This window comes from Pan paniscus, chromosome 23 (assembly GCF_029289425.2).
Source record: "Pan paniscus chromosome 23, NHGRI_mPanPan1-v2.0_pri, whole genome shotgun sequence".
Lineage (NCBI taxonomy): Eukaryota > Metazoa > Chordata > Mammalia > Primates > Hominidae > Pan > Pan paniscus.
This window is the reverse complement of record NC_085927.1, coordinates 26778593-26922771: the sequence shown is the minus strand read 5'-3', so window position 1 is coordinate 26922771 and position 144179 is coordinate 26778593. Positions and strand designations below refer to the sequence as shown.

Sequence of the window (144179 nt, the reverse complement as noted above, 5' to 3'; positions counted from 1 at the left end):
TCAACTCCGGGGCAGGGCCAGAAGCAGGACAGGGCCAGGGCCAATGCTCAGGCCAGGGACAGGGCATGACAGGAAGTGCCAGAGCAGGGCTGGGCCAACGTTGGGGCAGGGCAAATCAGACCAGGACACCTCCAAGTCCAGCTCTGGCCCTGCCTTGGCCCTGGCCCCTTCCTGACCTGACCTTGTCCCTGGCCCTGCCCTATCCATGCCCTGTGTGTTTGACCAGTGTTTTATAACCAGAATCCTACAAGAAACTTAAATCAGCTCTTTTTGTGCATTTTTAGTAGAGATGGGGTTTCACAATGTTGACCAGGCTGGTTCCAAACTCCTGAGCTCAAGCCATCTGCCTGCCTTGGCCTCCCAAAGTGCTGGGATTACAGGAGTAATCTGGCCAAGTATTTAACTTCTTTATGCCTGTTTCCTACATTCTGAAAATGGGGATGCTTTAAGTACCTAGCACATAGAATTATTGTTAGAATCAATGCCTCACATATTTACATATTGATAAAATTATACTCATAGAACACTACTGGAAGCAAAGATAGTATTAGTTAAAATTTAGTGATTATTTACTGCAAATATTATTACTATTACAAACAACATAGTATAGACATTATTACCACTACTATAGTTATCTTAAAAATCTAAAATAAAAATTTTACATAATAGCCTAATATAACCTCTCCTGCTCTGCCCTGGCTCAGCCCTAGTGCCGGCTCTGCCCCTAGTCCTACCACAACCCTGGCCCTGACCCTTCCCTGGTTCTGCCGCTGCCCTGGCCCTTCCCATCTTCAGGCCTTACCATGGCCCTACCCTGGTCCTGACCCTGGCCCTACCCCAGAGAAGGGGTATGGCAGAGCCAGGGAAGGGCCAGGGCAAATAAGGGACAGGACACATCCAAATCCAGGAAAGGGCCAGGGCCATGACAGAGCCAGGGCGAGTCCTTGGCAGGGCCAGGTTCCAGGCCAGGGCCAGGAAAGGGTCATGGCAGGGTCACTGTATGGCCAAAGTCCAGGCCAAAGCCAAGGCAGGGGCAGGGTCAGGCCTGCATAAGGGCAGGACCAGAACCAGTGATATGGCAGGGCCAGGGCCAGGGCCAGGGCTGTGCCAGGACAGAACAAGAGCAGAGCAGGGCAGGACCAGAGCCAGGCCATAGAGAGAGTAGGGCAAATGCCAAGGCAAGGCCAGGGTAGTGCCAGGGCTGAGGCAAGGTCAGGGAAGGTCCAGAGCTGAGTCAAGGCTGGATCCAACACAGGGGCAAAGGCCAGGGCAGATCTAGGGCACAAGCAGGGCAGGCTAGGGCAGGGCAATGGCAAGACCAGGCCATGGCAGGGCCAGCCCAGGATAGAACAGGGCACAGGCAGGGCAGGGCCAGGGCCACAGCTGGGGCAGGACAAGGACCAGGACTAGGGGCCAGGCCAGGGCAAGGGTATGGCCACGGCAGAGGTAGGGCCAGAACCAGGGTCTGGGCAGGACCAAGGAGGGTCCATTGCAGGGCCAGGGTTCAGACCAGGGCCAGAGCAGGGCTGGGACAGGGCCAGGGCCAGGACCAGGAAAGGGCAATGTCAGGATAAGAGCCATGGCAGGACCAGCAATGGGGCTAGGGCCAGGACAGGGACAGGGACAGGGACAGGGACAGGGTCAGGGCTAGGGCCAGAATAGCATGCCAGGGTAGAGCCAGGCCAAATTAGGGCCAGGACAGGGTCAGGACCAGGGCTTGGCCAGGGTATGGCCTTAAGTAGTGAAGGGCCAGGGCCAGGGTCCATGCCAGTGCCAGTGCCGGTCCAGGGCAGAGGCAGGGCCATGACCAGGTCAACGACAAGGCTGGGGCAGGGCCGAGGTCTGGGTCAGGGTCAGCACAAGACCAGGACAGAGCCAGGAGAGGGACAGGGCCATGGTAGGGCCAGGTTAAATCAGGGACAAGACACCTGCAAATCCACTTCAGGGCCAGGGTCAGGGCAGGGTCAGTTCAGGGCCAGGGCCAAGACAGGGCCAGGGCCAGGGCTGTCAGGGTCATTGGCAGGGCCAGGGCCATGGCAGGACCAGGGTCAGGAGCAGGGGTCAATGCCAGGCCAACGCCACAGATAGGACCAGGTCTGTGCTAGGGCCAGTGTGAGGGCCAAGGAGGGGTCAGGGCAGGGCCAAAGGGAGGGCAGGGCCAGGGCAGGGTGGAGCAGGCCCAGGGTAGCACAGGATTAAGGTAGGGCATGACCAACCAGGGCAGGTCTATGGCTGGGGCCGGGGCAGGGCCAGGGCCGGGGCAGGGCCAGAGCCAGGGCAGGGCGAAGACAGCGGCAGCTCCAGGGCAGGGCCAGGGTTAGGACCACGGACATGTCCAAGGCCAGTGCCAGGGCAAGGACAAGGGCAGGGGCAGGGCCAGGGTCATCTAAGAACCAGGGACAAAGCCAGGCCCTGAGCAGGGCCAGGACAGGTACCTGGCAGGGCTAGGGTCTGGGACAGGGCCATGGCAGGGCCAGGGCCACAACCAGGTCTGTGCTATGGCCAGGTCCAACACAGTGCCCAGGTAAGGCTAGGGTGAAGGCCAAGGTAGGGCCAGGGCAGGGTCAAAGCCAGGCTAGGGCCAAGGCAGGACCAGGGCTGGCAAGGCATGGACAGGAAAGCATAGGGCCAAGGCAGGACCAGGGCCGGCAAGGCAGGGCCAGGAGAGCATAGGGCCAAGGCAGGACCAGGGCCGGCAAGGCAGGGCCAGGAAAGCATAGGGCCAAGGCAGGGCCAGGGCCGGCAAGGCAGGGCCAGGAAAGCATAGGGCCAAGGCAGGGCAGGGCCAGGCCAGTGCCAAGACCTGGGCAGGGCCAGGGAACAGCCAGGGCAGGGCCAGGGCCAGGGCCTGGGCAGGACCAGGTTTGGGGCAGGAGCAAAACAAGGGCAAAGACAGTGCAGGATCTTGGCACAGCCAGGGTCCAGGACAGTGTCAGGGCAGGGCCAAGGCAGGGTCTGGGCCATGGTAAGACCAGCAACAGGGCTGGGGCTAGGCCAGTGACAGGACCAGAGTCAGGGCAAGGGCCAGAGCAGTGCAAGGCCACGGTAGGGCCAGGCATTTCAGGGTCAGGGCCAGGGGAGAACCAGGGCAAGGTCTCAAGCAGGGAAGGGCCAGGACCAGGACAGGTCCAGGGCAGGGCCATGACAGGGCCAGGGGCTGCGTTAGGGCAAGGGCAGGGCCAGAGCAAGGTAAGGGTCAGGGCCAAGGCCAGGGTAGGGACAGGGCAAGAAATATGGCAGGATCAGGGGCAATGCCAAGGCCAAGGCTGGGCCAGGGCTGAGCCAGGGCTGAGTCAGGGCAGGGCAGGGCAGGGCATGGTATGGCCAGTGCAGGACAGGACAAGAGCCGGTCCACAGAGAGAGCAGGGCTGATGCCAAGAAAGAGCCAGGCTGAGGCAGTGTCAGAGCATGTCCAGGGCAGGGCCGGGGCCAGGGCAAGAACTGAGCCAGGGCACAGCCAAGGCAGGGTAGGGCAGGGAAATAGCATGGCCGGGTCAGTACTGGGACAGGGCAGAGCAGGGCAAGTCGATGGTAGGGGCAGGGCAGGGACAGGCCAATGCAGAGCCATGTTATGCCAGGGCCAGGACACCTCCAAGTCCACTTCAGGGCCAGGGCTATGGCAGGACAAAGACCAGGGCCAGGGTCAGGGCCAGGTCTGTGCTACGGCCAGCTCCAGAGCAGGGCCTAGTGAAGACTAGGGTGAGGGCCAAGGTAAGGCCAGGACAGGGTCAAAGGCAGAGTAGGGCCAGGGCAGGGTGATGACATCCAGAGCACAGCAGGGCAGAGTGATGGCAAGACCAGGGGCAGACCACTGCCAGCTCAGGGCCAGGGAAAGGCCAGTGCAGAGCCAGGAAAGGGTCAGGGCCAGGAACAAGGCAGAGCAGGGCCAGGGCCATGGCAGAGTCAGGGCAGGTCCTTGACAGGACCAGGTTCCAGGCCAGGGCAGCAGTAGGGGCAGGGCCTGGATAAGGGCAGGGCCAGGGATATGGCAGGACCAGGGCTAGGGCCAGGGCCAGGCCACAGTGAGGGCAGGGTAAAAGTCAAGGCAGGGTCTGGGCAGGTCCAGGGAGTGGCCAGCACCAAGTGGGGCCAAGGCACAACCAGTGCAGGGTAAGGCAGGGCAATGGCACCACTGGGCCATGACAGGGCAAGGTCAGTGCCAGGAGAGGGCAGAACAGGCAGGCCCATGGTGGGGCCAGGGCAGGGATGGGCCAAAGCAGGACCAGGACATGTCCAAGGCCAGGTCAGGGCCAGAACAGGAGTAGGACCATGACCACTGGCAGGGCCAGTGCCATGACATGACCAGGGTCAGGACAAGGGGCAGGGCCAGAGCCAGGGCCAGAGCCAAGGTCAGGCCAGTGCAGGTTCAGGGCAGGGCCAGTGCCAGGGCAAGACCAGGGCAGGGACAGGGTAGCACAGGGCCAAGACAGGGTCAGGATGGGACCAGAGCAGGACAGGGCCGAGACAGTCCAGGTAACAGTAGGGCAGGTACAGGGCAAGGCAGGGCAAAGCCAGGCCCATTGCCAATGCACCAGCCCTCCCTACAAGGCTCCTACCACCTGGCCACTGCTGCAGCCCGTCCATCGCTGTAAGCCTGACCCCCAACCCTGGCTGCAGCTGCCTGCCCTCCTAGCGCGGCCGCTCTCCTACTGCTCTGGTGCACTGCAGTCTCCGTCGCTGCCACCCACCTGCAGTGAGGCAAGTCGTGGTGTCGCAGGCTCTAGGTGTCTCTTCCTCCTCCTGGCACGGAGCAGCTGGGCGGGCAAAGCCAGAAAAGCCTAGAGGAAGATGTGAGGGGTGGAAGGGTTAGAGCCTCAACTTGTCATGCTGGCCACTGGGTGGCAGGGGCCAGTTTCAGCAAAGGCACTCACACCCACCCTCCAAAGTCCAGCCTCTCCTTTTGGCCCAAGCTGGCCGGGAACTGGGGTCTGGGGTGGGTGCTGGAGACACCAGAGCACCCAGCTCCCCACTCCACAGGAACCATTGGGCCCACTGGGGCTGCACTCCTCGGGGAGCAGGAGAAGCAGAAAAATTCAGACCCAGCCAGCCCTCCACACCCAGGTGCCAATTCCTGTTCCGGATGCCTCCACACAGGGCCCTGTCCCCCGTGGTGTCCCCAGGGGTGCTTGGCAGCCTCTGAGGCACAGACCCAGAGTGCACAGGCCCAGGAACCACGGTGGGTGTGGGGGCTCTGCCATGCTCAGGATTCCCACGCAAACACTGCGTGCCTGCTGCATTCCATTATGACCAAGAGTGGGTCGCCCTCTGGAGTGTGGAGTCAGGGAGAGGAGAACCACTCCTTCCTTGGATGCCAACTCTGCTGACCGCTGCCAGCAGTGCAGCCCCTGATAGCACCAAACTCGCCCGTCCTCCACGGCTAGTCCTGCCCTCAATAGCGCCCCCCACCTCTGTCCCCCAATGCCGCCAGTAGCGTATACCCGATAGTGCCCTAACCTGTCCTCCTCCATGGGCATTGCAGCCCCAGAAAGTGCCCATAACCCACCCTCCCTGCCGTGGGCAGTGCAGCCCTGTACAGTGCTACCAACCAGTACCCCTAATGCAGGCAATGACACCCTGGATAGCGCCCCCAACCCACCCCACACTGTGAAAGGTGCAGCCCTGGATAGCCCCTGTCCTACCACTCTGGTCATGCTGCAGTCTGTGTCACCACCACCACCACCAACCACAGTGAGGCAAGCCAGTGGGCCACAGGCTCTAGCACCCAGCAGCCAGGCATGGAGCAGCTCTCGCCAATGGCCAGCTCCTACCACTCTGACCACGCTGCTGTCTCCGTGGCCATCTTCTTTGACTACAAAGGAATAAAACTAGATATCAATAAGAAGAGTAATTTTGGAAACAACACAATCACATGGAAGTTAAACACTACCCTCCTGAATAAATGACTAGTGGGTCAGTGAAGATACTAAGACAGAAATTCAAAAATTTCATGAAACAAATGGTAATGAAAACACAGTATACCAAAACTTGTTATGCAGAAAGCAGTACAAAGGCAGAGATTTACAGCTATAAGTGCCTACCATCCAAACAAAAGAAAAACTTCAAATAAACAATACATCTTAAAGAACTAGTAAAGTAAGAACAAACTAAACCGAAAATAATAAAATAAATAAGATCATAGCAGAAATAAAATTGAAAGAAAAAACAAACAAGATTAAATGAAAAGTTGGTTTTCTGGAAAGCTAAACAAAATTGACAAACTTTTAACCAGGATAACTAAGAAAAAAGAGACAAGATTCAAATAAATAAAATCAACAGATAAAAAAAGGAGACATTACAACTAATACTTCAGAAATTCAAAGGATCATAACTGGCTACTATATGCCAATAAATTGGAAAGCCTAGTAGAAATTGGCAAATTCCTAGATGCATACAACCTACTTAGGTTGAACAATGAAAACATCCAAGACCAGAACAGATTGGTAACAAGTAATGAGATTGAAGCCATCAGAAAAAGTCTCCTAGTAAAGAAAAGCCCAGGAACTGATGGCTTCACACCAAACAATTTAAAGACCTAGTACGAATCCTACTCAAACTATTTTGAAAAACAGGAGGGAATACTTCCAAACTTATGCTATGAGACCATTATTACTGTGATACCAAAATCAGACAAAGGCATCAAAGAAGGAAACTACAGGCCAGTATCTCTAATACTGATGCAAAAATCCTCAACAAAATACCAGTGAATCAAATTCAGTAATACATTAAAAAGATAATTCATCATGATCAAGTGGGATGTATCCCCGGGATGCAAGGGTCACTCAACATACAATGTGATACATCATATCAACCAAATAAACGACAAAAACAGTATGATCATGTCAACTGAAACTGAAAAAGCATTTGATGAAATTCAACATCCCTTCATGCTATTAATCCTCAAAGAAATGGGTACAGAAGAAACATACCACAACATAATAAAAACTACAGGAAAGACACCCACAGCTAGAATCATATGGAGAGAGGTCCAGGCTGCAGTGAGCTGTGATCCCACCACTGCACTCCAGCCTGGGCAACAGAGTGAAACCCTGTCTCAAAAACAAAAACAAAAACAAAAACAAAACGTAAAAAGAGGTATGAGCCTCTTTTATAGGTGCAGTGACTCACATCTGTAATCCCAACACTTTCTGGGAGGCTGAGGTGAGAGGATCTCTTGAGGCCAGGAGTTCAAGATCAGCCTGGGCAACATAGCGAGACCCTTTATCTACAAAAAATTTTTAAATATTTGCGAGGTGTGGTGGCACCTGCCTGTAGTCTTAAACAATTATCATATGACCCAGATAGTGTATTCCTTAGGGATATACCAAAGGGAAATGAAAATATACATCCACACTAAAATTTGTACACAAATGTTCACAGCAGCATTGTGCATAATAGCCAAAAATTGGGAAAAAAACTCAAGTGCCTATCAACAGAGGAACTGATAAAATATGGTATATCCATTCAAAAGATTACTCAGCATTAAAAAAGAATGAAGTGCTGATATATGCTACAGCATGGATAAACCTTGAAAACACTGTGCCAAGTGAAATAAGTCAATCACAAAAGACCATATGTAGTAAGATTTCATTCTGTGAAACCTCCAGAAGAGCTAAACTCAGAGACAGAAAGTAGGCTAGTTATTGCCAGGGACTAGGGGAAAAGGGAATAAGGATGACTGCTAATGGGTATGGGATTTCTTGTGGACTGATGAAAATGGTCTGAAAATATCTAGATACCTGTCTTGTTTGTGCGATTCTGTGAACATATTATAAACCACAAAATTCTGCACTTGAGGGGTTGATTTCATGGTAGGTGAATTTATCTCATTTATCTTTATCTCAATAAAGCTTTTTAAAGACACTTTAAAAAGACATATCTGTATAAGCTACAAAAATAACACACTGAGAGACTAAAATGCTTAATTTTTCCATTTTTCTTCTTCAGCGCAATCTCAAGTCCAAAAGTCTTTCCTTCCTATATGTGCATATTTTGTCCAGTGAAACAAGAAACTCTATTAACTTTTTTATTAGAAATAAAAAAAAAGCCAGGTGTGCTGGCTCACAGCTGTGCTTCCAGTTACTCAGAAGGCTGAGACAGAAGGATCACTTGAGGCCAAGACTGAGAGTTCAAGACCAGCTGAGGCAACATAGCTAGATCCTGTCTTTAAAAATATTTTTTAGGCCAGGCACGGTGGCTCATGCCTGTAATCCCAGCACTTTGGGAGGCCAAGGAGGGCAGATCATTTGAGATCAGGAGTTCAAAACCAGCCTGGACAACATGGTGAAACCCCATCTCTACTAAAAATATAAAAATTAGCCAGGTGTGGTGGTGGGCACCTGTAGTTCCAGCTACTTGGGAGGCTAAGGCAGGAGAATTGCTTGAGCCAGGAGGGTGGAGGCTGCAGTGAGGCCAAGATCATGCCATTGCACTCCAGCCTGGGTGACAGAGCAAGACTCCGTCTCAGGAAAAAAAAAAAAAAAAAAAAAAAAATATATATATATATATATATACATATATATATATGTATATATATATTTTTAAGTTAAAACCCTACTGAAATGAAACTAATAAAATAAAATTCAACTTAATTAAAAAATAGTTCCTGAAATATTAATTTTCAAACAATTCTATTTTAGCTTTGACTCTGAACAAAATATAAACCTCAATTTCAAAATATCACAAAGATTGGCTGGGGGCAGTGGCTCATGCCTGTAATTCCAGCACTTTGGGAGGACAAGGCAGTGGATCACTAGAGGTCAGGAGTTCCAGAGCAGCCTGGCCAACATAGGGAAACCCAGTCTCTACTAAAAGAATACAACAAAAATTAGCCGGGTCTCGTAACCCCAGCTACTCCGGAGGCTGAGGCATTAGAATTGCTGGAATATGGGAGGTGGAGGTTGCAGTGAGTGGGGATCATACCACAGCACTCCAACCTGGGCGACAGACTGAGACTCTGTCTCAAAAAAATAAAAATAAGGCCAGGTGCCGTAGCTCACGCCTGTAATCCCAGCACTTTGGGAGGCCAAGGTGGGCAGATCACTTGAGGTCAAGGAGTTTGGGACCAGCCTGGGCAACACAGTGAAACCTCCTCTCTACTAAAAATACATAAATTAGCTGGGTGTGGTGGCACACACTTGTAATGCCAGCTACACCAGAGGCTGAGGCAGGGGAATCACTTGAATTCGGGAGGTGGAAGTTGTAGTGACCTGAGATTGTGCTACTGCACTCCAGCCTGGACGACAGAGTGAGACTCTGTCTCAAAAAAAAAAAAGAAAAAAAAAAGAAAACTTATATTTAAAGTTTAAAAAAATCACAAAGACTACAAATACTCAGGTTTAAGCAAATTCCCACCTTTATTGAATTAACAGTGATTCATATTTGCTTTGTCAAAAATGTAGATATTTACCTGCCCCAACGGAATGAAATCCTAAAAGCCTAGTGTTCTCAAATGATGAAGAGAAAGAAACATGCATATTTTAATTTAGAATTTTGATTCAGAATTAATTTTAACCTAGCTGGAGTATACATAATCATTTATGTATTTATTTAATTATTTAAGAGACTGGGTTTCTCTGTGTTATCCAGGCTGGAATGCAGTGGCACAACCTTGGCTCACTGCAACTTGTACTTCCTGAGCTCAAGTGATCCTCCCACCTCAGCCTCCAGAGTAGCTGGGACTGCAAATGCACGCTACCACACCCAGCTAATTTTTGCGGAGACGAGCCTCGCTATGTTTCCCACACTGGCCTCTAACTCCTTGGCTCACTACAGCCTCAAGCCCCTGGGCTCAAGCAATCTGCCTCCCAAAGTGCTGAGATTACAGGAGTGAGCCACCACAACCGGCCTAGTGGATAGTGTATACTAAGCAACATATACCCTGCTTTTGCCTAGAACATACTGAAAACATGGCATTAAAAACAATCACAAAAGTTGGGAGCTGAGAAAAATCATATACTGTAAAACAAATCTGACAGATATTAATCTCAAGAAGCTCCTGAAAATGTCTCAAGAACTCCTATGCTGCACTATCCCTAATAATTTAGACTTTCTACAGATATTTTCTGATCATCTACGGTGTGCCAGGCACCATGCCAGGTACCAAGATGCCATGGTGAGGTATACACAAAACCAGCTCCTGCTTGCAGGAAGCCTACTCTCTAAAACAGTGCTTGCCAAGCTCGACTGATCACAACTTGGGAGCTTAAGTTCCAAATCGGCTTCCCTGCTTTGGTGAGCCACAATCCGTGGCATTTTTATCAGGTGCTCCCAATGATTCCTACACTCTAACGGGTTTGGGAGGCAAGGGTGGGGGTAAGCTGGAGAGCCCAGAGCCATCCCGTCCAGCGGGAGCCCCACTTCTAAAGTCCATGTCGCTCAGCATCCTTCCCCCTGACTAGTGGCCCAAACACAGCACGAAGCTGAGGTGGGTGGAACGCTTTCCAAAACAGCGCTCTGTGATGAGCCACCGACAGATTTGCTCACCTCCGGGGATGAAGAGCTCACTCCTCACAAACCCCATCCGGCAAAGGTAGCACCTGAGCCTCCCAGGCTGCGCCGACACCTGTCTCCCCGCGGGTGCCGCCTACTGCTCCGGTGGACTCCAGTCCCCAGGTTCCGCCCCACGGGGACTGGGGGGAGGGGGGAGGCGCCGCACGCATTAGGCGCCGACTGTATACCGACCCCCCCCTCCGGTGTGCGCAGGCCAACATCCATACACACCCTCACACACCCACACACACTCCCGTGGAAACTGAGGCAGGCAGGCGGCGGACCAGGTCCCGCCGCCTGACGGCTGGCGGCTGGGATCGAACCCGTACTGCGAGACGTCTTACGCCTCACAGGCGCTCCTCAGCCGCTGAGGCCTGGCCCGGCTCCCACCGCCGGAGTTTCACAAAGAAAGTCTCCCGGCCCGAGCCCCTCACGCACTCACCTGCTCCGACGCTGGCGGCGACTCGGGCTCCCGCCGCCTTCGGCTCCTTGCGGGGGTCGGCCCTTGGGTCGGCTCGGGCGCCGGGGGCGGCGACTGCTCCATATCCACGGGGTCCGGGCTGCGTCCGCCTGGAGTTAAGGGTCCCGCCAGCTAGGTGCGCGCGCGCCAGTTTCGCGCGCCATGTTCCCGCCGTGCTGCGCGCCGCCGCGGCGACCCTCACTGCCCCCCAACCGCGCGCGTCCCCCCTCCCCGCGCGCCCCGCCTCGCGCCCTCTGGAGCTGGCCGCTGATCCCAGTGTCTCGCCCACCCGCGCCGGCCCGTCCGACTTGGCGGGTGAGCGCGTGGTTCCCGGCTCTGCACCGCCGCCTGCCTCTCTGCAGACCACCCCGGACCCGACCCCTCGGCCACTTCCCCACACTGCCCCTTTCGCTTCCCCCACGACGCGGGGCCTAGGACGAGGGTCTGGGCCAAGAGGAACTTCCCCGCAAGAAGTGCCGAGCTAAGGACGCTACTAAGGGGGCGGGATCGCCACCACGGAGGTGTGCAAGCAGGTGCCTGGGTCCCGGAGACAGCCAGACTCAACGGAGAAGCTGAGTTCAAGCCCCACATCTCCACTAACCCTTGCGTGTTAGGGTCAGGGCTTCGGGACTTGTTTCTCCTAAATCTTTTTTTTTTTTTTTTTTTTTTTTTTTTTGAGACAGTCTCGCTCTGTCACCCAGGCTGGAGTGCTGTGGCGCGATCTTGGCTCACTGCAAGCTCCACCTCCCCGATTCATGCCATTCTCCTGCCTCAGCCTCCCGAGCAGCTGAGACTACAGGCGCCCGCCACCGCCTGCTAATTTTTGTATTTTTAGTAGAGGTGGGGTTTCACCGTGTTAGCCAGGATGGTCTCCATCTCCTAACCTCGTGATCCTCCTACCTCGGCCTCCCAAAGTGCTGAGATTACAGGCGTGAGCCAGCGCGCTCGGCCTGTTTCTCCTAAATCTAAAGACTCAATATGATAATCAAGAGAACACCTCAGCACCGCGCCTAGCACTTAGTAGGTAGTGATCAAGAGAGAAGACCTCTTAAGTGGTTTTAATGGTTAAGGACCACAGGTTCTCAAGAAAGGCAAATCTCAATTCAAGTCCCGCCTCCATCTCTTGGAAACTGAGAAACCTTGAACAAGTCACTCAGAGGAGCCAAAGATCCTTGATTTCTACATGTGCAAAAGGGGAGTGTGGCAGTAGCACTGCACAGGGTTGACTGAGCTTTCAGGGAGATGAGGACTGTACGATCATGCCTCTCTTAATCAAGGGATGGTTCTGAGAAATGCCTCCTTAGGTGATTGCAGCATTGTGCAAACAGCAAAGTGCATTTACACAAACCTTGTATAGCCTTGTATAGCCTACTAAACACCTAGGCTGTATGGCGTAGCCTATTGCTCCTAGGCTACACACCTGTACAGCCTGATACTTTACTGAATATACCATAAGCAGTTGTAACACAATGTAAGTACTTGTGTACCTGAACATAGAGAAGGTACAGTAAGAATGGAGTATAAGAGATTTTAAAATGGTACTCCTGTATAGGGCACTTACCATGAAAGGAGCTTGCAGGACTGGAAGATGCTGTGGTGAGTCAGTGAGTGTGAAGGCATAGGACCTTACTGTACACTACTGTAGACTTTATAAACACCATATGCTTAGGCTACACCAAAATTTTTTAAAGCTTTTCTTCAATAAATTAACCTTAGCTTACTGAAATGTATCTTAAAAAATATTGCCAGTCGTGGTGTCTCACACCTGTAATCCCAGCACTTTGGGAGGCCGAGGCAGGCAGATCATTTGAGGTCAGGAGTTCGAGACCATCCTGGCCAACGTGGTGAAACCCTCATCTCTACTAAAAATACAAAATTTAGCCAGGCATGGTGGTGTGCACCTGTAATCCCAGCTACTCAGGAGCCTGACAGAGGAGAATTGCTTGAACCCAGGAGGCGGAGGTTGCAGTGAGCCGAGATCATGCCACTGCACTCCAGCCTGGGCAGTTACACGCATGGAGCTGTCATCTCCTGTGATAACAATGCCTTCTTCTTCCAGAATACTTCCTGAAGGACCTGCCTGAGGCTGTTTTACAGTTAACTACTTTTTAATGTAAGTAGAAGACATACATTCTAAAATTATGAAAAACACTAAATACACCAGGGCTGGGCACAGTGTCTCATGTGGGTAATCCCAGCACTTCGGGAGGCTGAGGAGGGCAGATCATTTGAGGTCAGGAGTTTGAGACCAGCCTGGGCAGTGTGGTGAAACCCCATCTCTGCTAAAAATACAGATTAGCTGGCCGTGGTGGTGAGTGCCTGTATTCCCTGCTACTCAGGAGGCTGAGGCAGAAGAATCGCTTCAACCTGTGAGGCAGAAGTTGCAGTGAGCCAAGATCGCGCCACTGCACTCCAGCCTGTGCGACAGAGCAAGACTCTGTCTTAAAAAAATAAATCAGTAACATTGTTGTTCATTATCAAGTATTATATATTGTATGTAATTGTACATGCTATGCTTTTATAGAACTGGCAGCACAGATTTGTTTACACCAGCATCACCAGAAACACAGAAATGCATTACCCTAACATTACAATGGCTATGTCACTAAGCAATAGGAATTTTTCAGCTCCATAATCATCTTATGGTACCACTGACTTACATGTGGTTTGTCATTGACTAAAATGTCATTATACAACACATGACTGCATATCCCAGGGCCCAATGCCTGGCACACACAAAGCTGAGTTTCACTGGTGTAATTCCCACCCTATCCATCCAAGACTCCTAAAAGTTTAATGAAAGGGGCTCTGCTCCCAAAACCCTGTGGTATAAGTAGCTGGGAGGAGTTCGCCCAACTTGGGGCTGCAAGTACTCTTTCTTCCCACATCTTTGCTTTCCTTTCTCTCCCCCAAACTTCTCTGAAAACCCTAAAGTTGGCAGAAAAATGGAGAATGTTTTCCCTACTAACAAAAAGAATCTTCAAGAGTCTCTTGGAATTTGTAAATGGTTGCATTTACTAGTCTGTTTTTTTTTATGGTTAATTTAATTTAATTTAATTTTTTTATTATTATTATACTTTAAGTTTTAGGGTACATGTGCACATTGTGCAGGTTAGTTACATATGTATACATGTGCCATGCTGGTGCGCTGCACCCACTAACTCGTCATCTAGCATTAGGTATATCTCCCAGTGCTATCCCTCCCCCCTCCCCCCACCTCACAACAGTCCACAGAGTGTGATGTTCCCCTTCCTGTGTCCATGTGATCTCATTGTTCAATTCCCACCTATGAGTGAGAATATGCAGTGTTTGGTTTTTTGTTCTTGTGATAGTTTACTGAGAATGATGATTTCCAATTTCATCCATGTCCCTACAAAGGACGTGAACTCATCATTTTTTATGGATGCATAGTATTCCATGGTGTATATGTGCCACATTTTCTTAATCCAGTCTACCATTGTTGGACATTTGGGTTGGTTCCAAGTCTTTGCTATTGTGAATAATGCCACAATAAACATACGTGTGCATGTGTCTTTATAGCAGCATGATTTATAGTCCTTTGGGTATATACCCAGTAATGGGATGGCTGGGTCAAATGGTATTTCCAGTTCTAGATCCCTGAGGAATGGCCACACTGACTTCCACAATGGTTGAACTAGTTTACAGTCCCACCAACAGTGTAAAAGTGTTCCTATTTCTCCACATCCTCTCCAGCACCTGTTTTTTCCTGACTTTTTAATGATTGCCATTCTAACTGGTGTGAGATGATATCTCATAGTGGTTTTGATTTGCATTTCTCTGATGGCCAGTGATGATGAGCATTTTTTCATGTGTTTTTTGGCTGCATAAATGTCTTCTTTTGAGAAGTGTCTGTTCATGTCCTTTGCCCACTTTTTGATGGGGTTGTTTGTTTTTTTCTTGTAAATTTGTTTGAGTTCATTGTAGATTCTGGATATTAGCCCTTTGTCAGATGAGTAGGTTGCGAAAATTTTCTCCCATTTTGTAGGTTGCCTGTTCACTCTGATGGTAGTTTCTTTTGCTGTGCAGAAGCTCTTTAGTTTAATTAGATCCCATTTGTCAATTTTGGCTTTTGTTGCCATTGCTTTTGGTTTTTTAGACATGAAGTCCTTGCCCATGCCTATGTCCTGAATGGTAATGCTTAGGTTTTCTTCTAGGGTTTTTATGGTTTTAGGTCTAACGTTTAAGTCTTTAATCCATCTTGAATTGATTTTTGTATAAGGTGTAAGGAAGGGATCCAGTTTCAGCTTTCTACACATGGCTAGCCAGTTTTCCCAGCACCATTTATTAAATAGGGAATCCTTTCCCCATTGCTTGTTTTTGTCAGGTTTGTCAAAGATCAGATAGTTGTAGATATGCAGCATTATTTCTGAGGGCTCTGTTCTATTCCATTGATCTATATCTCTGTTTTGGTACCAGTACCATGCTGTTTTGGTTACTGTAGCCTTGTAGTATAGTTTGAAGTCAGGTAGTGTGATACCTCCAGCTTTGTTCTTTTGGCTTAGGATTGACTTGGCAATGCGGGCTCTTTTTTGGTTCCATATGAACTTTAAAGTAGTTTTTTCCAATTCTGTGAAGAAAGTCATTGGTAGCTTGATGGGGCTGGCATTGAATCTATAAATTACCTTGGGCAGTATGGCCATTTTCACGATATTGATTCTTCCTACCCATGAGCATGGAATGTTCTTCCATTTGTTTGTATCCTCTTTTATTTCCTTGAGCAGTGGATTGTAGTTGTCCTTGAAGAGGTCCTTCACATCCCTTGTAAGTTGGATTCCTAGGTATTGTATTCTCTTTGAAGCAATTGTGAATGGGAGTTCACTCATGATTTGGCTCTCTGTTTGTCTGTTGTTGGTGTATAAGAATGCCTGTGATTTTTGCACATTGATTTTGTATCCTGAGACTTTGCTGAAGTTGCTTATCAGCTTAAGGAGATTTTGGGCTGAGATGATGGGGTTTTCTAGATATACAATCATGTCACCTGCAAACAGGGACAATTTGACTTCCTCTTTTCCTAATCGAATACCCTTTATTTCCTTCTCCTGCCTAATTGCCCTGGCCAGAACTTTCAACACTATGTTGAATAGGAGTGGTGAGAGAGGGCATTATTATTTTGAAATATGTCCCATCAATACCTAATTTATTGAGAGTTTTTAGCATGAAGGGTTGTTGAATTTTGTCAAAGGCCTTTTCTGCATCTATTGAGATAATCATGTGGTTTTTGTCTTTGGTTCTGTTTATATGCTGGACTACATTTATTGATTTGCGTATATTGAACCAGCCTTGCATCCCAGGGATGAAGCCCACTTGATCATGGTGGATAAGCTTTTTGATGTGCTGCTGGATTCGTTTTGCCAGTATTTTATTGAGGATTTTTGCATCAATGTTCATCAAGGATATTGGTCTAAAATTCTCTTTCTTGGTTGTGTCTCTGCCTGGCTTTGGTATCAGAATGATGCTGGCCTCATAAAATGAGTTAGGGAGGATTCCCTCTTTTTCTATTGATTGGAATAGTTTCAGAAGGAATGGTACCAGTTCCTCCTTGTACCTCTGGTAGAATTCGGCTGTGAATCCATCTGGTCCTGGACTGTTTTTGGTTGGTAAGCTATTGATTATTGCCACAATTTCAGCTCCTGTTATTGGTCTATTCAGAGATTCAACTTCTTCCTGGTTTAGTTTTGGGAGGGTGTATGTGTCGAGGAATTTATCCATTTCTTCTAGATTTTCTAGTTTATTTGCGTAGAGGTGTTTGTAGTATTCTCTGATGGTAGTTTGTATTTCTGGGGGATCGGTGGTGATATCCCCTTTATCATTTTTTATTGCATCTATTTGATTCTTCTCTCTTTTTTTCTTTATTAGTCTTGCTAGCGGTCTATCAATTTTGTTGATCCTTTCAAAAAACCAGCTCCTGGATTCATTAATTTTTTGAAGGGTTTTTTGTGTCTCTATTTCCTTCAGTTCTGCTCTGATTTTAGTTATTTCTTGCCTTCTGCTAGCTTTTGAACGTGTTTGCTCTTGCTTTTCTAGTTCTTTTAATTGTGATGTTAGGGTGTCAGTTTTGGATTTTTTTTTTTTTTTTGAGATGGAGTCTTGCTCTGTCACCTAGGCTGGAGTGCAGTGGCACGATCTCAGCTCACTGCAACCTCTGCCTCCCAGGTGCAAGCAATTCTCCTGTCTCAGCCTCCTGAGTAGCTGGGATTAAAGGCATGCACCACCACGCCCGTCTAATTTTTTTGTATTTTTAGTACAGATGGGATTTCACCATGTTGGTCAGGCTGATCTCAAACTCCTGACCTTGTGATCCACCCGCCTTGGCCTCCCAAAGTGCTGGGATTACAGGCGTGAACCACCACACCCAGCCTTCTGGTTTGGTATTTTTCTTATTCAAGTAACAAGGAAAAAAAATAACTCGACCAAGAGTAAAACAGAAAAAAGGAACAAAACTGATAGCATGACTGAAAAGGCCTGGGGTGGTACCTCACTTCCGGCATAGCTGGATACAGGCACTTATACAAGATAAGTCTCTCTAATCTCTCAGTGCTTGCTTCCCTTTGATTACTTCATTCTCACACGGTTCTTTCCACATGGTGGCCTGAGCAGCTCCTAACTCACATCTGTGCAAGAAAGCAGAGGCTGTTCCCCATTAGTTCCAGCCAAAGTCCCAGGACTGACTTTCACTGGACCCGTTTGTGCCACATGCCCCTGCCTGAGCCAATCACCACATCCAGCCTGGCCAGACCTGGCTTTCATGAAGCCCCTTCAGGAAGCGGTTGGGGTCATCCCCTCCAGAAGGACATGGGGAAAACCAGAAAGTGGGAGGAGGGATGCTTCCTTCTGAAAAATAGGGATGCAATTACCACAAGAGGTATCAGGTACAGGGCTGGCACAAACAAGAGCTATCCACAGCACCATCATGTAGGCATGCAGCTGGTCCACCATGAAGCAACCTGGCTGCTCCGCAAAATGGAGTCACAGTTAGTTCAGTCAATGAGAAATATCCCTCTACTTGGGTTCCCACCATTCACCCCAGGCCTGGCACATCCCAAATTTGCTTGGTCAAAGGCAAGCAAATTACCCACCTTTTATGCTTCACAAAAAGCTGAAGAGATTATCTTACTTCTCTGGCTCAAGAACTTTCTATGACTCACTCTGGCTACTTATGTGGCTCCCCCACCCTTAATGATAGAAGCCAACATTCATGAATCCCTTACCACATGCCAGGTACCTTATGGACCTTCCTCCTCCAAACAGCATAGAAGAGGTTGGTACTCTTACTGCACCCATTTTATAAATATGGAAACAAAGGCTCAGCAATTTGAGGTAATTTACCCAGAGCCAAAGTTAGGAAGTGCAGAGTTCAGATTAGCACAATATTGTTCCCGCCATTGCCATCCCAGCTCCATTTGTTCATGTTTCAAAGTCTTACACTCACCTCTAGCTAGGGGCCAGTGGGAACAGCTCCATGGCAGAAGATGCCTCTAGGAACCCCTTCAGCTTCTGCAGTGGTGGGGCTGGGGAGTAGGTACAGAAGATAGTTAGCTTTACCATCCTCTCCCATAACTTTTTTTTTTTTTTGAGATGGATTCTCACTCTGTCACCCAAGCTGGAGTGCAGTGGTGTGATCTCAGCTCACTGCAACCTCTGCCTCCTGGGTTCAAGCAATTCTCATGCCACAGCCTCTGGAGTAGCTGGGATTACAGGTGCCCACCACCACACCTGGCTAATTTTTGTATTTTTAGTAAAGATGGGGTTTCACTATGTTTGCCAGGCTAGTCTCAAACTCCAGACCTCAAGTGATCCACCCGCCTCAGCCTCCCAAAGTGCTGGGATTGCTAAGCCACCATGCCTGGCCCCATCTCCCATAACTTAATGGGATAGGGAAAAGAATTCCTCTAAGATAAAATTAAAGTGATGTTAGGAAAGGAAGTAGGTGTTTGGTAGCCCTCAATGAGCAGCTGATTTCTCCCATTGGTGAGTCGATTAGTTTTCTATGGCTGCTGTAACAAATTACCACGAACTGATTGGCTTACAACAACACAGACTTAATATCTTATTGTTCTATAGGTCAGAAGCCTCAAATCAGTTTCACTTGGCTAAAGTCAAGTTGTAAAGGACTGATTCCTTCAGGAGGTTCTGAAGGGAAAACCCGTTTTCTTGCCTTTTTCTGCTTTTAGTGGTTACCTATATACCCTGGATTGTGGCCCTTTCCTCCATTTTTAAAGCACACCACTTCAATCTCTGCACAGTGCTATGGTTTGAATGTGTCCCCCAAAGTTCATGTGTTGGAAATTTAATCTCCAATGCAACAGTGTTGAGAGGTGGGACCTTTAAGAGGAGATTAGGTCATGAAAGATCTGCCCTCATTAATAGAGTAATGATGTTATCTCAGCAGAGGGTTAATTATCATGGGGATGGGTTCCTAATAAAAGGATTGAGTTCAGCCCCCTTTCTCTCTTGATGTGATACCTTCCATCATGGGATGACACAGCAAGAGACCCTCACCAGAAGCAGACCCCTTGATCTTGACATTCCCAGCCTCCAGAACTGTAAGAAATAAACCTGTTCTTTATAAATTACCCAGCCTCAGATATTGCATAGCAATACAGAAAAGACTAAGACACTCAGTCATCATCGCATTGCCATCTCCCCTGACTGCTGAGTCCCTCTTAAAAGAGCACTGTAGGCTGGATGTGGTGGCTCACGCCTGTAATCCCAGCACTTTGGGAGGCCAAGGTGGGCAGATCACGAGGTCAGGAGTTCGAGACTAGCCTGGCCAACATGGTGAAACCCCATCTCTACTGGAAAAACAAAAATTAGCTGGGCATGTTGGCGAGCACCTGTAATCCAGCTACTCGGAAGGCTGAGGCAAGAGAATCGTTTGAACCTTGGGAGATGGAGTTGCAGCGAGCCGAGATTGCGTCATTGCACTCCAGCCCGGGCACCAAGGGCAAAAAACTCCGTCTCAAAAAAAAAAAAAAAAAAAAAAGCACTGTGATGGGACACTGGGCCCACAGGCAACATAGGATAAGTTCCCATCTCAAGATGCTTAATCACATCTGCAAAGTCCCTTTTGTCATGGAAAGGAACATAGTCACAGATTCCGGGGATTAAGTTGAGGACACTTTGGAGGGGCCATTATTCAGCCTGCCATGGAAGATATCATGAGAGGGAGTTAATACAAAATGCTCTGGAAACAGAGAAGGGTGGCCAGGCATGGTAGCTCATGCCTCTAATCCCAGTACTTTGGGAGGGAGGCGGATGGATTGCCTGAGGTCAGGGGTTCAAGACCAGCCTGACCAACATGGTGAAACCCCATCTCTACTAAAAATACAAAAATTAGCTGGGCATGATGGCAGGTGCCTGTAATCCCAGCTACTCAGGAGGCTGAGTCAGGAGAATCGCTTGAACCCAGGAGGTGGAGGTTGCAGTGAGCTGAGATCACACCATTGCACTCCAGCCTGGGCAACAAGCGTGAGACTTCATCTCGATTAAAAAAAAAAAAAAAAAGAAACAGAGAAAAGCTGGCTAACTCTCCACAGTGGGAAAAATGTCCCAGGAAACCACAGCCTCCACATTAAATATTCAAATGAGCTAAAACCCATCTAACTGGCAATCTCAGTCTTATTCCTTTAAACATGCAAACCACCTAAGTTCCCAACAAACCCCCTAAACCAGGCTAGCCAAGTCTCAGAATGCTTATATACCCTTTAATAGAAATTTCCAACCACCATCCCCATTTCCTAAGGAAATGGCTGTGTGCCCTTGAGCCTGCCTTGAGTGAATCGCCAGTGGCCTTTGAACCACGGCACTCAATTCATGGCATGGCCAGTGAGCTACAAAGTGTCCTAGCATCAACCAAGCAAAGTTATAAAAGCAGATTCAGTGGACAATAAGGAACATCAGTTTTAGAGTCAAAAAGACCTGGGTTGGGTCCCAGCTCTGCCATTTACCAGCTGCGCGACATCAGAAAAGTTACCTTTGTCCTCCAACTTTGGTTTCCTCACCTGTGACATGACAGTGGCTAGAGGACCTCATTCATAGAATCACTGTGAGGACAAGAGCAGCCAAGGGTAAGTCTTTGCACAGGGCCTCCCCGGTCATTATTGGGTCAACAAGACATAACCATGCCTTATCTCCACTTCCAAAACCCAAACAGCTCTCAAAAATGAGTCACTGTAGCTCATTTGGAAGAAAAGACTGATATGAATCAATATGCAACTACCTATAATCTTTCTCTATCCCTCTTACTGTGAATATTTGCTGTGGAAATATTAACATGTTTGATCTCCACTGGGGTAGGACTCCACGTGTGTAGGACTCCACTGGGGTGCTACACATACACATAGTAGATATGCCTTACCACCTTCCTAAAATTGGGTAATTAAATTTCACAACTTATCTAGCCCAAAGGTTTCAGAGACTGTAGACCTGTATCTTTATGAGGGCAAGGATGAGAATATAACCTGGCCTGTTATTATGCACCAAGGTACCTGCTGTTCTCATGAAGATGTCAGCAGCCAGCCAGCCAGTCTCTACAAACTCCACCCCCAACCTCGCTATGCTCCTTTCCCTGGAACTTTCCAAGGGGCCCTTAGAATTTGTATTCAGCTCTCACAGGCTGAGACCAGGGTGACATCCTGGGAAACCTGCCTAGTGATAGCCAAGGTGTAGCTCCAGATGAAAGGCACACAACTTTAAATATAAAAAAGCCATTCAGGCTAGGCACAGTGGCTCACGTGTGTAATCCCAGCACTTTAAGAGACCGAGGCAGGCGGATCACCTGAGGTCAGAAGTTCAAGACCAGGCTGGCCAACATGGCAAAACCCTGTCTCTACAAAAAAATATAAAAATTAGCTTGGCATGGTGGTGCATACCTGTAATCCCAGCTACTCGGGAGGCTGAGGCACGAGAATCGCTTGAACCTGGGAAGCAGAGGTTGCAGTGAGCCAAGCTTGCACCACTACACTTCAGGCTGGGCAACAGAGTGAGACTCCGTCTCAAATAAATAAATAATAAAGCCATTCAACTAAAGAACCGATTATCAAGCAGAAGCACAAAGCCCAGGTTCCATCAGGTTTTTAATTGTACATCAGTGACTGTGAAAAAGCAATTATTCCCATAATTAAAATACAAACTATAAAAAACAGACTCAAAGAAAAGAAAGATGACAGAGTGAAAGAAGGTACATTTCTTCCATGTTCAAACCACGGAGTTCACAACACAGCAGCACACACAGCCGGGCGCTTTGTGGTCTCGGCACCCTTGGCTTCCCCTTCATGAGGCCGCTTTTGACTAGTAGAAGGCTGAAAATAAAGGAAAATGGAGAAATGTTCAAAAGAAAATCACTGGCTTCTTTAAGATTATCAAAGTTCCTCAATGTACTTCCAGTAAAGTGGGGGCATTTGATGTGAAATTCTAGTACCAAAAATTACTGGTTGTCATCATTGACAACTGAGTCCTCACCACAGCCTGCAACTCAGACATGCTTATCTAATAGATATTTCTCTCCCTATGGCTTCTGACCCCTGAATGATGTATACTGAAAGCAAGTAGCATAACCAACTTCCTCTTGATCGTCCTTTTCTAAATATCAAGTTTAAAAGGACTACAATACCTCTCATTTGAAGCCCCAAGTCTTGGTCTTTTGTGGGAAGACAACCTTTGTGCCTTAGTTGTTTTCCCATATACAAAATTGGGAGGAAGGCTGGGTGTGGTGACTCACAGCTGTAATCCCAGCACTTTGGGAAGCCGAGGTGGGCAGGTCGCTTCAGGTCAAAAGTTCGAGACAAGACTGACCAACATGGCAAAACCCCATCTCACCTAAAAATACAAAAATTAACTGGGCACAGTGGTGGACACCTGTAGTCCCAGATACTTGGGAGACTGAGGCAGGAGAATTGCTTGAACCCAGGAGGCAGAGGTTGCAGTGAGCTGAGATTGCACCACTGCACTCTGGCCTGAGTGACAGACTAAGACTCTGTCTCAAGAAAAAAAAAAATCGGGGGGGAGGAAACAGTGGGAAAAAGGACAGTTACCATTCAACAACAACAACAAAAAAGCAGGACTGGAATTAACTTATACTCACAAAGAACTTTAAAGAATAAAATTGTAATCAAGGAATCAACTACTGACCCCAATTTTTAATTTTTCCAACAAATTTATATTTGAGCCTCTAATAGAGTCTTTCGAAATTGCCTTGCAGGTGACCTTTTGGATGATAATCCCTAGCTGTGCTTATCTGTCTATTATGTGTTAGATATTAAACATATCCTGCATTTTTAAATCTAAGGGTCCTGGAGTGAATCAAGTTCAAACAGAGTTTCTACTACATTATAACTGAAACAATGTTAAGCAATTGCTACTCAGGAAAATCTTGAAATTCATCATCTTTTCTTATCAGCTCCTTAAGCCCAGACTACATTTAGTGATCATCAGGAATACGAATACCTGGGCTAGAACCTGAGATAGAGCTGTGGATTCATTTTCCTCAGACAGAAGATCTTGAAACTTTCTCTTCATGTCTTCACCCTGTGAGGGAATTAAAAACATAAGTAGCTGTGTCTGAAGGATAATAAACTCCTAGAATGACAGGGCTAGTGTGCCCCTGTGGAAAGAGGGAGGAAAAGATGTCCGTCCAAGAATCATCCCCTTGATGAAGCTCCCACAGCGAAGGCATTATGTGTTGCCCCCCTCTACCTTCCCAGAGGAGTCCAATTAGCAGTCAATGCTCCATCAATCCTGGCTGACTCACATCCACATGCCTAAAAGCTCTCAGTGGGTCAATCACAGCCTCCAGCAGTCAAGAGTTTCTGAATTAGCATCCCAGATCCTGAGAAAGGTGACAATCAGGGGGCCAGGGGCTGGGCCTGACTCCATGCAGATCCTCAAATCCTTCCGGGACCACTATCCACCTGCTGCCCCTGCCATGAATGAGGCCAGTCACCCAGGCTGTCCTAACAACCAGCCCAGCACCCTAGGAAATTTCACCCAGCAGATGCCATACAAATTTTCAGAAGTACTTAAGCCCACAATATCCCAGAGCTCAGGTCTAATGAGAAAGGGAGACAATAAACAGAACAAAGCATTACAGGTGTTTCATGCTGCAGGAGCGGGAGATGAGGAGGGCACAGACAGTGTGTATACAGGTAGCTCCCACCTCTCTGGATGCTCACTTCTGTAGGGTTCAAGGATTTGCATTAGGAAACCCTGAGAGGTGGTCTGGTGCAGCTCTCCCCGTCTTCAGCAAGGTGAAAGGAACATCTATAACTAGGAATGTGGCCTTTGCGTGTTGGGCAGAAGCCCAGCTCAGCCACTCACAGGTGGCATGTGCAGAATACAGACCGAGAGTTATCTGATTCCAATGCCTCATGTAATTTCCCACCCAACTCCAGCCCCTCCTCCCACTGAGCCAAGCATACCACAGTGGGGAAAGGGAGAGGATACAGCAAAGTCCTCCACCATTTGGCAATTTGATGGATATGGAAATTTTACAACACTAGGTTGGGCATGGTGGCTCATGCCTATAATCCCAGCACTTTGGGAGACCAAAGTGGGAGAATTGCTTGAGGCCAGGAATTTGAGACCAGCCTGGGCAATATAGTGGGACTTTGTCACTACAAAAAGAAATTAAAAATTAGGCCAGGCACGGAGGCTCACGCCTGTAATCCCAGCACTTTGGGAGGCCAAGGTGGGCAAATCACCTGAGGTCAGAAGTTTGAGATCAGCCTGGCTAACATGGTGAAACCCCGTCTCTACTAAAAATACAAAATTAGCCAGGCGTGGTAGTGCATGCCTGTAATCCCAGCTACTCAGGAGGCTGAGGCAGGAGAATCACTTGAACTCAAGAGGTTGCAGTAAGCCAGGATCACACCACTGCTCTCCAGCCTGGGCAAAAGAGTACGACTCTGTCTCCAAAAAAAAAAAAAAAAAAAAATTTAAATTAGCCAGACATGGTGGCATGCACCTGTAGTCTCAGCTACTTGGGAGGCTGGGGCAGGAGGATCACTTGAGCCTGAAAGTCATGGTGCAGTCACCATGCCACTGCACTCCAGCCTAGGTGAGAGAGCAAGACCCTGAGGAAAAAAAGGAAGGAAAGAAGCAAGGAAGGAAAAAGGGAGGGGGGATGAAGGAGGGGAGGGGAGAGGAATGGAGGAGAGGGGAGGGGGAAGGAAGGAGGAAGAAAGAGAAGGAAAGGAGGACCAGGCATAGTGGTTCACGCCTGTAATCCCAGCACTTTGGGAGGCCAAGGCAGGGCAGATCACTTGAGGTCACTCTGTTTTGAGTTTCTCAGCGTAGCTCCCCATTGCCATTTGACAGCAGCAAGCTCATCTGGATTCCTCTCCGCACCCTCTCACCGCCTTACTTAGGATCTCAATTATCTTGCAGTGTCACTCTCAAAAGTGCATCTCTTGGCAGCTCTTCAGTGAAGCCAAACAGAGTGGTCACAAGCCTAATCAGGCCTATATTTAATACAAGTAATCAGGTCAGGTGCAGTGGCTCATGCCTGGAATCCCAGCACTTTGGGAGGCCAAGGTGGGCGGATCACCTGAGGTCAGGAGTTTGAGACTAGTCTGACCAACACAGTGAAACCCCATCTCTACTAAAAATACAAAAATGAGCTGGGCATGGTGGCAGGCACCTGTAATCCCAGCCACTTGGGAGGCTGATGAAGGAGAATCACTTGAACCCAGAGGTGGAGGTTGCAGTGAGTTGAGATCACACCATTGCCCTCCAGCCTGGTAGACAAAAGTGAGACTCCATCTCAAAAAAGGAAATAAATAAATAAACATTGATTTTCTTCATGATGTCTACAATTATTCCAAAATATTAAATTAGCCAGGAACAGTGGCTCGTGCCTATTATCCAAGCACTTTGTGAGGCTGAGGTGGGAGGATCCCTTAAGGCCAGGAGGTCGAGGCTGCAGTGAGCTATAATTGCACCAGTGCACTCCAGTTTAGGCAACAGAAGAAGACCTTGTCTCCAACAATAAATAAAATAAAAATTAAATTATAATATCCCTTGAAAGCAAACAGAAGAAATCCTCTATTTCAGGCAGTAAATATGAGGCAGACAGTAGATGTAAGGGATGCTCCCAAAACTGGGCACTCTGTTAATGATGAAACAGAGACCAGAATCCACATTCCCAACACTCATTCCAGTGCCAGACCCACAAAACCATTTGGTTTTTGCAAAAACACTGAATTTTCCCAAAATAAAACCCAAATTATCACTAACAGATGTTTTAGATGGTCAGTCTTCATCCTTGTCTTCATTCAATGCTCATTCCTCCTTTTACTGCAAAAACAAAAGGTGGCTAAAAGAGTATTCCAGGGAGATCCTGCAACAGAGTTGAACTTCACCTTCTCCTTGGTTGTTAATAAGTTTTCTTTGAGACGAAGAAGTACCAGAAAAATGGGCTACACTTGCTCATAAATTTCAGGCAGATGCAAACCCTGTTCCCGGGCTTAACAGGCCAGCTCTGTTTTTTTGCTAGAGATGAACACAGCTCCTGTACCTCTACATTTAGACCCAAGAGTTTCCCTATTAGGACACATGAAAAGAGCCAAAATACATGTTTCTCTTTTTCATCAAAATTAAAATCCCCACATGCAAAGGCACCCTTTGTTTCCAAAGCCCTTTCCTCCAGGGTCCTGCTGTTTCAAATCTGTGTGGTCTATTAAATGCTAAATCATCTGACAGATTTCTTCTGGGGAGACCGTAGTTTCCAGGGCAACATCCAAAACACATATATCTGTCTTTTTTTTTTTAAGTTTTTGTTGTTCTCAACCTGAGCTGGCCTGAGCAAAACTGTTAGGTGTAGAGTATTAGAACAGAGAATGGGGACAGTCTTCCTAGAGTCCCAGAAGTACGGGGCTGAGGCTGGATTGCCCAAGGAGTTCCTGGACCAGTAATCCCCAGAGAAACAGCATTTAGCTCAAGTGACAGCCTCTAGCTCAAGTTACCAGTTCTGTCCCCCATCTCCACAGAAAACGGATTGATACAGTTTGGCTTTATGTCCCTACCCAAATCTCATCTCAAATTGTAATCCCCAGGTGTTGAGAAAGGGACCTGTTGAGAGGTGATTGGCTCATGGGGGCAGTTTCCCCCAGGCTATTCTCGTGATAGTGAGTTCTCACGAGATCTGACAGTTTCATGAAAGGCTCTTCGCCCTTCACTTCCTTCACAAGCTCTCTCACCTGCTGCCATTAAGACACGCCTTCTTCACCTTCCACCATGATTGTAAGTTTCCTGAGGCCTCCCCAGCCATGTGGAGCTGTGAGTCAATTAAACCTCCTTTCTTTATAAATTATCCAGTCTTGAGCAGTTCTTTATAGCAGTATGAGAACAGACTAATACACAGAACAAAAGAAAATTAATAGAAAGGGGTGTGGCTGTGTTGAATGGAACTGCTCGTTACAGAAGACCAGACATGTATCAGAAAACCTGCCCAATGCCGTAGCTAATTCCAAAACTAAAGATTAATCCAGCAAAGCCAAAACATACTTCCAACTCTTGGCAGTTCCAAATGAGGTCAGCATTTAATAATGGCAGCCCCAACCCCTAGCAGGAGCACAGCAGTAACACAGATGAAAGGTGCAGGTGACGGCCTTCACTAAGGACACATTTACTCACCTGAATGAATAAGCAGTGGGACCCTTTATACTCAGTCACTTGGGCTTGAGAAATAGCTGGATTCTCCCCAGGGAGGCTGTCCTCCTCCCCCTCCCCTGCTTCCCTGATTTAAGGTTGAAGATGGCTGGAATGCACCCCACCTATGAAGAGCAGTGGACGTGGCTGGGGGTAGAGCCAGAAGAAGCCCTCAAAAGAACACAGGCCAGACTGGAGACTTGGGGCAGCCAAGTGGAACGAGAACAGGACATAAAGTGAGCTTGTACATCCAACAGCCATGAGTAACATCAAAAAGGTTGTAGCCTGGCCAACACGGTGAAACCCCATCTCTACAAAAAATACAAAAAGTAGTTGGGCTTGGTAGCATGCACCTTTAATCCCAGCAACTTGGGAGGCTGAGGCAGGAGAATCACTTGAACCCGGGAGGCAGAGGTTGCAGTGAGCTGAGATCGTGCCACTGCACTCCAGCCAGGGTGACAGAATGAGAACCTGTCTCAAAAAAGAAAAAAAAAGACAGGTTGTAATCCATCCTCCAAGATACCCCCCATACATCTAAAACAATTAGATTAAACAGACTAAACATGTTTCTGTCCTCTGTCTCATGTCTCTCAGGCAGCAGGGCTTCCCATGTATTTTATGCTAGCAGGCACTGTCCCACACCCACCTGAAGCCACGGTGTCTTAAGGCTTCTTCTGTCATAAAACGTGCCTTTGGATCCACTACCAACAACTTCTTGACAAGGTCCAGTGCTAAGGCAACAATTGGGCAAATCACAGTGAAAAGGATAAATATATTGTCAGTAATAGTATGCCAGAATTAACAGGTCACCATCCAGAAAGAGCAGAGAGGGTCTGAGATCATCAGGGAGTCAGCAGACAGGGCCCCCTAATCTTCCTCACTCTCTGTATTCAGAGTACTGTGAGAAGACCAGGAATGATAATGACACTCCCTGTCTCCTGCTGCTGGGACATCATTCATGACCTCTTCGCTGCCTGTTCCCTCTCCTGTTGCTAGACTCAAGGTCAAATTAATTAAAGCTAAACTTCTACCCAATTCTAAGATACTTGGGATGCACAGCAAACTCTCCCTGACAGATGGATGGGTGAGAGTTACTCAGCCAGGGAGAGGCTCCCTGGAACTGCAGACTTGTCAGAAATAAAACTTGACTACTCCAGCAAGCAACAAATGCACGCTGGCCTGTATATTACAACATAATTATTCCTTAAATATTCTGACATTTAACACAATCACCTATGTTATGTTATTTGACATTCAAGACCTAGAATATTATATAGGCTAGTGAATATTATCCATCTCTGGAGTATGAAAAGGAGCATAACTGGTGAAATTGCTGTTTTTTTGTTATCTGACTAAGTGTATTAACCAAATCCAGTGAACGTTTCTGTCTGCATCGTATTCAAGATCTTTGCAGCTTTTGACGCCAATGATCACTCTCTTATTGAAACACTTGTCTTTTTTTTTCTAATTCTGAGGCACCACTTACTGGTTTTCTTCTTCCCTCACTGCTTCTTCCTTTCTTGTCTTCCATATTCCATTCTTCTTTTCCTAACTTCTAAATATGAAATATCACTCAGGACTTAGACCTGGGCCTTTTCCTCCTTTCCTTTTATATAGTTTGTCTATGTGGTCTCATCAACGTCCAAGATATCATATTTATGCATGCAGCCTTCTAATTTAAACATTATCTGGCCAGGCACGGTAGTTCACACCTGTAATCCCAGCACTTTGGGGGCTGAGGCGGGCAGATCACCTGAGGTTGGGTGTTCAAACCAGCCTGGCCAACATGGTGAAACCCCATCTCTACTAAAAAATACAAAATTAACCAGACATCATGGCATGCACCTGTAGTCCCAGCTACTCAAGAGGCTGAGGCAGGAGAATCACTTGAACCCAGGAGGCAGAGGTCGCAGTGAGCCAAGATTGCGCCACTGCACTCCAGCCTCAAAAAAAAAAAAATATATATATATATATATATATAAAATCATTATAGATATAGTTGAAGCTTCCTGTGTACTATTTTCCAACCTCATTTCTCTCCTTTTCCTGGAGGTACCAGCTATGCAGATAAAAGCAGGAATTAATGTCAGTAGCAGTGTGTTCATCATGTGTCTATGCCTTCATGACAAAGGAAGTTTAAAAACTTGTGTTCCTGGCTTCTGCATTGGGAAAGTAATATTAATAATGTTAGAAATTCTCCAAACATGGGGTGACTTATTAAAACCTGCTCAGGCCAGGTGCCATGACTGATGCCTGTAATCCCAACACTTCGGGGCACCAAGGTGGAAGAATCATTTGAAGCCAAGAGTTTGAGGCTAGCTTGGGCAACATAGTGAGACTTCATCTCTACAAAATAAAAACTTTTTAAAAATTAGCTAGGCATTGTGGTGTGTGCCTGTAGTCCCAGCTACTCAGGAGGCTAAGGCAGAGGGTCCCTAGAACCCAGGAGTTCTAGGATGCTGTGAGATATATGATCGTGCCACTATTCCAACCCAGGCAACAGGGCAAGACCCTGTCTTTTTAAAAATAATAAAATAAAATAAAAGTTGCTTGGGCAAACTGTTAAACGTTTGCTTCTATTCCTGAGATACCCAACTGGTCCAGAATTTTTTTTAGAATACATTACTAGATTTACTATTATTTTATTTTAGATGTTTGTATCTAAGCTTAGTTTGGCCTCCAATTTTCACGGATTATAATGATCTTAAATATTTATATTGTATTTATGTTAGCCTCACAAAATGAATTGAAGGTGTTCCCTCTTTTTCCATTCTCTGAAATTATTTTGATATGATAGTGCTTATTTATATGTTCTTTGAATGTTCGGTAGAACTTTCATATTAAAGTATCTCATACTAGTGGGTGTTTTCTATGAGAAAGTATTTACTGATTGAATTTTTAAAAATAGATACATGAATATTCAGGTGTCCCATTTCTTGTTGACTAAGTGTTTATAAGTTACAGTAGCCAACGAAGTTGTTCATTTCACTTATGTTTTTAGACTGTTGTCATATAGTCATTTATAGTATTCACTTTATTATTTTTTCACTCATATTTTATGTTACACTTCATTTTTTATTCCTAATATTGCTTATTTATACCTTCTCTTTTTAATTAATCAATGTTACCAGAAGAGTGCCTATTTTATTATTCTTTTCAAAGAATCAGCATTTGGTTTTGTGAATCTTGCCTATTGTTTCCTTGTTTTATAGTTTATTAATTTCTATTTCTACTTTTAGCCTTATTTCCTTTAATTTATTTTATTTAGGTTTACTGCAATTTTTTTTTTTTTTAGAGTCTTGCTCTGTTGCTCAGGCTGCAATGCAGTGGCCCAATCTCGGCTCACTGCAACCTCTGCCTCCCTGGCTCAAGCAATTCTTCTGCCTCAGCCTCCTGAGTAGCTGGGATTATAGGCACCCACCACCACACCCAGCTAATTTTTGTATTTTCAGTAGAGACAGGGGTTACACCATGTTGGCCAAGCTGGTCTTGAACTCCTGACCTCAGGTAATCCGCCCTCCTTGACCTCCCAAAGTGCTGGGATTACAGGCCTGAGCCACCATGCCCAATCTCTTTTTCTCTTTCTAAACTTCCTAAGGTGGACACTTAACTAATTTTCAGCCTATTTTTCAATATAAACATTTAAAGATATAAATTACCCTTTCAGTACTGCCTCAGCTCTATCTCACAAGTTTTGTTATGTAGTATTTCACTTCCAAATATCTTCTGATTTTTGTTTTCATGTCTTCTTTGACTTAAAAATTATTTAAGGTATGCCTTTAGTTTGAAGATGAAAGAAATTTACATTTTTTCTCTTATAAATTGCATTTTGGTTACAGAGTATAAGCCGCATGTTATAATGTTTGTTTATTTGCTGTGATATGATTCATAGGCTAGCATAGGTTCAGTTCTCCTAAGACTTTATCAGGCTTCAAAGTATATATATTCTCTAATTTGAGCATACAGAAGTCTATATATTTCCTTTAAATTAAGCTTTTTTAATACAGCGGTTAAAATCTGAGATAATCTTACTACATTTTGATTATCATTGACTCAGAGGTTTAAGTTTCTTCAAGGTTGAGGATTTAGCCATTTTTCTTTGTAATTCTGCCAATTTGTGCTTCTTATATTTTACGGTTGAATTGTTGCATGCATACATGTCTTTACATAATGACTTATTCCTCAGAATGTTTTTTGTCTTAAATTATAGTTTTTGATATGAAAATAGCTATATCAGCCATATATTGGTTAATATTTGTTTTATTTATCATTTACTCATCTCATACCTTCAGAATTTTATGTCTTCATGTTTTTAACTATTACAGGTTATACCTGGATTTTCACATTTTTATCCAGTCTTCAAGTGTCTGTCTTTAACTAATTTAGACCATTTAAGTTTATTGTCATTATGGATAAATTTATATTTACTTCTGTCATCATATTTTGTGCTTTCTGTTAACCATATTATTTCTCCAATTCTTTTCCCCAATGCATTCTATTAGATTGATCAAGGTTTTTCCCCTCTATTTGTTTAAAAGTTGTATGTTCTAGTTCTATTCTATTCACGATTACCCTTGAAATGTAATATGTGTACTTGAATTAACAAGTAATTTAAAAAACTAATTGTAAAATTAAAATGACTAGTTTCATCTTGAAGGATGCATTAATTTTGATCACCCTCATTCATCCCCAACTTACTGTTTTCCAGTACTTTTGTTCCAATTTATATTTTATCAGCTTTTTTGAGGTATAATATACAGAGCACAAAATTTATTTATTTTAAATGCAGATTTCGATGAGTTTTGGCCAATTTATAGAGTTGTACAATAATTACAAAAATTCAGTTTTTGAATACTTACATAATCTCAAAAAGTTTCCTCATGCTTATTCGCATTACATCCTCACTCCCACCTACCCAAGTCCCAAGTAACAAATGATCTGCTTTCTTTATAGATTTGCCTTCCATGAAAAGTTACATAGATTGGCTGGGCACAGTGGCTCACATCTGTAATCCTAGCATTTTGGGAGGCCAAGGCGAGCAGATCACCTGAGCCCAGGAGTTCAAGACTAACCTAGGCAACATGGTGAAACCCCATCTCTACTAAAAACACAAAAATTAGCTGGGCATGGTGGTGCACCTGATAGCTACTCGAAGGCTGAAATGTGATGGATTATGTTTATTGATTTGCATATATTGAACCAGGCTTGCATCCCAGGGATGAAGCTGACTTGATAGTGGTTGATAAGCTTTTTGATGTGCTGCTGGATTCGGTTTGCCAGTATTTTATTGAGGATTTTTGCATTGATATTGATATTGGTCATCAGGGATATTGGTCTAAAATTCTCTTTTTTTGTTGTGTCTCTGCCAGGCTTTGGTATCAGGATGATGCTGGCCTCATAAAATGTGTTAGGGAGGATTCCCTCTTTTTCAATTCATTGGAATAGTTTCAGAAGGAATGGTACCAGCTCCTCTTTGTACCTCTGGTAGAAATCGGCTGTGAATCCATCTGGTCCTGGACTTTTTTTGGTTGGTAGGCTAATTAATTGTTGCCTCAATTTCAGAGCCTGTTATTGGTCTATTCAGGGATTCAACTTCTTCCTGGTTTAGTCTTGGGATGGTGTATTTGTCCAGGAATTTATCCATTTCTTCTAGATTTTCTAGTTTATTTGTGTAGAGGGGTTTGTAGTATTCTCTGATGGTAGTTTGTATTTCCATGGGATCAGTGGTGAAATCCCCTTTATCATTTTTTATTGCATCTATTTGATTCTTCTGTCATTTCTTCTTTATTAGTCTTGCTAGTGGTCTATCAATTTTGTTGATCTTATCAAAAAACCAGCTCCTGGGTTCATTGATTTTTTGAAGGGTTTTTTGTGTCTCTATCTCCTTCAGCTCTGCTCTGATTTTAGTTATTTCTTACCTTCTGCTAGATTTTGAATTTGTGTGCTCTTGCTTCTCTAGTTCTTTTAATTGTGATGTTAGGGTGTTGATTTTAGATCTTTCCTGTTTTCTCTTGTGGTTATTTAGTGCTATAAATTTCCCTCTACACACTGCTTTAAATGTGTCCCAGAGATTCTGATATGTTGTGTCTTTGTTCTCATTGGTTTCAAAGAACATCTTTATTTCTGCCTTCATTTCGTTATTTACCCAGTAGTCATTCAGGAGCAGGTTGTTCAGTTTCCATGTATTTGTGTGGTTTTGAGTGAGTTTCTTAATCCTGAGTTCTAATTTGATGGCACCGTGGTCTGGGAGACAGTTTGTTGTGATTTCTGTTCTTTTACATTTGCTGAGGAGTGCTTTACTTCTAACTATGTGGTCAATTTTGGAATAAGTGAGATGTGGCACTGAGAAGAATGTACATTCTGTTGATTTGGGGTGGAGCGTTCTGTGGATGTCTATTAGATCTGCTTGTTGCAGAGCTGAGTTCAAGTCCTGGAAATCCTTGTTAACCTTCTGTCTCATTGATCTGTCTAATATTGACAGTGGGGTGTTAAAGTCTCTCATTATTACTGTGTGGATGTCTAAGTCTCTTTGTAGGTCTCTAAGGACTTGCTTTAAGAATCTGGGTGCTCCTGTATTGGGTGCATGTATAGTTAGGATAGTTAGATCTTCTTGTTGCATTGATCCCTTTACCATTATATAAAGGCCTTCTTTGTCTCTTTGATCTTTGTTGATTTAAAGTCTGTTTTATCAGAGATTAGGATTGCAACCCCTGCTATTTTTTGCTTTCCATTTGCTTGGTAGATATTCTTCCATCCCTTTATTTTGAGCCTATGTGTGTCTCTGCATGTTAGATGGGTCTCCTGAATACAGCACACTGATCGGTCTTGACTCTTTATCCAGTTTGCCAGTCTGTGTCTTTTAATTGGGACATTTAGCTCATTTACATTTAAGGTTAATATTGTTATGTGTGAATTTGATCCTGTCATTATGATGTTAACTGGTTATTTTGCTCATTAGTTGATGCAGTTTCTTCCTAGGATCTTTACAATTTGGCATGTTTTTGTGTGGCTGGTACTGGTTATTCCTTTCCATGTTTAGTGCTTCCTTCAGGAGCTCTTGTAAGGCAGGCCTGGTGGTGACAAAATCTCTCAGCATTTGCTTGTCTATAAAGGAGTTTATTTCTCCTTCACTTATGAAGCTTAGTTTGGCTGGATATGAAATTCTGAATTGAAAATTCTTTTCTTTAAGAATGTTGAATATTGGCCCCCACTCTCTTCTGGTTTGTAGGGTTTCCGCCAAGAGATCTGCTGTTAGTCTGATGTGCTTCTCTTTGTGGCTAACCCGACCTTTCTCTCTGGCTGCCCTTAACATTTTTCCTTTCATTTCAACCTTGGTGAGTCTGACAATTATGTGTCTTGGTGTTGCTCTTCTCGAGGAGTATCTTTGTAGTGTTTTCTGACCCTAACATCACAATTAAAAGAACTAGAAAACCAAGAGCAAACACATTCAAAAGCTAGCAGAAGGCAAGAAATAACTAAGATCAGAGCAGAACTGAAGGAAATAGAGACACAAAAAACCCTTCAAAAAATTTATAAATCCAGGAGCTGGTTTTTTGAAAAGATCAACAAAATTGATAAACTGCTAGCAAGACTAATAAAGAAGAAAAGAGAGAAGAATCAAATAGACACAATAAAAAATGATAAAGGGGATACCACCACTGATGTCACAGAAATACAATCTACCATCAGAGAATACTACAAACACCTCTATGCAAATAAACTAGAAAATCTAGAAGAAATGGATAAATTCCTCGACACATAAACCCTCCCAAGACTAAACCAGGAAGGAGTTGAATCTCTGAATAGACAAATATCAGGCTCTGAAATTGTGGCAATAATCAATAGCTTATCAACCTAAAACAGTCCAGAACCAGATGGAGTCACAGCCGAATTCTACCAGAGGTACAAGGAGGAGCTGGTACCATTCCTTCCGAAACTATTCCAATCAATAGAAAAAGAGGGAATCCTCCCTAACTCATTTTATGAGGCCAGCATCATCCTGATACCAAAGCCTGGCAGAGACACAACCAAAAAAGAGAATTTTAGATCAATATCCTTGATGAACATTGATGCAAAAATCCTCAATTAAATGCTGGCAAACTGAATCTAGCAGCACATCAAAAAGCTTATCCACCGTGATCAAGTAGGCTTCATCCCTAGGATGCAAGGCTTGTTCAACATATGCAAATCAATAAATGTAATCCAGCATATAAACAGAACAAAAGACAAAACCACATGATTATCTCAATAGATGCAGAAAAGGCCTTTGACAAAATTCAGCAACCTTCATGCTAAAAACTCTCAATAAATTAGGTATTGATGGGACATATCTCAAAATAATAAGAACTATCTATGACAAACCCACAGCCAATATCATACTGAATGGGCAAAAACTGGAAGCATTCCCTTTGAAAACTGGCACAAGACAGGGATGCCCTCTCTCACCACTCCTATTCAACATAGTGTTGGAAGTTCTGGCCAGGGCAATTAGGCAGGAGAAGGAAATAAAAGGTATTCGATTAGGAAAAGAGGAAGTCAAATTGTCCCTGTTTGCAGATGACATGATGGTATATCTAGAAAACCCCATTGTCTCAGCCCAAAATCTCCTTAAGCTGATAAGCAACTTCAGCAAAGTCTCAGGATACAAAATCAATGTACAAAAATCACAAGCATTCTTGTACACCAATAACAGACCAACAGAGAGGCAAATCATGGGTGAACCCCCATTCACAATTGCTTCAAAGAGAATACAATACCTAGGAATCCAACTTACAAGGGACGTGAAGGACCTCTTCAAGGAGAACTACAAACCACTGCTCAATGAAATAAAAGAGGATACAAACAAATGGAAGAACATTCCATGCTCATGGGTTGGAAGAATCAATATTGGGAAAAAACTACTTTAAAGTTCATATGGAACCAAAAAAGAGCCCACATCGCCAAGTCAATCCTAAGCCAAAAGAACAAAGCTGGAGGCATCACGCTACCTGACTTCAAACTATACTACAAGGCTACAGTAACCAAAACAGCATGGTACTGGTACCAAAACAGAGATATAGATCAATGGAACAGAACAGAGCCCTCAGAAATAATGCCGCATATTTACAACTATCTGATCTTTGACAAACCTGACAAAAACAAGCAATGAGGAAAGGATTCCCTATTTAATAAATGGTGCAGGGAAAACTGGCTAGCCATATGTAGAAAGCTGAAACTGGATCCCTTCCTTACACCTTATACAAAAATTAATTCAAGATCGATTAAAGACTTACGTGTTAGACCGAAAATCATAAAAACCCTAGAAGAAAACCTAGGCAATACCATTCAGGACATAGGCATGGGCAAGGATTTCATGTCTAAAACATTCTCCCCATCACTTTCAAGTACACCAATCAAACTTAGATTTGGTCTTTTCACATAGTCCCATATTTCTTGGAGGCTTTGTTCATTTCTTTTTACTCTTTTTCTCTAAACTTCGCTTCTCACTTCATTTCATTCATTTGATCTTCCATCACTGATACCCTTTCTTCCACTTGATTGAATCGGCTACGGAAGCTTGTGCATGCATCATGTAGTTCTTGTGCCATGGTTTTCAGCTCCGTCAGGTCATTTAAGGTCTTCTCTATGCTGTTTATTCTAGTTAGCCATTCATCTAATCTTTGTTCAAGGTTTTTAGCTTCCTTGTAATGGGTTCGAACATCCTCCTTTAGCTCAGAGAAGTTTGTTATTACTGATCTTCTAAAGCCTACTTCTGTCAACTCATCAAAGTCATTCTCTATCCAGCTTTTTCCATTGCTGTCAAGGAGCTGCAATCCTTTGGAAGAGAAGTGGCACTCTGGTTTTTTGAATTTTCAGCTTGTCTGCTCTGGTTTCCCCCCATCTTTGTGGTTTTATCTACCTTTGGTCTTTAATGATGATGACCTACAGATGTGGTTTTGGTGTGGATGTCCTTTTTGTTGATGCTGTTCCTTTCTGTTTGCTAGTTTTCCTTCTAACAATCAGGACCCTCAGCTGCAGGTCTGTTGGAGTTTGCTGGAGGTCCACTCCAGACCCTGTTTGCCTGAGTGTCACCAGTGGAGGCTGCAGAACAGCAAATATTGCTGCCTGATCCTTCTTCTGGAAGCTTCATCTCAGAGGGACACCTGGCTGTATGAGGTGTCAGTAAGTCCCTACTGGCAGCTCTGTCCATTCTCAGAGTTCAAACTCCATGCTGGAGAACCACTGCTCTCTTCAGAGCTGTCAGACAGGGATGTTTAAATCTGCAGAAGTTTCTGCTGCTTTTATTCAGCTATACCCTGCCCTCAGAGGTGGAGTCTACAGAGGCTGCCAGGCCTCATTGAGCTGCAGTGAGCTCCACCCAGTTCAGGCTTCCCAGCTGCTTTGTTTACCTACTCAAGCCTCAGCAATGGTGGACGCCCCTCCCCCAGCCCAGGCTGCCACCTTGCAGTTCGATCTCGGACGGCTGCACTAGCAGTAAGGAAGGCTGTGTGGGCATGGGACCCGCTGAGCCAGGCATGGGATATAATCTCCTGGTGTGCCATTTGCTAAGACCATTTGAAAAGCACAGTATTAGGGTGGGAGTGTCCGGATTTTCCAGGTACTGTCTGTGACAGCTTCCCTTGGCTAGGAAAGGGAAATCCCCCGACCACTTGTGCTGCTTCCTAGATGAGGCGACGCCCTGCCCTGCTTCAGCTCACCCTCTGTGGGCTGCACCCACTGTCTGACCCATCTCAGTGAGATGAACCAGGTACCTCAGTTGGAAATACAGAAATCACCTGTCTTCTACGTCAATTATGCTGAGAGCTGCAGACAGGAGCTGTTCCTATTCGGCCATCTTGGAATGATCCTCTCTTTTCATTTGTTTAAGAAATATTTGAAAAGCAAAGATTTCATCATTTTGGTGAAGTCCAATTTATCTGTTTTTCTTTTATGGAACATGTTTTTGATATTATATCTAAGAAACCTTTTCTTAGTCCAAGGTCATAAATATTTTCTCCTATTTTTTTTTCCTAGAAGTTTTACAGTTTTAGCTCATACAATTAGGTCTATGATCCATTTTAGTTAATTTTCATATATGACCTAAGGATCTAGGTTTAGTTTTTGTAAATGAATAACCAGTTCTTATAGAATCATTTGTTGAAAGAACATCTTTTTCCTATAGAATTGTCTTAGCATCTTTGATGAAAATTAATTGACTATTTATGTGGGTTGGATTCTGAACTCCACTTAGTTCCATTGATCTATCTATCTCTCTTAATGTGGATTCTACACTGTCTTGACTACTGTTGCTTTACACTGAATTTTAAAATAAGGCAGTATTAAGTACTCTAACTTCATTCTTACTTAGCAAGATTGTTTTGGCTATTCTAGGTATTTTTGTATTTCTATATAATTTTAGAATCAGCTTGTCAATTTTTCCAATAATCTTTCTAGACTTTTGGCAGGAATTGCAGTTAATTTGTAGATCAATTGACATCTAACAATATTGAGTCATCTAATCCATTAACATGATATATCTCTCCATTTATTTAGGCATTTATCTGAGTGATGTTTTTTAGTTTTCAGTGCAAAGGTTTCACACTTATTTTGTAAAATTTATTCCTAATTATTATTGCTATAGTTTGAGTGTCTCTACCAAAACTCATGTTGGAACACTTAAGAGGTGGGGCCTAATGGGAAGTGTTTGGGTCTTGGGAGCTCTTCCTTTGTGGGCAGCTTGGTACTATTCTTACACTGGTGAGTGAGTTCTCACTCTTGTGAGATTAGTTCTCTCAGGAATGGATTAGTTATCATGAGAATGAGTTGCCATATGGTGAGGTCAGGCTTCATGCTTGGCCTCCTGGTACATGCCTACTCCCATTTGACCTTCTTCTACCATGTTGTGACACAACACTAAAGCTTTCACCAGAACCCAAGCAGATGCCAGTGTCATTCTTTCCAGCCTGCAGAACTGCAAGCCAAATATACCTCTTTATAAATTACTCAGTCTCCGGTATTCTGTTATAGCAACACAAAACGGACTAAGACAGAAAATTGGTACTGAGAGTGGGATGTTGCTATTTAGATTCTCAAAAATGCAGAAGCATCATTGGAACTGGGTAATGGGCAGAAGTTGGAAAAGTTTGAAGGAGCAGACTAGAAAAAGACTGTATTGCCATAAACAGAGCATTAAGGATAATTTCAGTGAGGGCTTAAAAGACAACAAAAAGATGAGAGAAAGTTTAGAATTTCTTAGAGATTGGTTAAGTAGTCATTACCACAATGCTGATAAAATATGGACAGCAAAGGCATTCTAATGAGATCTCAGATAGAAATGAGGAACAAGGTATTAGGAACTGGAGACCAAGTCATCCTTGTTAGACCATAGCAAAAATTTGGCTGTGTTGTTTCTAAGGCTTTTTGCCCTAAGGTTCTGTGGAAGGCCAAACTTAAGGGTGATGAACTAGGGTACTTGACAGAAGAAATTTCTAAGCAAAATATAGAGCAGCTATGTAGTTACTCCTTACTACATTCAGTGAAATGCAAAATGACAAGGGAAGCAAACACAAAAATTTGAAAATTAATAGCCTGGCCATGTGGAAGAGAATGAAAGAGCATTTTCAGGCGAGGAATCCAAGGGTGCAGCAGAACAACCAATACTAAAGAGATTAGCACTGAGAGAAGAAAGCCAGTTGACAATTATTGAGGCAATTTTTTAAAGGCCCTGAAGACACTTCAGAAATTTTTGAGGTTGCCTCTCCAGAGGTCTAGGAGGACAGAATGGTTTTAAGAGACAGAACCCATGCATCACTGCCCTGTGCTGTTTTGAGATCCTGCTCCCCAAATTCTGGCACAGCCCTCAGCAGCCACCCCAGCCATGGCACAATCATACTCAGGTGTGGCTCAGGCTGCCATTCCACAAGATACAAACCATAAACCTTGGTGGCACGCAGTCATGGATCAAGCAGCATCAGATACAGCTCATGACAGCACTCTGGAGGGTGCAAGCAGTAAGCCTTGATGGCTTTTACAACCACGTGGTACTAGTTTTGCAGATGTGCAGAGTACAAGAGAAGTGGAGGCATGGTGGCTGCTACCTAGATTTTAAGGAATGTACTGAAAAGACTGGGAGCTCAGGTGGAGACTTGTTGCAGGGCCAGAGCCACTGCAGTGTACCTCCCCTAGGGCAATGCTGAGCAGAAATGTAGGGTTGGAGCTGCCACAAAGAGTCTGTACCAGGGCAATGCCTAGTGAATCCATGAAGTGGACCACCACTGGGACTCCAGAACTATAGAGCCATTGCCACCATGCAACCTCAGCCTGGAAAGGCCACAGGTATCCAACTCCAACCAGTGAGAGTAGCCATGTGGCTATGCCCAACAAAGCATTGGAGGTGGGGCTGCCCAAGGCTTTAGGGATAAAAACTCCCCACTGTGCCCAGGAGGTAGCACATGGAGTGGAGAATTATTCTGGAGCTTTAAGATTTTGTGTCTGCCCTGCTGAGTTTTGAACTTGCTCGAGGTCTGTCACCTCTTTCTTCTTTTGGCCTATTTCTCCCTTTTGGAATGGGACTGTCTGCCATATGACTATTCCACCATTGTATCTTGGAAGTAAATAACTTATTTTTTTTTTTAAATTTTATTTTACAGGCTCATAGCTAGAAGGAACTTGCCTTGAGTCTTATATGAGACTTTGGACTTTGACCTTTGAATTGTTACTGGAATACATTAAGACTTTGGGGACCATTGAGATTGAATAATTACATTTTGTAGTGTAAGAGGGACATGAGTTTGGGGTTCCAAGTGTGGAATGCCATGGTTTCCGTGTTTCTGTCAAAAATCATGTTGGAACCTTTAAGAGGTAGGGCTTAATGGGAGATGCTTGGGTCATGGGGGCTCTGCCATTTTGAGCAGCTTGGTGCAGTCCTCATATAGTGAGTGAGTTCTTGCTCTCATGAAACTGGATTGGTTCTTGTGGGAATAGATTAGTTGCCCTGAGAATGGATTGTTATAAAGCAACCCATTGTACAAGGTTGTACCTTGTGTTTGGCCTCTTGGCACATTCCCACTTCCTCTTTGGTCTTCTGCCATGTTGTGATGCACTGCTAAAGCCCTCACCAGAGGCTAAGCAGATACTGGTGCCATGCTTCTTGAACTTCCCAGTCTGGAGAAACATGAGCTAAATAAACCTCTTTATACAGTCTCAGGTATTCTATTATAACAACATAAAACAAACTAAGACATTTATTTTTGATGCTATTGTGATTGGAATTGTTTTCTTTATTTCATCTTTGTATTGTTTGTTGCTACTATATATATATAACCGATTTTTGTATATTGATCATATACTCTACAAACTTACTAAGCCCCCCTCTTAGTTCTAGTAAGTCTGGGAGGGGGTGTGGTATGTGGGTGTGTGTGTGGGTGTGTTCCTTAGGATTTTCTGCATACAAGGCTAACAATAAAAAGAGTTGTCTTTTTTCCATACCTTTTTTCCTTGACTATTGCACAAACTAAGACCTCTGGTGCATTGTTAAATAGAAGTGCTAAACACAGATATCTTTGCATGTTTCCTAATCTAGAGGGAAGCACATTCTTACCATTAAGTATGTTGGCTATAGGCTTCTGGTAGATGCCTTGATCATTTGAAGAAGTTCCCTTCTATTCATAAGTTGATGAGTTTTTTTTAATATATGAGTGTTGAATTCTGTCAAATGCTTTTCTGCATCTATTGAGGTGATCATATGGTTTTGTCCTTTATTCTGTTAATATAGTTTATTACATTGATTTTTGGATGTTAAGTCAACCTCACATTCCTGAGATAAACTTTATTTGATTATGGTATAAAATCCTTTTCATATGTTGCTCAATTACATTTGCTAATATTTGGTTAAGAATTTTTATGTCTAGGTTCACAAGGGATATTGGTATATAGCTGTGTTTTCTTGTAATGTCTTTGTCTTGTTTTGATATCAAGGTAATATTGATATCAAATGAAATAAAGTTAGTTGGGAAGTTTCCTTCATCCTCTATTTGCTGAATAAAGTTTTTGTAACATTGGTATAATTTCCTCCCTTAATAGTTTGATAGAATTCACCAGTGAAGTATATTTTTTCTCTATAGGAAGATTTGAAATTACTGATGCAATTTCTTTACTTGATATTGGTATTTGTTTTTTCTCTTTTTCCTTGAGTCAGTTTTGGTAATTTGTGTCTTTCTAGGAATTGTTCTATTTTATCTAAGTTGTCAAATTTTTTGCCTTAAAGTTATTATGCTATTTTCTTAACATCCTTTTAAGGGTAGGGTTTGTGGTGATATTTCTCTTTGATTCTTGATTTTGGGAATTAGTGTCTTCTTTCTTTTTTCTTGGTCAATTTAACTAAATATTATTTATCTTCTTGACTTTCTGAAATAAGCAATTTTGGGTTTCTTTGGTTGTTTTTAATGTTATCCTGTTCTGTATTTATCGTTTTCCACTGTGACATTTTTATTTCATACATCCTACTTACTTTCGGCTTGGTTTACTCATCTTCTTCTAGAGTCTTAAGATGGAAGTTTTAATTATCAATTTTAGATTATTTTTTCTTTCTGTTTTTAAAGCTATACATTTTCCTCTATACACTGCATCCTGTAAATATTGCTATTTTTTTTTGTATTTTAAGTTTATAACATTTTATTTATAAAAATAGGCTGGGGGAAAAGGATTTATACCACTGCATTCTTTCCTGGGGGAGAACTATTTTGGGCCATTTTTGAAATTTTTTTTCCTCTTAACAATTTTCAGAGTCACATTTGAATTCCTTCAGAATGGTATTTGTCAACAAAAAAGTTCAAGTGAAAAGGAGGAGGGAAACTGGGGAAGCATGAAGAAAGGGAGTGAGAGAAGGAGGAGTGGGCATACAACAGTCAACACATAAAGAAATGGCTTTTACTGAAATGACTCTGCCCTGTGCCTCATGCACTAGGTGGTGCAAGCATGCTGCTCAGACATCAACACCAAATGTCATTTAGAAATGGTAGTCTTCTCTGGGTTCTGAAGGACACTTGTTCCCCAACATGACACTATTAAATGATGCTTTCAAGGCAGACACTAAGACATTATTCCAAAGAGAAGGCTGTGGTGGCAGATGCTGGGGCCATATTCTTTATAGTCCTTCTTGGTGTGACAGACCTGAAATAACTCCAGAGTTGAGGCTAGCATTAAGCTTCCAAACCATAAGGCATAGTGCTGCATGTGATTGATTACCACCCGAACTTCTGTAAGCTTAGGTTTGATTCTCCTGCCACTGAGCTCCTTACTGAGTTTTAATCTGGCATGTACCACTCTTCAAATCTCTCTGTAGTTGAGATTCAAATCCCTGAATATGGTCAAACCCCTTGAAAGAACAACATTCTTATACAGTGGACAATGTGCATCAATGGGGCAGTTTTGTATTCATCAACAACATTCAAGATGGATTCCATAAAGTCTGGGTTGGCAAACTCTGGGTAAAAAAATATTTCAGGTTGCAGGAACCTTTTGTAACCAACGTCTATTATGAACTTCTCCTGGTTGATCACATTGATACCTGTGTACTGTTTGATCCACTTCCAGGGATCCACATCATACTTAGCAAATTCCTTGACTATATCAGGGCAAATGTAACAGTATTTCTCCTTAATGGCTTTTGTGGTCTCCAGTGACAGCTCAAGAGGGATTCCTACCTCCCTCTCCCTTAGCAGCTGTTGAATGAAATACACAGTATCACCTACAATCAGGATGTGATTGATGCAGCTCCCAATTACACAACCTTCTACAACTGGGAGAACAAGGGTGACTCCATCTCCTTTGTCAATGACTATACTCATTAACATATATTCACCCACTTGTTGAGATGTCCAAGATACTTCCAAGGCTAGTACCTCCTGAACTGCAATGTAGAATCCTGGTACATTAAATAATTCAAACATAATTTCTGCAAAAATGCTCTGTATTTTCTAGTGTATTCAGTGGAAGTTCTGTCATTAAAAAATAATGGTCCTCAGATTCTGCTCAAAGACATTTAAAAACCACTTGCTCCATGAACCTTTCCATAATATCCCAGTCTTCAGTGATTCCATGTCATATTGACCACTTTGTAGCATACATAGATTTATCAATGGCTTCATCCTGTATGAAAAAGTCAAGGTCATCAACTCCCCTCAACATTCTCCCTTGGGCTTTGTCAACTACCTTTGCTGACACTCTGATAGAAATGCATGAAAGAATAGTAAACTATGGCTCAGTGTTGCCTGTATAGCCAAGCTCGGAATATCTACTGAAGTGATCACAGGGCTGAGACCCAGAGCAGTGGGTGCAGCTCAATCTCCAGGTGTGGGCTGGATGTCAGGGGCTGAGAGCAAGGCAATGGAGGAGTCAGGGTGGGCACTGAGTGGCTCTTACCTGATGCCACAGTCTGCCACACAGGAAGGCAGGAACCCCACCATGCTTGGAATACACAACACTTAGCCCCACTGGCCACCCTGGAGCACCCTCCCACCATCCACTTGGCAACCCACTCACCCCATACACCCTGTCTCCTGTGTGTTTCCACTTTTATTCATTTTAAGATATATTGTAGATGGGTGCAGCAAACCACATGGCACGTGTATACCTATGTAACAAACCTGCACGTTCTGCACATGTATCTCAGAGCTTAAAGTACAATAAATTTTAAAAAAGGAATATTTTAAAGGATCAACCTACTATTTGACAGTCATGGAAATAGTGAATGGGAATAAAAGGGAAAAAAATAAGTAAGCAAAGGAAGGGAGGAGGAAAGGGAAAAAGAAAGGAAAGAAAAGGAAAAGGGAAATACAAGAAAAGGAGACAAATAAATAAATAAATAAACAAATAAGTGACTGAAAGTCTGAGAGTTGGCAAATACTATTCAGACAACACTGACAAAATAGGCCTCTTGCTAAAAATAGCAGAATGCACAAAGTACAGGAGCAGCCTGTCTGTCCTGAGAGGCTGGGGAGGTTTAGGAAAAGAGGCTGAGGAGATTTGAGACAGGTCTGAAGTATGTAGTCAGTTTTTGCTTGGTGGAAAAAGTAATCATGGGTGATTCAGAAAAAGGAAGATACTTACATAATAATTGTTTTGTACCTTTTTTAGTCTTCTATTACTTTCATAAAATTATCTTTGCATCAAAAGTTATTAACACTTTCAGGACTCCTTGTATGCAAAATTCTTTGAATTGCATTTCTTAATTTGTGATCGCACTGGTAATTTATCTAGCACAATGAACTGAATGTGTGTCTTTATGTTTAAAGGGAAAAATAAAATTCAAAACAGCATATTTGATATAATTTATGATTAGATAATAGAGAAATATCAATTTTAATATAATTTTTAGAAAGTAAAGCTTAGGCCAGTCACGATGGCTCATGCCTGTAATCCCAGCACTTTGGGAGGCTGAGGCGGGTGGATCACCTGAGGTCAGGGGTTCAAGACTAGCCTGACCAACATGGAGAAACTCTGTCTCTACTAAAAATACCAAATTAGCCGGTGCTAATGATTCATGAGAAATCTGCCCCCATGATCCATTCACCTCCCAGCAGGACCTATCTCCAACTTTGGGGATTACAATTCAACATGAGATTTGAGCAGGGACACATATCCAAACTATATCAACAGAGTTTCATTGTGTTGTTCGGGCTAGTCTCAAACTCCTAGCCTCAAGCAATACTTCTATCTCAGCCTCCCAAGTACCTTTGGGGATTATAATAATCAATCATCTTCACTTTTTACAATCTACTTTGGTTTAATAATTTTTACTTAATTCCAGTGTTATATAGCAACTTTGATCCAATGTATCTCTTATATGCTATGAACTCAGCAGTATTGTTATAGTTATTGCCTATAATAATGAGATGCTTTTTTAAAAAAAGAGATGAAATCAGAATACACACACACACACATACACACATACAGTCTTTTATACTTACACATTTATTTACCATTTCCCGTGCCGTTTATTCCTTATAGGTTCAGGTTGCCATCTGGTGTCATATTCTTTTATCTTAAAAGCATTTTCTTTAGTGTTTCTTTAGCAAGGATAAGTTCTTTTTATTTTTATTTATCTGGAAATGTCTTTATTTCGCTCCATTTTTGAAGGATCATTTAACTGGATACAGAATTCTTAATTGACAGTTATTTTTCCCTCCACTTTTGAAATGTCGCTTCATAAGGCCTCCATTTTTTTCAGATAAAAATGCCAGTATTGATAATATTATTGTTCCCCTGTATGTGATAAGTCATCTCTTGCTACTTTCATGATTTTCTTATTATCCTTGGTTTTCACCAATTTGACAAGGATGGCTCTAGGTGTGAATCTCTTTGTGTTTATCCTACTTGAGATTTGTTGGCCTTCTTATATCTGAAGATTAATGTTTTTCATAGCATTTTTGAAGTTTTCAGACATTATGTTTTCAAATATTTTTCTGCCCTCTTATCTCTCTCTTCTCCTGGAATTCCCATTATGCATATGTTAGTGCTCTTGATGGTATCCCATAAGTTTCTGAGGATCTGTTTATTATCCTTCATTCTTTTTTCTTTTTGTTCTTCAGATTGATTAACCTCTATGGGTCTATCTTCAAGGTCACTGATACTTTCTTTCACAGGGTCAAATATGCTATTGAACCTTGCTAGTGATTTTTTCACTTTAACTGTTGTACTTTTCAATTCTAGATTCTATTTTTAAACATATTCTGTCTCCTTATTCATATTCTCTATTAGACAGCACATTATCATATTTTTAATTTGAACATATTTATAATATATACTTTGAAAACTTTCTTTCTAAATCCAATATCTGAATTGAGACAGTTTCTATTCACTGCTTTTTTTCCAGAGTATGAGCCATATTTTCCTGTTTCCTTACATGTCTGATAATTTTTAATTGAAAACCAAACACTTTAATTACACATTATAGCAAATCTGGATTTGGTTTTTATTTGTTATTGTCTTTGTTGTTGTTCTGTTTTGGTAATTGGCCTATACTTGTGCTGTGTAATCCTTCTGCCCAGTGGTTTTCAGCATTGATGTCTTTTATATTGTGTTGTTGTTGTTATTGTTGTTTTAGCCTGTCTTTCTAGGGATTTCCTTTGTATCTGTTGCATAGCTTGATTTTGGAGAGACATTATATTAAAGCTAGTAAGGCTTCCACTCTCTGCCAAATAATCTGTGGGTGGGTGGGTGAATGCATTCAAAATTGCAATTAATACTCAAGTCTTACTTCATTTTTACTTTTTGTCATACTCTCTTGAGTCTTTCCTGCACTTCCATATTTTTCCAATTGGCCATATGTGTGGAGAACTTTTCTCAAACTTTCTATGATTCTCTCCTTTCCAGGATTTCTTTCTCTCTCTCTCTTTTTTTTTTTTTAGTAATACTCAGGTTTTTAATTTATTATAGTGAATGGATACAAAGCAAAATTAGCAAAGGGAAAAAGTTGTATGTGGTAAAGTCTGGAAGATACCAGGCACAAGCTTCCTGGAATCGTCTCCTGTGGAGTTACAAGGATGTGTTTCTCTTTCCCAGCATGAAATTTTGACAGCACATGTGCAATGTCATCTACCGGGACCAGAGTCTCATTAGAGACTCAGTACTCAGGATTTTATGGAGGTTACTCCCCTTCACATGTACCAGAATTCCAGACTCCTGGAGGAAAAGCAGCTGTTCAGAGTAAACCACATTGTTTGTATAAACAGTTTAAGCACAGTGAGCCACTCTTCTCAGTGAGAGAATTGGAACTTGGAACTGGAAAACTCTAGCCTTGCATGTGGGTCTTTCTTTTCTTTCTTTCTTTCTTTCTTTCTTCCTTTCTTTCTTTCTTTCTTTCTTTCTTTCTTTCTCTTTCTTTCTCTCTTTCTCTCTCTCTCTTTCTTTCTTTCTCCCTTTTTTTTTCTTTCTCTCTTCCTCTTTCTTTCTTTCTCTCTTTCTTTCTTTCTTTTTTAATTTTACTTTGAGTTCCAGGATACATGTGCAGAACATTCAGGTTTGTTACACAGGTATACATGTGCCATGGTGGTTTGCTGCACCTATTGACCCTCAGGATCTCTCATTTAAATTTGTGTCTTGTCTTCCACTTCCCCAATTGAAACTGCAACCTCAGACTAGCAAATCTGCAATTCTCTCTGTTCATTCCCAAACCACTCTGCTATATTTAACTGGCAAAACCATTGATTTCTTCCCTCTACTCCATACCAAATCCACCTATGCCCCCAGACCTAACAGGAAAGCTGCTGGGTTTTACATCCAGCTTCAAACTTGTAAAACTACAGTTTTTCCCAACTGAGCTTGGGGGTGAGAAGAGAGATGGGAGTGTATTAGTCCGTTTTCATTCTGCTGATAAAGACATACCCAAGACTGGGAAGAAAAAGAGGTTTAATTGGACTTATAGTTCCAGGTGGCTGAGGAGACCTCAGAATCATGGCAGGAGGTGAAAGGCACTTCTTACATGGTGGCGGCAAGAGAAAATGAGGAAGATGCAAAAGCAGAAACCCCTGATAAAGCCATCAGATCTTGTGAGACTTATCCACTACCATGAGAACAGTATGGGGGGTAGCCACCCCCATAATTCAATTATCTCCCACCAGGTCCCTCCCACAACACATAGGAATTATGGGAGTACAATTCAAGATGAGATTTGCATGGGGACACAAAGCCAAACCATATCAGGGAGCAACCCCAGTCAGGAAGGGCTCAGACTTTTACCAATCCTACCCAAAACCCTAACACTTTTTTCAAGAATAAATGCTTCTTAAATTTGATAACTGCCTTTGATGAGTTTTCAGGGTCCTGAAATGATTGTTTTTGGTATTTCTGCAATTTCTGGGGGGAGTTTTGGTGTGGAAATAAATTGCCAACCTTTTCATGTCACCTCCCAACCTTATCTTTATATCCTCTGATTAACAATTTTCATTAGTAATGTGTTACACAACAAATACTTGTTTAGACTAACCTACATTTTACCAATTTCTTTGCACATTGTTCCGTCTTTTTTGGTTCTATGTCATATTTCTAAAGCATATCTTTCAGTAGATTTTTCCCTGGTAAAAAATGGCATATGTTCCTAAATGTGTTTGTTTGACAATATCTTTCATTTGTCTTTTGTTCGAGTGACAGTTAACTGGCTACAGAATTCAACATTGAATGTTTTATTTATCTCTGTACTTTGAAGACTTTATTTAATTATCTTCCATGTTCTATTGTTGCTGATAAGAATTGAGAATCTGCTCTATTGTTTATTCAATTATGATTAATCTCTCTTTCTCTGTCTAGATTATTTAAGATTTTATTTTTGCCTTTGGTAGTCTATAGTTTCTCAACATTTTATCTAAGTATCTATTTTTACTTAATCCTGATTAGAACTCATTTGACTTCCTATGTCCAAATCAATAAAAACCCTAATCAATTCTGTAAAATTTGAAGCCAGTTTTCTTCTCAAATATTATATCTTCTTCATTCTTTCAATTATGTTTCTGAAACTACCATTAGTTGTGTTTTAGATCTTTTCCATAATCTAAATCTCTCATTTTCCACCTCGTTTTTTTGTGTGTGTGCTATGCTCTTAAATAATTTCCTCATATCTACTACTTTGCTGTGTTCTCTCTTCAGCTTTGTCTAGATTGCTCTTTGGGTACTTAGTGGGTTTTTTTCAGTTGAGTAAATTTTAAAGTTTTTTCTAGGTGTTCTATTTAATTATTTTACAATACTTTCAAGTAATTTCTTCTCATGTCTCCAATTTTTAAAAATTTTCTCTAGTCCCTTTGAAAATACATATTTTATAGTGTCTATCTAGTGGTTCTATTAGCTGAGGTTTTTAGACATCTAATCCCATTCTTTGTTGTATCTGTTAACTTTTGCTCATGGAATATTTCTTGTTATTTTAAGTTCAGATTCACTTGGCTTTACCTTTGAGACTTTATGCAGTCTGGGATCAGGAGTGTCTATTAGAGATTTTTTGAATTAGCATCTACTAAGTGTTCTAGGGATACTTCTATGCAGGGACACTTTTATGGTAGGTTTAGAACTTTGGGATCCCTAACCTGTGCACGTAATGTAATTTGAGCCCTACGCATAAGTTGGATGAGGCCAGTTTTACATATGAATTCTCAAAAAAGACTTTGCTGCACAGAGACCAGCTAAGACAAACTGCCTTGTCTTCTCAATTTGTCAGTAGGATGACATTTTCTGGTCCGTGTTTTTTATTTTTTTTTTGTTTTTTTGTTTTGTTTTGTTTTCTTGAGATGGAGTTTTGCTCTTGTTACCCAGGCTGGAGGGAAGTGGCGCCATCTCAGCTCACTGCAATGTCCGCCTCCTGGGTTCAAGCAATTCTCCTACTTCAGCCTCCAAAGTAGCTGGGATTACAGGCATGCACCACCAGGCCAGGCTAATTGTCTGTATTTTTAATAGAGATGGCGTTTCACCGTGTTGGTCAGGCTCATCTTGAACTCCTGACCTCAGGTGATCCACCTGCCTCGGCCTCCCAAAGTGCTGGGATTACAGGGGCGAGCCACCATGCCTAGCCCGGTCCATTATTTTAGTAAGAGTTTAGCCCTCTAAGGCTTCCAGTTTTGCAGGATGACAATAATCAGACTGGAGGAGGAAAGAAACTTTGTTCTAACTTTCTGCCTGGAGTGAGTCAAAATCCTCCTCTTCTACCCTGGCAAATTCTATACAGCCAGAAAGGGATCATAGCTAAAAAATTCATGTAAGCTGTTTTAAGAATATTAAAAGCATTAGCAATTATGATTCATGGCAAATAAAGGTAGCCATTTAATTAGCAAATGGAAATTTACCATGTTATTGTCTGTCCTTTACAGAAACCTGTGGATTCCTCAGTGAGTAGCACCTAGTTGCCAGAAACAAGATGTCTAGTAACTTATACCTACTCATCTTAATCTACCTCTACCTCCTACACATAATCTAAGATACTTTATATTTATTCCCACAAAATCTATGTTCATTTCTTCCAGCCATTACCTCCTGTAATACATTTATGCCAAATATCAGTTGAATTATCCTTTCAATAAAAAGATTTAGCAGGTTCCTGTTAAAAGATTTGGCACCTTGACACTGTGATCTTCAATAAGGTTGTGAATTCTTATCACAGCCAATCATCCTCTTATTTTCCATCCTGATGAAAAAGCTATTTTAAAATATAAAATGAAGTAAATCTCATCATATTGCCATGATGTTTTTAACTATCATATATTATAAGTTAGCATTTTCAAGAGTTCACATATAGGTTTTTTTTATTTTTTTTTAATTTTTTTATTGAGACTGAGTCTCACTCTGTCACCCAGGCTGGAGTGCAGTGGCACAATCTTGGCTCACTGCAACCTCCACCTCCTGGGTTCAAGCAATTCTCCTGACTCAGCCTCCCATGTAGCTGGGATTACAGGCATGCACCACCACGCCTGGCTAATTTTTGCGTTTTTAGTAGAGACGGGATTTCACTGTGTTGGCCAGGCTGGTCTCAAACTCCTGACCTCATGTGATCCAGCCTGCCTCAGCCCCCCAAAGTGCTGGGATTAAGGCATGAGCCACTGCACCTGGCCCACATATAGTTTTTAAATATTTTTAAGGTGAAAACACTTTGTTTAAAACCTACTTCATAAATTGACAGGTTATTTGGAATATATGTTAAGCAGATATCTCTTTCACCAAACTAGTAAGCAATGTTGATCTATACCATGTATCATTTTATAGAACTGGCTATTAGTATATATGATAAAAGAGAATTGATCCTTTGTTTGTATATATCTATGTGTATGTAGATATATAGCTGTACACTTTTTTGTATTTCAGGAGTTACACTGTTTGTGATATGGTGTATGACCTGGTCAATCTTAGGCTCTGGAGCTCTCCCTGGTGAAAATTTATTTGGATTGTTAATTATTTTTTATAGTGTCATTAGTGGGGGAAAAATTTACAACTCATTAGAATACCTTTAGTGCCTCCACTTCCACCTCTTCTTAGTAAGTATATAATTAGCTCTCTTTTCTTTATTATTGACTATATGCAAATTTTGAACATTTTCTTGTTGAATTAGTTATAATTCAAAAATATTTCAATGTAGTATGTTTTATATGGTTTCTTCGTGTGTGTGTGTGTGTGTACAGCTCCTTTATAGGGGCATTTATTTCTCTCTCTGTCTACATATATACACACACAAGTTTTATCCAAAATTTATTTTTAAAGTAAATTTAATATCCTTAGTACATTATTCCTGTTGCTTTAATGTTTAATAGAATCTTTAAAAATTTTAGATTCATGGAGTACATGTGCAGGTTTGGTACATGGATATATTGCATAATGGTGAGATTTGGGCTCTAGTGAACCCATCAGCAAACAGTGAATACTATACCCAATAGGTAATTTTTCAACCTTAACCCTCCAACCCTCTCTCCTTTTGGACTCCCCAGTGTCTATTATTTCCATCTTTATGTCCATATGTACCCATTGTTTAGCTCCCACATATGAGTGAGAACATGTGGTATTTGATTTTTCTGTTTCTGAGTTATTTCACTTAGGATAATGGTGTTCAGCTCTATCCATGTTGCTGCAAAGGACATGATGCCATTCTTTTTTATGACTGCATAGTATTCCATGGTGTATATGTACCACATTTTCTTTATTTAGTCATTTAAGTTGATTCCATGTCTTTTTATTGTGAATAGTGCCACAATGAACATATGTGTGTATATGTCTTTATGGAAGAATGATTCACATGTTGAACCATCCTGGTATTTCTGGAGTAAAACCCACTTAACTATATTATCTTTTTGATGTACTATTGAATTCATTTTGCTAGTTGAGAATTTTTGCATCTATGTTCATCAGGGATATTGACCAGTTGTGTGTGTGTGTATGGCTTTGCCTGATTTGGGTATAATTGTGATACTAGATTCATAGAATGTGTTAGGGAGGGAGTCCCTCCTTGATTTTTTTGGATTAAGTTTCAGTCACCTTTGACCCTGAACTAGTATTCTAGTGGATTGTACAATGACCCTGAACTAGTGGATTGTACAATGAATGAATGAATATAAATTATTGTAAAATAAAATTTTGTTAAGTATATGATAACCATACAAATGCAAGACAATAAACAATGTGATATGAAAAGTCTCAGCCAGCCTACCATATTTGTGTTTGTTTTTGAACTGCATAGTGGGAGGAGGTGCTCCTTACAATTTTCACTTTGTAAACATTTATTCTTTGATTTTAACCATCACTGCTATAACCACCATCACTCGTGGATTCACCAAAAATTAAGTAAAGAATTATCTTATTTGTTTTTATAAAACTTTGTAAAATGTATGTAGAGCTCACATTTATTTCATTGTTTAATACTAGAAGTGTTTTGCATCTTTATTTAGACGTTTGGTGATGTTTTGTGACCAGAAATATGCTGTAGGAAATGGACTCTTGTTTATATCATTTAGCCTATGCTAAAATTGGTTTTGTTATATACCATCTTACTCAAAGTTGCCATTTCCCATCATCTATTGATGATGTTAAGTGAGAACTTACTGTATTCAAATATATCTAAATATTCAGTACAGTGGGCCAGGCATGGTGGCTCATGCCCATAATCCCAGCACTTTGGGAGGCCAAGGCAGGAGGATCACCTGAGCCCAGGAGTTCAAAACCAGCCTGGGCAACATAGCAGACCTTGTCTTTACAAAATATTAAAAATTTTTCTGGGTCTCAGCTACTCAGGAGGCTAAGGCAAGAGGACCACTTGAGCTCAGGAGTTTAAGCCTACAGTGAGCCATGTTTGCATCACTGCACTCACCTTGGGCAACAGAATGAGACCCTGTCCCCAAAAATAAATATATATTCAGTACACTGTCAGTAGAGATAATCTCTACATCTTATCTCTGCTGTCCCTTCTGTATCCACAGTTTTCTTGCAGCACCTTCTAAGTATTTATTGAACATTTTCCTCCTCCCCAAACTTTCTCTTTTGCTCTAGTTTAGGCTATTTGTTTCCAACTTTTGCGTGGACTGTGGCAGAGCCTTCAATTTGGTCTCTGTCTCCAGTTTTATCCCTAACCAATTCACCAAGACCCTCATATAAAAATCGCAAGACTCATTATGTTACTTCCTGCCTAAAACCTTCCCATGGTGCCTTACTTTGCCAAAGTGGGGGGAGACCTTTCTATGATATGGCCCACCAAGCTCATTCTCCTCCCTCCTTTCCTTGCCCTGTATGTTCCAGCAACGCTAAATTACTTGTTGAACCCCATTTAGGTGTATTGTTTCTTATCGCCATTCCTTTATTCATGCTGCCTTCTCTACTTGCTTGTAACCTGCCCTTTACCAAAATAATGAGAGACATAGTGCATTAGAAAATAAAGTAAACATTTCTGTTTTCTTTCTCAGAAAAATGAACTGTCAGGTATGTTTATTTTCTTTCTTTTAAGGGATGTTACTGGCTGGTTTTACAATTAGGAATGTTCCATTCATCAATGAACATGTCCGTGTTCCTAACGCATGGTCTTCAATTTTAAGAAGCATTGCCCTTAACATTATTCTAATACGAGCTGGGCTTGGGCTCGATCCACAGGTAGATTTTACAATTACAAATCGAGTAAGGTTATTTCAAATATTAGAGGATGGTGAGAAAGAAAAAGAAGCATATATTTTATTTACCTGTTCCAAGTGGAGTCTGTAAACAAACCTAAGATAAAGAAAAAAAGGCCGGGCATGATGGCTCATGCCTGTAATCTACAAAAATTAGCCGGGCATGGTGGCATTTACCTGGTAATCCCAGCTACTCGGGAGGCTGAGGCAAGAGAATCGCTTGAACCTGAGTGACAGAGGTTGCAGTGAGCTGAGATAGTGCCACTGCAATCCAGCCTGGGGGACAGAGTGAGACTCCGTCTCAAAAAACAAAACAAAACAAACAAAGGTTTTATGAGAAAAACCTTATACAATTCTTTTTCTTTTCTTAGGGAGATTAAGGATTTCAGTAATTTTTTATGACGTTTTCTCTACGGGATTATGTTCCTGATTATCTTTGCATTATTGTAAAATCTAATCTTTTAAAGCATTTCTTAAAATATTACATTCTAGGGATCATAAATCCCATCTATAAGAAGATGACTATTCATGAATATGACAGCCACTCAAATAAATGTGGCAAATGTGGTTTAATAGAAATAGCTCAAGAGCATAAATAATTATAGCCAATGAGATTATATTCTCCAGTAGAAAGTATGAACCAAGGAGAAAATTAAAAAGTTCTCCCTTTTAAAATGAATTATGCAGTTTTTAAGTTATTTTCTTTGGCATGTTAGTATTGTATTTATACTTATTAAGTTAATCAAACAGTTCATATCAAAAAGTTAATGGGAAAACACTAATAGGACACTATTATTATACTACGTATTAGGAAATTCAGGAAGGTAGCATTAGCTATTTAATCACAGTAAAATTGATCTTTTAATAATTAAAATACAATAATATTTTATAAAAGATGAAATTGTTTATAATCCAACCTATGATGACATATAAAATATAATAGAGTTCAAAGTCCAGTGGGACAATCTGTTGAAATGAGATTTTGTTTAGTGAAAGCTTCTTATGAAAAAAGACTTTACAGTCCAACATTTGTTAAAACAATTTTCTTGTTGGCCATTGTAAATGTATCAAGTGTAACTGTTTTGTGTTTCAGGCTTTGAGGCATTTGAAGGTGGTTTGTTTCAGATTGGCTGTAGGTCCATGCCTTATGGAGGCAAGTGCAGCTGCTGTTTTTTCCCAATTCATTATGAAATTTCCCTGGCAATGGGCAATTCTATTAGGGTAATTTCTTTCTCATTTTTTCTTATGAAAATATTCAATTAAGGATGCTTGGTTAAAACTGTTAAAATATTCAGAATATTGTATAGAAAAGCTCTATTAAAATTCATTTCACAGTGTTGAAATCCTTGGAAAGCAGTTGATTAAAAGCAGAGCATGTCCCAAATTGCACGAAATTTTTTTAGCAAACATTCATAGCCCCTAAATGTTTATCATCAAGAAAATTCACATGATCAATTTATTCCTTTTCGTCTGTATTATAACATATCTGTATGTTTTAATCTATCTAATGGCCTCTTCCTCATAGCTATATGTAAATACAGTTGCACATTTCGTATATATGTATGTGTGTGTATATATATATATATTTGAGAAACATTTTATATAGACATAGGTGTATAAATATAAACTCTCCCATTTTAAAGAAAGCAAACAAAAACTCTTGCCGTATACCCAATGCCCCATCCATCTTTATCTACCATCCATTTGTCTCATGTTTGAATTCCTCAAAATAAGTCTATAACTACTGTCTCTAGATCTTAACTCCTTTTCATTTCTTAATTCATCAACTTTTGTCTCTGCTTATCCATTCCAATGACACTCATATCAAAGTTCATCCATTACATAGTTACTACAAAATCCAGTGAATTTTTAAATTAATGTTTATGATAAAATACTCAAATGCACTTTTATTTTAAAAATTAGAACTTTATAAATAAAGGAGGAATGACCTTAAACTATGCCTTCAAATCATAATGCCCATAACTCTACCCAAAGTGACAACTCTTAGGAGTGTTTTACTTCTCCAATTTTTATTTTGGCTAAGGGGTACATGAGCAGGCTTGTTATATGGATAAATTGCATGTCACAGGGGTTTGGTATGCAGATTATTTTGACACCCAGGTTGTAAGTATAATACCCAATAGGTAGTTTTTCTATTCTCCCCCTCCTTCCAGCCTCCACCCTCAAATTCACCTAGTGACGATTGTTCCCTTCTTTCTGTCCATGTGTACTCAGTGTTTAGCTCCCACTTATAAGTGAGAATATGGGATATTTGGTTTCCTGTTCCTGTGTTAATTCACTTTGCATAATGGCCTCAACTCCATCCACGTTGCTCCAAAGGACATGATCTCATTCTTTCTTATGGCTGTGTATTATTCTATGGTGTATATGTGCCATATTTTCTTTAACCAGTTCACCATTGATGGGCATTTATGTTGATCTCATGTCTTTTTTATTTTTTTCATTAGTTTTTAAGGAACAGGTGGTGTTTGTTTACATGGAAAATATTTTTAGTGGTAATTTCTGAGATTTTGGTGCACCCATCAACAGAGCAGTGTACACTGCACCCAAGATGTAGTCTTTTATCCCTCACCCTCCTCCTACTCTTCCCTCTAAGTCCCCAAAGTCCATTGTATCATTCTTATGCTTTTGCATCCTCATAGCATAACTCCCACTTATAATTCAGAACATACAATGTTTGGTTTTTTCATTCCTGAATTACTTCACTTAGAATAATGGTGTCCGACTCCTTCCAGGCTGCTGTGAATGCCATTATTTCATTCCTTTTTATAGCTGAGTAGTATTCCGTCCCTGGTCTGTGTGTGTATATATACACACACATACACACATGTGTGTGTGTATACACACACATACACACATGTGTGTGTATATACACACACACATGTGTGTGTATATACACGCATACACATATGTGTGTGTATATACACGCATACACATATGTGTGTGTATACACACGCATACACATATGTGTGTGTATATACACATATATATATACACCACATTTTCTCTATGCATTCATTGATTGGTGGGCATTTGAGCTAGTTCCATATCTTTCACAATTGCAAATTGTGCTGCAATAAACGTGTGTGCAAGTGTTTTTTTCATATAATGACTCCTTTTCCTCTGGGTAGCTACCCAGTAGTGGGATTGCTAGATCAAATGGTAGATCTACTTTTAATTCTTTAAGAAATCTTCATGCTCTTTTCCATAGTGGTTGTATTAGTTTACATTCCCCCCAGCAGTGTAAAAGCGTTCCCTTTTTACCACACCCATGGCAACATCTATTTGTTTTAATTTTTTGATTATGGCTATTCTTGGAGGAGTGAGATGGTATCACATTGTGGTTTTGTTTGCATTTCCCTGATAATTAGTGATATTGAGGATTTTTTCATATTTCTTTGCCATTTATATCTTCTTTTGGGAAGTGTCTATTCATGTCCTTAGCACACTTTTTGATAGGATAATTTGTTTTTTTCTTGCTGATTCGTTTGAGTTCCTTATAGATTCTGGATATTAGTACTTTGTTGGATGCATAGTTCGTAAAGATTTTCTCCCACTCTATAGGTTGTCTTTTTACTTTGCTGATTATTTCTTTTGCTGTGTAGAAGCTTCTTAGTTTAATTAAGTCCCATCTATTTATCTTTGTTTTTGTTGTCTTTGCTTTTGGGTTCTTGTTCATGAAGTCTTTGCCTAAGCAAATGTCTAGAAAGGTATTTCCAATGTTACCTTCTAGAATTTTTATAGTTTTAGGTGTTAGATTTAAGTCTTTGATCCATCTTGAGTTGAATTTTGTATAAGGTGAGAGATGAGGATGCAGTTTCATTCTTCTACATATGGCTTGCCAGTTATCCCAGCACCATTTGTTGAATATGGTGTCCTTTCCCAACTTTATGTTTTTGTTTCCTTTGTTAAAGATCAGTTGGCTTAAGTATTTGGCTTTATTTCTCGGTTCTCTATTCGGTTCCATTAGTCTATGTGCCTATTTTTATACCAGTATTATGCTGCTTTGGTGACTATAGACTTATAGCATAGCTTGAAGTCAAGCAATGTGATGCATCCACATTTGTTCTTTTTGCTTAGTCTTGCTTTCGTTATGCGTGCTATTTTTGGGCTCCACATGAATTTTAGGATTGCTTTTTCTAGTTCGGGGAAGAATGATGATGTAGATTGCTTTTGGCATTATGGTCATTTTCACAATATTGATTCTACCTATCCATGAGCATGTGATGTGTTTCTATTTGTTTGTGTCATCTATGATTTCTTTCTTCAGTGTTTTGTAGTTTTCACTGTAGAGGTCTTTCACCTCCTTGGTTAGGTATATTTCTAAGTTGGTTTGCTTGGGGTTTTTTCTTTGGTTTTGTTTGTTTGTTTGTTTTGGTTTTTTTGTAGCTGTTGTAAAAGGGGTTGAGATCTTGATTTAATTCTCAGCTCAGTCACTGTCGGTGTATACCAGTGCTACTGATTTGTGTACCTTGATGTTATATCCTGAAACGTTACTGAATTCATTTATCAGATCTAGGAGCTTTTTGGATGAGTCTTTAGGGTTTTCTCATTATATGATCATATCATTAGGAACAGCAACAGTTTGACTTCCTCTTTACTGATTTAGATGCCCTTTATTTCTTTCTCTTGTCTGATTGCTCTGGCTAGGACTTCAAGTACTATGTTGAACAGAAGTGGTGAAAGTGGGCATCCTTGTCTTGTTCCAGTTCTCAGGGGAATGCTTTCAACTTTTCCCCATTCAGTATAATGTTGGCTGTGGGTTTTTCTTTCTTTCTCTTTCTGTATTTTTTTTTTTGAGATGGAGTCTTGCTCTGTTGCCCAGGCTAGAGTGCAATGGCCCCATCTCAGCTCACTGCAACCTCTGCCTCCCAGGTTCAAGCAATTCTCATGTCTCAGCCTTCCAAAAACCTGGGAGTAGCTCCCCAAGCTCGCCAGCATCTATTACTTTTTGACGTTTTAATAATAGCCATTCTGCCTCCTGTGAGGTTGTATCTCATTGCACTTTTGTTTTGCATTTCTCTAATGGTTAGTGACGTTGAATATTTTTCCGTATACTTGTTGACTACGTGTTTGTCTTCTTTTGAGAAGTGTCTTGTGCTGTCCTTTGCCCATTTAATGGGGTTGTTAGATTTTTGCTTGTTGATTTTTCTAAGTTCTTTTTGGATTCTGGATATTAGACTTTTGTCGAATGCATGGTTTGCAAATATTTTCTCCCATTCCATAGGTTGTTTGTTAATGATTTCTTTTGCTGTGCAGAAGCCCTTTAGTTTAATCAGGTCCCATTTGTGAATTTTTGTTTTTGTTGCAATTGCTTTTGGCATCTTTGTCATAAAGTGTTTTCCAGAATTGAAATTTCCTAGGATATGTCCAGAATGGCCTGTATCCAGAATGGTATTTCTTAGGCTATCTTCCAGGGTTTTTATAGTTTTGGGTTTTACATTTAAGTCTTTAATCTACCTTGAGTTGATTTTTGTAAACGGTGAAACGTATGGAGTCCAGTTTCAATTTTCTGCATACGGCTAGCCAGTTATCCCATCACAATTTCCAAGTAGGGATTCCCTTCCCCATTGCTTGTTTTTGTCAAGTTTGTTGAAGAGTAGATGGCTATAGGTGTGCAGCTTTATTTCTGCGTTCTGTAAGCTGTTCCACTGGTCTGTGTCTGTTTTTGAGTTCCTTATAGATTCTGGATATTAGTACTTTGCTGGATGCATAGTTTGTAAAGATTTTCTCCCACTCTATAGGTTGTCTTTTTACTCTGCTGATTATTTCTTTCGCTGAGCATAACCATGCTGTTTTGCTTACTGTAGCATTGTAGTACAGTTTGAAGTCAGGTAGTGTGACGCTTTCGACTTTGTTCTTTTTGCTTAGGATTGCTTTGGCTATTTTTTTGGGGCTTTTTTTTTTTTTGCTCCAAATGAATTTTAGAATGCTTTTTTTTAATCCTGTGAAAAATGTCATTGGTGGTATGATAGGAACAGCATTGACTCTGTAAATAGCCTTAGACAGTATAGCCATTTTAACAATATTGTTTCTTCCTATCTGTGATCATGGAATGTTTTCCTTTTGTTTCTGTTGTCTCTGATTCTTTGAGCACTCGTTTGTAATTTTCATTTTAGAGATTTTTCACCTCCCTGCTTAGCTGTATTCCAAGGTATTTTGTAGTTTTTTTTGTGGCTACTGTGAATGGGATTGCATTCCTGATTTGGCTGTCAGCTTGGATGTTGTTGGTGTATAGAAATGCTACAGATTTTTGTTCATTGATTTTTGTATCCTGAAACTTTGCTGAAGTCATTTGTCAGATCTGGGAGCTCTCGAGAGGCTACTATGGGGTTTTCTTGGTATAAAAGTGTTTCACCTATGAAGAGGCATAGTTTGACTTCCATTCTTCCTATTTAGATGTCTGTGTTTCTTTCTCTTGCCTAATTGCACTGGCTAGGACATCCAGCACTATGTTGAATAGGAGTAGTGAGAGTGGGCATCCTTGTCTTGTTCCAGTTCTCAAAGGGAATATTCCAGCTTTTTCCCATTCAGTATGAAGTTGGCTGTGGGTTTGTCATAAATGGCACCAATTATTTTGAGGTATGCTCCTTCAGGAACTCATTTGTTGAGGGTTTATATCATGAAGCGATGTTTTTATTTTTAGTTCTATTTTATGATGAATCACATTTATTGATTTGTATATCTTGAACCAAACTTGCATCCCAGGGATAAAGCTTACTTGATCATAGTGGACTAGCTTTTTGATATGCTGCTGGATTCAGTTGGCTTGTATTTTGTTGAGGATTTTTGCATCTATGATCATCAGTGATAGCTGTCCTGAAGTTTTCTTTTTCGTTGTGTCTCTGCCAGGTTTTCATATCTGAATGATGCTGACCTCATAAAATGAGTTAGGGAGGGATCCTTCCTCCTCATTTTTTCAGAATAATTTCAGTAGCATTGGTACCAGCTCTTCTTTACACTTCTGGTAGAATTTGTCTGTGAATCTGTTGGGTCCTGGGCTTGCTTTTTTTTTTTTTTTGGCTCAGAGAATTTTTATTACTCATTCAGTTTCAAAACTCATTTTCGGTTGGTTCAGGATTTCAATTTCTTCCTAGTTCAATCTTGGGAGGTTGTATGTTTCCAGAAATTTACCCATTTCTTGTAGGTGTTCTACTTTGTTTGCATAAACATGTTCATCATAGTCTCTGAGAGTTTTTTGTATTTCTGTGTGGTTGGCGGTAATGTCCACTTTACCATTTCTGATTGTGTTTTTTGTATCTTCTCTTTTTTTTTTCCTTATTGGTCTAGCTAGTGACCTATCAAATTTATTTATTCTTTCAAAAACCAGCTTTTAGTTTCATTTATCTTTTGTATGGCTTTTCATGACTCAATTTCATTCCATTCTGCTCTGATTTTGGTTATTTATTTTCTTCTGCTAGCTTTGGGTTGCTTTCCTCTTGTTTTTCTATTTCCTTTAGGTATGATATTAGGTTGTTAATTTAAGATCGTTCTAACTTTTCAATATGGGCATTTAGCATGATAAACTTTTCCCTTAACACTGCTTCGCCTGTGTCTTAGAGAGCCTAGAATGTTGTATCTTTGTTTTAATTAGTTTCAAAGAATTTATTGGTTTCTGCCTTAATTTCATTGTTTACCCAAAAGTCATTCAGGCACAGGTTGTTTAATTTCCGTGTAATTGTATGGTTTTGAGAGTTCTTCTTAGTGTTGACTTCTATTTTTGTTACACTGAGTGGTCCAAGAGTGTGGTTGGCATGATTTCAGGGGTTTCTTTTAATTTATTGAAAATAATTTTAGACTGATAGTGTGATCAATTTTACAATATATGCCATGTACAGATGAGAGGAAGATATATTCTGTTGTTGTTGGGTGGAGTGTTCTGTAGATGGCTGTTAGGTCCATTTAGCCAAGTGTTGACTTCAAGTCCTGAATATCTTTGTTCATTTTCTGTCTCTATGATCTGTCTAGTACTGTCAGTGAGATGTTGAAGTCTCCCACTATTATTCTGTGGTTATCTAAGTCTCTCTATAGGTCTCTATGAACTTGTTTTACTAATGTGAAGGCTCCAGTTTTGAGCACATTTATCTTTCAGACAGTTAAGTCTTCTTGTTGAATTGAACCCTTTATCATTACGTAGTGCCCTTCTTTGTCTTTTTGATTGTTGTTGGTTTAAAGTCTATTTTGTCTGAATTAGAATAACAATGCTTACCCTTTTGTTTTGCATTTGCTTGGTAGATTTTTTTCCATCCTTTTACTTCAAGCCAATGGGTATTGTTGCATATGAGCTGGGTCTCTTGACAACAGATACGATTGGGCTTTGCTTCTTTATCCAACTTGCCATTCTGTGAGTTTTAAGCGGGGCATTTATACTGTTTACATTCACAGTTAATATTGGTATTTATAGCTTTGTTCCTGCCATTATGTTGTTAGCTGGTTATTATGCAGACTTGATTGTGTAGTTACTTTACAACGTCAATGGTCTATGTACTTAAATGTATTTTTGTGGTGGCCATTAACAGTCTTTCACTTCCACGCTTAGCACTCCCTTAAGGACCTCTTGTAAGGCATGTCTGGTGGTAACAGATTCCGTTAGCATTTGTTTGTCTGAAAAGGATTTTACTTCTCCTTCACATATGAAGTTTAGTTTGGCTGGATATTAAGTTCTTGGTTGAATTTTTTTTTTTTTTTTTTTTGGCGACAGAGTCTTGCTTTGTCCCCAGGCTGGAGTGCAGTGGTGCTATCTCGGCTCACTGCAACCTCCACCTCCTGGGTTAAGTGATTCTCTTGCCTCAGCCTCCCGAGTAGCTGGGACTACAGACATGCACCACCATGCCCAGCTAATTTTTGTATTTTTATTAGAGATGAGGTTTCACCATGTTGGCTAGGATGGTCTTGATCTCTTGACCCTGTGTTCCGCCCCCCTCAGCCTCCCAAAGTGCTGGGATTACAGGCATGAACCACCACACCCGGCCAAGTATTTTTTTTTTAAGAATGCTGAAGGCCAGGCATGGTGGCTCACACCTGTAATCCCAGCACTTTGAGAGGCCGAGGTGGGCAGATCACGAGGTCAGGAATTTGAGACCACCATGGCCAATATGGTGAAATCCTGTCTCTACTAAAATTACAAAAAATTGCCGGGTGTTGTGGTGTGCACCTGTAGTCCCAGCTACTTGGGAGGCTGAGGGAGAAGAATTGCTTGAACCCAGGAAGTCGAGGTTGCAGTGAGCCCAGATAGCACCAGTGCACTCCAGCCTGGGCAACAGAGTGAGACTCTGTCTCGAAAAAAAAAAGAATGCTGAATATAGGCCCCCAATTTCTTTTGGATTGTAGAGTATCTTATAGTTCCACTGTTAGCCTGATGGGATTCCCTTTGTATTTGACCTGCCCCTTCACTTTAGCTGCCTTTCATATTTTTTTATTTCATGTTGACCTTGGAGAATCTGATGACTGTCTGTCTTGGGGATGGTCATCTTTTATAGTATCTCACAGGATTCTCTGCATTTCCTGGATTTAAATTGTGACTTATCTAGCAAGATTTGGGAAATTTTTGTGGGCAGTATCCTCAAATATGTTTTCCAACTTGCTTGTTCTTTCTCCCTTTCTTTGAGTGATGCCTTGAGTCATATGTTTGGTCTCTTTACATAATCTCAGATTTCTCAGAGGTTTTGTTCACTCTTTTTTGTTCTTTATTTTCATCTGACTGAGTTGATTCAAAGAAGTGGTCTTTGAGATCTGAGATTCTTTCCTCAGCTTGGTCCGTTCTGCTGTTAGTATTTGTTATTGTATTATGAAATTCTTGAGGTGCATTTTTCAGCTCTATCATTTTAGTTTGGTTCTTTCTTAAAATGCCTATTTCATCTTTCAGCTCTTATGTCATCTTATTGGATTCCTTAGATTATTTGGATTGGATTTTGACTTTCTTCTGAATCTCAGTGATCTTTGTTTCTATCCAGATTCTGAATTATATGTCTGTCATTTAATCCTGGTTAATAACCATTGTTGGAGAGTTAGTATGATTGCTTGAAGACAGGAAGACATTCTGGCTTTTTACATTGCCAGAGTTCTTGCACTGGTTCTTTCACATCTGTGTGGGCTAAGGTTCCTTTAATGTTTTGAATCACTGTCCTTTGGATGGAGTTTTTTCCTTTTTTATATTCTTTAATGATGTTGAGGGTTTGACTGTGGCACAAGGTAGTTTCAATCAAATGGCTTCATTTCTGGAAGATTTCAGGGGGCAAAGGCTCAGCTCAGCACTCCTGAATGGCGTGCTCTAACTTTGCAAGGCTGGTACCATACCCACGGATTTGTTGTCTGGCCCTTCAATGTTAAGCACTGAGGTGTTCCCAGTCCACTGGCAACAACACTCTGATGGGGTGTGCCAGCCAAAGTGCTTCATTGTAGTGATCTCACACATATGTGCCAGCAGCAGCAGCACACAGCAGGTATGCATGTGTTGGCAGGGGTGCAGTGCCGGCAGGAGTGGGATGGGGTGTTCTGCATACTTGCACGTTCCAGCCGGGGCAATGGTGTTGTGGGGTGCACTCACGTGCCGCTGGAGACAGAGTGGCAGCATCTTCCTGAGTTTTATGTTATCATTCTAGATCTTTAAAAATAATGTTCTGGACTTCTAACACATGTATTTGTGAACCCAGAGAAAAAAAGAGTATTATTTTGCGCATTTTTACTTAATCATACCCAGGAAAATTTTACTTTACAATTTGTTCTTTTCACTCAACAATAGTCTTGAGGTTTATCCATCTCAAGATGGATACACATGTAGTTTATTCCTTTTAATTGTATAAGATTACATTGTATGTCAACAGCAGATTTTATTTACAATGTTATCACAAAAATGGCATTTTATTTGTCTCATTTTACATAAATATAAGTTTGTCTAGAATAGTTACCTGGGTTACATGCATTTTTAGTTTGATGTATACTGCCAAAATCCTTTCGGTATGGCCACTTTAATTTGCCCTAATACCAACAGCTTATGAGCGTACCTGTTGTTCTTGAAAATCCTTGCAAATCCTTGATATTATTAAATTTTATAATGTTTTCCAGTCTGATAATTGAAAAATGGCATATTTTTGTTATTTTAATTTGCATTTCTGTGATTATTCACAAGCTTGAATATCTTTTATATATGTGTTGTCCTTCAGTTTTTCCTTATCTGTAACTAGCCTGTTCATATCCTTTGTCCATTTTTTTGTTGAGTTGGTCTTCTTTATTAATTATATCTGTTATCTGCATTTGTAAATTATATGTATTGCAAATATCAGTAGATATTTAGTTTTCTTTGTGATGGTTTTTTTTTCACTCTAAGAAGTGTATTTTGTTATTTTCAACAGACAGAATTGCCAATACACAACACCGTTCACTTGACTTTGAAAATGAAAAAGAGAAAAAGGGGGAGAAAGAGCAGAATTGCTTTTGAAGTAGTACTTTATTATAGTACTTTTGAAGTTGCTTTTGAAGTACTACTTTAATATAATTGAATGTTTCAAAATCTCTTTTTATGTCTAATGCCTTTGTATGTATCATTCAAAAGGTCCTTTTTACCTCATGATCACAAATATATTATTCTACATCTTTTTTTGTTGTTCAGAGTCTTGCTGTCACCCAGGCTGTAGTGCAGTGGCATGATCTCAGCTCACTGCAACTTCCACCTCCCAGGTTCAAGTGATTCTCCTGCCTCAACCTCCCAAGTAGCTGGGACTACAGGCATGCACCACTGCACCCAGCTATTGGTTTCACCATGTTGGCCAGGCTGGTCTCAGATTCCTGATCTGTCCACCTCAGCCTCCCAAAATGCTGGGATTACAGGTGTGAGCCATCACGCCTAGCCCACTACATTTTCTTATTACTACTTTTCCTTTTGAGCTTTTAACATTTATTATGTGTAAGGATCTATCTATATTCCTTTCCACATAAATAGTTATCTCAACACCATTTGTGAAAGATTTCTTTCTTTCTCCCACTGATTTAAAATACCAATTGTATGATGTAACAAACCCCATAGATTTGTTTCCACACTTTGTATTCTCTTTTCTTCCAATTTATTTTGTCTATTTATATGTCACTATTATTTAGTTTTAACTATTTTACCTTTACAAAAACAGTATCTTGTTTTCTTAAGTTTACTTGATCTTTCATTCTAAGATCTTATTCTTCCAAATGAATTTTATAATCAGCTTGTCAAGCTCAGTAAAAATCCCTGCAAAGATTTTGATTGGTGTATCTCTGATTAATTCATTTGGGGGAGAGATTACATCTTTATATTATTGAGGCTTTGGCCGGGCGTGGTGGCTCACACCTATAATCCCAGCACTTTGGGAGGCCAAGGCAGGCATATCACTTGAGGTCAGGAGTTCAAGACCAGCCTGGCCAAAATGGTGAAACACCATATCTACTAAAAACACAAAAACTAGACAGGCGTGGTGTTGGGCGATGGTAAAATTGGGGCTTTTTAGTTCACACTTGTGAAATGTCTCTCTAAGTATCCAGGTATTATCTTAATTATTATATTATTATATTCACAATTTTTATAAAAGTATAGACTGTCTTCACAGGTTTGTTCTTAGATACTTTGTGTTTTCAATTGATGTTGTGGATTAAATTCTCTTTGATCACTTATTCCTGGGGAAGCCAGCTGCCATGTCCTGAGGCAGCCCTGTGGAGAAAACCCCGCTGGAAAAAACTGAAGCCTGCAATGGCTACATGAGTAAACTTGGAAGCAGATCTTCTCCACCCCACCCTACCTCATGGGAAATCTTAAGTCAAGGCATACAACTAAGCCATGCCCAGATTCCTGACCCACAGAAGTCATAAGACAATAAATATTTGTTGTTTTAAGCTGCTATGTTTGGGGATGACTTGTTAAGCAAAATGAGAAAAATAATACAACAGGTGATTACAATGTGCAGCAGAGTTCAGGAACCACTGAACTAGACCAGTACGTGGTCTTAGAGAAGTCTAGTCTCTTCTTGAGACCACAGGGAAATCTGTAGCATAAACTGTGCCATAGAGTTGTACAGCCAGAAGCAAATCTCACATCAGTCCATCATTGGCAGATGCTGTCTGGAGGGAAAGTAGAGGGGTGCACAACCTTCCTAGTATTCCCAGGTAGGTGCTTGTCAGCAGGACAAGGGTTCTAGAAACCTGCAGATATTAGCAGCCAACAAGAAGCACTGGGAGATGTGTTCATTGACCTGGTAAATGGATTCTGGCAGGAGCACCAAAAGCATTTCTACACAGGATATACTTCACGCTTTATAAAGTTAATGTAGAAGAGATGAGGTGAAATTCTGGATAAGATATGCCAACAGAAGGTATTCTGAGCAGGAGCCTCCCCATTCCTCATGGGTGTCATCAACCACTCCAGAAATGTTCTCATTTGCCTTTGTAACTTAGGTGGCCACACTTGTTTTTTTGGGCAGACAACTCTGTTCCTTCCTTCCTTCCTTACTTATTTACTCAAGAGTTAGGAAATGTGTGGAAGGTAGATTTGTCTGACCATTCTTACAGTGGTACTCCAAATAATCAACTATTTGGTTTCCCCAGAGGTCTCTCCTGCTCCCAGCGTCTGTCATTTCAGGGCTTGGACCACTTTTAGAAACACATGTATCTTTTGAGGCAATCTTATTTACACACATTTTGGTTTATGGTTTACTTTTTTCAATCCTAAATTGTCTGTCTCTTTTCTTTCTGGCATATACTTAGTTTCTTGTCCATTGATGATTCACCTTTTGCTTTCTAGTTAGGTTATGAATTTTTCTATTACCTTTACATCTTCACTTCAAAGGATTTAGGAATAGAGGGAGAGGCTGCAACCTGTGCTCAGCCCAACATTTTAAACCACGTCTGTATAAAATTTTAGCCAGCACTAAACAATGCATGAAAAGTTTTATCACCATTAAATTGCATTCACTCAAATTTGAAATTCTTCTAAACAATGTTTGTTATAAATTTATTATAAACTAGTTGTACTTATAAAACACTACTTGATTAAAAAGATGCTTTTAAATTAATTTTCATTCTTTCTTTCAGTTTTGTTCTAGGTGCTGTCTCTCCTGCTGTTGTTGTCCTTTACACGATGGTGTTGCAAGAAAATGGATATGGTGTTGAGGAAGACATTCCAACCTTACTAATGGCTGCTAGCAGTATGGATGACATTCTGGCTATCACTGGATTCAATACATGCTTGAGCATAGTCTTCTCCTCGGGTAAACAAGAAAATATAACAACCACCAGATCATTCATGACCTTTCTTGTTAGTTCTTTAAACAGGGTTTCTGGCTTTGCTTCTTCATTTATTAACCAAGACTGTTCAATTTAACATCTTTTTAATCTCCATAGAAAGCTCATTCCAGACCAAGGAAGATATTTCAGTGGCTTAAGATACCACTACTTAACACGCATGATCTCACTTTAATAATCATGTGACACTTAATTTGATAAACCATATTATTACTATTTATCTGCCTATGTTGCTTTTGAATTTTATCAGTTCTCATTAGAAAAAATTAAGCAGCAGTATTATTTGTACTACTAATATTTTAATAGGCATTTTTGAAATGTGCCTTTTTGGCCATCCTAATAAACAACTGGTTGCTCTATTATAAGACAACATAAACATACAGAGCTGGGACAGCCATATGCCTTTTTGGTAGTGTTAGGACAAGATCCTGCACCAGTTCTGATTCCCAAGGTGATATCTGGTCTTGAATATCACTACAGAAATTGTGAAACTAAACATTTCCACATTTAGTAATGCTTTAATTATCTGCAATGTTTGAGTCTTCTGTATTATTGAAGCACTAAACTATTTTTAAGTTGAAAAGTAATATATATAGTTTTATAGTTTCTCTTAAAATAAGAAAATATAAATAAATAAGAAAAAGAGGAAAAGTTAAAAATAAAATCTGTAATAGTCACATCCAGAAGAAAAGAATCATTTCCTTCTGAACCTTTTGATATAAATCCACCCATATTCCCTTCCCTTCCCTTCTTCCCTTCCCTTCCTTTCCCCTTTCCTCCCCCTTCCCTTCCCTTCCCCCTCTCTCTCTGTCAAATATTCTTATAAAAATCAGTGAATATTGACCAGTATGTTCTTTTATTTTTTTTTTTTTGAGGCGGAGTCTTGCTCTGTCACCCAGGTTGGAGTGCAGTGGCACAATCTCGGCTCACTGCATGCTCTGCCTCCCGGGTTCATGCCATTCTCCTGCCTCAACCTCCCAAGTAGTTGGGACTACAGGCGCCCGCCACCATGCCCGGCTAATTTTTTTTGTATTTTTAGTTGAGCCAGGGTTTCACCGTGTTAGCCAGGATGGTCTTGATCTCCTGACCTCGTGATCTGCCTGCCTCGGCTTCCCAAAGTGCTGGGATTACAGGCGTGAGCCATCGCACCCAGCCTAATATGTTCTTATAACCTGAATTGTTTTACACTTAACTGTATATCACAAACATGTTTCTTTCCAGTAAATGTATTTGTATATCATTTTTAATAGTTGTTTAGCTTAATGAAAGAGTATTCAATGTGCTGCATCATGATTACTTATCCTGTTCAAAATTAAAGTTAACTCCAATATTTACTATTAAAATAATACTTAGTTGTGCTGCTATAAAAATATTTTTTCAATTAAAAAATTGGCCGGGCATGGTGGCTCAAACCTATAATCCCAGCACTTTGGGAGGCCAAGAAGGGTGGATCACTTGAGGTCAGGAGTTCAAGACCAGCCTGGCCAACCAACATGGTGAAACCCCGTCTCCACTAAAAATATAAAACTTAGCCGGGCATGGTGGTGGGCATCTGTAATCCCAGCTACTCAGGAGGATGAAGCAGAAGAATCACTTGAACCCAGGAGGCAGAGGCTGTAGTGAGCTATCCAGCCTGGGCAACAGAGCGAGACTCTGTCTCAAAAAAATTTTTTTTAATAAAAAAAAATACTTAGTTGAACATATAGAGAAATATTTGTACCTAATCTTCATATTTTCTTAAGCTTAAAAGTGTAATTGTTGATCTAAAAGGTATATACATTTATGAGTGTTCTGAAACATATTGCCACAATATCATGTCCTACCAGGGTACATAAACTTGTCATTTCCTCTCACCTCTCTTCAAAACTTGGTATTACTAGCCTTTTTCATCTTTGCTAATTTGATAGGTGAAGGAGGGATCTCTATAAATGAAGTACTTTGAATACTAGTGATGTTAAATATCCATGTTTATTAGTCATTGGCATTTTGTAAATTGCTTTTCTTGAAAGTTTTTTGCCTATTTCTTTTAGGTGGGTTCACCTTTTGTTCTTTTTGATTTGTCAAGATTCTGCATTAAATTGAGAATGAAAACCTTTGTTTTATATACTTTAGTTTTTTCAATTTGTAATTTGGCTTTTAATTTTCTCACTCTTTTTACCATTCAGAAGTTAAAGTTTTTTATTGTCAATTGTGAAAATCTTTTCCTTCATGATTGGTATCTGTCATTCTTTCAAAAAATATTGTTATCAGTCATGTTTCAAAAAATATTTCCAGGCTGGGCCCAATGGCTCACGCCTATAATCCCAACACTTCGGGGGCCAAAGCGGGGGGATCACTTGAGGACATGAGTTCAAGACCAGCCTGGCCAACATAGCAAAGCTCCATCTGCACTAAAAATACAAAAAGTTAGCTGGGTGTGGTGGCACAGGCCTGTAATCCCAGCTACTCAGGGGGCTGAGGCACAAGAATCACTTGAAACCAAGAGGCAGAGGTTGCAGTGAGCCAAGATCACACCACTGCACTCCAGCCTGGGTGACAGAGGGAGACTGTCTGAAAAAAAGAAAAAAAATTCCTCTTCCTTTTGTCGGCTACTATGCCAAACACTGAGAATAAACAGTAGGCAACAACATTAGCTTTTACTGAATACTTGCTTGGCTCTTGTTCTAAGTTCCATATATGTCACCACTCATTTACAGGTAAGGAAACTGAGAAAGATGTTAAGTAATTTACTCAAGGACAGAGATCCAATAAGTAGGGGAGCCAAGATGCAGATCTGGCAGTCTCACTCCACACCCACACATTTAACTCTTCTCTTCTCCACTGCCTCCCAACACAACAGAGAGACAAGATCAAGTGGTGCATGTTCTCAAGGAGCTTGTATATTAAAGAAAAATTACAAATGGGATGAATATTACATTGTGAAGGTTAATATTAAGTAAGTGTCAACATGATTGGATTGAAGGATCCAAAGTATTGTTCCCGGTTGTCTGTGAGGGTGTTGCCAAAGGAGATTAACATTTATTTAGTGGACTGGGAAAGGCAGATCCACCCTCAATGTGGGTGGGCACCATACAATCAGCTGCCAGCATGGCTAGAATAAAGCAGGCAGAAGAAGGTTAGGAGAAGCTGACTTGCTGAGCTTTCTGGCCCTCATCTTTCTCCCATGCTGGATGTTTCCTGCACTCAAATATCAGAGTCCAGGTTCTTTGGCTTTTGGACTCTTGGACTTACTCCAGTTGTTTTCCAGGGGCTCTCAGGCCTTCATCCAGAGACTCAAAGCTGGCCTGTCGGTTTCCCTACTTTTGAGGTGTTGGGACTCGGACTGAGCCAATACTAGATTCCTTGCTCCTCAACTTGCAGATGGCCTGTTGTAGGACTTCACTTTGTGATGGTGTGATTCAATTCTCCTTAATAAACTCCCTTTCATATATATATATATCCTATTAGTTCTATCCCTCTAGAGAACCATGACTAATACAGATTTTCATACTGAGGTAATGGAGTATTGCTATAAGATACCTGAGAATGTGGAAGTGACTTTGGAAGTGTGTAATGTGCAGAGTTTGGAACAGTTGGGAGGACTCAGAAGAAGACCAGAAGATGTGGGAAAGTTTGGAACTGCCTAGAGACTTGTTGAATGGCTTTGACCAAACTGCTGATAGTGACTTGGACAGTGAAGTCCAGGCTGAGGACGTCCGAGATGGAGATGAACAACTTGTTGGGAACTGAAGTAAAGGTCACTCTTGCTATGCTTTATCAAAGAGACTGGTGGCATTTTGCCCCTGCCCTACAGATTTATGGAACTTTGAAATTGAGAGAGATGACTGAGGACATCTGGTAGAAGAAAAGTTTGTTGTTGTTGTTGCTGTTATACCTTAAGTTCTAGCGTACATGTGCACAACGTGCAGGTTTGATACATAGGTATACATGTGCCATGTTGGTTTGCTGCACCCATCAACTCATCATTTACGTTAGGTATTTCTGCTAATGCTCTCCCTCCCCCAGCCCTCCACCCCACAACAGGCCCCAGTGTGTGATGTTCCCAGCCCTGTGTCCAAGTGATCTCATTGTTCAATTCCCATCTATGAGTGAGAACATGCGGTGTTTGGTTTTCTGTCCTTGTGATAGTTTTGCTGAGAATGATGGTTTCCAGCTTCATCTATCTCCCTGCAAAGGACATGAACTCATCCTTTTTTATGGCTGCATAGTATTCCATGGTGTATATGTGTCACATGTCTTAATCCAGTCCATCATTAATGGACATTTGGGTTGGTTCCAAGTCTTTGCTATTGTGAATAGTGCCGCAATAAACATACATGTGCATGTGTCTTTATAGTAGCATGATTTATAATCCTTTGGGTATATACCCAGTAATGGGATTGCTGGGTCAAATGGTAATTCTAGTTCTAGATCCTGGAGGAATCATCACAATGTCTTTCACAATGGTTGAACTAGTTTACACTCCCACCAACAGTGTAAAAGCTTTCCTATTTCTCCATATCCTCTCCAGCACCTGTTGTTTCCTGACCTTTTAATGATCGCCATTCTAATTGGTGTGAGATGGTATCTCATTGTGGTTTTGATTTGCATTTCTCTGATGACCAGTGATGATGAGCTTTTCTTCTTGTGTCTGTTAGCTGCATAGATGTCTTCTTTGGAGAAGTGTCTATTCATATCTTTGCCCACTTTTTGATGGGGTTGTTTTTTTCTTGTAAATTTGTTTGAATTCTTTCTTTGTCAAATGGGTAGATTGCAATTTATCTCCCATTCTGTATGTTGCCTGGTTCACTCTGATGGCAGTTTCTTTTGCCGTGCAGAAGCTCTTTAGTTTAATTAGATCCCATTTGTCAATTTTGGCTTTTGTTGCCATTGCTTTTGGTGTTTTAGTCATGAAGTCCTTGCTCATGCCTATGGCCTGAATGGTATTTCCTAGGTTTTCTTCTAGGGTTTTTATGGTTTTAGGTCTAACATTTAAGTCTTTAATCCATCTTGAATTAATTTTTGTATAAGATGTAAGGAAGGGATCCAGTTTCAGCTTTCTACATATGGCTAGCCAGTTTTCCCAGCATCATTTATTAAATAGGCAATCCTTTCCCCATTTCTTGTTTTTGTCAGGTTTGTCAAAGATCAAATGGCTGTAGATGTGTGGTCTTATTTCTGAGGCCTCTGTTCTGTTCCATTGGTCTATATATCTGTTTTGGCACAAGTACCATGCTGTTTTGGTTACCGTAGCCTTGTAGTATAGTTTGAAGTCAGGTAGTGTGATGCCTCCAGGTTTGTTCTTTTTGCTTAGGATTGTCTTGGCAATGCAGGCTCTTTTTGGGTTCCATATGAACTTTAAAGTAGTTTTTTTCCAATTCTGTGAAGAAAGTCATTAGTAGCTTGATGGGGATGGTATTGAATCTATAAATTACTTTGTGCAGTATGGCCATTTTCATGATATTGATTCTTCCTATCCATAAGCGTGGAATATTCTTCCATTTGTTTGTGTCCTCTTTTAATTCGTTGAGCAGTGGTTTGTAGTTCTCCTTGAAGAGGTCCTTCACATCCCTTGTAAGTTGGATTCCTAGGTATTTTATTCTCTTTGAAGCAATTGTGAATGGGAGTTCACTCATGATTTGGCTCTCTGTTTGTCTATTAATGGTGTATAGGAATGCTTGTGATTTTTGCACATTGATTTTGTATCCTGAGACTTTGCTGAAGTTGCTTATCAGCTTAAGGAGATTTTGGGCTGAGACGGTGGGGTTTTCTAAATATACAAACATGTCATCTGCAAACAGGGACAATTTGACTTCATCTTTTCCTTACTGAATACCATTTATTTCTTTCTCCTGCCTGATTCCACTGGTCAGAACTTCCAACACCATGTTGAATAAGAGTGGTGAGAGAGGGCATCCTTGTCTTGTGCCAGTTTTCAAAAGGAATGCTTCCAGTTTTTGCCCATTCAGTATGATATTGGCTGTGGGTTTGTCATAAATAGCTCTTATTATTTTGAGATACGTTCCATCAATACCTAGTTTATTGAGAGTTTTTAGCATGAAGGAGTGTTGAATTTTGTCGAAGGTCTTTTCTGTATCTATTGAGATAATCATGTGGTTTTTGTCTTTGGTTCTGTTTATGTAATGGATTACGTTTATTGATTTGCATATGTTGAACCAGCCTTGCATCCCAGGAATGTAGCCCACTTGATCGTGGTGGATAAGCTTTTTGATGTGCTGCTGGATTTGGTTTGCCAGTATTTTATTGAGGATTTTCACATCGATGTTCATCAAGGATATTGGTCTAACATTCTCTTTTTTTGTTGTATCTCTGCCAGGCTTTGGTACCAGGATGATGCTGGCCTCATAAAATGAGTTAGGGAGGATTACCTATTGTTCTTTTTTTGTTTTTTGGACGAAAAAAGAACTATTTAATTTTTTTGATGTTTTCAATGTTGATATTTTTTCCAAGAATTAGAGAAATATCTCTGGATGGTTATCTAAAATTTATAAGTTTTGTACAGATATGGTATGTAGGAGAGTGTCATAGTTTTTCTATTATTATACTTTAAGTTCTAGGGTACATGTGCACAATGTGCCAGTTTGTTACATATGTATATATGTGTCATGTTGGTGTGCTGCACCCATTAACTCGTCATTTTCATTAGATATATCTCCTAATGCTATCCCCCCCTCCCCCCACTCCATGACAGGCCCCAGTGTGTGATGTTCCCCACCCTGTGTCCAAGTGTTCTCATTGTTCAATTCCCACCTATGAGTGAGAACATGTGGTGTTTAGTTTTCTGTCCTTGCAATAGTTTTCTCAGAATGATGGTTTCTAGCTTCATCCATGTCCTTATAAAGGACATGAACTCATCCTTTTTATGGCTGCATAGTATTCCATGGTTTATATGTGCCACATTTTCTTCATCCAGTCTATCATTGATGGACATTTAGGTTGGCTCCAAGTCTTTGCTATTGTGAATAGTGCCGCAATAAACATACGTGTGCATGTGTCTTTATAGCAGCATGATTCACAATCCTTTGGGTGTATGCCCAGTAATGGGATGGCTGGGTGAAATGGTATTTCTAGTTCTAGATCCTTGAGGAATTGCCACACTGTCTTCTACAATGATTGAACTAGTTTACACTCCCACCAACAGTGTAAAAGCATTCCTATTTCTCCATATCCTCTCCAGCACCTGTTGTTTCCTGAACTTTTAATGATCACCATTCTAATTGGTGTGAGATGGTATCTCATTGTGGTTTTGATTTGCATTTCTCTGATGGCCAGTGATGATGAGCATTTTTTCATGTGTCTGTTGGCTGCATAGATGTCTTCTTTTGAGAAGTGTCTGTTCATACCCTTTGCCCACTTTTTGATGGGGTAGTTTGATTTTTTCATATAAATTTGTTTAAGTTCTTTGTAGAGTCTGGATATTAGCCCTTTGTCAGATGGGTAGATTGTAAAAATTTTCTCCCATTCTGTAGGTTGTCTGTTCACTCTGATGGTAGTTTCTTTTGCTGTGCAGAAGCTCTTGAATTTAATTAGATCTCATTTGTCAATTTTGGCTTTTGTTGCCATTGCTATTGGTGTTTTAGTCATGAATTCCTTGCCCATGCCTATGTCCTGAATGGTATTGCCTAGGTATTCTTCTAGGGTTTTTATGGTTTTAGGTCTGACATTTAAGTCTTTAATCCACCTTGAATTAATTTTTATATAAGGTGTAAGGAAGGGATCCAGTTTCAGCTTTCCACATATGGCTAGCCAGTTTTCCCAGCACCATTTATTAAATAGGGAATCCTTTCCCCATTTCTTGTTTATGTCAGGTTTGTCAAAGATCAGATGGTTGTAGATGTGTGGTATTATTTCCAAGGGCTCTATTCTGTTTCATTTGTCTGTATCTCTGTTTTGGCACCAGTACCATGCTGTTTTGGTTACTGTAGCCTTGTAGTGTAGTTTGAAGTCAGGTAGTGTGATGCCTCCAGCTTTGTTCTTTTTGCTTAGGATTGACTTGGCAATGCAGGTTATTTTTTGGTTCCATATGAACTTTAAAGTTGTTTTTTCCAATTCTGTGAAGAAAGTCATTGGTAGCTTGATGGGGAAGGCATTGAATCTATAAATTACCTTTGGCTGTATGGCCATTTTCATGATATTGATTCTTCCTACCCATGAGCATGGAATGTTCTTCCATTTGTTTGTGTTCTCTTTTATTTTGTTGAGCAGTGGTTTGTAGTTCTCCTTGAAGAGGACCTTCATGTCCCTTGTAAGTTGGATTCCTAGGTATTTTATTCTCTTTGAAGCAATTGTGAATGGGAGTTCACTCATGATTTGGCTCTCTGTTTGTTATTGGTGTATAGGAATGCTTGTGATTTTTGCACATTGATTTTGTATCCTGAGACTTTGCTGAAGTTGCTTATCAGCTGAAGGAGATTTTGGGCTGCGATGATGGGGTTTTGTAAATATACAATCATGTCATTTGCAGACAGGGACAATTTGACTTCCTCTTTTCCTAATTGAATACCCTTTATTTCATTCTTTTGCCTGATTGCCCTGGCCAGAACTTCCAAGACTATGTTGAATAGGAGTGGTGAGAGAGGGAATCCTTGTCTTGTGCCAGGTTTCAAAGGGAATGCTTCCAGTTATTGTCCATTCAGTATGATATTGGCTGTGGTTTTGTCATAAATAGCTCTTATTATTTTGAGATACGTCCCATCAATACCTCGTTTATTGAGAGTTCTTAGCATGAAGGGCTTTTGAATTTTGTCAAAGGCTTTTTCTGCATCTATTAAGATAATCGTGTGGTTTTTGTCTTTGGTTCTGTTTATATGATGGATTACGTTTATTGATTTGTGTATGTTGAACCAGTCTTGAATCCTAGGGATGCCAACTTGATAATGGTGGATAAGCTTTTTGATGTGCTGCTGGATTCAATTTGTTAGTATTTTATTGAGGATATTTGCATCAATGTTCATCAGGGATATTGGTCTAAAATTCTCTTTTTTTGTTGTTGTGTCTCTGTCAGGCTTTGGTATCAGGATGATGTTGGCCTCATAAAATGAATTAGGGAGGATTCTGTCTTTTTCTGTTGATTGGAAAAGTTTCAGAAAGAATGGTACCAGCTCCTCTTTGTACCTCTGGTAGAACTCAGCTGTGAATCCATCTGGTCCTGGACTTTTTTTTGGTTGGTAGGCTATTAATTATTGCCTCAATTTCAGAGCCTGTTATTGGACTATTCAGAGATTCAACTTCTTCCTGGTTTAGTCTTGCAAGGGTGTATGTGTCCCAGAATTTATCCATTTCTTCTACATGTTCAAGTTTATTTGTGTAGAGGTGTTTATAGTATTCTCTGATGGTAGTTTTTATTTCCCTGGGCTCAGTGGTGATATCCCCTTTATCATTTTTATTGCATCTATTTGATTCCTCTCTCTTTTCTTCTTTATTATTCTTGCTAACAGTCTATCAATTTTGTTGATCTTTTCAAAAAACCAGCTCCTGGATTCATTGCTTTTTTGAAGGTTTTTTTGTGTCTCTGTCTCCTTCAGCTCTGCTCTGATCTTATTTTTTGCCTTCTCTCAGCTTTTGAATGTGTTTGCTCTTGCCTCTCTAGTTCTTTTAATTGTGATGCTAGGGGGTCAATTTTAGATCTTTCCTGCTTTCTCTTCTGGGCATTTAGTGCTATAAATTTCCCCCTACACACTGCTTTAAATGTGTCCCAGAGATTCTGGTACATTGTGTCTTTGTTCTCATTGGTTTCAAAGAACATCTTTATTTCTGCCTTCATTTTGTTATTTACCCAGTAGTCATTCAGGAGCAAATTGTTCAGTTTCCATGTAGTTGTTCAGTTTTGAGTGAGCTTCTTAATCCTAAGTTCGAATTTGATTGCACTGTGGTCTGAGAGACAGTTTGTTGTGATTTCTGTTCTTTTACATTTGGTGAGGAGTGCTTTACTTCCAATTATGTGGTCAAATTTAGAATAAGTGAGATGTGGTGCTGAGAAGAATGTATACTCTGTTGATTTGGGGTGGAGAGTTCTGTGGATGTCTATTGGGTCTGTTTGTTGCAGAGCTGAGTTCAGGTCCTGGATATCTTTGTTAACCTTCTGTCTTGTTGATCTTTCTAATATTGACAGTTGGGTGTTAAAGTCTCCCATTATTATTGTGTGGGAGTCTAAGTCTCTTTGTAGGTCTCTAAGGACTTGCTTTATGAATCTGGGTGCTCTTGTATTGGGTGCATATATATTTAGGATAGTTAGCTCTTCTTGTTGCATTGATCCCTTTACCATTATGTAATGGTCTTCTTTGTCTTTTTTGATCTTTGTTGGTTTAAAGTCTGTTTTATCAGAGACAAGGATTGCAACCCCTGCCTTTTTTTGTTTTCCATTTTCTTGGTAGATCCTCCTCCATCCCTTTATTTTGAGCCTATGTGTGAATTTGCGCATGAGATGGGTCTCCTGAATACAGCACACTGATGGGTCTTGACTCTTTATCCAATTTGCCAGTCTGTGTCCTTTAATTGGGGCACTTAGCCCATTTACGTTTACAGTTAATATTGTTATGTGTGAATTTGATCCTGTCATTATGATATTCGCTGGTTATTTGCCCGTTAATTGATGCAGTTTCTTCCTAGCATTGATGGTCTTTACAACTTGGCATGTTTTTGCACTGGCTGGTACCGGGTGTTTCTTTCCATGTTTAGTGCTTCCTTCAGGAGCTCTTGTAAGGCAGGCCTGGTGGTGACAAAATCTCTCAGCATTTGCTTGTCAGTAAAGAATTTTATTTTCTCTTTCACTTATAAAGCTTAGTTTGGCTGGATATGAAACTCTGGATTGAAAATTATTTTCTTTAAGAACGTTGAATATTGGCCCCCACTCTCTTCTGGATTGTAGGGTTTCCACTAAGAGATCAGCTGTTAGTCTGATGTGCTTCCCTTTGTGGCTAACCTGACCTTTCTCTCTGGCTGCCCTTAACACTTTTTCCTACACTTCAACCTTGGTGAATCTGACAATTATGTGTCTTGGAATCGCTCTTCTCAAAGCGTATGTTTGTGTTGTTCTCTGTATTTCCTGAAGTTGAATGTTGGCCTGCCTTGCTAGGTTGGGGAAGTTCTCCTGGATAATATCCTGAAGAGTGTTTTCCAACTTGGTTTCATTCTCCTCATCACTTTCTGGTACACCAATCAAATATAGATTTGGTCTTTGCACATGGTCCCATATTTCTTGGAGGCTTTCTTCATTTCTTTTTACTCTTGTTCCTCTAACCTTGTCTTCTCACTTTATTTCATTTATTTGATCTTCAATCACTGATACCCTTTCTTCCACTTGATTGAATCGGCTATTGAAGCTTGTGCATGTGTCACAAAGTTCTCGTGCCATGGTTTTCAGCTCCATTGGGTCACTTAAGGTCTTCTCTACACTGTTTATTCTTGTAAGCCATTAGTCTAATCTTTTTTCAAGGTTTTTAGCTTCCTTGCAATGGGTTCCAACATCCTCCTTTAGCTCGGAGAAGTTTGTTGTTACCAACCTTCTGAAGCCTACTTCTGTCAACTCGTCAAAGTCATTCTCCATCCAGCTTTGTTCCATTGCTGACAAGGAGCTGTGATCCTTTGGAGGAGAAGAGGTGCTCTGATTTTTAGTATTTTCAGCTTTTGTGCTCTGGTTTATCCCCATGCTTTTGGTTTTATCTACCTTTGGTCTTTGATATTGTTGACCTACAGATGGGGTTTTGGTGTAGATGATCTTTTGTTAATGTTGACACTATTCCTTTCTGTTTTTTAGTTTTCCTTCTAACAGTCAGGACCTTCAGCTGCAGATCTGTTGGAGTTTGCTGGAGTTCCACTCCAGACACTGTTTGCCTGGGTATCACCAGTGGAGGCTGCAGAACAGCAAATATTGCAGAACAGCAAATATTGCTGCCTGATCCTTCCTCTGGAAGCTTCGTCCAAGAGGGGCAGCCGCCTATATGAGGTGTCTGTCAGCCCCTACTGGGAGGTGTGTCCCAGTTAGGCTACACAGGGGTCAGGGACCCACTTGAGGAGGCAGTCTGTCCATTCTCAGAACTCAAACGCCATGCTTGGAAAACCACTGCTCTCTTCAGAGCTGTCAGACAGGGATATTTAAGTCTGCAGAAGTTGCTGCCTTTTGTTCAGCTATCCCCGCCCACAGACGTGGAGTCTAGAGGCAATGGGCCTTGTTGAGCTGCGGTGGGCTCCACCCAGTTCAGGCTTCCCTGGCCACTTTGTTTACCTACTTAAGCCTCAGCAATGGTGGACGCCCCTCCCCCAGCCAGGCTGCCACCTCGCAGATGGATTTCAGACTGTTTCGCTAGCAGTGAGCAAGGCTCCATGGGTGTGGGACCCACTGAGCCAGGCACAGGAGAGAATCACCTTGTCTGCTAGTTGCTAAGACCTTGGGAAAAGTGCAGTATTTGGGCGGGAGTGCCCTGTTTTTCCAGGTAGTCTGTCACAGCTTCCCTTGGCTAGGAAAGGGAAATCCCCCAACCCCTTGTGCTTCCCGGGTGAGGCGACGCCCCACCCTGCTTCAGCTCACCCTCTGTGGGCCTGCACCCACTCTCCAACCAGTCCCAATGAGATGAACCGGGTACCTCAGTTGGAAGTGCAGAAATCACCCGTCTTCTCTGTCGATCATGCTGGGAGCTGCAGACCGGAACTGTTCCTATTTGGCCATCTTGGAACCCATCCAGGACATCTGGTAGAAGAAATTTGTAAGCAGCAAAGTGTTCAATTTATGACCTGAGTGCTCTTAAAAGTGTTCAGTTTTATGCATTCACAAAAATATGGTTTTGAATTAGAACTTATGTTTAAAAGGGAGCAGAGCATAAAAGTTTGGAAGATTTGCAGCCTGATGATGTGATAGAAAAGAAAACCCATTTTCTGGGGAGAAATTGAAGCTGACTGCAGAAATTTGCAGAAGTAACAAGGAGCCAAATGTTAATTGACAAGATAATGGGGAAATTGTCTCCAGGGCATGTCAGAGTTCTTCATGACAGCCCCTCCCATCACAGAGTTGGAGGCCTAGGAGGGAAAAAATGGTTTTGTGGGCCAGGCCCAGAACTTTGCTGCTCTGTGCGGTCTTGGGACTGGGTGTCCTGTGTCCCAGCCATGGCTAAAAGGAGCCAACGTACAGCTCAGGCTATTGCTTCAGAGTTCAATCCCCAAGCCTTGGCAGCTTCCACGTAGTGTTGGGTTGATATGCTACTTGGCCATTTGTACTTTTTTTTGGAAAAAATATCTATTCAAGTCTATCTTAGTCCACTCCTGCTGCTATAACAAAATACCTTAGGCTGGTAATTTATAAACAACAGAAATTTATTTCTTGTGTTCTGGAGTGTGAGAAGTCCAAGATTTAGGCTACAACAGACTCAGTGACTGGTGAGGTCACTATATTCACTATACATAGCACCTTCTCTGTGTCCTCACATGTTCAAAAGGGAAAGCAAACTCCCTTAAGCCTCTTTCATAAAGGCCCTAGTCCCATTTCTGAGGGCTATGACTTCATGAACTAATCATCTCCAAAATGCCCCACCTCTTAATATTATCACATTGAATATTAGTCTCCAGCATATGTATATTGGGAGAACATTTGGACCATAGCAAAGTCAACTGACCATTTCCCATTTAGGTTGTTTTGTTATTGAGTTGTTGTTCTGTATATATTTTAGATATTAACCCCTTATCAGGTATTTGGTTTGCTGGGAGGTTTTTGATTCCTGATTCAGTTACTAGTTATAGGTTTATTAAGATTTTTTATTTTGTGACTTAGTCTTGGTAACTTGCATGTTACTAGGAATCTGTTCATTTCTCCTAGGTTATCCAACTTGTCAGTATATAATCATTCGTAGTAGACTCTTAGAATCCTTTTTATTTCTGTAATATCGGTTGCAGTGTCTTCTCTTTTGTTCCTAAAAGAAGTTGAGTTTTCTTTATTTTTTTCTTAAATATTCTAGATAATGATTTGTCAATTTTGTTGAACTTTGAAACAACTACTAATTTCATTGGGTTTTTTCTATTCTCTAGCCTTTTTTTTTTTTTTGAGATGGAGTTTCGCTCTTATTGCCCAGGCTGTAGTGCAATGGCATGATCGCTGCTCGCTGCAACCTCCGCCTCCCAGTTCAAGTGACTCTCCTGCCTCAGCCTCCAGAGTAGCTGGGATTACAGGCATGCACCACCATGCCCAGCTAATTTTGTATTTTTTAGTAGAGACAGGTTTCTCCATGTTGCTGAGGCTTGTCTCGAACTCCCGACCTCAGGTGATCCACCTGCCTCGGCCTCCCAAAGTGCTGGGATTACAGTCGTGAGCCACTGCACCCGGCCTTCTGCTCTAGACTTTATTATTTCCTTCCTTTTGCTAACATTGGGTTGAGTTCTTCTTTTTCCAGTTTCTTGAGGTGTAAAGCTAAGTTGCTGATTTTAGATCTTTCTTCTTTTTTAAGGTAGGTAGTTAGATATATAAACTGTCCTTTTCATATTCATTTTGCTGCATCCCACAAGCTTTGGAATGTTGTGTTTCCATTTTTATTTGTCTCAAGACATTTTCTAATTTTCCTTGTGACTTATTCTTTGACTATGTATTAATCAGAGTTCTCCAGAGGGTCAGATCCAATAGGATATATAGATATAGATAATAGATAATAGATATAGATATAGATACATATACATGCATCTAAAAGAGAATATATTTACATATATATGAAATATAATTTATTAAGGAGAATTGGCTCACATAATTACAAAGGCAAAGTCCCACAATAGGCCATCTATAAGCTGGAAAATGAGAGAAGCCTACAGCATGGCTCCCAAGGAAGCCAGTGACATGGCTCAGTCCAAATCTGAAAGTCTCAAAACCAGGGAAGCTGACAGTGCAGCCACTAGTCTGAGGCCCAAGGCCTGAGAGCTCCCAAAAGGCTGCTGATTCAAGTTACAGGGTCCAAAGGCCAAAGAACCTAGAGTTGTGCAAGGGCAAGAGGAGAAAAAGGCATACTGCTCTGGAAGAGAGAGAAAGTGCATAAAAAAGAAATCCAAGCAAGCTGAATGTTCCCATTCTTCTGCCTTTTTGTTCTAGTCACACTTGCCATCAATTGCATGATGCCTACCCACAGTGAGGATGGGTTTTTCTCTCTCAGTCCACTAACTCATCCATCATTCTCCTGTGGCAGCACCCTCACAGATATACCCACACACAGTGCTTCATCAGGCATCTAAGCATCCTTCAATCAAATTGACAATTAATAACCACACAGGCCAATTGGTTAAGAGAGTATATTTTTGTAATTTCCACATATTTATTACTTTTCCTTTTTCCTTCTGCTATGAATTTGTAATTTCATTTAATGTGGTCAGAAAAGATATTTGGTATGAGTTCAGTTTTCTTAAATTTTAAAAAACTTGTTTGTGGACTAGCATGCCATCTATCCTGGAAAAGTCTTGGTATGTACTTGAGAAGAAAGCATATTTTGCTATTATTGGGTGAAGTGTTCTGTATATGTCAGACAGGTCCAATTGGTCTACAATGTTGTTCAAGTTCTGTGTTTTCCAGTTGATCTTCTGTCTGGTTATTGTATCCATAATTGAAAGTGGAATATTGAAGTTTTCTGTTATTATGATGTTGTTATCTATGTTACCCCTCAATTCTGTCTATGTTAGCTTCATATATTTAGATGCTGTACTGTTAGTTGCATATACATTTATAATTGCTATATCTTCTTGGTCAATTGGCCCTTTTATTATTATGTAATATCCTTGTCTCTTGTGCTATTATTTGACTTAAACTCTATTTTGTCTAAGTATGGCCATCCTTGTTCTCTTTTGGTTACCAAAGGCATTGAATATCTTTTTCCATCCTTTCACTTTCAACCTTTGTGTGTGTTTAGATTTAACATAAGTCTCTTGCATATAGTATATATTTAGATTTTTTTAATCCATTCAGCCAATTCTTTGTCTTTTGATTGGAAAATTAGCCTATTTGCATTTAAAGTAGTTACTGATAGGGAGGGGCTTACTATTGTCATTTTGTTCATTGTTTTATACGTGTCTTGCAGGTATTTTTTTCCACTTTTCCTCTCTTTCTGCCTCCCTTTATGTTTCACTGATTTATTTTTTTGGTAGGGACTTGCTTTGGTTCCTTTCTCATTTTTATTTCTGTATCTTCTGTAGGTCTTTTCTTTGTGGTTACTGTAGAATTACATGAAAACATCTTAGAGTTATAATAATCTATTTTAAATTGACAACAACTTAACTTTAATCACATACAAAAACTCTACTTCTTTACACCTCCTTCTCACTTTGTTATCAATGTCACACAATATATATTTTATATTGTTTATTCACATAATTTAATACAGTAATATTATGCTTTTACCTTTTAAATTCTATGCTTCAATTAAAAGTGAATTACAGGCTGGGTGTTGTGTCTCACACCTGTAGTCCCAGCACTTTGAGAGGCCTAAATGGGAGGATTGCTTGATCCTAGGAGTTAGAGACCAGCAAGGCCTTATCTCTGCTAAAAATTTAAAAATATTATGTGAGTGTGGTGGTGCATGTCTGTAGTCCCAGACACTCGGGAGGCTGAGGTGGGAGGATTGCTTTAGCCCAGGACTGCAAGGCTGCAGTGAGCCATGATCAAACCACTGCACTCCAGCCTGGGCAACAGAGCAAGACTTTGTCTCCAAAAAAAAAAAAGTAAAGGAAAAAAAGTGTTTTGCTTGCCACCATTAGAGTATTAAAGGATTCTATGTTCACTCATATATTTACCTTTACCAAAGAAGTTTATATTTTGTATGCTTTTGCATCTCTATCCAATGCCTTTTCATTTCCACTTGGAGGACTCCCTTTAACATTTTTTGTAAGGTAGGTCTAGTGGTGATCAACTCCCTCACCTTTTACTTCTCTGGGGAACTCTTTGTCCTTCATTTTTGAAATACAGTTTTACTGGCTATACAGTTCTTGGTTGACAGTTTTTTTTTTCTTTCAGCCCTTTTAATATATCATCCCATTCTCTTCTGGCCTGTAGAGTTTTTGCTGAGAATTCCATTGATAACCATATGGCATCTCCCTTGTATGTGACAAGTTGCTTTGATCCTGTTCCTTTCAAAATTCTCTTTGTCTTTGACTTTTGACAGTTTGATTGTAATGTGTCTCATTGTAGGTCTTTTGCAAATTATCCAACTTGGAGTTCTTTGAGCCTCTTGGATTTGTATGTCCATTTCCTTCTTTAAGTTTGAGAAGTTTTTGGTCATTATTTTTTTAACTGACTCTCTGCCCCTTTATTTTTCTCTTCTCCTTCTGGCACTTTCATAATGCATACATTGGTCTGCTTGATGGCATCCTGTAAGTCTCTTAGGCTGTCTTCACTCTTCACTCCTTTTCCCTTTTGCTCCTCTGACTCCATAATTTCAAATGACTAGTCTTCCGTTTCACTGATTCTTTCTTCTGCTTGATGTTATTGAAACTGCCTTTGCAAAAATTATAACTGAAGAAATTATGACAGCAAAAGACATCAGACTTAATCAACTCCATCTTGCTTCTAGCATTTAAACTGTCCTTGTTCATTCCTGGCAGTAGGATGAACTAATTTTGGGAAGGTATTCAGTTCATGGTTTGACTCTGAAACAAAGTTGATAATAGCCATTTCCCAAAAAGATCCCCTTCTAGCCTGGAACCAGTCTGCCTTTGCAGGATAAACAAATTAGCTATAACATTAGAAATTACAGTTGAGGGGTTATGCAGCCTCTGGCTCCAAGAGTCTGAACCTCTCCAAATTGCTCCTGGGGATAACATCACTATTGTAAAACCTAAAATCAGTGCCTGAGATATTTTGCAGACCCTGCACTGGATGAATCAGCTGACACCACCCAGACTGGTAATATGGCTCAACTAGTTCTGCCACCCCACCCACAAACAGAAGACAGCAAGAAAACATCACTTCAACCCCGTATGATTTCATCTCCAACCTGATGAATAAGCAGTCCCCACTTCCCAAGCCCCTACCTGCCAAATTATCTTTAAAAGTTCTGATCCCCGAATGCTCAGGGATACTGATTTGAGTAATAATAAAACTCTGATCTCCTGCACAGCCGGCTCTACCTGAATTACTCTTTCTCCATTGCAATTCCCCTGTTTTGATAAATCAGCTCTGTCTAAGCAGGGCATGAGGTGAACCCATTGGGCAGTTACACAGTCTATTGATGATTTCCGATAGTGAATTTTTCAATTGAGCTATTGCATTCCTTAGCTCCAGAGTTTCTGTATGGTTCCTTTTTTTTTTTTTTAGTTTCTATCTCTGTTAATATTTTCATTTTGTTCATGAATTATTTCCTGCTTTCACTTAGTTGTCTATTTCTGTTGTCACTGGGCTTCATTAAGAGAGTTAATTTGGATTCTTTGTCAGGTAACTCATTTATCTATTTCTTTAGGGTTGGTTTCTGGAGATTTATTTTGCTCCTTTAATTTAGTCATCAGGTTTCTCTGTTTCTTCTTATGTCTTGTTATTTTTTACTTTTTATTTATTTTTGCCAAGATTTGGGCGTTAGAAAAAACTGCCACTTCTCCCAGTTTTTATCAGCTGGCTTCATACGGAAGACCTTCATACCTGAATCAGCATGGCTATAGGTTCCAGCAGCCTCTCAAACTTTTTCTTGGAATGCATCTTCTTTGGGTTTATACATTGCAACATCCCAAGTAGAGGTTTGCCAGTTTCTTTTTCTGGAGCTGTTGCTCCCTCTGGTATCTGTCTGTAGTACTGCAGGTTCCCTGGTGCTGCATCATCTCTGACCTCTCCTTTATTCCCAGTGGCTCCCATGCATCCAAAGTATGCCAGTTGGGCGTCAAGTTAGAGAGAGAGAGAGCTTCAGGTAACCTCATAAAACTATTCCATTCCAGTCTTCTCTTTCCCTGCTAATGGAGAAGCTGCAAGTTGAGTGCTTCCCAGCCAAACCAACCTGTTCGAGCTTGGGGAAGGGGTATCATGAGTATGATGCAACAGCTTTTCTTATTTGTTCAATGCCACTATTCTTGGCTTTGCACTTGTCTGTGCTACTACAACTTCTTAATGGTTTATGGAACTCCATAAAGGCTTTTAGACCATATATAGTTTTTCAGTTGGTATCTTTATGGAGAATCAGGGTTTGGAGCTTCCCATTCCACTATCTGGCTGACATCACTCTGTTTATATTATTTTTTATTTTTATTATATTTTATTTTCTTGAGACAGGATCTTGCTCTGTCAGCCAGGCTAGAATGCAGCCTCGAACTCCTGAGCTCAAGGGACTTCCTCCCTCAGGCTACTGAGTACTTGGACTATAGGCACACACCACATACAGGGCTAATTTCTTATTTTGTTGTGAAGATGGGGTTTCACTCTGTTGCCCAAGTTGGTCTCAACTCTTGCGCTCAAGCAAACCTTCTGCCTTGGCCTTCCAAAGTGCTAGGATTAAAGGTGTGAGCCCACCATGCGCTGCCTGTTATATTTAGCAGAAAATATGTCTAAAAATATACTTACGTACTATATTGAATCCACTACCCAGAGCTTAACTGAACTATTTTTGTGACTCATTCTGTTTTTTTATTTTTTGCTTTTTACTTATTACAATGAACTACAAGTATGGATATATTAATATTAATTAATATAAAATATACTGGAATCTTTTGTATTTTTTTTCCTTTTTTCTTCACCAAAAGCAGAAACTTAAATATACTGAAATCTTAAATGACCCTTGAATGTTTCTAGGACTGACCCTGGAACAAAATTTTTCATGTTGTTATTACATTGTTCTTTTCATGTTAAAATCATTTGTTTCTTTTTCATATAGTACATCAAAGAAGAATTGTTAATATAGCCCTTACCAGTCATATGCTAAGTGCCACAAGTGTTTTGGTCTCTCTCCATTCTTGTACCTCACTTGGTCCTTTTTTTTTCTTTTGGAGGTGTAGCCTCCATCTTTCACCCAGGCTGGAGTGTGGTGGCACTATCTCAGCTCACTGCAACCTCTGCCTCCCAGGTTCAAGTGATTCTCCTCCCTCAGCCTCCTGAGTACCTGGGACCACAGTTGTGTGCCACCATGCCCACCTAATTTTTGTATTTTTAGTAGAGATGGGGTTTCATTATGTTGGCCAGGCTGGTCTTGAACTCCTGACCTCAAGTAATCCACCCTCCTCAGCCTCCCAAAGCGCTGGGATTACAGACATGAGCCACTGCGCCCGGACTACCTCACTCTGTCTTTTAAATTGGCTATGTAAGGGGAGCATCTTGTGCTTGTTAAGTCTTTGTTTTCTGGCCTATTTATATAATGGACATTTCTGAGTTGTGTGTATATATTAAATTATTTGAGAGTATATTTTTAATGTACTAAATAGATCTACGTGTTTTCATACATGTCACTATAAAAAGACCATTTGCACATATTTGTTCTATAAAATGCTTACTTTTCTTCATGAACCACCTAGATTTGCTTTTCTGATGTGTAGTGTATGTGAAAATGTTTCTTTGTGAATTTTTTTTATTGTGTGCCCCTACAGGTGGTATGCTTAATAACGCCATAGCCTCTATAAGGAACGTATGTATTAGTCTGCTGGCAGGAATTGTTTTGGGATTTTTTTGTTCGATATTTTCCAAGTGAAGACCAGGTAAATACAAAATCTATTTTATAGAAGTATAGTATTAGACATTTTTTTCAAAATATTAAACTTTGGTAAGATCCATGAAATTTAATACTTAACTCTATTTTTCTAAAACTAGCCTCCAATGCCTACTCTGTATTTAAAACTGAGCACAGCAGTGATTGATACAGGTCAATGGCTTTGATTAAAGTCTCTGCTTCCTGATTTGGCAAATAAGGAATGTCAAAAAATATACTTAATGCAGAGTATCCCTCTGAATTATACTTTCCCTTTCTCTACTAAATTGCCTATTGATGTTTGATAATTTCCCCCAAATTTTCCCTTAAACATTTTAGGGGGAGATAGGTTCCCATTTATTTCTGCATATTTTCTGACTGAAATTCACTCCTGCTATCCTTTGACAAAGGCAACACTCAAACTTAGCCATTTCGTGCCTTAAAGGAAAACATGCCATTACTTTTGTATTTCTGTAATTTCCATCCAAATTTAGCTGTAACATATTGACCAAAGAGATATTCAAATATTTTTTAAGAATTCATTGGATATGTTATATGAAACTGGAGATTTTATGGGTCTCTTTTCTTCACTTAAAGTAATACTTTAACCATTTTACTGATACTAGTATCAGAGATGTGGCAGAAGATGAAACGTTACTAATCGGAAATTTTGTTACTTGGTAGTAAGTCTGCTAAAATGTATGGTGAGAAAGAAAATCAAAATTTTAGACATTTAATATAACATTTAAAGACATAATATCAAAGGGTCAAACATATATAATAGATAATGTCAAATCTTGTATTATATATTTAATATAAACTAATTTCTAAATATCTATCTAATTCTAGAAAAAACTTACATTGAAGAGAGGATTCCTTGTTTTGACTACATGTGTTTCTGCTGTCTTAGGCAGCCAACGTATTGGTGTACATGGATCTGGAGGATTATGCACACTAGTGTTTAGTTTCATTGCAGGGACAAAATGGTCCCAAGAAAAGGTGAATATTTTTAATATGCTATATTTTAAAAGCTAAGACAACTGAATTTTTTTGCATATATTTAGGAAATCCCCTCATTCTGGTTGGAAAATATTCCAAAAGTTTTGCTATCCTCAAGAAAGTGTATGAATCAATCAAGGAAATAAAATATTTAGGAAAAGCAGCTGGAAATATACTAATATGGAATCAGAAGTTGACTTAATCACATCAGGCTTCTCTTTTTCCCAAGTTTTATATAATATTATTATATTACTTATATCAATCTAATTATTTTATTCATTGAAATTTTAATTATACAATTAATCCATGAAGAATGTTTGTAAAAGGCCAGACATGGTGGCTCATGCCTGTAATCCCAGAACTTTGGGAGGTCGAGGTGGACAGATCACCTGGGGTCAGGAGTCTGAGACCAGCGTGGCCAACATGTTGAAACCCCATCTCTACTAAAAATACAAAAATTAGCTGGGCATGGTGGCTTGGTGGTGGGCACCTGTAATTCCAGCTACTCAGGAGGCTGAGGCAGGAGCATTGCTTGAACCCAGGAGGTGGAGGCTGCAGTGAGCTGAGATCATGCCATTGCACTCCAGCCTGGGCAACAAGTGCAAAACTCCATCACACACACACACACACAAAATAAACAAATAAATAATAAAAATAGAAATGCTTGTAAAAGAATAAAACATATAGAATAAAACGTAAAAGATTTCTTTATTCCCACCACTGTCAAATACCTAACACCCTTACATTTTTTTAAGTAACCAGTATTCTATTTATAGACATTAAGATCGTTTCCACTTTTTGTTATTTACAAACAGTGCTGTCATAAACAGTGTTGTTCATGTCTTTTTTTTTTTTTGAGACACAGTTTCACTCTTGTCACCCAGGCTGGAGTGCAGTAGCATAATCTTGGCTCACTGCAACCTCCACCTCCTGGATTCAAGTGATTCTTCTATTTCAGCCTCCCTACTAGCTGGGATTACAGGCGCACACCACCAGGCCCAGCAAATTTTTGTATTTTTAGTACAGACGGGGTTCCACCATGTTGGCCAGGCAGGTCTTGAACTCCTGACCTCAGGTGATACTCCTGCCTTGGCCTCCCAAAGTGTTGGGATTACAGGTACATCTGTAGGAATAGAGTCACAGACATGATTTTTTTTTTTTTTTGAGACAGAGTCTCTGTCTATGTTGCCCAGGGTGGTCTCAAAATCCTGAGCTCAAGGGATCCTCCCAACTTGACATTGCAAAGTGCTAGGATTACAAGCATGAGCTACCACACCTGGCTGGAAATGATCTGTGTTTTATTTTGATGGACACTGCTAAATTATCCCTTCAAAAATTTTGGTTATTTACACTCTGCCAACAGTGCACAAAAATATCTAATACCTTAACTCATCAACAGCACTTGATATTATCACTAGTTCTATTCTTTTTACTATTAAATGACCTCACCATCAAATTCTTATAGTTTCTTACAATTATGTGATGTTGTTATTCTTTATTTACATTTCTCTGATTAGTAGTATAGTAAGCTTCTCTTCATATATTCTTTTTAAAATACCTATGATCTTCTTTGACCATTTTTATTGGGTTATTTATTTTTGTTTCTAATTTATAGTTTCTCTTAGTGTTAGGGCTATTGATCCTTTGTTATTTATATATTGCATATAATTTTTGCTTATCTTCAACTTTGTTTATGGTGTCTGGTGTATGAAAGTAAAATTTCCTATGACCAAACCTATTGGGTTTTCCTTTTTTGGTTTTGGATTCTGCATCTCATTTAAGACGGACTTTCTCACTGAAGATTTTAACATATAAACATTACAAAGATATACTATTTTGTGTATTATCATTTAATATTTTGGTAGTTTTTATTTGTTTAATTTGTTTTTTCATTTAGTCTTTTAATCTATCTGGAATTTATCTTTGTGAATGCTGTGAGGTAAAGTTATACATATATACATATGTGTATCTTACAAACTATATATATATATACACACACACACATACAGTTTGTAAGTTAACTGAACAGAGATAGAACTACATCATGACTGATGTGTGTGTGTATATATGTATATATATACACACACACATAAATATATATACATATTCAGACACACATATATACTTGCATGTGATGAATATGTACATACAGATATATGCACATAAACTAGACAGTCATTTTTTGCCAAATTGTTTATTTATTGACCAATTCATTAATGATTCAGTTTTTTAACATGAACTAAATTCTTCCATATATATTAACTCTGAAGTCTATTTAATCCTACTTCTCTATTTCTATGCCAACACCACTGTTTTAAATCACTGCAGTTTTATGTGTCAAAATCTAATATAGATTATACTTCTTTTTAAAGTATTTTTTGGCTGTTCCTACACATATTCTTTCTTAGATAAATTTTAGAATCAGCTTGAGAAGTTCCCTAATCAAAAATCATAGTGGCATTTTGCTTAGTATTCTTATATAATCATAATTATAAAAGAAATGAAATGAATGAAATGCAAATCAATAAATAAAATTAAAACCGCTAGAATTTTTTTAAATGGTAAAAGAAACAGAACTAAAACAAGTTTTAAAGATTAAAAGTAACAAATAGGATAATTATGCTGTAAAGAGTAGTAACATCGTTTTTCTTTGTTTTTCTTTTTTTAAACTATAATAAGTGGGGATCAGAAAACACAGTCATAAGGGAAATAGTTATGAAGACAGTTTATGCCTCAAGGAAGAGACATCAAAGTTCTTATGTATCTTCTGTTTAAAAAAAAATTAAACCCAGACTGAGACTGAAATCTCTTCATCCAAATTCCTGGAGAAGAGCCAGAGTAATGTAGGCCAATAGGGGCCTTTCCTGTAACCTTTTAATTGGGGAAGTAGCACTGGGAGGCATTCGTTTCCAGAAAGGGAAGCTGGGTAGGCAGCTAAATGAGAATCTAATATATGTTTTGGTTTTGTTTTAAGGAAAAAGTAACTTTAAAGTATTCAACATGGGTTCTTTGGAAGCAGGCCGAACAGACTTCCAAATTGTTTTTCCTAGTAGTATATGCTATATACATCAGGATTCACTTTAATGGGATTGAGTTCCAGGATGGTTGTTAGTGGAAGGCTTCCCAACCCCCTTCTGAGAACCCAAATGTTTGCGTGAACTGGGTATGTTCTCATCAGGCATGATGTAGTTCTATCTCTGTTCAGTTAACTTAGAGACAAAATCTGGAACTCACACGAAACATGGCTAGAACCCTAAGGACATCACTTATTCTGTGACTAAATGGCCAAATAGTATTATTTTACTGCTTTGTGAGTTTCTTTTAATAAAATTCTACCTAAGTGTTTGAGTAAAACTATTGAAGTGCTCAGTTTTTATTAATTAAGTTTAACATTTTTATTAAAATAAAGTGTCTTAAATTTATTAAATGTTAAGTGACTTTAGGCCAGGCATGCTGGCTCATGTCTATAATGCCAGTGCTTTGGGAGGCCACAGCCAGAGACCACTTGAAGACAGGAGTTCTAGACCATCCTGGGCAATATAGCGAGACCCCATCTCTATAAACAATTTAAAAATTAGCCCAGCATGGTGGTACACACCTGTAGTTCTACTTGGGAGACTGTGAGAGGATCACTTGAGCCCAGGAGTTCAAGGCTACAGTGAGCTATGTTTATGCCACTACACTGCAGCCTGGGCAACAGAGCAAGACCCCATCTCTAAAATACTTAAAAAGTGAAAAAAAAAAGGTGAGGGAGATTTTAACTTTCTGAAATATATTTATGTGCCAAAATAATTGTAAATGTATTTCTCTTTTCTATAGATGAAAGTCCAAAAGATTATTACAAATGTATGGGATATTTTTCAACCACTTCTTTTTGGTTTAGTTGGAGCAGAAGTATCTGTTTCATCGCTTGAATCAAATATTGTTGGTAAGAATAATTAGAGCACAAAAAATATGAAATTCAAAAATATTTAAGAAAATTATAAATACATTTATTTCTATTTACAATATATCTTTGAATGGCTACAAGGACCTTCTTCAGAAACACATGTTGATACAGTGTCAAATTTTCATATTGCTCTTCCTTTACACTGTGTGCTCTTTTTTTTTAAACCAAGGACAGCCCTGAATATCTTCCCTGAGTTATCTAAGGAAATAAATATAAGATTTCTTTCCTGAGGGAACATATTTGATACGATCAGCACTTTTTGAGTACTTTCATTTAAAACTATTGGCTGGGTGTGGTGGCTCATGCCTGTAATCTTAGCACTTTGGGAGGCCGAAGCAGGCAGATTTCTTGAAGTTAGGAGTTCAAGACCTGCTTGGCTAACATGAGGAACCCCATCTCTCCTAGAAATACAAAAATTAGCCAGGTGTGGTAGTGCGCACCTGTAATCCCAGCTACTCAGGAGGCTGAGGCAGGAGAATCACATGAACCCGGGAGTCGGAAGTTGCAGTGAGCTGAGATTGTACCACTGCACTCCAGCCTGGGTGACAGAGCAAGAATCCTTCTCAAAAAGTAAATTATTATTATTAATAATAAAAGTATTCAAAAAAAGTCTATTAGTTCAGAATTGTATAAATGTCATCTGTCTTATTTTTCATGGTACCTCCACCATCAGATACTGTCTTGCACTTTACAGAGAATCCTCCATCATATTCATTTTTTATTATCATTGTTTTATGTAAAAATTAAACACATGAAGAGACAATAGCCTTAAAATGCTTTCAAAAGTTTTAGAAATCTTATTCCTGGGCATAAAGAACACTTCTTCACAAATATTTTGTTATTTATGTTTGTTTTCATCTGTTGTAGGCATATCTGTTGCCACTCTGAGTTTGGCATTATGTGTTCGAATTTTAACCACATATCTATTGATGTGCTTTGCTGGTTTTAGTTTTAAGGAGAAAATATTTATTGCTTTAGCATGGATGCCCAAAGCTACAGTACAGGTAAGAACATATTAAGCCTATTGCTTAATGCTTCCATTTTGATGCTTTTAAAATTTAAAATGAAAAATGTTACTCCAATCACAAAATATGAGCTATTATCCTTACTTTTTAAATGTTTGATTGATCATAACTATTCATTAAAATTAACGTAACCAGTCCCAGCTACTCAGGAGGCTGAGATGGGAGAATCGCTTGAACCCAGGAGGCGGAGGTTGCAGTAAGCTGAGATGGCACCACTGTACTCCAGTCTGGGTGACAGAGCAAGACTCAATCTCAAAAAAATAAATAAATAAATAAACAAAAACAAACAAAGAAACTCAATGTAACCTTTTTCTATTTTTATTTTTATTTTCATTTTGAGACCAGGTCTCACTCTGTCACCCAAACTGGAGTGCAGTGGCATGATCACGGCTCACTGCAGCCTCAACCTCCTGGGCTCAAACAATCTTCTCACATCAGCCTCCTGAGTAGCTAGGATCACAGTCACCTGCCACCACACCCAACAGCTTTTTTTCAGATTTGTTTTTTTTTTTTGAGACAGTCTTACTCTGTTGCCCAGGCTGGAGTGCAGTGGCATGATCTCAGCTCAATGCAACCTCCACCTCCCAGGTTCAAGCGATTCTCCTGCCTCAGCCTCCTCAGTAGCTGAGATTACAGGTGCACACCACCACACCCAGCTAATTTTTGTATTTTTAGTAGATATGGGGTCTCACCATGTTGGCCAGGCTAGTCTCAAACTCCTGACCTCAAGTGATCCACCTGCCTCAGCCTCCCAAAGTGCTGGGATTACAGGCATGAGCTACTGCGCCTGGCCTTTTCTTTCTGATTTTTTTGTAAAGAGGAGGTCTTGCTATGTTGCCCAGGCTGATCTTGAACTCCTAGGTTCAAGTGATCTTCCTGCCTCAGCCTCCTAAAGTTCTGGGATTACAAGCATAACCCACTGGGCCTAGCCAATGTAACCTTTTGAAATCTCAGTTTTAAAAGCAATTATTTTGAAATAAAAAAGTATTCTTTCAATAAGTACTTCCTAAGTTTATGAAAATATGTTTTTTATTTTCCTAAAATATATAATAAGAATATATCTGAAAATTGGAGTTTTTATAATTTGCTGAATATAACAAAGCTAAATGTTATGATTTTAAAAAGTAGAGACACAGGCCAGGCATGGTGGCTCATGCCTGTAATCCTAGCACTTCGGGAGGCTGAGGCAGGCAGATCACTTGAGCTCAGGAGTTCAAGACCAGCCTGGGCAACATGGTAAAACCCCTGTCTCTACAAAAAATACAAAAAAATTAGTCAGGTGTGTTGGCATGCACCTGTAGTCACAGCTACTTGGGGGCTGAGGCAGGAGGATTGCTTGAACTTGGGAGGTTGAGGCTGCAGTGAGCTGAGGTCACGCCACTTCACTCCAGCTTGGGTGACAAAGTGAGACCCTGTTGCAAAAAAAAGTAAAGTAAAATAGAGACACATTGATTTTTTAAAAAATACTTTTCCTACCTTACCACTCACTCCATCACACAAATGCACATATATTTTTTTAATTACACATTTATTTGTATACTATTTGGTTAATGGCTAAATCCCTGCCCCCGCCCCCTTGATAGGCTATGTAAGGACAGGGACGGTGTCTGGTTGTTGCAGTTGTTTTTCATTATTTCTCCCTGGCACTTAACAGAGTGCCCGACATGCAGGAAGCAAATACGTATTGCATGCCTGCAAGGATGAATGAACGGAAAGGGAAACCTTGTAATTTTGCGCTGTTATTCAAGTATATTCTCCTCCTACTAAAATATATTGCTACTTCTTGTTAGACTGTTTAACTTGGCAGCATAATATACCTTAATTTCCTGTGGCTCTTTTCTTAGTTGTTATTCCAAAACAGAAGCTCCTAAATTTTCATGCAAAAAAACCTCTATTATCATGTTAGAAAAGCAGGTTCTTAGGGCCAGACTACCTGTTTTGAATACCATGTTACTTGCCTATAACCTCAGGAAAATTATTTTCTAGTCTCTCAGTCCTTCAGTGTTCTCATCTTACAATGAAGTCTATGACTGTATCTGTTTCTTAGCAGTGTTGTCAGGATTCAATGAGATAATCCACTTAAAGTGCTTAGCACTCTCTCTGGCATATGGTGGTGCTCAGTTAACAAACAACGTTGTTATTTTATCTTACCTTCAAGTAATATAAATAATAACTTTTTATTTTTAATGTCTACTGTAGGGAATAATAAATCTACAAAAGGAGTATCTGTTCTCTCTCCTTCCAACAATACTCTTGCAATTTTGTTTCATTATTTCATAATTTTCATAAAGCAGGGAAAAAAGAAAAGCAGGTATGAGGAAAGAGACCACTCACTCGAGTCCTGCAGTATTATTCTGCTTCTGCCTATTCATGTCTGCTGGCTCCAGGCTAGCTTCTACACAAAGAATATCAAGCTGGTTCCAGGAACTGGCAAGACATAAAAAATGAATTATTTATACAAGTAGAGTCACAACAGTGATAATAGATAACAATAATGTCACAAGTAAATACGATCAACAAATATTTAAATTTCAATTTTAAATTATTTTCACCTTTTTCCTCTTCCGCCTTTCTCTGCTGCTAAAATAAAATTGGCTAAGGTTCAGCTTTCTCTTGTTCCTTAGTTTCGAGTTACTGATAAAAATTAGACGGGAAAAATAGAAGCTATTAGGAGAGTAAATAAATAATTTAGTTTACAAATGTAAGATCAGCTTGGCAATTGGATTTTTTAACAGAAATAATATTAAATCTCAGTCACTAGGAGGAAATCATTTATCATCTAATAAAAGTTCTCACATTATAAGGTTGTCATAAGAATTAAATGAATTGATAAATGGAAAGCTTTAAGAATGATACCTGACATATGATGAATGCCATATAACTATAAAAATATTATTTCTAGTTTCACCATTATCGTCATCATCTCTTAAAAACCAATGGGTTTGGTTTTTGTTTTTGCTTTTTTCTGTTGGCTGTTCTTTTATGTTCAAATCCTCTTCTAAACTGTAAGATTCTTTCAAGGTGGTTTTCTGCATGATTTTTTTTTCTCCCTAGCATCCTCCAGCACACTGGATCATGTTCAGTACATTAAAAGTTATGATATAAAAATAATACCATTTTAAATTATTGATTTAGGATATAGAAATTGATCTTAAATTGAGGAGTTCTTTTGCCATAATTTTCCATATCAGAGGTAATGTTTCTACCATTATGTTGTTACTTTGCAACTCCATAGAAAATATGTTACATATTGGTATTTAATTCCCCCAAATTTTAAGGCAATTTCATGCCTAGTTATTAAACACAAGGAAAGAGAGTTAGCAAGAAATTTGCTTTATGTTATGTTATGCCTGCTGCTTTTAATGAATTATTTCACATGACAGAAGAATTTTAAAGTAGAAATATGTAGGGACTGTACAGAAAATCCAGGATTTAGTAAACATGTGATTTCAGTACAGGGCTTTTCTTGGACTTTTTACTCCAAAGTTAATTTAATAAAAATAATATTAAATGGAATGCTCTCTTGGTATTTACATAGTGTAAGAACAAATTAAATCTGCAAATACCCTAGGAAAGTTTAAAGTAATCCCTCAGGCTGAATTTGATATCATAATACAAACTGAGCTTAATATAAAATTAAACAAACTTAATGGCAGAAAGAAAAACTTTGAATATTGAACTTGGTAAGATAGCCTAAGTTTCCATATAGGAGGAGTAGAACTCCCCATGATGTCCAGTAATTCAGTTAAAAAGATCACTACAAAAAGAAAAAAAAAAGGAGTAAAACACATCAACTTTAAATGGGTTAACTGAATAGATTTTTAATTCTGGTTTTGGTGACTACCTGAATAAATAATATGTTAAGTAATAGAACCAAGTTAGTCTTTTCTTATTTCTGCCATGCCCTTAAAATGAAAGTCTGGTTTAGCAGTTTTTAGATGAAACACTATCTATATTTTTATTTCTAGAAATAAAATTAAATCACAAATGGAAGTAAACTATATTTTTTTCAATTAGTATTTTAAAATCTAGGCATAAAAGGCAGCCTCCAAAAATGAAAGATTTGGAGACTACTGTCATGTGGCAGTTTCTTCTCCTTAGTAATATAGAATTTCCTTTTAATTCTGGCTGATTAAATCTGCCATGTTTATGTAGAACCCATCACAAGCAAAGTGAGTTTTAATTAACTTCAAGACTCTTTATTTTAAAGTTATAGGAGTCATATAAACACTCCTAAAATGGCCTTATTGAATGGCATTTTAGAAATTGTTTAGACTTCTTTGGCAAAAACTCAATGCAAGGACTGAATATTACTCTCATTCCTCTTTTTCCTCTTCTCCACAAGCAAGATATTAAAATACCACAGAATATGAAATTTACACATAAATCTGCCAAGTGAAGCAATTAAAATTTAAGGCAATCAAAACTATGTGTTATTCCTATTAAGACTAAGGGCTTTTACAGAATATATCACCGAAACTGCCAAAAGTTCTAAAACCGTCTGGGAAAAAACTCTTAGAAAATACACTCTGGGAGAATAACTCTGGGAAAAGATAAAATAGCTGCTGTTTTAGTGACATTTTCTCTTTATAGTTTTACAACAAAGTACAGACTCCATTTTCAAATATTGTAATTCTAGTACTCAAATTCTAAAAATTTAAACTGTGCCAGTGTTTTGACTACTATTTAAATCATGAGGACATCTCATTGTCACTTATAAAAAAATAAAAATATAGGCAGGGTGTTGTGGCTCATGCTTGTAATCCCAGCACTTTGGGAGGCCAATGCGGGCAGATCACGAGGTCAGGAGTTCGAGACCAACCTGACCAACATAGTGAAACCCCGTCTCTACTAAAAATACAAAAATTTGTCAGGTGTGGTGGCACGCACCTGTAATCCCAGCTACTCAGAAGGCTGAGGCAGGAGAATTGCTTAAACCCAGGAGGCAGAAGTTGCAGTGAGCTGAGATCACACCACTGCACTCCAGCCTGGGAGACAGAGCAAGACTCTGCCTCAAAAAAAAAAAATAAATAAATAAAATACATGTATATATATATATTTACAAGATAGTATTTTACATTCACAAGAGTATTAGATTTCAAAGTAGAAAGTTTATTTTAATAAAAGAGAGATAAGAAATAATTTTCAAAATGAGGAATTGTGTTTTTGATTAGGAGGAAAATTGTTGTACCTATTCTTTTTATTCTTTATTTATTGAAGTGTCTGTGATATATGTTTATTATACTGAAATAGTCACCATTTTAAGGTAGTGTGGCAGATGTTGTTATTTATTTGAAATTATAAGTTTTTATTTATAAAAAGTTTTTATAAAAATTTATTAATATAATTTAAAAATTACAACCAGTTAACCATGTGTATGATATTAGTGTTTATAGTATTTAAATAAATAAGGCTGAGCACAGTGGCTCACACCATCCCAGTACTTTGGGAGGCCAAGGCGGTGGATCAGGAGGTCAGGAGAAGGAGACCATCCTGGCTAACATGGTGAAACCCTGTCTCTACTAAAAATACAAAAAACTAGCCAGGCATGGTGGCAGGTGCATGTAGTCCCGGCTACTCGGGAGGCTGAGGCAGGAGAATCACTTGAACCTGGGAGGCAGAGGTTGCAGTGAGCCAAGATCACGCCACTGCACTCCAGCCTGGGTGACAGAGCGAAACTCCATCTCAATAAAATAAAATAAAATAAAATAAAATAAAATAAAATAACAAATAAATAGAAGATTGTTGCTTCTTATAAACTTTTTTGTATCTTTGCCTATTTTTTTTCACTGTTTAAGGAATTCTTATTAAAGCAAAATTTTATAATCCAAATTACCTTTCCTTGCTCAGTTATCAATTCTGTTACTTAAAACAGAAGTGACATTCTTAGCTATTCCACACTAATGAATTACAAAATTAAAGGAGTGCTTTAAATTTTTATACTTTGCTGAAAATTATTTATCACAGAGTCTGAAAAGCATTACAGTGTTTTTATATTTTATTATTTTGGGAGGATTTTTTTCTTTTCAAATCAATAAATAATCTAGGACTATCATTGCTTTTGTTAGATCTGACATTTGCTTGGTATGTAAAGTTCAAAGTTTCCTTTTTAAATTTATTTTATACTTTACAAATTTTTTCCATAGTATTTAAGGTTTTCGATATTGAGATATTTTTCTTCAGTGATGCTCAAGTTTCTTTCTGTGGTCCCTGATCGGTTTTAAACAATTGGAACACCAGTGACACCATTAACTGCTTTCTGGGCAGCCTCTTTAGCTTGGTGGTCTTGTAGTACAGCTATACCTTTGTAAACCTTAGTATAGAGAGGCTCTGGAGATTCAAGCATATGAAGGAGTTCTAAATTACCAATCTCCAACAACATGCCAATGATTTTACCAGCACGACTAGGGCATGGCTTGAAGAAGAGGAAACAGCCATTCACTCATTTCCTTTTGCTTTTGAGGAGGAGCAGATGCCATCATGGAAGTCAAAGGTTCTTGACCTTCTACATGAACAGCAGGCTGTTGCATGGTAATCTGGGGCTGTGCATGAAAATGCCATTGAGGATTGTGAGCTTCCATAGCATATTTATACTGTGAAATGGTACAAACAGCAGGAGTATCTGTAGTAGCCATAGCGGCAACTGCAGGATGTGCTCCTATTTTCTGTGTCGATGTGTTACAACAGCTGTGTTGACATGACTTGTGGAAGCTGTGAAGAAGCTGGTCTCTTACTACTAAATGTAGTGAGCTAGGAGTGGCTTAGGCATATTTTTCAATGGATGAGGTCTGGCACCCTGAGCAATTTAGGGAGGATTTGATCTTAGTTGAGCAGTTTGGCTAGGAGAATACTTTGCAGCATGGCTCTCACTCTGTGGGATAACTGCCATGAAGTCAATTGAAGAAGGTGCTGGCTGATAGGGACTGAGTCCCAGGTTGAGCATAGTTTTTACACTTGCCATTCTTTGCACATACTGTACTGGTTTATGAGCTGAGCCTGGTGCTCTTCATTGCTTTTCTTCCCATGGAGTTAACACTATATATATACAATGGCTCAGTGCCCACAATTCTACCATTCATTTCTGAAAGTGCTTTAGTTGCTTCCTCTGGAGAGGAGAAACATACACAAATCAAACCCTTTGTTATGACAACCATCCTTCATAACCTTTGCATTGGTGATTGTACCAAGTGGAGAAAGTTCTTTCCAGAGACATTCATCAATACCATCAAGATTTTTTGCATAAATGTTAACACTTTGTTATCTGGTGATCCTATACTGCTTGATCTTTTCAAATTTGCACACAAGTTCCATCTGCCATTCTACTTCTTTCTGAGCTTGACCAACATCAATTTACTTTCCATTGAGCTTCTTTCGTTCATCTCATCTGCGCATCTTTATGCCTTTCAAAGCTGACAAATCCAAAACCTTTGGGTTTTCCACTTTCATTAACCACTACTATCAGACTTAAGACAGATCCCAACTTCCCAAAGGATCTTTAAGGCACCTACCATCCATGTCTTCTCCAAAAATCTTCCTGTAAACATTGGTGAACTTTTTAACTCTGAGTTCTGCTTCTCATTGTTTACAAGATTTAATCCAACAGACTTTGCTATCATTTAGAAGAATCCATTTCATTTTTGAATAGATCTTTCAGCTGCTTCTGTGTCTCAAAATGTACAGTGCCATCACCCTTGAAACCGTTTTCACCACAGAGCACCTAATGTGAAAGTGATAGAGACAGGAGGCAGCCAAGAGTCCCCTGGTAAAACCCCACCTTCAAGACTAAAACAGCCTGAAGGCTGATAAACTGGACTGCAGGTCCTGGTTGAAGCCGCCCTTTCCTCACTGATTCTGAATAATGCCCACCTGCGCACTGGGATTACGGGGTGGAGCCTCGGGAAGTTTGTGCGTTGTGCAGTGGAGAGGAGTCTGGCCTGTTCCCATGACCTAGGATTTAATCTATGAGGCGGGAAACCCGCTAGCAGGACTCTTTCTCTCTTTGCTGAGAGTTATTTTTCCTTTTTCCTTTCCACCCAATAAAGTCCATTTCCCCTCACCCTTCAAGTGTTTGCGTGCCTTTTCCTGGTGGTATGACAAGAACCTGGCTTTTTCTGCAACAAAAAGATGTTACCAGAAGCAGGTGTATCATGCAATGCTTTATAATCAATAGATTAGTCCATTTTTTTTTTATGAACATGTTGCCCACTTCGTTTTTGCGGAGTGATGGATCACACCGAGACCACTTAGTGTGTATTGGCTAGTCTTTTATAACATCAAAATTCATGGAGTCTTAAGCACATTCCACATCCTGCGTTTCCCAAGGAGCGCCGGTGATCTGGTTCCTGTAGCCCGGGATAGAGAGGACCGGCCAGCAGGCCTGGTCACGTGCGGTGCGAGGACAGGGGATGGCTGGGACGCTGGGCTCACCTCTGCACCTGTCTGCCGGTAGGGCCATAGGCTGCGACCTTTCCGTGAAAGGAGAGTAAGGGCTGGGGCGGAAGCCTGGGCCAGCGCAGAGAGACAAAATCACCTGGAATCCAAAACTACTCCACGGCCGAGGAACTGCGGCCCGCAGCGGGCTGGGACGAGGGTGGCGGTGTAGGGTCCAGCGTCCAGGCCTCGGGATCCTGTTCCTTCTTGAAGCTGCTTCAGAGCTGCGAGGGGGCGGGTGGGTCACTCTCGGCTGCCTCACCTGGTAATCTTATACACGAAGAAAAGGAAAATGTCTCTGGTAGTGAAGACAAGGATTTTTTTGTAAAGTGTTTTGCAGGGGTGACGGGTGTTAAAACAGAAACCTCTTTTTTTTTTTAAGTATTTTCATGGGATTTTTTTCAGGGGAATGTATTTTTCAAGATAATAAATATGTGCTGATCCTGGAGAGCACACTCCACACTCTCAGCGCTAACCGCTTGGGAGAAGGGACCCATTAATGTTTAATTGTACCTTCTCTTGTGGCCCCGTTTTTTCCCTTTTAATTATGAAACATTGGAGCCTACAGAAAGGTAGAAAAAATGGGCACCCACATAAATCCAATTAATTGTTAATATTTTGTCAAGTTTTGTTTATGTAATTTTTCAATTTGAATTAAAAGTAAATTATAGGCATCATGCTAATTTGCCTCTGTATACTTAAGCCTGCATATTCAAAAACTAAAGCCATTTTCTTGCATAACCACAATTCCCTTATCCTTTCACACCAAGTTATCAGTAATTCCTTATAATTATTCAACTCCCAAATATTTTCAAATATAAACAGTCATGCCCCAAGTAACACATTTCAGTCAACTAGTCGACCATCTACACTGTGGTGGTCTCATAAGATTAAACTGGAACATATACAGAAACTTGATAAACAGTATATGGCCCTTGATATTGGCATTGCAGCTCAAGTAGAGGAAATGACTGATGCTCAGCAGTGGTGCTGGAACATTTGATTTTCCTTATAAAAAATAAATAAGTGAAAATATATAGGGCTCGATCTCCTGACCTCGTGATCCACCCTCCTCAGCCTCCCAAAGTGCTGGGATTACAGGTGCGAGCCACTGTGCCCAGCCGGTATTGACACTTTAAAGGAACCATGCTAGTTGTCACGTAGAATATCTCACATTCTGGATTTGTGGGACTGTTCATGGTTTCATTTAGTTTGTTTGTCTATCCCCTCAATTTTCTGAAATTTGAAGTTAAATTTAAAGACTCAGTTACATTCAGGTTAAACTTTTTTGGCCAGAATTATTCAAAGGTGATGTCGTATACTTCCAATAGCGGCACATTATGAAGTTTATGTCTGGTTGTCCCACTGCCAGTGATGCTAATTTTCATTCCTAAATTAAGGTGGTGATTGCCAGATGTCTATATCGTAATGGTATAATTTCCTCTGTAATTAGCCAGTGATCTCTGAGGTTATACCTTGGTACTACATGAATATTCTTTCTTCATCAAATTTCTCAAAATTAGTAGACTTTGTTTTTTGAGCAATTTTAGGTTTACAGAAACCAATGAGCAGAAAGTACACAGAGTTCCCATGTAACACTACCTTCCTATCCCACTCTCCACCCAATCCCTACCTCTGTACACAATTTACCCTATTATTAACACCATGTATTAATGTGGTATATTGGTTACAATTGATACATATTGATACATTACTATAACTGAAGTCCATAGTTTACATTAGCGTTCACTCTTTGTGTTGTAAAGTTCTGTGAATTTTGACAACTGTATAATGACAGATATCCACCAGTATCATACAGAATAGTTTCATCAGCATAAAAATCCTCTGTGTTCCACCTATGTATCCCTCTCTTACTTTCCTCAAATTGCTGAAAACCACTGATGTTTCTACATTATAGTATTGCCTTTTCCAGATTGTCATACACTTAGAACCATACAATATATTACCTTCTCAAGCTGGCTTCTTTTACTTAGCAATATACATTTAAGTCTTCTCCATGTCTTTTCTTAGCTTAATATCTGATTTCTTTTTAGTGCTGTATAATATTCCCTTGTATGGATGTATCACAGTTTGCGTAGCCATTAACCTACTGAAGGATATCTTGGTTGCTTTCAAGTTTTGGCAGTTATGAATACAACTGTTATAAACAGCCATGCGCAGGTTTTTAAGGTTTTAACAAACTCTTTCTGGCAGTTTCTGTTTTTCCTCACTTTTCAAGCCCATGGGCTATCTCCCAGTGCTGTTCGTTTTAATGTTCTGCAGAGTACTTAAGCATTACAGAATATAGAAGCTGGAAGATACTTGGCAGTCATTTAGTCCCTCATGTTCTAGATGAGAAAACTGAAGCCCAGATACCTTATTATTTGTGCAGTCCCCCAATCTGAGTGTCAAATCCAACTCTCCCAGCTGTTTTCTGTTCAAATAACCCTGTGAACTTCAGTGACCCTCACTGACCACATCATCATTATTCACCAATAGTTCCCCAATAGATCCGCTCTACATTAGCTCATTTCAAGTGTTCTTTTCCTTTCACGCACATACCATACAGTACTTAAAATTCTGTTGACAACAATCAATATGAATTCAAATTAAGTTCTTGCCCCAAGGATGTGACTTCTACTACACAGTTTCTTTTGGCCTGAGGGCAATTCCTAGGGCATGAACTTAGTCATGTGCCCTCAACAGACAGCACTCTAAGGAAGCTGGGGAATGAGGGTCTCCATTCTGCAGGGAGGCCTGGACTACACACCACAGAAGACACTACTCTGTCCATCCCTCGTGTCATTTGGATCCATGACTTCATATAACTTCTCTCCATCTAGGAATAGCTCCTCAAGGATTTTGGTTGGTTTCTTTTGCTGGGGAAACGTGAAAGTAACATTCATGGAGGGAACAATAGCTCCTTGGCTCTTCAACTGGTCTTTCACCCTAAACTGATCATCTGCCTTTCCTACTATACAGGTACTATCAGGTTTACATTCTTACCCTCAGCTAGCACCTCCACTGGTCTAGGTCACTTACCTGGTAATAGGAGAGGGGGGTGTAGTAGCCATGGCTACTAGACTTGTCCTTTTAAATTGAGCAATCAAAATTTAGTAAGGGACTACTTAAACATCCCTTGGCTGCCAAACACATTCCTGGCTACTTCCGTTGTGTAACAGCATTGAATTGCAGAGATAAGAAGCAGAAATTTCCCAAGTGAATCCCTGGGGGTGACGGTAAATAGTGCTACTCTTTCTTCAATCCATGGTCCTCTTTCTATTAGCGACATGGGACCATATAATGGTTACTGATCTAGGATATATGCTTGTATCCCATCCCTGCAGCTTCAAAGGGCTACCGGAGGCTGTTCCATCACTCCATCAGTTTGACAGCTTCTAGTTGTTGTGATTTCGTGATTTGTAATAGGATCACTGAATTGCATTTTCATGTGTCCACCACTGCAACTACAGTGCTACAAAGTACATTCCCTTTATACAGTGCTATAAAGTACAATGCAAGGATGTGTAGGATTCCATATTGGAGGATTAAACATTCTGTCAACCCTTGGGTAGTGGTGCTGGTTGAGGCCATGTAAGTAGGAAAGATAAATCCATACTCAGAATAAGTATCAGTTCCAGCCAAGATGAATCATTACCCTTCCTGTGATGGAAAGAATCCAGTGCATTCAGCTTGCCACCAGGTGGCTACTTGGTGTCCTTGAGGGATGATGATATCTTGAGGCCTCAGTGTTGCTCTGTCTTGATGACAACTTTGACATTCAGAAGCAGCAGTAGCTAGATAAGACTTAGTCAGTGGAGACTTCTGCTGTTTGGGCCTCTGCATAGCCTCCATCCTTGTCACTATATTTATTCACCAATTGTGCCAGTACTGAGCTGGCCAATGGAAGAGGTTGGCTAACATCATCTGGCTGAGTCGCTTTTCTCCTTAGTTGTTGATAGATACCTCTTGTAGGTGTTAACATGTGAAACAAAGATCTTCATACTTTTTGTACATCCCCATAAGTCCACCCATATGCCCTTTTCTCAGATGTCTTTTTCTCCAGTCTTCCAAATTTTCTCCTTCCATCCCCCTGACCTGTAGCCAAGCCATTTGACCATGAGTCAGTACATTCTTACTTTGAGTCTCTTCTCTTTCCATGCAAAGTGAATGACAAGGTGCGTAGTGCAAAGTTCTGCCAACTGAAATTTTTAAAAATTTTTTTTATTTTTTGAGACAGAGTCTTGCTCTGTCACCAGGCTGGAGTACAGTGGCGTGATCTCGGCTCACTGCAAGCTCTGCCTCCCGGGTTCACACCATTCTCCTGCCTCAGCCTCCTGAGTAGCTGGGACTACAGGCACCCGCCACCACGCCCGGCTAATTTTTTTTGTATTTTTTTAGTAGAGACAGGGTTTCTCCATGTTAGCCAGAATGGTCTCGATCTCCTGACCTCATGATCCACTGCCTTGGCCTCCCAAAGTGCTGAGATTACAGGTGTGAGCCACTGTGCCTGGCCAAGAATTTATTTTTGAGTTGAATTTTTAAATATTAAAAAATTTTTAAATATACAAACAAAAATTGTATATATTTGTAGTGTACAACCTGATGTTTTGAAATATGGATACATTGTGAAATGGCTAACTCAAGCTAATTAATACATGTGTTACCTCACATACTTATCATTTCTTTTGTGGTGAGAACACTTAAAATCTACTGTCCTAGCAATTTTCAAGTATGCAATACATTGTTATTAACTGTAGTCACCATGTTGTACAATAGGTCTCTTGAACTTGTTCTTCCTGCTTATCTTAATTTTTGTATCCTTTGACCAACATCTCCCCAGTTCTACCCTCCTCCCCCCGCCCCTAATAACCATTATTCTATTTTCTGCTTCTATGTGTTTGACTTTTTTAGATTCCACATATAAGTGAGATTACATGGCATTTATCTCTCTGTGCCTGGCTTATTTCACTTAATATAATGTCCTCCAGTTTCATCCATGTTATTACAATGGACAGGATTTCCTTCTTTAAGGCTGAACAATATTTCATTAGGTATATATACACCACATTTTCTTTAATCATTCATCTGTTAAAGGATACTTAGGTTGATTTCATATCTTGTCTATTGTGAATAATGTTGCAATGAACATGAGGTACAGATTTTTCTTTGACATATTGAATCATTTTATTTGGGTATATAAATAGTACTAGGATTGCTGGATCATATGGTAGTTTTATTTTTAACTTTCTGAGAAACCTCTATATTATTTTTCATAATGGCTGTACTAATTTACATTCCTGCCAACAGTATACAAAGGCTCCCTTTTCTCCACATCCTCGCCAACACATGTTATCTTTTGTCTTTTTCTTTTTTTTTTTTTCTTTTTTATTGATCATTCTTGGGTGTTTCTCGCAGAGGGGGGATTTGGCAGGGTCACAGGACAATAGTGGAGGGAAGGTCAGCAGATAAACAAGTGAACAAAGTTCTCTGGTTTTCCTAGGCAGAGGACCCTGCGGCCTTCCGCAGTGTTTGTGTCCCTGGGTACTTGAGATTAGGGAGTGGTGATGACTCTTAACGAACATGCTGCCTTCAAGCATCTGTTTAACAAAGCACATCTTGCACCGCCCTTAATCCATTCAACCCTGAGTGGATACAGCACATGTTTCAGAGAGCACAGGGTTGGGGGTAAGGTCACAGATCAACAGGATCCCAAGGCAGAAGAATTTTTCTTAGTACAGAACAAAATGATAAGTCTCCCATGTCTACCTCTTTCTACACAGACACGGCAACCATCCGATTTCTCAATCTTTTCCCCACCTTTCCCCCCTTTCTATTCCACAAAACCGCCATTGTCTTCATGGCCCGTTCTCAATGAGCTGTTGAGTACACCTCCCAGATGGGGTGGTGGCCGGGCAGAGGAGCTCCTCACTTCCCAGTAGGGGCGGCCGGGCAGAAGCGCCCCTCACCTCCCGGACGGGGCGGCTGGCCGGGCGGGGGGCTGACCCCCCCCACCTCCCTCCCGGACGGGGCGGCTGGCCGGGCGGGGGGCTGACCCCCCACCTCCCTCCCGGACAGGGTGGCTGGCCGGGCAGAGGGGCTCCTCACTTCCCAGTAGGGGCGGCCGGGCAGAGGCGCCCCTCACTTCCCCGACGGGGCGGCTGGCCTGGCGGGGGGCTGACCCCCCCACCTCCCTCCCGGACGGGGCGGCTGGCCGGGCAGAGGGGCTCCTCACGTCCCGGTAGGGGCGGCCGGGCAGAGGCGCCCCTCACCTCCTGGACAGGGCGGCTGGCCGGGCGGGGGGCTGATCCCCCCACCTCCCTCCCGGATGGGGCGGCTGGCCGGGTGGGGGGCTGACCCCCCCACCTCCCTCCCGGACGGGGCGGCTGGCCGGGTGGGGGGCTGACCCCCCCACCTCCCTCCCAGACAGAGCGGCTGGCCGGGCAGAGGGGCTCCTCACTTCCCAGTAGGGGTGGCCGGGCAGAGGCGCCCCCCACCTCCTGGACAGGGCGGCTGGCCGGGCGGGGGGCTGATCCCCCCACCTCCCTCCCGGACGGGGCGGCTGGCCGGGTGGGGGGCTGACCCCCCCACCTCCCTCCCGGATGGGGCGGCTGGCCGGGCGGGGGGCTGACCCCCCCACCTCCCTCCCAGACAGAGCGGCTGGCCGGGCAGAGGGGCTCCTCACTTCCCAGTAGGGGTGGCCGGGCAGAGGCGCCCCCCACCTCCTGGACAGGGCGGCTGGCCGGGCGGGGTGCTGATCCCCCCACCTCCCTCCCGGACGGGGCGGCTGGCCGGGTGGGGGGCTGACCCCCCCACCTCCCTCCCGGATGGGGCGGCTGGCCGGGCGGGGGGCTGACCCCCCCACCTCCCTCCCGGACGGGGCGGCTGGCCGGGCAGAGGGGCTCCTCACTTCCCAGTAGGGGCGGCCGGGCAGAGGCACCCCTCGCCTCCCGGACGGGGCGGCTGGCCAGGCGGGGGGCTGACCCCCCCACCTCCCTCCCGGATGAGGCGGCTGGCCGGGCAGAGGGGCTCCTCACGTCCCGGTAGGGGCGGCCGGGCAGAGGCGCCCCTCACCTCCCGGACGGGGTGGCTGGCCGGGCGGGGGTCTGACCCCCCCACCTCCCTCCCGGACGAGGAGGGAGGACGCTCCTCACTTCTCAGACGGGGTGGCTGCCGGGCGGAGGGGCTCCTCACTTCTCAGACGGGGCGGTTGCCAGGCAGAGGGTCTCCTCACTTCTCAGACAGGGTGGCCGGGCAGAGACGCTCCTCACATCCCGGACGGGGCGGCAGGGCAGAGGTGCTCCCCACATCTCAGACGATGGGCGGCCGGGCAGAGACGCTCCTCACTTCCCAGATGTGATGGCGGCCGGGAAGAGGTGCTCCTCACTTCCTAGATGGGATGGCGGCCGGGCAGAGACGCTCCTCACTTTCCAGACTGGGCAGCCAGGCAGAGGGGCTCCTCACATCCCAGACGATGGGTGGTCAGGCGGAGACGCTCCTCACTTCCCAGACGGGGTGGCTGCCAGGCAGAGGCTGCAATCTCGGCACTTAGGGAGGCCAAGGCAGGCGGCTGGGAGGTGGTTGTAGCGAGCCGAGATCACGCCACTGCACTCCAGCCTGGGCGCCATTGAGCACTGAGTTAACGAGACTCCGTCTGCAATCCCGGCACCTCGGGAGGCCGAGGCTGGCGGATCACTCGCGGTTAGGAGCTGGAGACCAGCCCAGCCGACACATCGAAACCCCGTCTCCACCAAAAAAATACGAAAACCAGTCAGGCGTGGTGGCGCGCGCCTGCAATTGCAGGCACTCAGCAGGCTGAGGCAGGAGAATTGGGCAGGGAGGTTGCAGTGAGCTGAGATGGCAGCAGTACCGTCCAGCTTCGGCTCGGCATCGGCTCGGCATCAGAGGGAGACCGTGGAAAGAGGGGAGAGGGGAGAGGGGGGAGGGGAGAGGGGAGAGGGGAGAGGGGAGAGGGAGCTCTATCTACCACACAGTCTTGGGTGCAAAGTCCTCATCTTTTGTCTTTTTCATAGTAGCCATTCTAAAAGGGATGTCTCATTGTGGTTTTGATTTGCGTTTCCCTGACGACTGGTGATGTTGGTTATTTTTTCATATTCCTGTTGGCCATTTGTATGTCTTCTCTGGAAAAATGTTTCTTCAGGTAATTTGCCTCCCTTTCATTAATCAGGTTATATGTTTTCATGCTATTGAGTTGTATGAATACTTTATATATTCTGGATATTAATCCTTTATCAGATGTATGGTTTGCAAATATTTTCTCCCTTTTTGTAGGCTATCTCTTTACTCTATTGATTGCTCCTTTTGCTTGCACAGCTTTTTAGTTTGCTATAATCCCGTTTGTCTATTTTTGCTTTTGTTGCCTGTGCTTTGGGGGTCATATCCAGAAAATCATTGCCCAGACCAGTCTCATGGAGCCTTTCCTGTATGTTTTCTTCTAGTAGTTTTATGGTTTCAGGTTTTATATTTAAGTCTTTAGTCCATTTGTGTTATTTTTTTGTATATGGTGTGAGATAAGGGTCTAATTTCATTTCTCTGCATGTGGAGTTCTCCCAACACCATTTATTGAAAAGATTGTCCTTTCCCCATTGTGTATTCTTGGCATATTTACTGAAAATCAATTGGCCATAAACGTGGATGTATTTTGAGGCTCTCTATTCTATTCCATTGGTCTACCAGTCTGTTTGTATGCCAGTATCATGTTATATTTTTGATTACTATAGCATCATAGTATATTTTGAAACTGGATAATGTGATGCCTCCTACTTTGTTCTTTTTGCTCACAATTTGCTATTTGGAGTTTTTTGTGGTTTCACGTGAATTTGGGGACTTTTTTCTGTTTACATAAAAAAATATCATTGGAATTTTGATAGAGATTACATTGAATCTGTAGATCACTTTGGGTACTAAGAACATTTTAACAGTATGAATTCTTCTAATCCATGAAGATGGGATATATTTCCATTTATCTGTGTCTTCTTCAATTTCTTTCACCAATGTTTTATAGTTTTCACTGTACAGGTCTTTCACCTCCTTGGTTAAATTAATTCCTAAGTATTTGTGTAGCCATTATAAATGAAATTGTTTTCTCGATTTCTTTTTCAGATAGTTCATTGTTAGTGTATACAGATGCTACTCGTTTTTTTATGTTGATTTTGTATCCTGCAACTTTACTGAATTAATTTACTGGTTCCAACAGTTTTTTTTTGGTAGACTCTTTAGGGTTTTCTACATTTAAGATCATGTTGTCTGCAGAGACAATTTCACTTCTTCCTTTCTGACTTTAATGCCTTTATTTCTTCTTCTTGACTAATTGCTAGAACTTGAATAGAAGTGGTGAAAATGGGCATCCATCTTGTTTCTGATCTTAGAGAAAAAGCTTTTTAGCTTTTTACCATTGAGTATGATGTTAGCTGTGGGCCTATCATATATGCCTTTATTGTGTTACGTGGACATTGATACCTAATTTGTTGAAAGTTTTTATTACAGAAAGATGTTGAATTTTGTCAAATGCTTTCTCTGCATCCATGGAGATATTCATATAGTTTTTGTCCTTCATTCTGTTAATGTGTATATCATACTTATTGATTCATATATATGTTGAACCGTCCTTGGGAGGATTTAATCTACTGCTATCTTTCCATAGCTGAAGTAGGCTGCTATAATTTTTTAGTTACATCCGCATCCTGAGTTGATCTTCCAATGAACAAGCTTAGCTTTTTTCCTCCTTTAGCAATATTGGAACTCCCACATAGGCAGTTGCCAGCTGAGGGAGAGAATCTAGTGTCACAATTTGGATAATGTGGGGACCTGGATCACCTGATCATACTGCTTACTTGTGTCCTCTAGTCTTTCTCATGCCCAATCCTTGATGTGATATGGTTTGGCTCTGTGTCCCCAGAAAATCTCATCTCAAATTATAATCCCCACATGTAGAGAGAGGGACCTGGTGGGAGGTGATTGGATCATGGGGGCAGTTTCCCTCATGCTGTTCTCATGATATTGAGTGAGTTCTCATGAGAGCAGATGGTTTAAAAGTGTTTGGCACATTCCCCCTTGCTCTCTGTCTCTCCTGCTGCCTTGTGAAGAAGGTGCCTGCTTCACCTTTACCTTTAGTCATAAATGTAAGTTTCCTGAGACCTCTCCAGCCATACGGAACTGTGAGTCAATAAACCTCTTTTGTTTATTAATTACCCAGTCTTGAGTAGTTCTTTACAGCAACGTGAAAATGGACTAATTCAATGTGCTACTTCTATTTTATTACGATTTGTTGCTGGGCCAGCCTGTCCTTATGATCTGGTAGATCTAACAAAACCAAACTTACGGTGGGAACTTTTAGCCACATGGTCACTTAATATTTGTTGTCAGATAGTCCATCTCTACCTAGGTGCAGTAGCATGCTAGGAGCTATTAAAGTACACAATTATGCTATATATTTATACAATATACAATTACTTGCAGATAGCATGACCATGCTAGTGAACCCCATAAGACTATGTGTGAATCGTCTATTAGGGTTTGCTATAAACTCTACATGGTGCTTTTTCCAACTGCATATACTTCTAATACCATAGAGCCTACTAGATTGTATGGCTCAAACAGTAGGGCTGCTTGCCCTGGATCCTGGATCTGCTGCAGAGGCCTTTTCTGCCCTAAGCTTTTGTCAAAGGTGGAAGCCTTCTGTGTCACTCAGCAAATGTGTCAGAACAGTATTCCTTAGTATAGGGGGACCAATGGGCCCCCTAAAATCTTCTGCGACTGATGTCACAGGTCCTTAAATCTTCAGATGATTTTCTCTCTCAGGGATGCTTGTGTCTCTCTAGGCCATCCAACATGTTATTTCTTACCCAGTCTATTTTAACTGGTAAATAAAATGGAAAAATGTAACATGCTACAGAATGTCCAGACAGCTCAGGTCTCTGGACTAGATCAGGACAGAGAGTCAAAGAACTAATATACATCTTGGACAAGTCTCTAAATGCATGCTGTTGTCCTTCCCATGAATGTGAATTGCTTCTGGTAAATTTCACTCTAAGTACTGCTTCGGTTATTTTACATATATATTGATCGGTAATCTTTTCATTTTAATTCAATTTTAAGCATGTTCTAATTTTTATTATAATTTCTTCTTGCTTCCATGAATCATTTGGAAGCTGTTTGTAGTTTCTAAAATTCATGGATTACTTTTGGATAAGTTTTTGTTATTGATTTCTAATAGTGCTATTACACATTTGTTATACCAATGTAAACATTTGATACTACCTTTAGGCCTAATATCTGGTCAATTTTTGTAAATACTCCAAGTGTGCTTGAAAAGAATAGAAATTCTTTAACTGTTGATTAGCCTTACTAATTTTATGTTTATTTATTCAATTACTAAAAATGAAATGTTAAAATCTCTCACTGTGTAGATTTTTTTATTGCTCTTTCCAATTCTAATTTTGGCTTTATTTATTTTGAGACTACATTATAAGGTATCCACAATTTTATAAAAATTAAGAAAAAATTAGAAAAGTTTAGACAAAAATTAGAAGAATATAGAAAAAGATGTGACAGAAGCACACATGGGCTTTATCTGGATGATCTCTTGTCAGGTTTGTATCCTGGGGAAGGCCTTCATAGCAAGAGATGGACCAGAGGATTGAGACAAGGGGGCCACCACTCAGAAGGGGAGGAGGGCAAAGGAACTCCTGAGGGAGGAAAGGATCAGAGAGGAGGCTATCATGTCTCAGTGATATCACTCAGCAGCACTGCATGGAGTCTGTAGTTCACAGAGTTCCAAAGAGCAGAAGCAGTTTGGGGTCTTTACAGCCTAGAGTTTATCTGTGGCAAGCAGATTTTGGACGTAGTTTCCCAGGGCATGTAAATCAGGCAGGCTCTAAATGCCTACAAATCTGCATGTCTGGGCTATGTTTAACACAATTGGATATTTAAAAATTTGATTTTGGTGCCAGTTGGTTTTGAGCTAATGGGTTTCAGCTTGCTGTGAAGAAATAACCTAGGCGCCAATACACAGAGGCCATCCTTGTCTCATTTACATTATATGCAGTGACTCTATCCTTTTTTGCTCACAATTGTTTTATTCATTTCTTTTAGATTTGTTTACTTTACTGAGATTATTTGGTAGGTAAGATTTCAGTTTATTGTAGTTTGCTAATTCATTATTCAAAGTGTTCTAATAAAAATTTTGCTCCATCCTTAATCCCCATTTAAACAAAGCTGCTGTGGGTAAGGTCATCAATGGCCTTCGTGTTATCAAATCCATTTTGTTAACAAAATTTTAATGTTTTAAATTTTCTTATGTGTACACATGTTTAATTTATGTAATTTCAAAACGGGGTATCATACATGGAATTTGGTAGTTTTCTTTCCTTTTTTTGTTCACTTACTCTGTTTCTTAATGCTTTACTGTAACCCACAACGCAATGTCCCCAATATTTATTATGTATAACTGATATTCACATAAAACGTATTTTGTCATTAAGTGTTATCTTTTTCCACATAGGTGTTCCTGTCTTTAGTCTTCTATTTTCTCTCTCTCCCGCTTCTCTCCCACCCTTCCTCTCTCCATTTATGTACGTATTTAAATCATTTTAAAAATCATTTTATGTATCACTTCAAAGCCTTCAGTGTAAATTGAGGGTCCAATTTTGTTTTCTTTGAATTGTTTATTTTCATATATTAATTTTTCATCTACATGTAGATTCTCAATTTTTTACCACTCTTGCTTATTCTTAATTAATACAATTGTTTTTCTTAATTGATCAATTCCAATAGTTCTTTAGTAGGTGCTGATATCTGGTGAGAAAAGTTCCTCTCGATAGTCTTTTTTTTGGTACAATTTTCTAACTATTCTTCTACATGAACTTTAAGATAATTTAATCAAATTTTAAAATGCTTTTGTGATTCTAATGTGAATTTAATTGAATTTATATATAATTTTAGAAGATTTATGTTTTTACAAGAGTTTTGTTTGTTTTTTTGAGACAGGGTCTCACTTTGTCACCCAGGCAGGAGTGCAGTTGTGGGATCTCAGCTCACTGAAGCCCCAACCTCCCACCTCAGCCTCCCAAGTACCTGGTTCTATAAGCATGCGCCAAGCCCAACTAGTTTTTTGTTTTGTTTTGTTTTGTTTAGAGATAGTGTTTCACAATTTGCTGAAGCTGATCTTGAACTCCTGGGCTCAAGCAGTCCTCCTGCCTCAGCCTCCCAAAGTGCTGGGATTACAGGTATGAGCCACTACACCTAGCCTCATGTGTTTCTTATTCAATAGCTTTTGGTAACATTTTTATAGTTTTTTTCTTATAGATCTTCTTTCTTGGTAAATTTATTTTACCTTTATTATTTTTGTTATTGTGAATATTTTTACCATTAGCATTTCAAGGTGCTTATTGCTAATATATTTTGTATTATGATCTTATTTCCAAATACCTTACCAATATTCCTCTTTAAAATATTTGAAAGTTCTGTTTTTCCTAATCTCTATGATTTCCTAGGCATATAGTCATATCCAAAAAAAGTTTTCTATATATTTATACTGATTATTTCATTTAAAAATCTTGTTACATTCATGGATCCTCCAAGATAATTTTTAATAACAAATAATGACAGCAGCTATTCCTACTGGTTCCTTGTTTTAATTGAAATGTTCCTTTATGATTTAAAATACTTGTTTTGTAGGCATTTCATAAATAAAGGTTATGTTTAGACACTTTCCTTCCATTTCTATTTTACTCAAGAATCTTCATTACGAGTGGATGTTTAATCTTAACAATAGCCCTCTCAGCATCTACTGATATAATCACATTTTCCTCTTCTTTGATGTCAATTATGTAATTGTGTTAATATACTTAACTGATATTGAAATACCCATGAATTCCTGAAATACAATGCTCTTTGCATACTGTATCACTCTTTTTTGTTGTTGCAATTATTGATAAAAGTGCTGGGTTTTTATTTAGAATATTCATTCATATATATAAGTCAGATTGGTCTATAGTTTTGGTTTTTTTGTTTGTTTTTTTGTTTTGAGACGGAGACTTGCTCTGTCACCCAGGCTGGAGTGCAGTGGCGTGATCTTGGCTCACTGCAACCTCTGCCTCCTGGGTTCAAGCTGGGATTACAGACATGCACCATCATGCCGGGCTAATTTTTGTATTTTTAGTAGAGACGGGGTTTCGCCATATTGTCCAGGCTGGTCTTGAACTACTGACCTTAAGTGATCCACCTGCCTTGGCTTCCAAAAGTGCTGGGATTACAGGTGTAATCCATGGCACCTGGCCTATAGTTTTGTCTTATGTTTATAAGGTTTTCATATTAATGCTGCACTGCCTATGTGAAATGAATTGGTTTTTCTTTTTTAAAAAAATTTGGGATACTTTAAATAACATTGGAATTATCCTTCTTGCAACCCTAGTACTTTTTAAATTATGGATTTAAAAAATCACTTTACATTCTCTTCTTTATAACTGGTCTAATAACATTTTAAATTTCTTCTTGGATTAGTTTTGGTCATTTATATTTTTCCAGAAAATTACCCATTTTCTCTAGATTTTCCAATGTGTGGCCATATAGTTGCATGCAGCATTTCAAAGTGAATCTTTCTTTTTTCTTTTCTTTCTTTTTTTTTTTTTGAGATGGAGTCTTGCTCTGTGGCCCAGGCTGAAATGCAATGGCATGACCTTGGCACTCTGCAACCTCTGCCTCCTGGATTCAAGCGATTCTTCCACCTCAGCCTCCCGAGTAGCTGGGATTACAGACATCCGCCATCATGCCCAGTAAATTTTTGTATTTTTGTAGAGACGAGTTTTCACAATGTTGGCCAGGCTGGTCTTGAACTCCTCACCTTAGGCAATCTGCCCACCTTGACCTCTCAAAGTGCTGGAATTAATTACAGGTGTGAGCCACCACACCTGGCCCTCAAAGAGAATCTTTCTACCTTCATCTTCTTTTACTTCTTGGTAGCATTCTACAGAGTTGAAGATTGTACTTGTGAGTTTTGAGTTTCTTGATTTGTTGAATGGATGTGATTAATTTATATCTTTAGTGTGATCATGCAGAGAAATGTATGAGGGATAGTGATGGAAAATTACAGGAAATCTGAAAATTTAATAAATTGTTGGCATTTTTATTTTCTCACTAGTACAGGGTTCATCTCAGTAATTATGAAATGTACTACCCTTTTCTCCTTTTCTATATTATTTTGGAAAATTACAGCCTTATAATAGAGATCAGAAATGTGTTAACATTATGGCTGATCTATCTGACAACAGTGTTCTAAGAAAACAGTATCACAAATATACTTTCTCACCATAATTGTTCAAAACAGAAATTTTGTAAGCAAAGAATCAAGCATTTAAACCAAAGGAAAGTTAGAGTGATGTCATCTCTGGTTGAAAAATGCAGTCTTTCTGAACAGATTTTCAATGTCCTTGAAGACCATAACTAATATAAAATTACACAATACATTTGCTAATAATATGAACTGTACACTTTTTATACAAAAATGATGCTACAACATGACTTTACTAAATTGGATTTCTGCAAAAGATAAAACACCAGGCATGGTTGCTCACACCTGCAATCCCAGCACTTTGGGAGTGCTGAGGCAGGGAGGATCACTTGAGTCCAGGACTTCGAGACCAGCCTGGGTAACATAGTGAGACTCTGTCTCTTAGAAAAGTAAAAAATTAACCGGGCATGATGAAGCATGACTGTAGTCTCAGCTACTTGGGAGGCTGAGGTGGGAGGATCGCTTGAGCACAAGAGGCTGAGGCTGCGGTGAGGTACAATCACTCCCCCGCACTCCAGCCTGGGTGACAGGGCCAGACTTTGTCTCAAAATATATGAAAGTAGATAAAATTAGTTTACTTGCTGAACATAATCAAATATAGCAACTTTCCAGTAAAAGACTATTAGGACAAACTATGTTAACACAACCTCAGATGATGCAGCATAGTTAAAACAAAACAAAACAGCTTTAGGCATATTCTATACTCCAACCTCTGTGGTGCAAAGGGACTATATGGCCAACTAGGTGTTGAGGCAGTCACAGAACTGCTGCACATGTGGTTTTTAAAAAAGATTTTTAATTCCCCCTAAAGTGGAAGAAGTCATATAACAAAATTTATTATGACTTAAATTGCTACTTCTTTATTTAGTTTTCCTCAAACTTTAACAAAATAAATTATGTAGTAAATTATAGTCATTAAGCTTGAAAAATGTTTCAATTGAATGGGAAAACTTCCTGTGATAAAGCCTCCAATCATCAAGGAATAAGTCAATATATTTCATGCATAAATTTTCCAACATGTTAAGCACTAAGCTTTTAACTAAACAGCTAAGGGGAAATTGTTGCCACCGAATGCAACACATATCCTGCCTTTTTAAATAACACATACTGCTTATCTTGATTCCAATTCATCACTAAACATCACTTGTATAATTTGATCACAGTGATGTCCTCAGAGACGGTTGTATGCGGAATCCTATGAATTGTCTCAAGCTGCTATGCTTTTAATGTTCACCTTAAATTTATTTTTGTTCCCCTGCCTTGCTGTCAGCTGTCACACTTTATAGTTCACCCCTTCTGCAAGACCCTTTCGATGCTTGTGATTTGTTAGGAAGCAGAAATCAGATAACCTAACTTGTTAGAATTCAATGTGAAGTAAGAATAAGTAGACTCTGGGTAGCTGCTGCCTCTACCATTAAAAATTTTTAAAAAAGAAGACTTTTCAATTACCATTTAATTTGAACTTGACTTACCTAGACTACTATTAGTCAATATTAGTTTAACAGAGGGAAAATTGTTAATAAAGTAGATCTAATATGTAAACACATACATCATTCCCTTGTTCTGGATCTATCAATGATTTCATACTTTGACTATATCTAAATTATCTGCTTTTCCTGGCCTTCAAAGTGGTCTTTAATTCAGCCCTGCTTTCCATGGGTTAAATTTCCTACAATGCTGAGATGTTTATATTGGTTTCCTCCTGTCCTATGAACTTCGTACTGATTTCTGCCCCAATAAATTTGATTAGATGAAGAAAAAAAGACTTTTTTTTTTTTTAACATAGGGTTGCCCAGGCTGGAGTGCCCAGGCTGGAGCCCAGGCTGGAGTGCACTGGCACAATCTTGGCTCACTGCAACCTTGGCCTCCTCAACTCAAGAGATTCTTGTGCCTAAGCCTCCCGAGTAACTGGGACTATGGGTGCACCACTGGTGCCCGGTTAATTTTTGTATTTTTTTGTAGAGATGAGATCTCACCATGTTGCCCAGGCTGGTACGGAACTCCTGAGATCAAGTACTCCACCCACCTCAGCCTCCCAAAGTGCTGAGATTACAGGTGTGTAGTCACTGCACCAAGCCAATGAGGCACTCACTTCTGAATAAAGTACAAGCATTAGTAACATCTCCCCTGGTCTCTCCAGATTGGTTATGCTGCCACAACTGAATTCTAAATGGGTTAAGTGTTATACAATTAGTTAAGTTTCTTTGGTAGGTATCAAATAAAACATCCACCTAAATTCTTAAGAACCTTGTTAAATAGTGGAATTTACAAACTCTTTATACAGATTCTGATAGCACATTTCTATTGGAAGACTATGGAATCACAATGAGGAAGGTAGTACTATATAGATGAGCAGCTGGCTTAATTGGCTTCCTGTAACTTATTAACAAATTAGGTTACAAAATACAAAGGCAACTTAATGAATCATCATATTTGGCCTTGAACTCAAAGCTGAATTGTGTGAATTGTGAGGTGCTTTCCATAATTCAACTTGCTTAATTACCCATATGAATGAATCATTCATACCTCAAGCCTGCTAACACTTTTGGATACCTGATGTTTATGTAATGGTGGTGTTCATTTGCTGAGTAAGGCATGAGTAGTTTCCTAGGTAAGCAGAAGTAGCCCTCAAAACAATCATAATGTGACACAGTAACAACAGGGCTGTATTTTGAAGGCTCTAGAAACCCAAGACGTATTTCAAGAGCCAAGTTACTTTTTTTTCCCTTTACCACTTATCCTCAAGTTCTACAAGTTAGTTATACTGTATCAATTCAAATACATTTGGTTATTAGATGGCTATTTTTTAAAGATGGACAAGATAAAATTGTGTAAATTTACAAGAAGTAATGGAAACTGCTAATAATGCTTATTTAAAAGAGTTATTAAAGCAACAGCTTACTACCAACCCTAGGCTTCTGAAAAATTTGCACAGGTGGGAAAAGATATGGGCATAGCTCTTAGCATATTTTAACAACTGAAAATGTGGCAGGGAAAAAGTCTTTATTCTGAGAGTATAACCATCTTACTTTTGGGGTATTAAAATTACCTTTTATGAGATAATTCATTTTCAATGTTATTTGACAAAATTCAAAGTTGGTCATTCATTTTAGTCTCCTCATTTTTAGTAAATTTGCCTCCTGTAAAATCTAAGTTATGGGAACCACTAGAACATGTGTGAAAACAAGTTGCTGTGAGACGCAGTGACAGATTTTACAAAAAGACAAGCATTTCATGACCACAGACCAGGATATCCAAAATTTTGGTGAGGTGGATTTTTTCCAAAGTCTGGTGACCAACTGTGGAAAAATAATTGGTTAATCTGACAGTGAGGCCCCTTAACAGTGTTGAAGAAAATGTATCCAAAAAAGTACGCAGAGTCAAAGAAGTGAGAGCAATGCTGTATTTATCCCCCACTGACATGTGAGGAAAGAACAATAATTTTGGACATATACCTTGTAAAACTTCTCAAAAACCAGACTACATTTCTAACTCTAAAATACATGCTGCTGGTCATGAAGATGTTCTGATCATATAATTTAACCTACTGACATTACATGTAATAAATTAAAAACCCAAGTACCATGCTTATTGTAGTGTCTGCTACATACAAGTTCTCAATAACAATTAGTTTTATTTCTAGAAGGATTACCTCTGCCTCTTGTACCTTCTTATAAAAAGAAAGCAAAGTGAACTGAATAAATTGTATCTTAAATAGACTAAAGAAAAGCTTTTGTATTTGTCTTTTCTCAACTAAGCAGTTTCCATAGTGCCTAGCAAGGTCTCAGAAATGCACTCAGTGAAGAGGGTTAAATGGTAACTCTTTCAGAACAGAAAGGATTCCCTACAGAGCCCAGCAGAGGCAGAGCACTATTTTGCCCAGCCTGGCTTTGAACTCCTGGGCTCCGGCACTGCAGCCATCCTCCCACCTCAATCTTCCCAGCAGTTGGGACTACAGGCCTGTGCCATGACACCTGGCTAAGGATAGCTATTATGAGAGTAGTAGTGTAAGATGAAACTAAAAAGACTCATAATAGTAGGATTAAAAAGCACAAAAATTTTAAAGATTCTCCGATATGTTTATTTCATAAACTTTTTTGTACAGTTGACCCTTACACATGGGTTTGAACTGGGTGGGTACACTTATGCGCATACTTTTTTCAGTCAAATGCAGGTGAGGTCACACAGATCAGCATTTGTGCATGGGATGTGAAACTCATGTGTACGGAGGTTCAATTGGAGGGCCAACTTTTCTACATATGGGTTCTGCAAGACTTTCTGTGAGACTTGAGTATGGGCAGATTTTACTATATGTGTGGCCCTGGAACTAGTCCCCAGTGTATACAAGGGATGACTGTATTTTAATGATTTATAGTGTTAAAAAGAGAAAAATGTCCACGTAACCACAATTTTGAACACTGAACTATTTTAATATGAATTAATATGTCTTATATTTATTACCAATTGATCTTCAAATTGCAGCAGCCCATGAGTTTGGTTGTAAGTGTTCTTGCCATTCCACCCCAGCGGTCACTGAGTCAAACAGTTTAAAATATACACACACACAAACAGACACAAGCCTTTTGTAAAGTAAACAAATCTTTTATACTGTAAATAACTGTTCCTCAATGGAACTTTTTGTATCCAGTTTACTTCTTTTCTAAAGCTGGGATATTCATATTAAATACCCAACAATCTCTATAAAGCAAAGAGTCTATCTCTGTGAAAGAGTCTATCTCTTGATGGCAATATTTTTCTTAATTCACGTAAACAAATGCAGTTTGGAAGGCCAAAAGGAGAAAAAAACACTTCAGATTATCAAAACCAAAAGAGATATGAAAAATAACATATTTAACAATGTAAGCGGGAATTTTAAATACAAGATCCTGTTGAAAATATTGATATTCAAAGAAACAAACAGCTTTGGATCCATAGCCACAATTTAGGTTTTCCTAGATTAAAATCAGAAGTGATTTTATTGTTGGAAGATACATTAATTCTTTGAAGTCAGAATAAGAGGCTTGACAATTTAATTTCTAATTAAGTGACTGAATAGACAAAGGATCAAATACAAACAGTAGTGCAGGAAGAAAATAAATTGGAAGAAATAATTGTTCAACCAGTAGTAATAATTAAGACCAACATTTTAAAATTTTCTATACACAAAGAATGAGAAAATATTGTTATAATATTATTATTATACTTCTTTCTTTTTCAGTATTAGTGGACCCACATTATCTCCTGTCAATTCATTGTGTGTATTATGTGAACCATCGCAGGCAGGAAACTAAAAAGAAAAAAGAATTACAAGTGTTATTTTTAAAATACGATTCATTAGGTAGAAACATTTGTGAAATGCTCTCAGAGAGAAAGAATATCGCTTGCTAAAAAAACCAGATCGTTTTCCTGAGTAATAGTTACATTTTACATCCAACTGAACCATATTCAAAATCTAACAATTTAAACAGTTACTTCATTATTTGGTTTAGATTTTAAGTAAAAACCTATGAATGATTCCATATGAGTGGTTAAAACAGACAACAGGTTTAAAAGGGAATCAAATAAGTTCTTGGTCATTTGTGGAGCTTAAAATTCGAGCTCACCTATTGCTTAATTTTAAAACAATGGAATTTAATTCAAAATAAGTTATAATTTTTTCTTGCTATAAAACTCATGCATACCACACAATTTTTGAAAACAAAAATATACTTTATGCTGGGTGCGGTAGCTTACGCCTGTAATCCCAACACTTTTGGAGGCAGAGATGGACAAATCACGTGACATCGGGAGTTCAAGACTAGTCTGGCCAACATGGCAAAACCCCATCTCTAACTAAAAATACAAAAGTTAGCTGGGCGTGGTGGCATACGCCTGTGTCTCGGGTACTTGGGAGGCTGAGGTGGGAGAATTCCTTGAACCCAGGAGGTGGAGGTTGCAGTAAGCTGAGATCATGCCATCGCACTCCAGCCTGAGTGACAGAGCAAGACTCTGTCCCCGCAAAAATAAATAAAGAATAAATAAAAATAAATTTAAAAAAATTCACTCATAACCCATCCAGATATAGGTAATAATAATTAACAGTTTGTTTATCAAACTCCCGCTTGGGGGAGTGGGCGTGGCCCAGCAGCCGACGTGCCTTAATAGTGAAAAAGCTGGGGTTGGAGCTGCCACGGCAGGAGGTGTGGGGGGCCTAGGGGGCTCTGCTTGGACTTTCTGGGTGTCCTCCTGTGATCTCAGGTTCCTCACCTGTCTCAGAGGACTGATGGGCTGCTATGGTAGGGTTGTTTGGAGGATTAAGACAGATAGTCCCAGTAAAGCCCCATTAGCCCCTCCCCCACCCCCCGCCCTCTGGATTTTTTTTTTTTTTATTATTATTTTTCTGGCTTTCTGAGGAAACTTTCCGGAATGTGTCCAGGTGTTGAAGCGGGAAGGCTGGACACCCTCCCTTGGCGTTGCGGTTCCTTCCAGACGCCCCCTCTTCTTAGGCTCTTTTCAAGCTCACGCCAGGCAACATGTGCTCTACCCAAGTGCACTTCACAGATCTTCCTGTGGGTCTAAAACCAGAACGCTTTCTTCCCTGACCCCTGCCCTCATATCACCCGAACCCCAAGTCTTTTGGCAGAGCCGGCTACAGACTCGAGTGTCAGTTTAATGCTTGTTCCCTAAGGTCTCCCCAGGGCTCTTAGGATAGCGTTAGGGTTAGGATTCGGGTTCGGGTGCGCTTCTCGGCGCCCTGCGCTGGCGCTGTGTGCCTTTGGGAGGGCGGAGCTGCGTTCTCCTCAGCACAGGATGAGGTGTGTTCTGCTCAGCACAGACCCGGGGGGCCACCGCGAAGGCAGAGCAGCGTTCTCCTCAGCACAGACCTTGGGGGCACTGCCTCGCTTTGGCACAACTCGGGGCCGCATCGACGGTGAATAAAATCCTTCCTGTTTGCAGCCCTGAATAATCAGGGTCAGAGACCAGTTAGACGGGTTCAGTGTGGAAAACGGGAAACCAAAAGCCCCTCTGAATCCTGCCCACCGAGGTTCTCCCCTGCCAAGGCGAGGTGGCTGCAGTGCGAGATCCACACCGCAGTCTCGGAAGACAAATGCAGCATTCCTAATGTAGACATGACACCCAAAATATGACACCCCCATTGCTCATGTAACAAGCACCTGTAGTGCTAATGCACTGCCTCAATACAAAAACATTAATATAAGATCTGCAATCCCCTCGCTGCCGTGCAGTCCTAAGACAGCAATCATAATAATCAACATTGACATAGTCAATACAAACGTAGTAATGAACCTAGGGTTAAGGTTGGTGTTAGGGTTGGGGTTAGGGGTTAAGTTTACGGTTAGGGGTTGGAGATAGAAGTTGGGGTCAGAGTTAGGGGTTAGGAGTCAACGTTTAGAGTGAGGGGTTAAGAGAGGTTAGGGGTTAGGGATTGGGGTTAGGGTTGGGTTAGGGTGAGGGTGAGGGTTGGGGTTAGGTGTTAGGGTTAAGGTTAAGGGTTAGGGTTAGGGGTTAGGGTTATGGTCAGGGGTTAGGGGTCAGGGTCAGTGGTTAGGGGTCAGGGTCAGGGTTCCCACTCTGTTATTTGTGTATTTACTCTGCTGACTGTTCCCTTTGCCATGCAAAAGCTATTTAGTTTAATTAAGTCCCAGCTATTTAGCTTTGTTTTTATTGCATTTGCATTTGGGTTCTTGGTCATGAAATCCTTGCCTATGCCAATGTCTAGAAGGGTTTATCCAGTTTTACCTTCTAGAATTTTTATAGTTCAGGAATTAGGTTTAAGTTCTTAATCCATCTTGAGTAGATTTTGTATAAGGTGAGAGATGAGAATCCAGTTTTATTCCCCTACATGTGGCTCGCCAATTATCCCAACATCATGTGTTGAAAAGGGTGTCCTTTCCCCACTTTATGTTTTTGTTTACTTTGTCGAAGATCAGTTGGCTGTAAGTATTTGGGTTAATTTCTGGATTCTCTCTTCTGTTCCATTGGTCTATGTGCCTATTTTTAAACCAGTACCATGCTGTTTTGCTAACTATGGCCTTGTTGTACAGTTTGAAATCAAGTAGTGTGATGCCTCCAGGTTTGTTCTTTTTGCTTAGCCTTGGTTTGGCTACATGGCTCTCTTTTGGTTCCATATTAATTTTAGAATTGTTTTTGTAATTCTCTGAAGAATGATGATGGTATTCAGATGGGGATTGCATTGAATTTGTAGATTGCCTTTAACAGAATGGTAATTTTCACAATATTGGTTCTACCCATCCATGAGCATGGGGATGCGTTTCCATTTGTTTGTGTCATCTATGATTTCTTTTCTTTCTTGGTCTTTTTTTTTCAGAGGGAGTTTCGCTCTTGTCGCTGAGGTGGGAGTGCATTGGTGTGATCTCAGCTCACTACAACTTCTGCCTCCCGGGTTCAAGCAATTCTCCTGCCTCAGCTTCCCGAGTAGCTGGGATTATAGGCATGCGCCACCGTGCTTGGCTCCATCTGTGATTTCTTTCAGCAGTGTTTTGTAATTTTCATTGTAGAGGTCTTTTGATTCCTTTGTTAGGTATATTCCTAAGTTTTTTTTGTTTGCTTTTTTGTTTTTTGCAGCTTTTGTAAAAGGGGTTGAGTTCTTGATGTGATTCTCTGCTTGGTAGCTGTTGATGTATAGAAGAGCTACTGATTTGTGTACATTAATTGTGTATCTGGAAACTTTGCTGAATTCTTTTATCAGTTCTAGGAGCTTTCTAGAGGAGTCCATAGGGTTTTCAAGGTGAAAGATCATATCGTCAGCAACCAGTGACAGTTTGACTTCCTCTTTACCAATTTGGATTTCCTCTATTTCCTTCTTTTGTCTGATTGCTCTGGCTAGGACTTCCAGTACTATGTTGAAGAGGAGTGGTGAGAGTAGGCTCCTCATCTTGTTCCAGTTCTCAAAGTGAATGCTTTCACCTTTTCCCCATTCAGTATTATGTTGGCTGTGGGTTTGTCACAGATGGCTTTTATTACATTAAGATATGTCCCTTGTATGCCTATTTTGCTGAGAGCTTTAATCATAAAGCAATGCTAGATTTTGTCGAATGCTTTTTCTGCATCTGTTGATATAATCATGTGAGTTTTTTTTAAATTCTGTTTATTTGGCGTATCACATTTATTGGCTTGCGTATGTTAAACCATTCCTGTGTCACTGGTGTGAAACCCACTTGATCATGGTGGATTATCTTTTTGATATGTTGTTGGATTCAGTTAGATAGTATTTTGTTAAGGATTTTGGCATCTGCATTCAAGGATGTTGGTCTGTAGTTTTCTTTTTTGGTTATGGCCTTTCATGGTTTTGGTATTAGGGTGATGCTGGCTTCATACAATGAATCAGGGAGGGTTTCTTCTTTCTCTGTCTTGTGGAATAGTGTGAAAGGATTGGTATCATTTCTTCTTTGAATGAAAGAAGACATCCTTTGAATGTCTGGGAGAATTCTGCTGTGAATCTGTCTAGTCCTTGGCTTTTTTTGTTGGTAATTTTAATATTACAATTTCGATCTTGCTGCTTGCTTTATTGGTCTGCTTGGAGTATCTAATTCTTCCTGATTTAAGCTAGGAGGGTTGTATTTTTCCAGGAATTTGTCCAACTCTCCTAGGTTTTCTAGTTTATGTGCCAAAAGGTGTTCATAGTACCCTTGAATAATCTTTAATATTTCAGTTGTGTCAGTTGTAATATCCCCTGTTTCATTTCTTAGTGAGGTTATTTGGATTTTCTCTCTTCTTTTCTTGGTTAATCTTGCTAACGGTCTATCAATTTTATTTATCTTTTCAAATAACCAACTTTTTGTTTTATTTATGTTTTGTATTTTGTTGTTGTTGTTGTTGTTGTGTCAATTTCATTTAGTTCTGCTCTGATCTTGGTTGTTTCCTTTGTTTGCTGGGATTGGGTTTGGCTTGTTCCTGCTTCTCTAGTTCCCTGAGATTTGAACTTAGATTGTCTGTGCTCTTTCAGACTTTTTGACATAGGTGTTTAGGGCTACAAACTTTCCTCTTAGCATTGCCTTTGCTGTATCCCAGAGGTCTTGATAGGTTGTGTCATCCAGTTCAAAGAAATTTTTTACATTTCCATCTTGATTTCATTTTTCACCCAATGCTCATTCGGGAGCAGGTTATTTAATTTCCATGTATTTGCATGGTTTTGAAGATTCCTTTTGGAATTGATTTTCAGTTTTATTCCACTGTGATCTGAGAGAGTGCGTGATACAATTTCAATTTTCTTAAATTTATTGAGACTCATTTTATGGCCTATCATATGGTCTATCTTGGAGAAAATTCCATGTGCTGTGGAATAGAATGTGTATTCTGTGGTTGTTGGATGAAATATTCTGTATATATCTGTTAAGTCCATTTGTTCCAAAGTATAGTTTAAATCCAGTGTTTCTTTGTTGACTTTCTGTCTTGATGACCTGTCTAGTGCTGTCAGTGGAGTATTGAAGGCCCCCACTATTATTGTGTTGCTGTCTATCTCATTTCTTATGTCTACTAGTAATTGTTTTATAAATTTGGGAGCTCCAGTATTAGGTTCATGTATGTTCAGGATTGTCATATTTTTCTGTTGGATGAGGCCTTTACCATTATATACTGTCTGTCTTTGTCTCTTTTAGCTACTGTTGCTTTAAAGTTTGTTTTTTCTCATATGAGAATAGCTATCACTGCTCGCTTTTGGTGTCCATTTGCATGAAATGCCTTTTTCTACCACTTTCCTTAAGTTTATGTAAGTTGTTATGTGTTAGGTGAGTCTCCTGAAGGCAGCAGATAGTTAGTTGGTGAGTTCTTATCCATTCTGTGGTTCTGTATCTTGTAAGTGGAGCATTTAAGCCATTTACAACCAACATTACTATTAAAAAGTGAGGTACCATTGCTTTCGTCATGCTCTTTGTTGCCTCTGTACACTGTTTTTGTTTTCTGTTTTTGCTTTTTAACTTGTATTTTTGTTTTGTAGGTCTTGTGTGATTTATGCTTTAACGAAGTTCTGTTTTGATGTGTTTCCAGGATTTGTTTCATGATTTAGAGCTCCTTTTAGCAGTTTTTACAGTGCTGGTTTGGTAATGGCAAATTCTGTCAGCATTTGTTTGTCTGAAAATGACTGTATCTTTCCTTCATATATGATGTTTAATTTTGCTGGATACAAAATTCTTGGCAGATAATTGTTTCATTTGAGGAGGCTGAAGAAAGGACCCCAATCCCATCTAGCTTGTAAGGTTTCTGCTGTGAAATCTGTGGTTAGTTTGATAGGTCTTCCTTTATAGGTTACCTAGTGCTTCTGTCTCACAGCTCTTAAGATTATTTCCTTTGTCTTAACTTTGGATAACCTAATGACAATGTGCCTAGGCTAAAATCTTTTTGTGATGAATTTCCCAGGTGTTATTTGTGCTTCTTGTATTTGGATGTCTAGGTCTCTCACAAGGCCATGGAAATTTTCATTGTTTATTCCCCCAAATATGTTTTCCTGGCTTTTAGAATTCACTTCTTCCTCAGGTACACAAATTAGTCTTAGGTTTCATCGTTTAACAGAATGCCAGACTCCTTGGAGGCTTTGCTCATATTTTCTTATTCTTTTTTCTTTGTCTTTATTGGATTGGGTTAAATCAAAGACCGTGTCTTCAAATTCTGAATTTCTTTCTTCTACTTGTTCAGTTCTATTGCTGAGACTTTCCAGAGCATTTCACATTTCTAAAAGTGCGTCCAAAGTTTCCTGATTTTTTTTTTAATTTAAGCTATCTATTTCCTTGAATGTTTCTCCCTTCACTTATTGTATCATTTTTTGGATTTTCTTGCATTGGGCTTCACCTTTCTCTGGCCCCTCCCTGATTAGTTTAATAACTAACCTGAATTCTTTTTCAGATAAATCAGTGATTTCTTCTTTGTTTGGATCCATTGGTGATGAACTGGTGTGATTCTTTGGGGGATATTGAAGAGTCTTGTTTTGTCAGATTACCGGTGTTGGTTTTCTGGTTCCTTCTCATTTTGGTAGACTCTGTCAGAGGAAAGCTCTAGGGCTGAAGACTGTTGTTCAGACTCTTTTGTCGCACGGAGTGTTCCCTTGACGTAGTACTCTCCCCCTTTTCCTATGGGCATGGCTTCCTGTGAGCCGAAGTGCATTGATTGTTGTCTCTCTTCTGGGTCTAGCCACCCAGCTGGTCTACCTGGGTTTGGGCTGGTACTAGGGGTTGTCTGCATAGAGCCCTGTGATGTGAACCATCTATGGGTCTCTCAGACATGGATACCAGCGCCTGTTCCAGTGGATGTGGTGAAGGGTGCAATAGACTCTGTGAGGGTCCTTAGCTTTAGTGGTTTAATGCTCTATATTTGTGCTGGTTGGCCTACTGCCAGGAGGTGGTGCTTTCCAGAAAGCATCAGCTGTAGTAGTGTGGAGGCACGGGCAGTGGGCAGGGCCCTAGGACTCCCAAGATTATATGTCCTTTGTCTTCCACTACCAACTTAAACATTTGTGACAATTTCAATGTCAGAAATTTATGTGTAATCGAATTTATTCTGGTAGCCTAAATTCTGGTAGCTTATTTTCTTATATGCTTCAATCTTTATAATTTAGTTCTCACATGAGGGAGATCTAATATTGGAAATATTTTTAATCTGTGTGTTTATGTATTTATTCTAGTTGTCCTGGCACAAGGTTATCAATGTTGCTGTGTGAGCAGCCATTGGCTTTTCACATTTACAGCTCCTCTGAATTTTTTCTTGCCTCATTTCTGGTGCTGGGAAATTCTGATATTTTCTCCTCATCTCCATTGTACAGTTTAGGGATTCTTGAAACTTTTGATGCACAAACATCCACACGTTCTGCATAAGTAAAATATTTTACTTAGATATTTTCTAGCAGACACTGAGTTCTCATGAGAAATCCTCAGTCTCTTTATTTGGAACACCCCCTCCCCAATATTCCATATGGAGTAGTTTTGTGTAGAATATGATTACTTCATTAATATGTCAAAGTATGGATACATTTTGAACACATTTCTGAAGTTGTAATACCTTTCTTGATGAATAGTACCTGCGCATGACCAGAATTGTATTTTTAGTAGATATGGGGTTTCACCCTGTTAGCCAGGATGGTCTCGATCTCCTGACCTCGTGATCTGCCTGCCTCGGCCTCCTAAAGTGCTGGGATTACAGGCATGAGCCACTGCGCCTGGCCAATCACATCATTCTTGTATTCACCTAGTGGTCGCTGTGTACCTCCCACGTCAGGCACCGTACTACCAGACACTGAGGATCCGGTGGGGAGCCAGAGGGACTTTAAGGACTGAGTCAGTAGGACACGGGCTGGTGGGATAGGGAAGGATGAGGGAGACAGAGGGTCAGATGATCCCCATGGTTCTGCCTGGGGCACCTGAAGGGAAGTCAGAAAGGAAGCCAGGTTGAAGAGGGATGGCAATGAGTTTTGTGTTTGGTCTGCAGGACAGAGATGCCGGACTGCGGGGAGGACAGGTGGGAGGACAGGTAGGAGGTGTGCATCACAGGTAAAGGCAATTGCTCTATGGGCCTGGGGTTTGATGGGAAGAGATGTTAAATCATGGTTCATGATTCTTTCTCAAAATTGTAATGCAAAAAGCCCTCATTGAATCTGCATTTTATAGCATGTGCTGTGCAAGTTTCGGGGGTGTCAGGAAGAAGAAACATGCTCCTTTGTCTCCTGAAGCTCACAGGCTAGTGGACATGGCAGACATGTAAGAGAAGGGAGAAGAGGTCAGTCCACAGAGAACAGCTTTGAGTTTACCTCTGATGCTGGCCCTGACCCAGATCAACCAAACCTAATGGAAACAGAGAGCTGAGAAAGCGGGAGAGTTGAGCTCACTGATGCTTGGATTTTACAGATGAATCTGGAGGCGGTTTCTCCCAGTGCTGACATCCAGGCACTGCGGGTGCCACAGAGAAACATGGAAGGGCCTTCTGGAGACCACCACACCTGGCATCCTTCCCCCTTTTAGAACTGGAGTGAAACAACCATGTGTGCTATCACTACTTCTTTCATTACAGTGTCAGTCCAACACCGTAATGGTCTGACAGTCCTGCAGCCTGGAAGCCCAGGATCACGGTGCCAGCAGGGTTGGTTTCTTCCAAGGCCTCTATTCTGGGTGGTGGCCTCATGTGGCCTTTCCTCTGTGGGCACGTGCCCTTGGTGCTTCCCACCACTTTTTTCCAAGTTCACGCTGATCCCTTGAATCAGTTATGACTCTCCCACTTGTTTTCCAGCTTCTGTGATGTTCCTGGCAGGCGCTCCTCTCACTCTCTGCTGTGAACTCTTCCCTTTTACATCTGCAATCCCTTTGCATTCCTTTTAGCGGTGTTTGGAGGAGAAGCAAGGGCTGAAGTTGTTCCCACTCGTGTCTTTCACCTCCCAGGTGCCCCTGATGTTTCAGCTCCCAGTGGTGCCTGCAGGGAGATCCCTCTGTACTTCATAATATTATTTCTATTTTTTACACTTTTTTTTTTTTGAGATGGAGTTTCACTCTTCTCACCCAGGCTGGAGTGCAGCGGTATGATCTCGGCTCAATGCGACCTCCACCTTCCAGTTTCAAGCAATTCTCCTGCCTCAGCCTCCCAGGTAGCTGGGATTACAGGTGCTCACCACCACGCCCAGCTAATTTTTGTATTTTTAGTAGAGATGGGGTTTCGTCATGTTGGCCAGGATGGTCTCTAACTCCTGACCTCAGGTGATCCGCTCGCCTTGGCCTCCCGAGGTGCTGGGAATACAGGCGTGAGCCACTGCGCCTGGCCACACTTTTATTTTTTTTAATTTCCTTGTAGTACTGCTTGGGCTACATGGCTTAAGCTTTTGTACATAGTTTTCATTGTTCGGTTCTAAATGCTTTTAGATTTTCATTCTAATTCTTCTCGGACCAGTGCATTATTTTTTATTTTTTTAATTTAAAAAATAATTTAATTTAGTTTTATAGAGATGGAGGGTCTCACTATGTTGCCCAGGCTGGTCTTGAACTCCTGGACTCAAGGGATCCTCCTACCTTGGTCTCCCGAAACTCTGGGATTATAGGTGTGAGCCACCTTGCCTGGCCAGTAGTGTATCTTTAAATTTCCAAATATAGGGGAGCCCTTAATTTTAGTTTGGTTGCCAATTTATGCCTTTATTCTGTTGCATCAAGAACATGGCTGGTGTGATGCAAGTTCTTTTGCTATTTGTTGAGTCTTGTTTTGCAGCCTAGGACATGGTGAGTGTTAGTAAATGTCCAAGGTGAACTTGAAAACAGTGTGTGGTCTGTAGTTTTTGGGTGTCCACTAAATCAAGTTTGTTCAACTTTTCCATATTCTTTTTTTTTTTTTTATTTTTTGACAGAGTCTCACTCTGTTGCCCAGGCTGGAGTGCAGGGGCATGATCTCAGCTCACTGAAACCTCAAGTTCAAGTGATTCTCCTGCCTTAGCCACCCGAGTAGCTGGGATTACAGGCATGAGCCACCACATCTGGCTCATTTTTGTATTTTTTATTTTATTTTCAGCATGTTGGCCAAGCTGGTCTCAAACTCCCGACCTCAAGTAATCTGCCTGCCTTCGCCTCCCAAAGTGTTGGGATTACAAGCATGAAACACTATGCCTGGCCCAATTTTTCTATAGTCTTCCTAATTGAGTCTGCTTAAACCAGCAGTTCCACTGAGAAGTAGTATAATTTCCTGCGTGGAGAATGTGCTCATTTATTAATTTTTCCTTTTCTTGACACTTTTTTGGTTTGTAGTCATTTGAGGCTCTATCATTATGCAGGTGCACACAAGATCAGAATGGCTAATGCTTCTTTTTTTTTTTTTTTTTCCCCTGTCGCCCAGGCTGGAGTGCAATGGCGTGATCTTGGCTCACTGCAAACTTTGCCTCCCAGGTTCAAGCAGTTCTGCCTCAGCCTCTCTAGTAGCTGGGACTACAGGCATGAGCCACCACGCCTGGCTAATTTTGTACTGCAGTATAGATGGGGTTTCACCATGTTGTTCAGGCTGGTCTCGAACTCCTGACCTCAGGTGATCTGCCTGCCTTGGCCTCCCAAAATGCTGGGATTACAGGCGTGAGCCACCATGCCTGGCCGCTAATATTTCTTTTAAAATAATTAAATTATTTATGTATTTATTCTTTTTCCCCCACCCCTCCCCCACCAGTGAATGCTTTGGAATGAATACTCATCAGTATGCTGCAACCACTTTTAATCCTAATAATGATTTTGCCCTGGAGCCTACTTTGTGCGATATGAACTTCTCTCCACTAGCTTCCTTTTGGATGGTCTTTGCCAGATGTGTCTCCTTCTATCTGTAGTAATTACAGCCATTCCAGCTATGTGTCAAAAATAAACAAAAGGGGTTTATGATCAAGCTTGGGTGACTTACACAATCATCAAAAGAAATGGAGGAACAACTCCCAGCCCTCCGAATCGGCCACCTCCTGGGATCAGGAATAAATCCTAATCTCAAAATACAGGTAAACAGTCTACCTCCTGTCCCCTAAATGAGATGCCAAGCATGCCCCTCCCCTCAGCCAGGCTGTCTCCATCCAAACTTCATTGACCACTGGCCTCCCTGCTGACCCATGTCCCACTGAGGAGCCCCAAGCTCTGAACCAACTGCCTACGCACCATCCCCTCGGGCTGCACCTGCTCCCCAGGCCTTCCCCTCCTTTGGAGCTGCCTCTGTCCACCAAGCGTGCTGTCGCTCACCTAATCTTCCAACCAGAACTCAATGGTACCTTGCTGCCCCCTCCACTCCCTGAAGAAGCTGCCCCCATGCCTGTCAAGTTCTTCCAACTGCTCGAACCTTCTGGAACTCCAGGCCTCAGCATGTCTTGTCTGGGTTGCTGCAATGGCTATGCTTGCTTCTCTGTCTCTCTCCATCAATCAGTCAACCAATCAATCGATCAATCATCTATCAATCAGCTATCCACCTATTAATCTATAATCTATTAATCTATATCATTTACTTCTATAATCAATCATTGATCTATCCCATGTATCTTCCTATCTACCCTTTATCATGTCTATCCATCCATCTATCATTTATGCCTCTATCATGTTTATCTTTCAATAATTTATCTATCACCAGGCACAGTAGCATGTGCCTGTAGTCCCAGTAACTCAGGAGGCTGAGGCAGGAGGACTGCTTGATGCTAGCAGATCAAGTCCAGACTGGGCAAGATAGTGAGATCTCATCTCTAAAAAAAATTTTTAAATCATCTATCATCTCTCTCTATTCATCTATCTATCCATGTATCTATCATGTATTTTATCTATCACTTAGCACCTATGAATCATCCATCATCTATCGATCAATTATCTATATCATGTCTATATATCTATGTATCAATTTATCCATCAGTCATCTATCTGTCTGTTTTTGAGGTGATATTCACAAAATATACAATCAATCCCTTTAAAGTGCACAGTTCAGTGGCATTTAGTATGCTCTATAGTTCCAGAACAGTTTCTTCGAAATAAAAAGAAACCCGAGGCTGGGTGTGGTGGCTCATGCCTGTAATCCAGCACTGTGGGAGGCTGAGGCAGGACGATCGCTTGAGCTCAGCAGTTTGAGACCAGCCTGGGCAACATAGTGAGATCCTGTCTACAAAAAAAAAAAAAAAAAAATTCACAAAATTAGCAGGGTATGGTGGCACATGCCTGTGGTTCCAGCTACTCAGGAGGCTGGGGCAGGATTGCTTGAGCCCGGGAGATCAAGGCTGCAGTGAATTATGACTGCACCACTGCACTCCAGCCTGGGTGACAGGGTGAGACCCAGTCTGTCTCATTAAAAAATAAAAAATAAATACAAAAATTTTTGAAAAGGACTGCTCCTGCCCCATTTTCCTTCCCCTGCCCCAGCCCCTGACACCCACTCATCTGCTTTCTGTCCCGATGAGCCTATTCTGGACATTTGTGTCTGGCTTCTTTCACCCAGCACGAACTCTTTGAGGTCTATCTGTCGTGTTACGGTGGAATGGCACCGCGCCTTATGGACAGGCTGTTTGTCCATTTGTCTGTTGATGAACACTCAGGCTGTCCCACCTTTGGGAGGCTATGGCCATCCATGCATAAAGGTATGGCCGCACAGCTGTTCTCAGTTCTCATGCCTCTGAGGCCAGATGGGCTGCCGCACCCTATTCCCACCAGCCACCCTCACATGCAGCTACGTAGCCTGCAGTACTCGACACTGCTTCCCTGTTGCTGAAAGCTCCTCGGTGGCCTCTGGGCTAAGTCCTGTCTCTGTAGTGTGGCCTCCAAGGCCCGCCAGCCGCAGCCCTCCCTTCCCCTGCCCTCCCTTCCCCTGCATGCAGCACGAACACCCTGCACTGTGCTCCCAGTTCCCCACCAGGCCCCTGCACAAGTGGCCTCCTCTCCCTAGAAGGGCCAGCAGCACCCTGTGTGGCAGCTTAGACATCCCTTCTCTTGCCTTCGTGCTCCTCCCACGGGGACCAGCATGATCCCCTACCCTAGTCCTATTTGGGCTCAGCCAGTATTTCTGTGCAATGTTGTTGCAGGTTCTGCCCCGCCACCATCACAGGAATCCTAAGAGCATTGGCGTGAGGCTCGGTGGAGGGCATGTTGGACCATGTCTTCTGGTGACTTTCCCCCACGGAGGGGCTTGGGGGTCAGGCCCACTCCTTTCCCAAACTCACTCTTTCCCCGACAGGCAACCCACTCCCTCTCCTCCATCTCTCCCCAAGACCCACAGCAGACACCACCAGACTCTGAGGCAGGGAGGAAGGACTGCATTTGCCAATTGAGGCTTTTACTGGGGGGACTCGGGATGGCACCCAGCCTGAGGGCTGAGGGCCCGGGAAAGGCACACGGTGGCGGTGGGTAGGCACTCTCTCTCGGGCAGGCGCTGGCTCTGCAGACAGCTCCCCCTGGTGACCCCTGTTTGGCACTGAGCTGGGAACATGGTGTCCGCACTCCCGGCTAGCAAACAGAGGCCCGTGTGGCCAGGTGGTGGCTGACAGTGTAGGCTGGCGGGGTGACGGCCACAGGGGCTGGGTTTGGCACAAGTGGGAGCCGAGGCCCCAGGGGACTCAGAGGCTGGGCCGCCCCCGCTGCTGGCAGGGTAGTCACATTGGCCACGGAGATGGCTACGAATAGGGAATCCAATAAATTAGGCTGTAGAAAGAGAAGGTGAGGGGCCGAGGGGGCGGGGCCTACATTCTCGCTCCGCAGGCAGTGCTGTGCGTCCCTCTCCCGTGGGATCTTCGGGGCTCTTGTGGGGGAGAGGATGCAGGTGAGGCGCTCTGTGTGACCGTGGGTACCACTGGGCGGCATTTATGGCATCGCATGGGATGGGAGCCTTGGCTGGCCACCCTCAGGGGATGGACCGTGGGGTCTTTGAGAGACTGACGAGGAGGGAGGCCACCTGCTGTGCCAGGGGCTGTGGCCTGAGGGGCTCCTGGGGCTCGGCTGTGCTGCTGTGTGGCCAGCACTGGGCCCCTTGTACCCCAGCTTCCTCCATGGAGCAAAGTAGAGGACTCACTGCCCTGGACTGGGCCCAGTCACTGTGGAACAGCCCCCCCAGGGAGTGGGAGGGACAGGGCGAGGTTTACCCAGGGCGCCACCCTCCACATCTACTTTCCCAAGGTGGGGAAGTGTCTTCTAGGAGGAGGGGCCAGGCATGCAGGGGCGGGGTGCGTGCGCAGGTGGGTGCTGCTGTCTCCTTCATGTGATTCGAGCTTGGGGGCAGGGCAGGGGCTGGGGATGGTGGCGTCAGGTGGAGGCACCCTGGAGGCCACCAGGGCCTTGCGGGCTAGGTGCCGGCATGTGCGCTGGGGCCACGGCCTCGCCCAGGATTTGGCAGAGCTCCTGGAGGTGCCGCTGCATCTTGGGAATGCCTGCCAGCTGCTGCTGCAGCCGCTGCTTCTCCTCTGTCAGACTCAGGTGGGCAGCTGAGTCCAGCTTCTCGAACTTCCAGCCGCCCTCCCCATCGAACTGTAGCAAGTGTGTGTGGTACTCCCTGGCCAGGAGAGGGACAGGGTCAGGGGCACGGCACGAGGGCTGCTGATGACAGCCGCCTGCTGCTGCCGCCTGGCCCAACAGGCCACCTCCTCCCCTCAGGCAGCCACTCCCACTCACCCCAGGCAGGGAGACAGGGCACCTACCACAGGGAGGGCCGGTGGGTGATGGAGAGCAGGGCAATGCCTGCGTCCTTGGCCACCTGGAAGATCTTGCCTTCCACGTCGATGCTCACGGCACTGGTGCATTCATCCAGGAGGGTGTACTTGGGCCTGGGGGTCCGGGCCGAGAGGAGAGTCTGTGCACCCTCCAGGGCCCAACACCCCAACCTGGCTCAGGCTCCACTGAGCCCAGGCCTCCCCACAGCTGCTACTTCTCCTTCCAGGGGACCCCAGGGAGCCTGCCAGCCTGGAGTGCTCACCTGTGGTAGAACATGCGGGCCATGCCGATTCTCTGCTTCTTGCCACCCGGCAGGACGTCCTTCCAGTCACACATAGCCTCCCAACCTAGGCAGGGGCAATGGTCTTGGCTCAGTTCCACCAGTACCCAGACCTGGGGGCCAGCCGGGGAGCTGGGGGAGCTGCGGGAATGAGCTAGCTGTGACGACAGGGCCCCTGTGCCTCTGCGTCCTTGTCTGTCTGACAGGCATTAATAATGGAGGAGTGGGGACTGGACTCGTGCCTTCCCCCAGAAGAGACATGGTGGAGTCCAAGCCCCAACACTTCAGTGTGACCTTATTTGGAGACAGGGCTTTCGCAGAGGTGATCACACTAAGATGAGGTCATCAGAGCGGACCCTAATTCAATATGACTGTGTCCTCATAAAAAGGGGGTGTGCGGGCAGAGGACGTGCACAGGGGAACACGAGGTGAAGATATACAGGGAGAAGTGGACCATCTGCGAGCCAAGGACAGAGGCCTGGAACACATCCTTCTGTCATGGCACGCAGAAGGAACCCAACCTGCTGGTACCAGGATCTCGGACTGCTGGACCCAGGAGATGATCCGCCCCTGCGGTTTATGGCAGCCCCAGGACACCCATACAGTTCCTTGGCACAGAGCTCCAGAGCGGCCTGAGTGCTCTCCCCAGACCGGGGGCTTGTCACCCACAGGGGTTGGGCCTCCTGTCACTGCCCCATGCCAGCACTTTGGCAAGGCTCGAGTGGGCTGCTTGAACAAGCAGGTGAGCCGGCTGCTCCATTAGGCCAGGGCGCTGCGGCAGAAGTGGCCCCTCCTGTCTTCTCACCCATGCTGCCTTCCCCAGCAGCCCAGGGCTAGAAGTGGTGACAGGGTATATGGCCACCCAGAGTAGAGATTACGCTTCCCAGGTGGCCTTGTGGTGAGGTGTGAGCATGACACTAAGTTGTGGCCAATGAGATATAACTGTAAGTATTCAATATGGCGGCTTCTGGATCCTTCCTTAAAAGATAGAAGGCGCATACCTTTTGCCCCTTCCCTTCTACTTCCTCCATTCTACAGCCTGGGACATGATGTGAAGGCTGTAGCAGCCCTCCTGGATCATGAGGTGACTTTGGGAATGGAGGCCACACACAGCAGAGTGACATGGTAGAAAATCCTAGAGACTTGGGGCCTTCACAGAGCAGGGCCAGCCCTGGCAACTGTGGCCTGGCTCTCTTGGGACCTAACAGCTCAGTAGGATAAACTCACAGATGATCTTAGCCACTACTGCGGGGAGGCCAGTTCTGTTCCTTGCAGCTCAACTCCATCCTAATGGCTCATGCTGGCTGGCCACAGGCCCTGGGCATTCAGGCTGCTACAGAGGCGGGAGGGGCCATGTGCTCCCAGGCCGAGGGCAGCAGGAGCAAGAGGCAGGGCCGGGCCAGCGGCTGCTCCACCACCATCGCCACCTGCGTTCCCGCTTCCTCCACAGGCAGGTGACAACACCCTGGTCATATCCTGCAGGAGCCACTTCTTCTCATGTTGCCACCGAGGGAGGGCTTGGTGCCCATGCCCTTGAACCATGAAGGGGAGCCCCAGCAAGGCGAGGTCCTTGCCCAGGGCCATCTCGCACCCAGCAGTGGGGGCTGGAAGCAGAACCCAGAGGCTCAGAATTCAAAGACAGAACTGAACGCTCCTTCTACTGTGTCCCTGTAACTGCACCCCCCTCTCCTCCTCAGCTCTCCCGGCCCGACAGACACTGTGGACAAGCAGTATTCCTTGATAAGCCCAGGACAAGAAAACAGCTCAGTCTGGCCTCCTTTTCAGTGAACTCATCTCTGAATCCACCCGACTCTGCTGGCCCCAGCCCCCTCCAAGCATCTGCACAGACCTCCTGACAGTAGCCATCACTGCACACATGTGCCTGCTCCTCCCAGGCTGCCCCTGCCCACCACCCCATGGTCCTTCCAAGAGCGTCTGATCCCGCTCAGGGAAAGCCTAGGCTCCCGCCTGGTCCAGAGGGCCCTCTGTGAGCCAGCCTCTCACACCACCAAGCCTGCGGGCCTCACTCTGCCCTGCTGCCCCTGGCTCCTGGATGGGGTAACCACTCAGCATTCTGCAGGGCTCAGCTCAGACCCCTTTTCTCTGGGAGAGGGTATCCTGGGTCCCCCAATGAGGTGCGCATCCCTGCTAGGTGCCCCCTTCCCTAGAGCACCCATGCCACCTGGGGCCATCTGTGTGGTGTTGGTTCTCCCTGGTAGGCGGGCCTCAGAGGTAGCACCCTCTGTCCTGCCCCTGTGGCACCTGGCACTTTAGACTCCTGGATGTTGAGATAATCTTCACTCCCTGGAGGCCAAGGGAGAGGCCAGGGTGGGACAAAGGGCGGCTGCCAGCCCCAGGCCTCCTACCTCCCTCCCGCTGCAGGGTGTGGTGCGGGTGCACGATGTCCAGGATGGCTTCCAGGTCCTGCTCCGAGTAGCCGTTCCTTCGCATGTCTTCCACTGAGTCCGGGTAGATCACCTGGTCATGCAGGGAACCCACAGACATGTAGGGCCTGTGGGAAAGCTGGGTGTCCATGGAGGGAAGGGCCGGCCCTGCCTCCCCCAGGATACTCTGCGCCTCCCAGGCAGTGTAGATTCTGTTTGCTGTAGACAAAATAATGGCCCCCGAAAAATGTTCATGTCCTAATTCCCAGAGTCTAACATACAAATATGTTAGGTGGCTTGGCAGTGGGAAATTAGATTTCAAGTGAAATTAAGGTTGCAAAGGCGGTGGGGCGGCAAAAAGCCGCGGCGGGGCAAAAAGCCGTGGCGGGCAAAAAGCCGAGGCGGGGTGGGGGCAAAAAGCCGCGGCGGGTAAAAAGCCACGGAGGGGAAAAAGCCGCAGCGGCGGGGTAGCAAAAACCTGGGGCGGCCAAAAAGCCGCAGCGGCGGGTGTGCAAAAAACCCGCGGCGGGCAAAAAGCCGGAGCGGGCAAAAATCCGCGGTGACAAAAAGCCGCGGCGGCGGAGGGGCAAAAAGCCGAGGTGGCGGGGACGCAAAAAGCCGCGGGAGCGGGGGGTGGGGGGGTTGTAAAAAGCCGCGGCGTTGGGGGGGCAAAAAGCCGCGGCGGGGGGTAAAAAACCACGGCCAGCAAAAAGCCGCGTCGGCGGGGGACAAAAAGCAGCGGCGGCGGGGTGCCAAAAGCCGCGGTGGGGAAAAAGCCGCGGCGGCGCGGGGCAAAAAGCCGAGGCGGGGTGGGGGCAAAAAGCCGCGGCGGGTAAAAAGCCGCAGCGGCGGGGGTGGGGGGCAAAAAGCCGCGGCGGCGGGGGGGGCAAAATAGTGGAGATGGGGTAGAAGGCCGGCACAGCTTGGCATTGCTGGAGTGTGATGTGACAGGAAATGTGCAGCCAAACACAAAAAAAGATGTAGGTAGGTTTGACTCATTGCAGCTAACACCCCAGATGTTATCTTGAGGGTATTAACTAATAAGCAGTTTAAATCAGAATGGCACATTCTGATTTGTTTTTTGTATGTTCACATTTGGCAGGCATAGATACTGTTTGAAAAGAGAAAAGTCAGTAGATAGAGGTAATAAACTTAAATATGTGCCAAGTCTAGAAACAAGAGACTAGGGGGATAAGGACCTTTCAAAATAAAATGCAAGATTTGAAAACTGATTGGCTGGTGGATGAGGAAAAGGCAGGTCTTTAAGGTCAATCCCTGTTTTGCTTTAAGTTGTTAGGGGGTGGTTTTATCACATATTGTAGAATATGTCATTTCAGTTTTGAACGTCTTGAGTTAAATTGTCCTAACATATCTTATGAATTTGATTTTCTTCCCTGGGAAGCTAATATTTCAAAAACTTAAAGAGTATAGATTTCCAACTTGTATCCAATTTATAAAACCATCTCTAGGCTGCTGATTTCAGGAGGAGGCTCATGAATATTCTCTTTGCAGAGAATATATCAGGAGTTAACAACAGCTTCAATATTTGTGGACGACCATTTAACTAAGCCACCTTTTAGTGTATTTAGATGGGAA

General features: G+C 41.5%; 1 protein-coding gene and 2 pseudogenes across 1 annotated transcript; 1 reads left to right on the top strand and 2 right to left on the bottom strand.

The window, feature by feature from the left end:
- Positions 1-42332: 42332 nt before the first annotated feature.
- Positions 42333-45809, bottom strand: LOC129395109 (actin-related protein 3B-like; annotated as a pseudogene).
- A 3022-nt stretch (positions 45810-48831) lies between these two features.
- On the top strand, positions 48832-98509 carry LOC117978239 (sodium/hydrogen exchanger 9B1-like; annotated as a pseudogene).
- Positions 98510-139491: 40982 nt separating this feature from the next.
- LOC129395174 (ATP-binding cassette sub-family D member 1-like) lies at positions 139492-142734 on the bottom strand. Its single transcript, XM_055106032.2, has 4 exons — positions 142566-142734; positions 140182-140266; positions 139907-140032; positions 139492-139761 (listed from the first exon to the last, which is right to left on the bottom strand). Exons 1-4 carry the CDS (start codon positions 142732-142734, stop codon positions 139515-139517), a joined length of 627 nt encoding a protein of 208 aa, XP_054962007.1. The 3' UTR covers positions 139492-139514.
- Between the last annotated feature and the right edge of the window lie 1445 nt (positions 142735-144179).

What these genes read in the sequence shown, in the direction of transcription:
- LOC129395174 (XM_055106032.2), bottom strand. Translation starts at nt 142,734, where the DNA reads ATGGACACCCAGCTTTCCCACAGGCCCTACATGTCTGTGGGTTCCCTG. An exon ending in CACCCTGCAGCGGGAGGGAG is followed by an intron (nt 140,267 to 142,565) that starts GTAGGAGGCCTG and finishes GCCCCTGCCTAG; the next exon opens with GTTGGGAGGCTATGTGTGAC. An exon ending in GCCCGCATGTTCTACCACAG is followed by an intron (nt 140,033 to 140,181) that starts GTGAGCACTCCA and finishes CCGGACCCCCAG; the next exon opens with GCCCAAGTACACCCTCCTGG.